Source organism: Artibeus jamaicensis, unplaced genomic scaffold, assembly GCF_021234435.1.
Source record: "Artibeus jamaicensis isolate MK-2021 breed Jamaican fruit bat unplaced genomic scaffold, CSHL_Jam_final contig_233, whole genome shotgun sequence".
NCBI lineage: Eukaryota > Metazoa > Chordata > Mammalia > Chiroptera > Phyllostomidae > Artibeus > Artibeus jamaicensis.
This window is the reverse complement of record NW_026521486.1, coordinates 42,872,286-43,016,464: the sequence shown is the minus strand read 5'-3', so window position 1 is coordinate 43,016,464 and position 144,179 is coordinate 42,872,286. Positions and strand designations below refer to the sequence as shown.

At 41.0% G+C, this 144,179-nt stretch overlaps 2 pseudogenes; both read right to left on the bottom strand.

Annotated features, from left to right (window-relative positions):
* Window positions 1-67,149: 67,149 nt before the first annotated feature.
* On the bottom strand, window positions 67,150-102,010 carry LOC119041639 (small ubiquitin-related modifier 3-like; annotated as a pseudogene).
* Window positions 102,011-107,394: 5,384 nt separating this feature from the next.
* LOC119041638 (40S ribosomal protein S8-like) lies at window positions 107,395-133,116 on the bottom strand (annotated as a pseudogene).
* Between the last annotated feature and the right edge of the window lie 11,063 nt (window positions 133,117-144,179).

Sequence of the window (144,179 nt, the reverse complement as noted above, 5' to 3'; positions counted from 1 at the left end):
TGGGCAGATCCCATAACTTTAAACTTTCTGGTCACTTTCTGTTATTAAAGCAGCCTTGTCCATTTAAACAATTTCATATCTGGTTGAAAACTCTTCCCCAGTTGCTGTCAGACATGTTGCTCTTCTTCTATTTTCTATCTAGAGCCTGGAGGGGAGGCTGAGGGTGGGGGACAAGCACCTGTTCTCTTCTCTGGGTAATTGCGGTCTTTTCTGGGTAGTTGCTTTTCTGGTAACACTGATGGCAAACGAGGCCTTTTTAGCCAAGTGCAAATGCTGGCTCTCTGACGGAACTCCCCACTGCCACGACCCCTCCTGTGGGATCACGGGTTAGGCGACTCCAGCCCAGGGACTCTTGTGGTTCTGCCAGATGCACAGAAAAGTCATGTTCATATAAGACTGAACAAGTGCTGATTCCATTCCTGCCCTTCTCTCTTGTTACCACCTCTTCTCCCTTGCTCCCATTCCTCTCCTCAGACCCACCAGAAAGCAGCTATTAAGATCCCTTTCTAAGCAGATGTTAAATAGAAAACAACATGGCTGTGCCCCCACTTCTACACACCCATGTGTTTTACAACGGGTTCTCTTGGACATTCCCAATCAACCCTTGACTTTGCGTATACCTCAGATAACAATAGACTGATTTCGTGAAGCTAATTTCCTAAGAGAGTGTCTTTGTAAAAATTACCCTTGATCAAAATTGTAAAACGAATAGCTGTTTCATTTATAAACAAAATACTTTTAATGAAAGCCTAAGATCTCCTCGGGCATCCTATTCTACTGTATTAAAAGCGCAGGATACTTCATTTTACCGAGGAAGGGACTATTCCCACAGTTTGTTTTCAGTCCTGAACCTGTTTAAAATTTGCGATCTGTGGGATTGCAAATTTCACTCTGTGAGAGGCAGTTTGAGACGTGGGTCTAAGTTTCAGAGATCCTCCAGATGACTCCATACAGTTTTATAGTCACCCGCCCCCCACAATTTTTCAGTTTGATTTTTATTTCCCATTCATTTCTGTGTGTGTTTTACCCCATCACCAATGTAATCTCCTCTCACTTTTTACTATGGGTCACTATAGGCTTTTTTGTGTGCATTCCAATTTTGTGTCCTCTGAATGATATTTCCAATAGCTGGAGGCTTTGAGAGCCTGATTTCCTACTTCTGCTGGCTTTTGCTCATATTGGTTTGCGTTCCAGCATGTTGTGTACTTGTGGATGTGAAGGCATGTTTGCCTGAACCTTATATGTTCATTGCTTGTGTTGAAATTTCCAAAGCCAATCAGAGACTGAATACTAATCCCAAATGCATGAAGATAAGGCCTGTCATTATGAATCTCAGGGGAGATTTTTACTTTCAAATACCCTGGATCAGGGCCAAGATGTGCCCATCTCCTTGCATTTCCTCTTTACTGGTGGGCAGCCTTTTTCTAGCCTTCTTTTCACCAAGGGTAGGCAATTTATGGGGGACTTCAGTTCTAAATCTTCACCCTTTCCAAGTTCAAAGCCTTGTTTCCTGTCCCCAGGCAGCCATTAAAACCCAGGGATTTAGAAAACAGAAAGTGGAAATCACTTTGAGGCCAACTGCCCTTTCTAGGGTGTCAGCCTACGACTGTGGGTTACAACTTGCTTTTTAGTCTTGGCCCGTGGGAATTTCCCTTACTTTTTTTTTTTTTTTTTTAATAACTCAGCAATGCATTAGAAATGCTGGCTATTACATTTAACTCAGTTTTCCTAGGTATCTTACAGGAGAATTTTTGAAATGATCTAGCCTGCTACTTCTTTAAATTTCAAATCCTACCTATTTATATTCCAGACTTTTCTCCTTATCTTGTCCTGAAGCAATGCGATACTAAAACTGACTGTTTATTGAATGTTTTTTATGTGCCAAGTGCTTTGTGGCCTGTGGTCCCATTTTGTTGTCATCTTTACTGCAACACCAATCATTCTGTAGAGAGGACCCTACCTGTTATGCCCTGTATTTACCCCGTGTGTATCCTGGATAGTGGTGTGATATTGTGATTTATAATAAAAATGTATGTATTTAGCTTTAATCCCCATTGAGCTTGGAATTTCCCAAGTGATGAGTGTTAAAAGTATCTTGTTATATTAATGGGTGACATTTGGACTGCACTGAAGGATGAAGGCTTGTGGTCAGGAGAACCAACTAGTGATTAGAAGGTTGGAACTTTCATTCCCACCCCCTTGACCTCCAGGGAGGGGAAAGGGGCTGGAGGTTGAATCACTTGCTAGTGGCCAAAGATTTGATCAGTTATACTTATGATATGAAGCCTCCAAAGAACCCAGAAGGTCGTGGTTTGGAGAGCTTCGGGGTTGGTGAGCGTGTGGAGAGTCTGGACACGTGGCTCCCAACAGGGCACGGATGGTCTGCGCCCTCCCCCAGGCCTTGCCCTGTGCATCTCTTCCAACTGCTGTTCCTGAGTTATATCCTTTTATAATAGACCAGTGATCTGTAGGTAAAGGGCTTCTCTAGGCTTCATGTGCCACTCTAGCAAATTAATCGAAACCAAGGAGGAGGTTGTTATGACCTCCAATCCACAGTTGGTGACCACTTGGTGACAACCTGGATTTGTGATGGGCATCTGAAAAGGGACGGGCAGACTTGTAGGACTCACCTCTTAACCTGTGGAATCTGGTGCTCTCCCAGGGTAGGGGGTGTCCAATTTGAGTTGAATGGTAGGACACCCAGCTGGTATTGGAGAATTTCAAGGTGGCGCCGGAATCCTCTGCTTTTTCTATGCTGGAATCGAGTGCAGAGTCTTTGGTGGTGATCAGAAGTGGGATCGGTCCCACTATATCAGGTGTGGTCATGATGATATGTAATTATTTGTCTGCTTTCTTATTTTCCTGTTCCACTAAAGTATAAGTTCATAGGGATTTGGACCCTATCCTATTTTTAACTGAATTTCTAGTATCTATATGACTTGCTCCTTGTGAGCATTTGAGAAGCATTTGCCATGAAAATGAACATAATCTATACTGTAGGTAACACTTGACCTCTTTTCAGATGAGGACCTAGGCCCAGGGGTTTGAAGTGACGTGTCCGAGGTTATAGAGGTAGTCACGTGGTAAAGACTGGACACCGAAGTCAACCCCCCCAGACATTTGGGAAGCTGTTTCTTTCATTAGTTTCTTGGAAGCCAAGGTGAATAGCTAATTTATGAAAGTGGTTTGATTAAATGATAATTGAAATAAATTCTTCACATCATTAGTTTCAAATTATATTTAATTTCAACACTCTTAGATGATTTATATTGTACAGAATTAAGGAAATTTCATGGAGTCAGCATCACAGAGTAAAACTGCCAAGTCCTATTGATCATACTTCATGCAGATTCTCTCCTGTCTCTGAGAAGTAGATAGGTATCATTTGATTTGCAAAGTGTATTTTTTAAGTTCTCACCACATTGAAGAGAAATATTAAAAATTGTTGTGCCTTATTTCTTCCCTTCTCTACTTTTCTAATTCCTTGATATAAAAGAGATGTCTGGCAAACTTTGTTTTTCCGGGTCCATTATAAAAATTACTACATTGTATTTTTAAAAATACTAATAAAAAGTAGCAAGTTCAAAATGTCTCATTCTCAAAAGTCTCTAAAGATTCTAAAATAGATAAAAATTGTCTTGCTTTGACTAATCTACTACAGTTTTCTATTTGAGGCTGTATTTCTAGACTGGAGAATATTTTCTGCAGTAGAGCTAAACTGTCAAATTGATGATCAAAGTCAAGCGAATGTTGTGAAGAACATCCATAACCTGAAGAAAATATGCATCCAAGATGAGAGTCTCAGAATAGAAGAGCGGATACTGCATGCTGAGTAGAAAGGCTGTCTTGCATCTTTTTAGGATGAATCTGTCTGTAAGAAACCGTAGGTCACCACTGCTGTGGCTGGTTCTCAGAGAGAAGTTGAAATAAATGAGTATATGTGCTCTCTGAATATAAAGACTTAGACCTATTGTGCCTTTTTTCAGCTTAGTGCCATGAAAAACGTCTCTCATTGTCTCAAAGAGTAGTTTCTGTAGGGTCTGGAAAAGGTTCTTATACTTTTAATGGTAAATTAAAAAATGTTGTCTACAAGGTTCTATATTGCACAGCTGGAGGCAGAAATCTGAGCTTATTTCACAGAAACCTTGGAGCCTTAATTATTGGATGGGTTCCCATGGTGGCATGCACTGCGAACAGCTTTTTATTCTTCGTGGTCAGAGTGTGGGTTTGCTTATGTTAGGATGTAAATCAATGCCATTTTAACTTCACAATGGAATACAAGATGTTTTGGTGATATAGATTTGTTTTTAATACATACTGAGTTGTAAAAACTAATATTTAGGGGAAATAACCTCTCAAAAATACTACAGTTTTGAGTGAGAGTATAATTTCCATATGCTTATTAATTTCTACGTACCACTGATTATAGAGCATGACATCACTGTGACTGCCTAGAAGGCAGAGTCATTTCTTAATCGTTTTTCATCTCCTCAGTCTTACCATACCTCGTCAGAGCTGCACGAGGGTCTTCGGAGACGTCGTCCACATGACCATGGCAAGCCTCTGCTTGACTGTGCTTCAGCACAGTACCTCCCCCCACACCCGGCAGTCGTTTCGCGTGGACGAGCCTAGGCAGAGCCGTCTTCCCCTCCTTAGTGCACGTGTGCCCTCCTCTCCTGTCCCCACGCCCGTCTGTCCTCGGAGGCCTCACAGAGCAGATCCTACTTCCCTGTCAAAAGCCCTGTGGCACTGGAAGGCAAATATAATGACACAAAATTCATGGCGAGCACCGCACCGTGAAGTCAGATTCTGACTTTTCCCTTTCCGGACCTGGAGTTTGGAGCAGTTTGTTTTACAGGTTACCCCCTCACTCGTTCAAATCACACTGGTCTTATAATCAGCTAAAAATCTGTATGTCTTTTTCGAAGCCTCCGCCCTGGCCTTCAGTAACTAGACTTTGAAATTTGTGTTTATCCCTATTAAATGTCTTGTATTTAGCCTATCACTTTGGCTTGCCAGAATCCTCAGGGGTTCTTATTATATGACATAATGTCACTAGTGTGCCTGTCAAGTGCTCTTGTCACCTCCAGCCTCATCCCTGGTGACTCCCGCCTCACACACTCTGCTCCTTACATACAACCGGGAGTGGGAATCTTGGAACAGCCCAGGCTTTATCTCAATTTGCATCATCATGCGAACTGTTCTGTAACACTTCCTTTTTTAAAAACACCTGTTAACTCTTCCTTATTCTTCAAGTTTCTTTTTTTTTAAAAAGATTTCATTTATTTATTTTTAGAGAGTGGGGGAAGGAGGGAGAAAGAGAGGGAGAGGAACATCAATGGGTGTTTGCTTCTTGTGCGCCCCCTACTGGGGACCTGGCCTGCAACCCAGGCATGTGCCCTGACTGGGAATTGAACCAGTGACCCTTTGGTTCACAGGCTGGCACTCAACCCACTGAGCCACAGGAGCTAGGGCTTATTCTTCAAGTTTCAGCTGACTTTTCCAGGACTCTTTCACTACTGGCTGAGCTAGACCACCCCTGAGCTGCCCTACTACTCTCTATTCATGCCAGTCCTAGCTCTTAACAGACCACATTATTAATAGTCTATAGGCTTCACTTCTTTTGTTCCCTAACCTCTAAAATTCTGGAACGCAGAAATCTATATTCTTTATTTTTATTTTATTTTTAGAGACAGGGGAAGGGAAGGAGAAAGAGAGGGAGAGAAACATCAATGTGTGGTTGCCTCTCACATGGCCTCCCCTGGGGACCTGGCCAGCAACCCAGGCATGTGCCCTGACTGGGAATTGAACCGCGACCCTTTGGTTCGCAGCCCGTGCTCAATCCACTGAGCTACACCAGCCAGAGCAGAAATCTATATTCTTTCAACATGGTATCTTCAGTGACTGGCACAGTGCAGAACATACAGTACATTTTTACTGTATTTTTATGAATAAATAATTAAATGAGTTGATTGTCTTCACCGAAGTCATAATAAGCATGTGTACGGGACCAAAGGAATTGTCCCAGGACGTACAGGAGAAACCCTGCTCCTTCATGTCATCATGAGGCGTGGTCATTTAACTCATTGTGGACCCACCGTGCTGGCTCCCTTCCAGTCCCACCTCTTACTGCTTCCTGTCTGCAAGGGCGCCATGAAGACCAGGAGACCCTGTCAGACGCCATGCTGAAATTCAGAAATATTGGGCCTATGGCCTCTCACTTGACCTGTCAATCCCAGAAACGAAACACTTGTAGTGATCTTGAACTATCATGGTATTTAATTCTTATATCCAGTTTTTCATTCATCTTTCCTCTATAGTTTATAGAATGCTCTAGCTCAGTTTTCTGCAGATTTTATTTGAGTTTTCAAAATATCTTTAGTAAACATAGAAAATTCAGTTTTTAAAAAATATATAAAAAATATCTGAGCCATCACTGATCCTTGTTTATTAACTCACCTTATAACCCCATTTCTTAAGGTGAAACTTGAGTTTTATTTATAATTTAAGGGAGTCTGGAAAAAGGAATTAAATTTAAATACATGAATGGCAGGCAGTTCCCCTGCATTATTGCTTATTCCTCACACAACCACACTGCAAAGCAGATTTTATTAATCCTGCTTTATATAAGGGGAAAGTAGGTCAAGCAGCGTGGAAGAGACAGAGTTGGGGTCGAAATGCTGTCAGGCTCCAGTCTGAGACCGAGAACCCTGTGACTCGGATAAAAGCCACTGCTCCCTCCCCAGTGGAGGCACCAGCTGGGGCGCTTTGTTGTGAACTGAAGAAGCAAATCTGGTTTTGAAATAGGAAAGGAGGCTTTCTGTTCTTAAGATATTGGTCTCCCATAGAATCATGGGGGCAGCTGTGGAAGCGGTAAGGACATTAGTCAGCCAGGAAGCAATGCCCAGCCCCACCCCTCAGAAGTATCTTTTGAGGAGTCAAGCACTAGCCGCTGTCCCCAACAATCTGCACTGCTGTTTTTGGAGGTCAGTGCTGCTGAGGTCTCTGCTGCCCCCCATCAACCCGGCAGACCTGGCCCTGCAGCCCAGTGCACGAGCCCTGCTGATGCGAAACACACGGACTGTGCAGCCACCGCTGTCATCATGTCGACCCTGCAAACCGGCCAGCCTCACGGACCTGTCCCTGGGGCAGGTGCACCGGGCCCTGTGCTCGGAGGGGCCCACACTTGCTTTAGTGCCCTATTGTCATCCACTTTGAAATTCTAAGTGATTTTCGAACAAGGGGATCCACATTTTCACTCTGCCCTGGGCCTTGCAAATCAGTTAGCCAGCCCTGACCTCACACTAGGTCTCATAACAACCACCATTGATCCTATGTGGACACCATTCATGTGGACCTGGAGCAACCAACTTGATGACCACACTGACACCCAAACCTGATCCACTACACCTGGGATTGCCTCCGTGGCCATGCCACAGACACCCATTCCCCTGCAGCCACCCCACTCCTTCCCCGAGGGAGAGACGGGATCCACGCGGCACCGATTTTGTATGAAGTTTGGGGGATTCCTGAATTTCCCAAGGCCTCCCTGTGGCCCCAGTTCAGGACTGCTGGCCTAAAGCCCACTTCCCACCACGACACCGCCTCCAGGGCTGGAGGAGGACCGATTTCTCCTGTGCGTGGACAAGGGGCAACCTGAATTTTTGACCTTGATTTGAAGGACTGTAAACTTAGAAAAAATGTAAATGCTTATGGCAGAAGAGCATGCACTGTCTGTGGAATGGTGACGCGCAGAAAGATGTTTAGCTAGAGAGTGGCTGGGACTGGAGAGTTGGAAGTCAAGGACATTGAGGCCGAAGTCGGATTACGTCAACAAGTATGTGTTGAGTATCTGCCCGTGCTGGGTGCCCTGCTAGCCACACAGATAAAGTGATGCACACCAGTCCGAGTGGGGAAGACACTCTGATACTAATGATTAAAGCGATATGCTTATACATGTAAATACACCTTTCTACTTTTTTATAAATCCAATTATAATTCTGTCACCGACAACTGAAATCTGTTAACTGGAAGTCAAAAATAGCAATGTCATTTAAAAATGTTGTGGGATATTTGAAAATGTGGCATTTAATTTATACAGGAACAGAAAAAGAAAGCAAGTCCTGTCACAGTTTGACAGGCATAATCACTTACCCTTTAATGCAAACAGTAACCTAACATCAAGAGCTGGATGGTGCCTCAGTGCAGGTGTTACTAATTAGCCACTGGATTAGGTTGAATCGTATTCTCTTCTTTTACCTATGCATAATGTTTGTGCGATATGCAAATGTGAGCTGTAAACTGAGATGTTTAAGTGCCAACTGAGGCTTATAGTTTGACCTTGAAACAATGAGAATTTTGAATTGGGTAATGATCATTGCTTACTTGCAATTTAGAGCTTAGGAAGATTCCTGGTTCTCCCAACCATCAAGGTTGTTAGGAAGTTAGGGTAATTTGGGCCCTGGCCAAGTAAGTAGGTGAGAAAACAGAGGTCATTTATTATTTGCTCTTTCTATGCATTTCTAGTAGTTAGATTGTTCTGGGAGAAATGGCAGCAATTACTAGTATAATTAGGGATCATTCCTTTGTTTATTCAGCAAATATGTATCGAACGCGTACCATGTTCCTGCACTCAGCATGTAGTAAGAGTGATATAAATAGTTGTTGAATGAAATATAATCAGTTGAGGATTAGGAAGCTTTCCATAAATAATTTGCAAACTTTGAATTTACCTGTAGTGAGAAAATTATTTCTATTTGTGTGATTGAAATGTGGAAGAGATAGTCACAACCCTCATCGAATAGTTCATTCTATTCTCCTACACTTTAAATCCATTTTAAAGTTGGGAGACAGGGAATACCAGTTCTTGCTAAGAGCCCCGAGTCTCATTCTGGACTCAGTGTTGGGAAGCCCAGTGATTAAGGAGGGAGGCTGTGACGTCTGGATGATGCAGCCGGGAGGTGGATGGTGGAGCTGTGTGGAGCTGAAGCTCTGGCTGACCCCTGTAGGACATTGTTGCATCCGCCGTCACGAGAAACAGGTTCGGAGACTTTCAGAATTTTCAAGATGTTACTTTATTGGCCAAGTTTTACCTGCGCAGGGGCGAGCTCTCTGAGTGTCCGAGGACACTATGCTCAGGAGAGCTGCAGATGAGAGCCGCGCCCGGCGCTTACAGCTATGTCCTTATATAGGGGTATGCAAGCAAGCTTTGAACAGAAGCAGATGCGGCTGTTAGCTATTGGCTAGCTCTAAACAGCTGATTGCCATTGGCTTATTAGGGAAATTGGCGGTTAGCCCTTTTAGGAAGTAAAAATTTCCCTGCTCCTGGTCAGGGAGCTCGGAAACCTAACTTTATCCGGGGCTCGTTCTGGACTGTCCCTTTTCAACATCTGTTTTGGACCTCAACAGACATGTCACATGAGTAAGAAATAAACTCTTGCTGTTTTAAGAGAAGTGGAGAATTTTTCCTACCTTATGGCTTTGGGGTTGTTTTTATTTTAACGTTATATTCTCTCATCTTTTGTGACTAATGCAAGAACTATTGTGCACTTTCTATTTTAAAGAATTTTTTTTGTTGTTTCAGCATTGTCTATTGCAACAAAAGACTGTAGTTAATTAAAGAATCATTGCTAACAGGTAGCTCAGGTAAATTATGGTATCCCTAACCATAGAATCTCAGGCAGTTTTTTAAAGTAGTGTGCTAATATGGAATTATTTCTAAGCTAATTTGTTGTGGTAAGAAAAGAAGATACAGAACAGTCTTCACAGCTTTGATTACCATAAAAAAAGAGTGGATCTATCTATCTATTAATCATTTATCTAATCTGAGCATACAAACATATTTAGTCTTTTTTATTGCAGTAAAATATATACAACACAAAATGTAGCTATTTTTGAGTTGTGCAGTTCCGTGGCATTAAGCACATTCACATCACTGGGCAGCCATCACCCATTCATCATCTCAAATGGACACTCAATACCCGTTAGAAAATAACCCTCCATTCCCTTCTTGCCCTGGCTCCTGACCACCATCATTCCTCTTTCTGTTTCAATAGTTGATGACTCTGGGTCTCTCACGTATGTGGACTCATTCAGTATTTGTTCTTTTGGGACTGGCTTACTTCATTAGCACAATGTCAAGGTCCCTTCATGTTGTACATGTGTCAGAATACCCTTTGTTTTTAAGGCTGAATAATAGTCCCACTCTAAGTATGTATGATATTATGTTTATCCATTTCCTGTTGATGGGTACTTAGGTTTGCTTTTACCCTTTGGCTATTGTGAATAATGCTGCTACAGTCATGGGTTTATGAGTATCTGTTGAAGACCTTGCTTTCAGTTTTCTTGGGTATATACCTGGACTTGGGATTGCTGGACTCCACAATATTCTGTGTTTAGTATTTTGAGGAAAAGCCATACTATTTTCCATAACACCCATGCCATTTTACATTCCTACCAACAGTGTACAAGGGGTCCATTTTTCCCACATCCTTGCCAACACTTGTTATTTTCTGTTTTTTTTCCCCTCTTTGATGCTGGTATCCTCACAGGTGTGAAGTGGCAGCTCTTTGTGGTTTTGACTTATATTTCTCTAATGATTTCTTTAGACTCTTAAATCCTTCAGATTCGAAGTCTAGAGGATTTAAAATGATAAATCATAATAGGAAATCTTCCTTGAGTATGTTATTAAGCTATGAAAGTATAAGTTTTGAAGATAAATCAGAAAAATTGCTTATGGTTTAAACAATTACATTTCCTCTTTCACCTTCTTCAGGTGCAGAAGTAATGGCTAGTATTTGAATAATTTTCATTGGCAATTTTGACCAATGAAGTTTCTCACATTTTCCTCAGTATGTGAGTGGTACCCTTGTGTAGTAGTTAAAAGTAAAATTTCTACAGCCAGCCTATTTGATTTCAAAGTCTGGCTCTCCCACTTACTAGCTGTGTGACTTTGGACAAGTTACTTAATCTCTCTGTGCTTCAGTTTTCTCTTCTGCGAAATGGGGATAAAATTGGTATCTCCTTCAGAGGGGTTTGGGGAAGATTAAATAAGGAAATATAAAAAATATTTAAAAAATCACTTGGAACAATTTGGGGAACATAGTAAACACTGAAGATAGTAACTAGTAGTGTAGTTAAATTACAATATGATATTTGGTAACAATACTGCATATGTTTATATGTATTTGAAAATATTTTGACAGTATTATTTAGCTCTCAAGCAAGGGACCAATGAAATGGTCTATTTCATTATGGCTTTTGGAGAAGAGTCTATGGCTTTGAATAGAAGGGTTGTTTGAATTATCTGGTCGTGTTAGTCAATAAAAAGTAGTTGAAAGTCACCTTTAGTGCTTCTCTTAAAAGTAACTAATCTTTTGACACCATGGGGCCTTCAATCAATGGTTGCCGATCAATATTTTCTATACACGGTTATTGTTTCCTCTCACCTTACACACTATGGTCTGAAAATCGACGCACTGTAGATGGAGAAAATCAATGGGGTGCATTTGTGGTCTCGAGAACACTGCATAGGAGACATACGTCCTTTTGGAACACACATACAAAGGAATTATGTAAGCACTTTCTCAGAGGAATCCCAAAGTAATCACTGGGTGAATTTGTGATCCAGCAGGTTTTTCCTCAATTACACGGAGAGAGCACATCAATTCGTTTACCTTGCAATAAACAGGCTATCTCGAGCATCCAAATAAAGACACACAAATTGCCCCTCTTAGAGTAATTGGCTCTGGTGGGCCCAGACACAGGATTTTACAAACTGCTTCTCATTTCTGGCCCATTTGGCTTGATTTTCAAAGACAATCATTGCTTACTGCTTGCAAAGCACTCTACTTCAGCAGTCTGAAGGAAATGCATCCGAATGGTTTTGAGCTTTCCGTGTTAGTGGAACCAGATGAATTACTATCTAAAGCTAATTCACATCATGAATTATGTCTCTGTAACAACATGCACTCCCTCTTGGGGGAATTAAGAGAGGACTGCATTGGTTTCAAAGTCAGGACCTCAAGTGCATATTGGTTGGCCCTTGTACTGGGAGTTACAGCTTTGACAATAGTTTTTAAGGAAGAAGTGCATTTCTGCGGTTTGCAGGGGGAGTGGAATTTAATGCTGTGCTTTTGGAATCCCTAAATGTTGCTCACTGGATGAGGTCTGTGGCAGGACAGATGTGCTGTGAGGTTCTCAAATAGAGGACCACTTCCTTCAAATAGGAGAAAACCAGAGAGGCAGAATTTGTATTTGCATTTCCTGAATGTTCCAGAATATTGAAGGTGGGTTGTTTATATTGTCATTTGCAAATTAGAGCCATACAATTAAGATAGAAAACCTGTTCCCACTTCATTTTGTAGTTATCAGGTAGCATCTGAGCTAGCCAAAGTTCTGCCACATTCAAGCTAAGACTGGGCAACTTGTTCATTCACTAGTTTATTTATTGTGTGACTACTTTGTATTTTGAGTGGCAACTAGGTGCTGGGATATAGCAGTGAACAAAACAAAATCTGGTCCCTTATGAATTTTATAATCTAGTTGGGGAGAGTGGGAGTATCTTTTTCTACTCAGGCTTCTGTAACAAAATATTCATAGACTGAGTGGCCTAAACAACAGAAATTAATTTTATCGCAGCTCTGGAGCCTGGGAAGTTCAAGATCACCATATAGGCAGAGTAGGTTCCTGGTGAGGTTTCTGGCTTGCAGACAGCACTCCTTCTCAGGGAATGAGGAAAGAGTTGTCTTGGTTTTAAACTAAGGCCTCCCAGGGTGGAAAGAAAAAGAGAGAAAGCAAACTCTCCGGTGTCTCTTCTTATAAGAGCATTAATTCCATTATGAGGACCCCACCCTCATCGAAACCTAATTAGCTCCAAAGGCTCATCACCAAATATCATTACATTGGGGCTAGAGCTTCAACCTGTGAATTTTGGAGGGATCCAATTCAGTCCACAGTGGGATTCCATATAGAATACTAAATAAATTCATAATAGGTCAGATGGTGATATGCACTATTGAGAAAAATAAAGCAGGTAGAGGAGAGTACTTACGGGATTGCTGTTTTATGTAAGGTGATCGGGACAGGCCTTTCTGATAACGTGACATTGTAAAATACTTGACTTTACTCCGAGTGAATGGAATGTCACTGCAGAATTCTGAGCAGGGGAGGACGTGGTCTAATGTACGTTTCAGATAGATCCCTGTGCCGGTGGAATTGGAGATAGACTTGGGCGGGTTGGCTTAGGAGGCCGTTTCAGAAATCCAGATGGGAGCTTGTACAAGATCACGGAGGTGGAGGCAATGAGACATAGTAAGGTGCTCGATAATATTCTGAACATAAGGATGACAAGGTTTGGGAATGAATTAGATTTGGCCTGGAAGACACAAATCAAGGGGACTTGATTTAAGCAACTGAAAAGACAGAGTTGCTATTTATTGTGATGGGAAGACTGAGGGAAACATTTTTCTTGGGGGAAATTAAAAGTTTGATTTGTGCTACTAGACATTCAAGCAGAGAAATCAAGGGGCACTTGAGTACATGAAGCAAGAATCCAGGGGCAGGGTCCAAGCTGGAGGTGTATATTGGGGTACATCACCAGTACAGGGATGTTATTTCAAGTCATGGGACCAGATCAAATCAGAAAGGAGGTCCTGGGACTGATCTCTGAGAGATGAAGAGGAATCATGAAAAGAGACTGGGACGGAGAAACTAGGTAAAACGGGATCGGGGGATGATTCTGAATTAGAATCTGAATTAGAGTTGGACAAGGGAGAAACTGTCATGGAGACTTAGAGGGTGGAAGTGGAAGCAAAAGCCATCAAGCACAGGAAGTCATGGCGGCCACACACGGTGGCTTTGCAGGTTTTCCCAGAGCTCCCCCTGGGCAGTTGTGATGGTGCAGCAGTTTCTCCGGCTTCCCTGTGAGGTCCGGCCCTTCATTCTCCTCCAGGGCTTTAGTGTAAGCCAAGGATGTTAGTGACCATTTTCCCTCTTTTCCAGCTGCAGACTTGAGCTCCTATGTTAAACTCATTTCTTAATATTTGTAGTGACTCTGTTTTCTGACCAAATCCAGAGCAACATATTCTGCTTGGATATTGCTGGAGTTACTTCAAAAATCTTACACACTTTCTAGGCTAATTAAAAAAAAAAAACAGTGAAGCCCCAGAAGGCTTTATGTAAATTCTTCTTTTAGGTTGCTCCCAGAAATTCTGAAATGGGTCAAGGAAGAGCATTAATTAAGGAAACCTGAAGGCTACATATACAATAAATTCTGGTAGAGGTAGACATCCCTCTACCCTGGAGAATTCTCTCCCTCGCCTTGTTTCTGGCACACTGGACATATATTCCAGTGATGCAACAGGCCCCAAAACTGGACTGAGAACTAAACTTCCTGATTTCACAGAAAAGCTTAAGTTCCTCTCCTCATTAATATTCTAATTTTTCTTGTCAACAATGAACACAATTTACTATTATAGTTTCCTTCTGTTGTTCCAACAAAGAGCGAGAAGTGGGTTTTCCTTTCTCGAGTCACCCTGATGAAATTAGTCTCACTGTATTTCTTCTCATTTCCTATTATTTTCCAGTCATAGCTAGAGAATTGGTTACATCTTAGATACGAGGGCATGCTCTATCGTACCCCAGATCTTTACTCCAGAACTTTTAGAAAATTTTTTTATTTTTCAGTTACAGTTGACATCCAATATTACATGAATTTCAGAGAGAACTTAAAAAAATCTTTTCAGAGGCCCCAGTTTTTTAAGACTCAAATACCATGAACACATAAAAATGTTGCATTATCCCATATCAACAGAATTTTACAAATACAACAAAAGCCACAGATTGAACAACCTCAAGGTAGAAGCTTATAATTTGAACATCTAGTCTCTTACTGTATTATAGACAGGAAATGATCTAAGAGTCTAATTTTTCGACATTCCAGACTCATATTAATCTTGTCAACCACAGCGATGACAGAAGCAGAATGTTCTGTTGGGCAGGCGGTAAACAGAAGAGATGGTAAAGAGAAAATGGAAAGGTGTTATGGCCTTAGCGTGGCCACAAAGCCACGTGTTCATGGCGGTTGGCCAGAACACAGCGTCTATGATCTGAAAATTCAACTGGAAGAGAGAGAATGCAAATGACAACATACCATACAGGGCATTTTGCACGTAGGGTTTTTTTTTACTATCATAACTTGCAGATTATTCATATTGATACAAGTAGAGATACACCGGTCTTTTTGACAGTTGTATAGTATTTCATTGTTTATATGTGTCATAATGTATTTAACAGATACCGCATTGATACTACTCATGAGATAGGTTACCCTGGCAACCAGCTCCCATCCTTGTATATTTTCCAAGTCACCTAATTAATATATCAAGACACTTTGCTTTCAACCATCATTTAGAAAATTCCGAGGGTTTTAGAAGTACCGTGTTAGAAATGGGGATGAAGATGGAGTCTATATATATATATTTTCCAAATCCACATTTCTCATTGTAAAACAAAATGTCAAAATTGCCAAAGACTGACTCTGCAATGATTGGAAATAGGGAGTAATTCTTTAGAGCTGGATGGGAGGCTGGATGTCATCCAGTCAAAACCTGCACTGTGTGAATGAAGAGACAAACACAGGCCCAAAGGTGTTGCTAAGGCTCAAGCCCATGATACCAAACCTAGACTTAATACCTGACCTAATTGCACTTTTAACCTTCATCAGAAATGTAATCTTAATCAACCAATGTGGAACTTTCTGGTCTAGCACCAGTAAGGTATCTCTCACATGGACCGTCAAAGTGCCCCCCTCCCAGCCCCAAAGGAAGAAAAGGCCATCTGCACTTAAAGCCCTGTTGGGCCCTGTCCCCCCAAAGATGTCCTGGCCTAAAAACAACCCTTCCCTCTTTTGCTAAGGGCTCCCTTGCCCCACCCTTCTTCCTGTAGAAGACTTCCATTTTATGCAAACCCTCTACCTGCTAGATGGGATGCTGCCTCATTTATGAATATCTTTAATAAAGTCGATTAGATCTTCACATTTACTTGGTTGAATTTTGTTTTTAAACGCGAAGATGAAAGGCCTGAAATTATTGATGGATAGAAGCTGAATCAGGAGCAGAACCGGCTGGAGAGGAGGACTGGGCTGCAGTAACTAGATGGGGCGTGTCTTATGCTCAAGGAACCAACACATATTTTCTGGGGGGCGGGGTGGGAAATGGAATATTCAACAAAAATATTTATTATTCATTAAGGGAAAAATAAGGACTCTTATTGGCTTAGTTTATGGCTCAGTATTGTTTTAATTTTTAATTATGTATTGGTGAGGGGTTTCCATTCACTATTTATGACCTCTTGTAGGTTCTATTTAAACCTGAAATATAGATCTCCCGAGTCCTGCTTCTTTCTTCTTCCTCAACACGCCATCTTTGTTTGAGCTCCACTGGAGGTTGTGATGTACCAGCAAAAATGGTATTTCTGGCACGTCAGTATTTATTTTGATTTGAAGTGAAAGAAACACTAAAATACACATATTATCCATAATTTAATGAAAACAAAATTTCAGAATGGCTGGAAAACAATTCAGTGGGACTAAAAACTTTGCATATGTCAGAAATGAAAAATGTAAACCTAGAAAACCTCAAGTAAAATACAAATCTATGAAAATAGATAAATATACATTGTAACAGTGTAAATTATTGAGATGAAATATATAAAAATAATTCCTTACTAAAATGGTCTTTTTAGTCACAAATGTAAAGTCAGGTATTTCATATAACTTATAGTTATTTTAAGGAATACTAACTCAAAAAAAATGAGGTCCATAGTATCATCATTCAGTTAAAAGCATATTTTTTACACAAATGTTTCCAGCTGCTGCCAATGTTCTTCCTGAGGCTAAAAGCTAACTCCAGACTTTGACTTTTGACTCCTTCATCTTCAAATAACCCTGGCTCTTTGAGGAGTACTTTTTAAAATTTGTGTACTCTTTTTTTTTTTCCTAGAGTGTCAAATTTTTTATTACGGTAAGCGTAATATGTTGTTTTGAAGCCAGCATCTCGGGTTCGTCTTTGTCTTTCTTCGTTTCATCATTTGGAGACTGAGGCGGAGGGATTTGGGTCAACTTCAACACTGCCACTTTCGTATTCTCTCGTTCGGAAAGTCTCTGGATTGGAATAGGCCTCGTCCTTTCAGTGGAAGCTTTGCGACGGCGTCTGGTTGCTTGTTGGAACCTGGACGGGTGTGGCTTTGCTTAGACAAAGAAAATGAACCTAAGTTTGTACTGTCTAGGACGAAATACATATTTTGGTACTTAAAAATTGCGTAATATATCAGAATACTAGAAATGGTGTCACCAACACTAAGTATCACAATGCCACTTTTTGATCTTTTTTACTCTTCCCCCCCCAACTTTCTGCTTCCTGAGCCTGCAGTTCAGGTTTGTAAAATAACATTGTAGTGTAGCTGCACTGTGAATGACGCAGCTTCCCATCAATCGGCCTGGGAGCTGAACTTCTTTCCACTTCCTTGAGGAGATGCTTTCTTGCTGTCAAGTGACTGCTTTAAGAATGGACTTTCGTAACAGAGCATGTCTATTAGTTGATGTGCGAAGATGTTAATTTTATGTGTAGTTCTTATTTATATTAAAACAAGAAAAGTTTGACAGAGACTTCATTACTAAAACAGGATGAGAAGCTGAGTCTTAACACGCAAACCGATAGTCCCTATTGGAGGTGTGTTTGAGTGTGCGCATCTAGCTGAGTGATATCCAACTTGGTTTTGCCCAGCTAAGTGTTACATAGGCATGATCGTGTCCATAAACAAACTCTGTGAGGCTAAAAACTGCACTTCCACGGGATGTTATTTCCTAGTCACGTCCATGTCAGTGTTCCTTTTATCGAGTCTCCTAAGTAGTTCCTAAGTAGTGTGCAGAATTGCTTTATTTTAGCTACTAAAATATTAGTAGCAGCTGTTTCTTATGGCTCAGTCTATAATTTGTTTCATGAGAACTATTTCTAGCACCTTTTTCTCTCAATATTTTTTGGAATATTTGTATTAAGAAACAAGCATTTATCTCCTACTGTCACTCCTGCTTGTTATAGAAATAGAAGCTTAATTAATAAAATCAGTTGGAGTTAGATGCTGGGAGAAGGGAGAGGCCAGAGGAAGGGGCGTTGGGCCTCTCTGTCTGGGTGGCTGCTGTGGTAGCAACACAGAGTCTAAGAGACGGCAAGGGTTCAGGAACGTTGTGTCTGTCCTTGACCTCTTCACCATTTTATTTCTGGTCATAACACTCCAGCTCCAAATCGTCCAAGCTAGAAGGTCAGTATCTAGTCCTAACGGGGGCTTCTTCATTCATAGCTGAAGGAGTCCCCGTGACCACTGTTGGCACTTCAAATAGGTTTTATAAAAATAGAATCACATACTGAGTCCAGTTAAGACCAGTAGAGTTGATGCAACGTTTTGGCTATTTTTTTGAAAGCAAGACTACACTTGAATCAATTTCTTTGAATTTCAATATGTTACTTTAAAAATATTTATCTTAATAACTCAAAAGATGCTATTTGTTTTATAACATTGTTTGATACATTTCCCCTAGTCAGTAGTTACCTGAGTGTATGGCATTAATTTTATGGTACTTAAAATGAATGCAAAGGAAAACATTGTAATTAAGGTTGGATGATTTTTTAAAAGATGTATGTTGTCCTGGCTCGTTTGATTAGAGCGTCATCCTGTCCACCAGAAGGTTGCAGTTCGATTCCTGGTCAGGGCACATACCCAGTTGGGGTACATATTGGAGGCAACCAATTGATGTTTCTCTCTCTCATTGATTTTATGTCTCTCCCCCTTATTTTCTCTCCAAAATCAATAAACATATTTAAAAAGCAAAAAAATGTATGTTGTGGTTTTACAAAACATACATTAAAATATTCTAAACTAGGCTTAAACTTCAAATTTCATTTTTGCACGAGACCCTTATGTAGAATATGACAAAAGCAATCACAAATAATGAAATACACTAAAACAACTAAATTTCATGTATTCCTTTACAGTGGAGTAAATTAATTTACAAAACGTAGTCACAATCCCACTGGAAGGAATTCCTTCCGGACCCAGTAGCAATTTCTTCACAGCTTCCAGTGGCCGGACAGCAGGTGGCGCTGCGCTTCCCTTTTTGTCTGCCTTGGTCGCTGGGACGGGAACCCAACGTTGGCAGAGCTGAGTTGAAGATTGTAAACAACAGATTCAGAATTGGGTGAGCAACTGTAGCTATGCATTTAGCACCATAATTTACCTCACTTCATACCAATTTGTGCTCTCGAGGTCATAGTTTCTGTTTTCCTTGATGCAGGGTTTCTGGCAGTTGGATTAACCGTGTCCATTATACTAAGGGAAGGGGCTGCTTGCCTAGAGGAAGGACGGGATTGCTCCTTCTGTGCTTGGAAGAATGTTTTCAGCAGCCCAACAAACACCCAGAAACTGGTGCTCTCTTCTTCTGAACAACCATTTTGTATTCAGGAAGGGTCCGTTGGTGCTCAGTAATGGACCACAAGGAAACAACGCTGCTTGTAACTTTAAGAAGTTTGTGGTTAAGCAGGGCAAAGTCACAGATTTCAGTCAAAGTGACTTTCTGCCCGTTCACACTAAACAATCTCAGCTTCCGTTTGCCACATGCCAGTATTATTGTGCTGATTACATCCAAGGCTCACCAGCAGTCTCTCTTCTCTCTGGTTTTTTCGTTTGTCTGTTTTCTTCTTCCATGTCTGCTGCTTTAGCTAAATTTGCATTTGTTGACCTCAGCAAAAACAGATATATGCAGCTTCATTTCCTTAAATAATTTAATAAAAATGCTTTTTTGTGGGAAAATGATGACAGTTCAGTATAATAATCATGCAATCTTCAGCTAGAGAAGATTGTAGGAATATTTAAGGCAACTGGCTAAACAATATGGCGAGAAACTGGTGCGTAGAAATGTGCAAGGACTTGCTCATGCTTCACAGAGAGGCGGAGTGAGAACTCTGACCCAGGTTTCTCCAGTAGTTGAACAACCCACTTCACCTTATGCTCTATTGCATTTTAAAACAGGTGCAGATCAGAAACGTCAAGGTTAATTTGTGTCACTGACATGCCAATCATGGATGGATTTCATCTAGTCACATTCATCACTCAGGGCCATATGTGCAAAGTCTTCCCCAGGTTTCCTATGAGTCAGTGGCTCAGTATTCTTTGCTGCTGTTCCCTTTTGTGCGAACCTGTACCAAGCATAAGCCCCGCTGCCCTGGTGTTCGCCGCCTTTCTGAGATTATAAATTTGTTGGGAAATGGCATTCGTGTCACTCACATTTGTTCTATTCCATATGCCTTGCATGGTGCCTGAAACCTCATAAGGATTCAAAATTGTCAAATGAATGAATGAAGGGATGAATGACATTTTTTACAGAGATTACCCTGCGAATGGCAACCCGAGGTACCAGGAGAAGCCCTCCTTACTAGAAAAGAAATCTTCCAGTGCTAAGAAAAAAACCACACCAAAATTCACATTGCTGCAGAATGGGAGCAGAACAGGACAGGTGTAAGAGACATTTACAACCAGATGAATATCGTGTGAGTTTATATTCCTAGACTCTTCCAAGACAAGGAACCAAAAAACTGAGCTACTTTTTATGTCCTAATGAAAGCCCCTGAAACCAGGACACAAAAAGTTCTTAATGACTGGGAGCCTTGGGAGCCCCATTTAAAAGGAACCACAGGAGCTGTCTTGGCAAGACATCCTTAGGATCATAACTGGTATTGAGACAATCAATCAAGTCAGTCAGTAAAGAACAGGGCACCCCAAAGTCACATTAAACAATTGAGGTCCATGTAGGAAACAAAGGGAGAACCACAAATCAGCCAGTAGGTTGTCCAATAAACCAAGTGTCTCATTACAAGCACGGGTTGCCCTTATACCTCAAAAATGGGTTTTTATGGATGTTTGGCATCTTAGTTTTCTTCTCACTCATCTGGTGGGAAGAAATTTGCAATCACAAAATAAGATCCACATGAAGTTTCACATTTCTTCATTTAAACAAAGTCTATGCAAAACAAGTTGTCTTGCAGGAGGTGATGGAATAAGTGAACCACAGTTCACTTATTCCATCCAGACAATGGAATATATTATTCAGTGCTAAAGGAAATGAGCTATCAAGCCATGAGAAGACACGGAGAAACCTTAAATGCAGTCTGAAATGAAAGAAGGCAATCTGAAAAGGCTGCAGAGTGTCTGATTCCAACCATATGCCATTCTAGAAAAAGTGAAACTCTGGAGACAGTAAAAAGATTAGTGGTTGGGGGTGGAGGGAGAGATGAATGGGCAGAGCAGGGAACATTTTTAGGGCAGTGGAACTACTCTGTATGATACCACAGTGGCGAATGCCTGTCATTATACATTTGTGCAAACCCATAAAATGTGCAACACCAAGAGTGAATCCCATTGTAAACTATGGACTTCCAGTGATCAGTTTAGGTTTATCCACTGTAACAGAAGTACCACTCTGGTGGGGGGTGTTGATGATGGGGCTGGTATGTACCTGTAGGGTCAGGGGGTATAGGGCAAATCTCTGCACCTTCCCCGTATTTCTGGTGTGAATTTTTAAATTGCTTTTACCTTATATGACCTTAAAATTATTTTAATATAAAAAAAGCTGGAACTGCCCTTTTCCCCCCACATTGTGCTTATCTCCCGGGGTGAGCAAGAGACTTATTTATCATTATTTCTGGGGCTCCTTCTAACTCCCTTGGGTTGTACAAGAATCCGGGAGTATCAGTGGTTCCTTGTGTTCCAGGGAGGACAGTCCAGCCTGAGGCCTGAAAGGTCCCAGCTGGCATCTGTGCCGTCCCCGGAGGCCAAGCCTGGTGCCCTGGTGCCCTGGAGGCAGGCAATCTGTGGTTTCTGGACCAAGGCTGGGCCAGAGAACCTCGCCCAGCCCTGAAGGCCCTGCCCTCGGGGGCCTGATGTTCATAGTCCACTTCTGTCCCCTGCAGCACAGATGCAGAGAAAGAAACAACACAGTGTACTGTCTGAAATATTCTCCTGCCCCATCTACGGGATGGGGACAACCGCTTCTCTCCTTCCTGCCTCCCCCTTTCTCAGGGATGCTGACAGGAGCGGGTGAGGTGGGGCCTGTGGAAGCGCTTTCTCCCCTCGGCAGTGCTGGACGCCGGGGCACTCGGGGGGCCCTGACATCGCCTCTCCCTGGGGTTTTCCCTCCAACATCTGTTTCCCTGGGTTGAGCAGCAGGTGAACCAGCTGTGTCCCTGTATGTTTAGGGGTTGTGTTACCAAAGGTACAAGGCTTTGCATCTGAGCATCACATCCAGCAAGTGAGATGCTCTCATTATGGAAGCGTCTGAGACGGAGTCAAACTGAGTAAATCATGTGGCCCGGTGTCCAATCATTTCTCATTGCATGCACGTCTGCATGGGAAGGGTGGGTCAGCGATGCTGCCTCAGCTGCTTAAATGATCCCTCCTGGACTTTCCCTTCTCTGTGTTTTTCTCCTTTCTTTTTCTTTTGTCTTTTCCGTATACCCTACTGCAAGTTTAGTCTGGGTTGGATGTGACTGGTATGGGAAAGACTTGCTAGATCTGAAGCCACAAGCCTGGGGAGCGGGTTCCAGGTCTGCCCCTTTTATGCTGTGTCATTTTGGCCGGTCACCTACGGTTAGTTCTTTTATCACTTGTGAATGTTGGGCTGCATTGCCAATCTCATAGTCCTGCCGAAAAGCAGAAGTGAGGTCATATTCCGGGAGCACATTGTGAATGCAAATTGCTTGCCAGAATTAGTTAATACGGCTGATTGTGAGTTTTTTCCGGATTTGTTAGATCATCTTTTTTCCCTCACCCAAGAATCTTATGATCACCAATAATGCATTAGTTTTTAGGCCCCTGAAAAGACTTTCTAAAGTGAAAGTTCACATTTTGAATTTCTTGTACTGGTTGGAGACCCTGTTAGGAGCAAGGTTTAAGGGTCTCTTTAAAATTATCCCGAGAGTGATTAAGGGTCTAACTAAAATTATCCTGGGCTCCCCCACCGGAGGAAGAGGGGCTTTGACGGAGGTTCCAGCAGAGGGGTTCCCAGGCATCCACCTGGGCTGCGAGGCTCAGGAGCAGGGCCTGTGGAATGGAGGTGGGGGCCAGTAGCTTACGTCCTTGGAGGCTTTTTCTTCCCTGATTGCTTCTCTTCCCTGTTAGCCCCCGAGGGTGGTGCCACGACAGAGGCTCCATCTGCTTCCAATGTGTGCAAGGGCCTTGGAGGGACGCTGGATCTCCGATGCCTCGGGGCTGGATAATGGTAGCAGCACAGCATGAGCGAGGGTGTCTTACTAATAACGCCACCGGGACTGCCCCGGGCAAGCCGAGGCAGGGGCTCGCCGTCTCCAGTTTGTGGTTTCCGGACGCCTCTCCACGGACATCCTTTTTTCGAGTATCTTTCCAGGCAGTGGGAACCTTCAGGAGCTAAGAGCTAAAGGGCAGACACAGAAGACGAGGCCATGGAAGTCTCCTGGGACTTTTGGCCCAGGGGCATGAGGGTTAAGCCCTTCATGTAAGCTTGTGTCGAGTTCTTAGAGTGATGAGCAGTGAACGTTCGACTGGCCTTCGCGTGGTCTTCCTCAGGGGCCCAGCTGGAGGCAGAGGCTGGCTGTGCTGGGGTGAGTATCACAGGTCCTCCTTTCCATTCCATTATCATAAGTCGTACTGGGGACCCCAAATGGATCATAATTGATACAAGCTAACATTTATCAGACGCTTACAGTACAAGTTTGCCAAGATTTTCATGAGCTATCTCCCTTAATTCATGCACCCATGCTGCCAGGGGAGTTGTTACTGTGTCCACTTTTCAGGGGAGGAAGTCGAGGTTCAGAGGATAGGCTGGGGAGCTCACACAATCGGTCAGTGGTCATCTGGATTTGAATTTGGGGTCTAACTCTAATAAAACAAGCTCCTAACCATGACATTGGCGATCACAGCCCTGGCCTGGAAGGAGCTTACCTCCCGACGTGCAGGGAGCCCCTCAGTTAACTCTGCTGTAGGAGGTCTGTTACAGGAGCTTATGAACTCAGAACAGGAATGCGGAATGGGGCACATGTCCGCCTGGGAGGAGTTGAGAAGCTTTCAGAGACGTGACGTTTTTACCCTCCTCACCTTCTCCGTGTTGCTTAGCTTCTATGTAGCTTTCCAAGAAGCTGGCTTTCTCGTGCTTTCTTCTCTAGTCTGACAGTCTAATTAGCTTCTCTGTGACTCCTCTCAGCTCTCCGTAGTGGTGGAAACGGCTCGGGACCTGTTCTTTTTATTTTTCTGCTCCAGGGTGCTTGGAAATAGACTGAGGCTAAGGCAACTCAAAAAAAGCCAAGCGGGGGACACGTTTCTTGAGACTTTCAGGCATTCCAGGCGAAGATATTTTCACACTTTCATTAGGGAGGCCTTCCCAACTAGTTTTCACTGAAGCGAAGAGCTGGAAATATGTTTTAAATGCTTGACCATTCTCCTAGGCTTGAATAAATGATGAAAGCAACACAACAGCAGAAATAGATACTTGCTGTAGAAATGGGCCAACTTACAACATTTTTCTTTTCTTTTTTTAAAATTTTTATTTTATTGATTGTGCCATTACAGTTGTTCTATTCCCCACCTTCATTCCCCTCCACCCTGCACCCCCACTCCCACCATTCCCCCCCTTTAGTTTATGACCACGTGTCTCAAGTTCTTTAGATTCTATATTTCCCATACTATTCTTGCCCTCCCCCTATCTATTTTCTACCTACCATCTATGCTACTCATTCTCTATACCTTCTCCCCCCTTCTCCTCCCACTCCCCTGTTGCTAACCCTCCATGAGATCTTCATTTCTATGGTTCTGCTCCTGATCTAGCTGTCCTTTTAGCTTGCTTTTGTTTTAGGTGTGGTTGTTAATAACTGTGCATTTGCTGTCCTTTCACTGTTCATCTTTTTTATCTTCTTTTTCTTAGGTAAGTCCCTTTAACATTTCATATAATAAGGGCTTGGTGATGATGAACTCCTTGAATTTGATCTTATCTGAGAAGCACTTGATCTGTCCTTCCATTCTAAATGAAAGTTTTGCTGGAAAGAACAATCTTGGTTGTAAGTTTTTGGATTTCATGACTTGGAATACCTCTTCCCAGCCCCTTCTTGCCTGTAAGGTGTCTTTTGAGAAATCTGCTGACAGTCTGATGGGAACTCCTTTGTAGGTGACTGTCCCCTTAGCTCTTGCTGCTTCTAGAATTCTTTCATTTTAATCTTGGCTAATGTAATGATGATGTGCCTTGGTGTGTTCCTTCTTGGGGACTCTCTGAGCTTCCTGGATTTTCTGGAAGTCTATTTCCTTTGCCAGATTGGGGAAATTCTTTTTTATTATTTGTTCAAATAAGTTTTCCACTGATGGCTGTTCCTTTCCCCCTTCTGTTACCCCTATAATTAGGATGTTGGAGTGTTTAAAGATGTCCTGGAGGTTCCTAAGGTCTCTCCTCATTTTTTTGAATTCTTGTTTCTTCATTCTTTTCTGGTTGGTCATTTTTATCCTCCTTCTGGTCCACTCCTTTGATTTGAGTCCCAGTTTCCTTTCCATTACTATTGGTTTCCTGTGCATTTCCATTCATTTCAATTAGTTTAGCCTTCATATGTTCCTCTAATTTGTGACTAAAATCAACCAGTTCTGTGAGTATCCTGATCACCAGTGTTTCGATCTGTGCCTCTGAAAGTTTTACTTTCTTCGTCACTTAGATTTATGGGCCCTGGGGCTTTGAGATCTTCTTGAGCCATTTTTGGTCTGTTCTTGCCCATTAAGTATGAGGAGCGGAGCCTTAGGGGCGGGCCAGGCCTCCAGGGTGGGGTCGCTGGGTTGTGACGCTGTATGTGGGGGCGGGGTCAGAGTGGGGAAATGGCGGCTGTCTCTGCTGCCTCCTGTAGCTGGGATCCGCTCGGTCCTGTCTCACTGCCCACTTCCTCGCGGTCTATCTGTGCAGGAATGCGCCAGCACAGTCAACCCGCTGCTCACTTCATCCTTGCTGGGTCCGCAGGTTGCTCACTGGGTCGACCCTTTGCAACCCCACGCCTGGGATCCGTGCACCTGAGTCCGTCTGACTGAGTTTTCCTGTGCAACCCTGCTCCGCCAGCTGCTGGTTTCACTCCTCTTACCAGTCAGGCTGAAGAATTCGTCGTTATTGGACTTCAGAAAAGTTCGATTTTCTGTGTTCTGGCTATGTTTTCTGTTGCTAATATTTTGTTGTCTCTAAACTTGGTTGTGTGAGAAAGCATGGTGTCTACACCTATGCCTCCATCTTGGCGGAAGTCCAAAAAACTACATTTTTCTTATAATAAACATTTATGTAGTTTTTTAAAGTAGGGGACCAGTCAGATCCATGGAAGACAAGTGACACTTGAATCAAAGCACAACACGTAGGGTGCTTGTTAAAATTCAGATGAATGTACCCCATCTAGGACAAACAAGATTTTTAGGGTGGGGGGAGTGGAGTGCAAGAACCCATATTTAAAAAAAGATTTCAGGTGATTTAAAAAAATGCCAATTAAAGTTTGAGAGTCATTGCTTTTAATTAATTAATTAATCAATTCAGTCACTCAATTTGTTTTAATTTATTTACTTTTAGAGAGGGGCAAGGGAAGGAGAAAAAGAGGGAGAGAAACATCAATATATGAGAGATATATTGATCTGTTGCCTCTCACATGTCCCCAGATGGGGGCCTGGCCTGCAACCCAGGCATGCGTACTGACTGGGAATTGAACCTGCGACCTTTTGGTTTGCAGTCTGATGCTCAATCCACTGAACCACACCAGCCAGGGCAGTGACTCAATATTTAATAAACCCTGTGATTTGCCATTCATTGCATGGGCTATAAACACCCAGCAGCTTCATTTCAGGGGCTTATATTTCAGCTAGTGATGGGCGGGGAGGGTTCATAAAGCAAAGCTACTTCACCGCTGTAGGAATTCTGGAATGTCAAGATGGGGCCTGCAGGTACATGACTGTGTCCGAGGACCTGGAAGAGATGCTGAAGAGAAGCCGTTCTGACTGTCAGTTGGTGACACATTGGGGTGGAGCTCGAATTCTGAATTCTACAAGGAAGGAGCAGGGCAGCCAAGGAGCTCGTCAAGCAGCCCATTCTGCTCTCGGGGGCCCTGGGCTGCTGTTGGCCAGGGCATGTATTTGGCCCTTTGAGACACTACCTAACAAGTGTCTCATAGTTCGGTGCCAGATGCCAGGGGAACTTAAAAATACGTGAAAGAGCTGGGCTTTCCTTTTGTGGAAATTTTGGCTGAGTGAGACCACCTATACCCATGGCGAGAGAGAGGCAGCTGCCGTAGCAGTGATGGGAAGCCACGGAGGGCCATTGATTTGCATGTGCCCACAGGCATTGGTTCAGCTCAATGAGCCGATAAAATTGATTTTCTCACTGCATTGACTGGTTGTCATACTGAATCGCGGAGGTGACTGACTGGTTCAGTATCTTGCAGATAGAGCCACAAACTCCAATGATTCGATCACACTCTAAAAAATGAATTTTAGAAATGCTGTTTTTTTTTTCCTTACCAGGTTTCACCCCATCTAAGAAAGTTGTGAATTGCTAAGAAATAAGTAAAAATCTCTTACTGAGTGGCATGGGCAAACACTTGATACAGAACATTTGTGATTTTGGATAATATAGTTCACTCAGCTGAACTTCACCCTGATTTGAGTTTGAGAATAGCATGAGTGATAATCAAAGAAATTAGATACATTCTACTTTGCATTCTGTAGGTTAGCAGTTTTTTTCCCCCTATCTGCTGTATTTTTGAGTCACCATGCTATTAATCGAAGGCTGGAGACAAATTGTGAAGGGCCCCTCATTCTGAGCAGGGGGAGAGCTTTTCCATAAAGCGTCGTTTTTACTTGAATTGCCAGACACCATTTGCAATCACTGAAGTCTGTGTAGAAAACAAATATTCTCTGCTTTCAAGCAGGACATGCATGATGAGAACTCACAAATGGTATTAGTATCACTCATATAGCATTAGTGAAACCCCTGTCATTAGGAAATGTTATTTCATATTAAAAAAGTTGATAATAGGATACAAAGATGCTAATATAATTAGATGATAAGCTGATAATGGGAATTTTTTTCATATCAGTGATTTTCATTCGTCACCAGCAAAGCTGATCTCCCTAATAGGATGCGATATTATAATAAACCCAGGCACAGAGTCAGCAGTGAAATTTATGATGCAAAAGAAAAGTCAATAGCATTATAAATCTTAGAAACTGATTATATTTCAGCTGTCAATGCTCTTCCCTAGAATATCTCCTTTAATTCTCCCATCTTAGTTCTATTTACTTTACTGATCCTGAGCAAGGAAATGAAATAGATTTAACTTTATCTTAAGGATAACTTTAATGAGTGACAGTCAATTCCGTATGGCCTGGTGGCAGCGGATCTGTCACCTTCGCCTGGCTAAACTCCCATCCAATTAGGTGTCCATTTAAACGCACACAGTTGGCTGAGTGTAGTCAGCAGAATCTAGTTCTATGACATATAAACCCAGTTTTCACTGATATGATGGTTTTAAGTAATAGATGCCTGCCTGAAGGTGTGGGGAAATCATCTGAGTATCATCCATGAATTACTGGCAGGCTTTCATGAAGGATTACAGAAGGTAGGCCCTTCTTTTCCATGAAAATATAGTCTGACCAATAAGAATTTTGGGGAAATCACCTCCCTGGGTGGAGACAGGGGGCAAAAACCAATGAGATTCATTTGAACCACCCAGTCATCCAACTACAATCCCTTGAGTTGAAACCAAAGTATATAAGCAATTCACGTCTGAGTTATGACCAGATGGTTGCTGTGAATAGGGGTGTTAGAGAACTTCTCAGAGGGACTTGGCATTTTCCTAGCAAGCTGTTTCTTGTTTGGGGGCACCCACAGACTGTTAATGATGGCTCTCCCTTTTAGCTTCTAAGTTAAAAAAGGGTTTTTTTCTCAACAGTGCAACAAATACTGTAACAAGATGTGAACGTCTTAGCATGAGTCCGCACTGGCTAATGCATTGCCCGTAAGTCCACTATTCAACCTTGTTAATGTAGAACATCAAACATGGCAACAATGAATGTGGGTAGCCAGGGGAATTTGTAGGTATCGTGCAAGAACTGGGAGGAAACCACTACTGAGAAGGCCTCGGCCACTGGGGTTTTAATATATAACTAGACCGACTACAGTGCAGAGGAGGTGGCAGCCCCTGCTCACAGCCCTTAAAAAAGCTTTACCTGGGCACACGAGGAGAGCTTTGTTTCACCATGTCATGCCAGAGCATTGCCACCCTGTCCATCCAACGTGCATAAATGTGTCACCAGCAGAGTTCCCATGACACTTGTAGAGCAGAGCAGCATGGCGGTTCTGCATAGCTCTCGTTGGCTTCAGAGTGCGGTGGGGTGGGGCCGCATGTTCTGTGGGCTGGGCCAGTTCACTGCTTCTTAAGGTAGTCGCTTGTACAGTTCAGGGCCAGAGAGCTCCCTTCCTCCCTTCCAATAAAGTATTCGAATTGAGCAAAATTTCCACTTTAAAATCTGCAGTAAGCTCTTGGTTTACCATGAACTTGAAAGGGCTAGACTTGAACTCGATTGGACCAAACTTGGGTCAGAAGCCACACTGTGCAATTTTGCACCCCAGGTCAGGAAGAGTTGCTTAGAACAGGCAGGAAGAGGCACATTCCCAAGGAGGCCACTAGAAGAATTCTTTTGGAGGCCTTCCTGCCTCTCATTTATTTAACGTGCCCCGTTACCCTAACCAAATAGGCTGGAATCGGTTCTTTTGGTTCCCAGTTACGAGCCCTGCTTCAGCCCGCAGCCCGTCCTACCCCTGCTTTCCTTGGCTCGAGGCCTAATGTGCCCACTGTGCACTCAGAGACCACCTGCAGCTCATTATGTGTGGAGCCCACTTCTGCCTCTTGGTCAGTCTGTCCCATGTGGCAAGTGGGCCAGAACTAATTTACCATGTGTGATCAATACGTAGGAGTTGGCTTCGGTTTGTCAGGTGGCGGGCTCTTAAAAATTGTTTTCCAAAGGGCTTAGTTGAAGAACATTTATGAAGGATCCATGGCCGTGGACAATGGTGGGGGACTAATTATGGCAGTGGGGGATGGGCTGGGTGGAGGGGGGCAAAGGGGAGAAAGTGGGGCAACTGTAATAGCATAAACAATAAAGTATTTAAAAAAATAAAAAAGAATATTTGATTATGATAGGGCTATTTTTTTCATTTTTTCTCTTTTCTTCCATCAACATGTTGCCCCTTAAATTGTTTGTCTTTGATATTTTTTTTTTGTATGAACAAAAGTTAAAATACATCTTTCCAGTGAGTTTCTAGTTAAGGCCACTTCTCAGCTAGCCCACGTGTCAGGCATGGTAGCCACGTGTCCACTCAAATAGGATAGAAGCTGAAGCGAGGAGGGGGGGATGGGGAGTGGGGGAGGGGGTGGAGACGGACAGAGGTTCAGCTACAGCACCGCTGTCTGGAATTACGGTGACTACAAGGCACACTTTTTCTGAGCGCTAAGCTTCGGCCACGCATTTTTAAATGCGATCCCTGGAGCTCCTCTGTGAGGTTCCTTTCTGGAGCCAATTTAGAGGTAGAGAAACGGATGCTTAGTGATTTTCTCAACGTTATACAACCAGTAGATATGAGGATTTAAATTCAGACCTGTCTTACTACAAAGCTTTAAAAAAAATTTTTTTAAAATAAAAGTTTATTTGAGCCAAAGTGACAAAACATGCCGGGGAGCGAGATCTCCCGAGAGTAACAGTTTAGCAGCTTCTTTTATGCGTTTGGAATTCGGGAAAGGAAGTAAGAAAGTTGACACGGAAGGTGAATGAAAAAACGAGGCAGGGTTGGGTTATAGGAGTGTTGGCGAGATTGTGTGCTCCTGAATGTGGTCAGAGCTTATTTCAAGGTGTGTTAACCTACACGCACAGCAATGATGGACAGGCCTGGCTTGAAGCCAGGATAAGCCTTTTACTACGAAGTTGTATCCCTGGGGCTGGACTGCCCACGCTGACCTGCCCAGTTAGGAATTTATGATTAGATCACCTCGTGAGGTTACTTTTCATAGAACCGCCAGTCTTTTTTGTCCACAGTTCCCCCTTTTGGTCTTAAATCAATCCAAAGTAGGCACTGATGACCAACTTCTTAATCATATGGTGCGGCCTCACGGCACTAGGAAAGTGACTACGAAGCTTAAATTCTTAATCACCTTGTTAGATGGCTTATACACTTTTATACATTGATTAAAAATTACTTAATGACTAAGCTTTATTAAGAATCAAAATGTCCTTCAACAAACTTGCACTTTATCAATCACACATTGAAAGCCCCCTGAAAACAGCAGCACCCCCGGACGGAGTCTGATGGCCCTGCCCTGCGGCAGGCCAGCCCTGCCAGTGGTTTGGCCCGCAGGGTGAGGTGGGAACGACATTGGTGGCTTCCAAAGCAAGGTCATTGGAAGCAGCCTCGCTGCTTCCCTCTGGCTCTTTGTGATTCTGCTTTCTTCGAGAGCCACCTTTGGCAGCCTAGCCACCAAACTGTAAAAAGCCCCCTCTCCATTCCACATGTGGGGGTTTCGGTGGACGGCCTCAGCTGAGCTCCCAGCCAATAGCAGGCAGGGAGCCCAGAAGGGAGCCATCCTGGAGGTTCCAGCCCCACCAAGTCCCCAGATGACCCCAACCATCCTGGTACCGCTCCAGACACCATGGGAAGTGGCACCACCAGTCAACCCAGAGGATTATGAGAGAGAATCATATTTTTGAAGCCTCTGTGTTTGGGGTGTTTTGTTTCACAATAGGCGACTAGAACTCAGACGCCTGGTGATGACATGCTTTGTGTGTTCCACAGTATGTGCTCATACTGACTCTGGCATCCCTGGCAGTACCTGTGGCGCCCGGAGGCCTGAAGCCAACTCTTTGGGACCAGAGAAGAAATTCCTGGGAAGCTTCCCAGCTTCCCCACATATTGGTTATTTCCAAATCCACCCTGGTCCCAGACAGTATTCTTCACTGTCTCATAGGGTAAGAAATATTCCTAGGAGGGACCGTGGAAAGCTGAGTTAAAATGCACACACATATGCTATGTAGATGATCTCAAATGAACGCTCTGGATCTGGGCAACACTTGAAAGGAGCAGCCACTTGGATTTCTCTCTTCCAAAGACAAGACTCAGGCTAAATGATGCATCAGCAAGTGCCTTCTGCAGGTACTCCTAATAACCCCAGTTTATATGCCTATAATTCTAACATGGGGTGTTAGAATGCAATAAACAAAGAACAAAGTGCAACTATTATTAAAATAGTATATGTAATTGTTCTCTAGTAATCAGAATATTTTAAAAGACTCTTGATTAGAAGGAGTGCTATACTTTAAATGCTTCTCTTGTCTCAACGATTATTCTTTTAAAAACATGACCTGAGGTTTAGTTGTATTCTTTTGATTATAATGACAGCTCCTATAATTTGGAGGGCACCTCTGTGCCTACAGCACGGTGAATCCTTCCATAACTTCCCATGGAAATTACGACCATCCCTTTTACAGTAGGGGAAACTGAGGCTTAGAGAGCTTCAAGTACTTGCCCAAGGTCACTCCAATAATAAATGCACGGCCAGGATTTGAACCACAGTTTATCTGATTCCAAAGGCACATACTCATGCTGTGTTTTGGTGACTGTGTCTCCTGTTGCCCTTCTAAAATGCTTATGATTCAAAAGGCAACTTGTGATTAAAGAGCCAGACTGGAATTGAGGTTTTAAAAGCACTGCCTGCCCTTTCAGGTCTAAAACATTTTCTTAGAGGCAATAACAGCATAATCACAGCAAATGTCTCCACCTTCACTGTCACCACGGCACATGGGGGCTGGGTTACAAGTTCGAAATCTCACTGATTATTGGTGCATAATTGGCTTCATGTAGATGATAAATGTATTACAGATTGATTATAATGACTTGGCCGTATTTGAGGTGTCAAAGTAGAAAATTGAATTGTCATATTATCGCATGTTCTCATTCAAGCTCCAGATAAATATTACAAACGATGATTTTTCCACTGAGTACTATATAAAGAATTTATGGAATATTAATGATACTGTTATCCACAACCTTCATGCTTGGTGGATGACCCCAAGTTGAAATCCTGTTTGACTTCTGAGGGTTTTGAGGAATAAACCTTAAGAATGATCTACTTTAATCCCCTTCTCTGTTGCCTACAGTTTTACAGCATAACTATTCCCAGGGACAATGCTTGCCCCCTGTGGAGAGAATTGGGTGTTAATGACCTGCATGACAATGCTTTTTTGCCTCATCCTTTTCTACTCACCGCACTTTATGCCAGTCAGGGCATCCTCCGGGGTGAAATCGGAGCTTCACAGAGAACGAAGCGGTTGCCCTGAGACTGTCCAGGCTCAGTCCCCAACTGTAAACATGAAGACCCTGGAGATGCTGCTGTAAAGAAACTGTAGAAACTTGGCGTCTGCTGTGAGCCTCCCGTTTCCTAACAGGTCTGACCTTCGTGCTTTCAGTGGGCGCCAGGGCTCTTCCTCCTCGGCCCGGTGAAGAAGAGTCTGGGAGGAAATCCCCTGAGATAATAAGCGGTGGCAACAAATCGCAGCAAGCGGAACTCCAGTCTCTGCTCGCCCGGGGGGCTTGACATGATTAAAGGGAACTTCAAACCCCTCAGTGTTCTGAGCATTGTCTGTAGACTGAATAAATGAGATGATTTAACTACTTTTTAGGTGTACGTAGAGACTGCTGTCAATGCAAGAAACATCCTAACCTGTAAGAATTTTTATGAGTTTATCTGAGGCAAACTGACAATTGCCAGAAACCAAAATCTCAACAAGTTGAGAAAATGGTCCAGAAAATGGCGGTATACCACTTATTTGATACATCTAAGGGGAGGATGTAAGGGTGTTACAGAAATTCATTGGAGCTCAGTTGGGGAGGTGGGAGGAGGCAAAGCAGGGAGACCTCTGGGATGGGATAGAGGTAAAATGGCAGACGCATATTTTACGTGGGTGGATGCAGGAGAGTTAACAGCCAACAATAACAATGAGGGGAGTTGTGGTCTCCCCTCTGGTGCTTGTACTTTGAAGGGTCTGGAAAACAGGAAATTACTTTGCTATTCCAAAAGGCATTGTATCAGGTATGTCATCCTAGGTGCAAAAAAGATATCAGATAGGCTTAGTTAATTAAGGTGGAGACTGACCTATGTTAGGCAAAAGTAATTCTGGCTGAGCACATGACCCCTTGCCATGAACCCCTTCCAGTTGGAAACTTTTAATTTCAGACCATCATAGATGGTCACTTTTGGTCTCTGAGTTTGTAAGGCTACCATGCAGGGCTCCCGTGAGTTTGTCGGGTTTAGTACGTGGCTCCTTTTTCATCTGTACTACTGTGCTTAATAAAATACAAGTTAATATAATACTGAATTTATGGTACCTTTTAATCATATGCATTTTTAATAGACACTTAAAAACAATGTAATAGAGGACGCATGGATTCTTTTCCCTCTCACATTATCTTGAGTTATTGACAGGGCCAGGGGACCATTTGTTCAGTCATGGTTTTTCCAGAGAAATAGAAGGGCGGCTAGGAGAAGGCAGCTTCTGCTCACCGAACCCTGCTAGTCGACGAGGCCATTGAGGAAAACTTATGTTTGCTTGTCTTTATGATTCCTCTGGTCAGACTTGATGTAGATGCGCCTTAAATATTCCAGATCCGATTTAGGACTTAGCTTAATCATTCTTTCAGATACTGTCATCTTAGGTTTCCATGGTGTAAACCTAAGTATTTTTCAGCCCTGGCTGGTATGGCTCAGTGGTTGAGTGCCAGACTGCCAACCAGAGGGTCAATGGTTTAACTCCCAGTCAGGGCGCATGCCTGAGTTGCAGGCCGGGTCCCCAGCTGGGGGCACATGAGAGGCAACCACACATTGATGTTTCTCTCCCTCTCCTTCTTCTTTCTTTCCCCTGTCTCTAAAAATAAATAAATTAAATCTTGGAAAAAAACCCAAATATTTTTCAAATCTCTATTTTATCGTATGCTTTATACATAGTAGGTGCTCAATAAATATTCATTAATGCTGATGAAGGAGCTGCTTTACTCTAAATGCACCTGTCACCAAATCATCATTGTTAATCATGTTCCTATTTAGGGTGGCATTTCCGGAGTCAATGGACTATCCTTGGGTAAGAAAGAAAGGGAAATCAATGCTTCATAAATGTTATTGAAAATGTGTCTTTTCTTCTCCTCCTTGTTATTTAGAAGAGTATCACAATGTATTCTAATTTGCATTAGCCACCTGGCTTTTAGAAGTGGCTTCTTACAAAGCTTGATTTAAACCTCCAGTATCCATTTTCCCTTCCTGAACATTTATATGTGTGAAATGGAAATGCCAAAAGGGTATGGTTACTCTTTAACTTGTAACTATGGAGTCAACATGAACCCCCATAGTCTCTCTTTCTTTGTGTTCTGTACCTAATATCTTTTTAGTTATTAGTACCAAGGGTTAACTAGTTCCATAGTTAAGCCACATTATAGGTAACCCAACTTTGTTTGGCGGACCTAAGAACTCAGCAAACATTTATAGTCTTGCTTTTATGAGAAATGGCAAGCAGCTGTCTTTGTGACCAAGCTTGCTCGGAGTTGGTGCACCCCTTGCCAGCCTCCAGTGCCCCCGGGGTCGACCTGTGATTAGTGCCCAGGTTTCGTGCAGGGCGGTGCAAACCTGCACCCTCAAATGCCCGTGAGCGTTGGAGTCCCCCAGTGACCCTGCTGAAATGCAGAGTTAATATCATTCTCCTAGATTAAAATTCATTGAACGAGGGGTGTGGTACAGGAACCTACATTTTAGCCAGTCCCCCTGGGGGATTTCGATGCCCGTGTTCTGGTGTAAAGAGTTGAAGGTGTGGCAGGGAACTGCAACTTTAGAACATAATTAGGATTTGGAGAGAGAGGAGGCATTCAGCAGTGTGGGGCTGGCTTGAGCAGACGTGCAGAAGAGAGTGTGAGTCGGGGGTAACAGCGCAGTTAGGAGCATGGGTGCTGAGGTCTGACAGACCTGGGTCTGAGCACCCCTGCCCACCTCTGACCTCGAGTCTGCTCATCTCTAAAATGGGATAACACTGCCTGTATATACGAGGGTCGGTGTGAGGATTAAATTAGGAAATGCAGTTAATGTGCATATTTTAGACTTCATAAACACTAGCTTTTACTATGGATACATAAGAAAATTTGTACTTAAGTTTCTATTTCCCCCATTGTCATAGAATTTATATTTTGGGAATTTCCTTCTTTCTCTCTCTCTGTTCTGACAGTTACTAAGTCACATGGAGAAGTAGGAAGTACCCAGAGTCTGATGAAAATGAACAGAATTCTTTGGGAGGGTTATACAGTATGTATTCTTCTGAAAAAAAAATAAGACCCTCCCTGAACATTTCCAGTTTTATGCATTTTGAAGAGTGAAAGCCAGTGTGTAGCCAGAGAAGGGACTTCGTGTTCTGGCTTTGCCACTGGCTGCTACACGACTTTGGGTTATACTTAGGGCCTCCCTGGTGTGGACTCTAAGAGCTCTTTCACAGGGAGCCCTGTAGGTGCTTTTGAGGAGAGTGTGGGTGCAATGCTGTCGGGGGAACTGCCTGTGCCTGAATCCCTCCCTGTTACTAACGGCGTAACTGTGGGACGTGTGCGTCACCATGTCCACTGCAGTTTCTTCATCTTTAAAGTGGGGATGATTATGATCAGACCGACCTCAATGAATTATTACGAGCATACATAAGCAATTCATACAGGTGAGGTGTTTAAAATAGAGCTTGGCACGTCTGAGTGCTCAGCAAATGTCAGCTATTATTATAGTGATTTACTGTCAATTTGGAAGCAAAATATTCCTTTCAGGGAAAAATCCTTTTTATTGGGAGAATTCAGGTTAGTCTCAAGTCCTCAGCAAAGACGTTCTTTATCTTTCGTTATTCCTCAGCCTGAATCTTTTTCCCTGAGCCAGGTTCTCCTCGCCGCCCACCCGTACTCCCGCCGTACTCTTGGAGAACGTACCACGTGGCAGCAGACTGCGCTCAGAGCCTGTCTCAGTTACTCTGCGCGCAGCCGCAGAGGGTGCGCGGTCTCCTCTCTTGAAGGTCACGTATGTGGTACCTGGTAGGGGCAGCTCCAAAGCACAAACCCCTCACCGCTCTGTCTTACCGTCTCTTAACCCTCTTCACTCTGTACTATTGTCCGTTGCACCCCAGCTCCACCCAACCCCAATGCCTTCCCTTCTCGGTGTGTGTGTGTTTAAAAAGTTTATAATCACTTAAGCTCCGATTGTATCCATCATCCCAATAAATTCGGTGAAAATAATAAAAAAAACTTTCCTTCTTTTCTAACTTCAATCTTTCTCTGACCCACGCTGATCTCGCTTGGCTTTGATCGCCTCAGGGTAGCACTTAGCTCCTCTGCTAGACCTCCTGTTATTCTCTAATCGTCTCATCCGTGTGTGTGTGTGTGTGTGTGTGTGTGTGTGTGTGTGTGTGTTTCCAAGAGACCGTAAATTCCTTGAAGAAAGGGTCCATGGCATATGCCAAGAGGATAGTTTTATGTCAGACAGAAAAAGGTAATTATTTGTTCAATTGAACACAGTATGCACGAGCATTAGTTTGCTACAGCTGCCATAACAGAATGTTACAGACTGGGTGTCTTACAGCCAAAATAAATTTTCTCCCAGTTCTGGAGTCGAGAAGTCCAAGATCCAGGTGTCAACAGGTTTAGTTTCTTCTGCAGCCCCCTCCTTGGCGTGCAGGTGGTGGCCTTCTCTCTGTACCCTCACACGGTTGTTTCCTGTGTGAGCTCGCATCCCAGAGTCTCTCTGTGTGTCCACAGTTCTTCTTACAGGGGCACCAGGCACTGACGACTAAGGCACATCCTGATGGCCTCGTTTTAACTCGGGCACCTCTCTAAAAGCCCTGTCTTCAAATGCAGTCACATTCTGAGGTACTGGGCTAGAGTTTGAATGTAAGAATTTTGTCAGGGCCACAATTCAGCCAGAACAGCATATGTCTTTAAAATAACTCACAGTTGTATTGAATGTGGTATGATGATAAAAGATTTAGAATTTCTGTAAATAGAAGATCTCATCTCATGTATGATGTATCGTGTGAGATACACGTCTTGACGCATGAGATATTCATTGAGAATAATACATCGAGATGCAGAGGATCTCTCATATGGGGAGATTTAATGAAAATTAATTTCGGAATTTACCAGGCTTGATTACAATAATTTTCAGGCGTCCAACAGATAAGCTAATGATAGCTATGTGGCCTGTCTAATCATAGCCCACCTGGGAATGTACAATCGTACTCACCTTACACAGTGAGCGCATGTATTGTAGGTCATGAAGGCCTCACCGCCCACCCGCCTCTCCTCCTTTCCCCAGATGTCATGTTAGCAAGTATGAATCAAATTAGTAATTTGTGATGGAAACGGAGTGTAATCAATTACACAGTTTTGAGCTGTTCAAATTTGACTCCATTACATTCTATCACGCAACCGGTCCATCATGAAGTGTTGGAAACAAAATGGAGAGAAGCGTGAACAAAGGCCTTCCTTCCGCTGCGAAACGCCGCGCCGCGTCAGGTTGCGGGAATGTGGTCTTCGGGTTCCTCGGCCCTGGGCGTGAGTCCCAGCGCTGTCACTTTGGAGTTGTGGGACGTCGGGCAAGGTTCTTAACTTGGCGAAGGATCCGTGTCCTCCCCTGGGAAGTGGAGATGATAACAATGATCACTGTGTGTGTGTGTGTGTGTGTGTGTGTGTGTGTGTGTGTGTGGTGAGAATTAAATGAGGTGACGAATGGAAGAAACAATCCTCTGGTGTGCGGACAGCGTGAGAGGAAGGACCTTGTCTTATTTCCTCCTTGCTCTGTCCCCGGTGTTTAGAACAAGCTGGAAAATGGAGGGGCTACATTTTAGTACATACACATTTATTGAATTGATGTACTTTTTAAATTTTTGGAGCACAAACACATTTATTGTATTTTCCATTACCCTTTAGTCCCCTATACTCCCTCCCCTCCACAATCAGCACACTGTTGTCTGTGTCCATGAGTCCTTTTTCCCTTCTGCTCAATCTCTCCACCCCCTACCTACCCCTTAGGAATGACTGAATTTATTGAGTGAGTTAATGAGTAAAGAAATTAATAAGAAAAGGAGAATTCCCACAGAGCAATGCTGATGATTTCCATGGATGAAGGCAGGGATTCTCATGTCTGGCTGCACATTAGAATCACTCGGGAGCTTCGAAAAATGGCTGGTGCCAGGACCTCGCACCCCAGAACCTGAGGGGTGGTGTGCATTTGGCCTCTAGCAGTGGGATTTGTTTTCCATAACACGTGTCACCTTCTAATGTAGTATTTAATTAGTAAGCATGCTATATAATCTTATCATATAGTAGATGTACTAAATGTGATAATATGTTTCATATTTATTGTTTAGAGTCTGCCTTCTCCCTCCAGTGCAAGCTTCAGTGCGCAGATACTTGTTTGTGTGTTTTGTTTTTTTGATATATCCTAAGTGCGTAGGACATATTTGTTACAATAGTAGATATTCAATAATTAACAAATAAGTGAATAAGAGAATGACTAAGGTACATCACCCAAGTAATTCGAAGGTAGATGAGGTTGATTGTCTTTTTAGGTAACAGATTTTACTGCTCAGAAAGAGATATAAGTTCAATCAGTTGGTGGTAGGAGGTGGGTGGAAGGGGCTATACCCAGGGCTGGGGGGTGCTGGAGAAGGGGTTCCACACCTTTTGGGATGAGTCCTGGGAAGGGATTAGACAGTAGGAAGCCCAGAGAAGTCTGGGGGCAGTTCCGGACAGGGGTACATGTGCTTTGTTTTCTGGGTGAAGTCCCAGAAAGCGGGAGCCTCTTAGACCTGGCATCCCCTGCACCAACTAGGTCCCCAGTATAAAAATGACAGAGTGGTTTACTTAAGGAGAAAAGAGTTGACAGCCCAGTCACGTTTCCTTGGCCCTGAAGTGGTGTGGAAGAGTAGAGAAGAGCCTCTGTGTCCCGAAGAGGGGTGCAGAAGGGGCTGAGAGTGGCCAGGAGATCTGGGAGACCTCAAGATCTAAACAAGGAAGAGGCAGGTGACCAGCAGGGCCCCAATGCCCAGAGAGCTGGGGACAGACAGCCTGTGTGGTTCAGTAGCTGTGTGGTTAGTGATCAAAGAGCATAAACATCCTGCAGGATGTATTAAGAGTGGACACAGCATATGGCCAGAAGATGGAGATGGGGAAGGGTGCCATCTTCTAATACACAGGAAGGTTGAGGAAGCCCCCATGACTGACATAATGCCTGGGCAAAAAAAAAAGTTAAAAGGAGAGGCCGAGAACTCCAGATTGGCTGAGTTTTCCTGTGAGGGATTGAGCAAGGTTTTCCACTTCAGGTGAAGTGTAGGTTTGAGAGCTGAGGTAGGTTGAGTTATAGGGAAATGATTTTTTAAAAGTTCTATTGGTTTATGTACATTTGAGTTGTGACTGCAAAATGTATACCCATATAGTAACTATCTTAATACTTTTTTATCATTAATTATGCACTTGACTCATGTTTGTGTTCGGTTCAGTGGCTGTACATCAAACAGTTTGCATAGCCTCATAATTACCAATAGAATACGTGCATGCTGGCAGGAATGGATGGCTGATCATACGGCCCAGCTCTGAGAATTCCTGCCGATATCTGGCCACATAAACTTCTCGGGTCTGAGGCAGATCTTACTGTTGTATGCAGGGACCTGCAGATAGCAGCTTGTTGGGTGGTCTCTGTTTTATATCTTAATTTCTCAGTCCATTTATTGAATCTGTTGATTTCTGTGCCTAAAGCTTTGTCATACTCTAGGACGTCTCTGGAGGCTGAAGACAGCTGGAACTGGACAGGAGCCCAAAGGCGATTTCAGAAGGACAGTGTGCTGGTTTCTCATGTGAACACAGATCTGACATGAAAAATCTTTTGGTTGTTACAAGGTTCAACTCCTTAGGTTGACATTTAAGGACCTATACACAATAGTCTCCAAACATTCCCACAAGTACACGTGACATGTTTTAATTTTCTGTGCAAACCAGGCTCTTTCAGCTCTCAGCTGCCCTTTGATTGCCTGGAACCCCCTACTTCACCTTCCCACTCCTATTCACCCTTCAAGTCCTGGATCCAGGCTCACCTCCTTATTTAAAAATTTTCTAACTTTCTTGGGCAGTTAGTCACTCATTTCTCTAATGCATTTTTTACATTGTTCTTTTTATTTTTGTAACTTTTATTTAACTACTCTGTGAGTTACTCAAAAGGAAGAATTCATCCTATATCTTATTTATTTTGAATTAGTCCTAGTGTGTCATGCATCTTCTTGAGTGTGTGTGTGTACGTGTATGGAGAATCCCCCGGGAATCATATAACCCTGGAATCTTTCTATGGACTATGATGTGACCAGGTCTGGTGCATTTTGAATTGCTCTGAGCACAACCCCATTCTTCCCTGAGTTCCATCAAGGAAGCCTTGATCCCTGAGCACTTAGATGAGTTGTCGTTCCCAAAGTGTGGTTCCAAGTCCAGCAGTATCAGTATCATCTGGGAACTTGTTAGAAGTGCACATTCTAACAAATTAGATGTAAAGGACATGTCCACAACTAACATACTCATGTAAAAGCTGTTCCTCTAAGATCAGTGTGTGTCCACTTCTGAAGAAAACATATGTGTCCACTCTCCTCACTCCTATTTGACATAGTATTGAAAATTCTAGACAGCATTTAGGCAAGAAAAAAAAAGTCACCCAAATCGGAAAGAAAGAAGTAAAATGGTCTCTTTATATTATCTTATATATAGAAAACTCTAGGGGATCTACCAAAAAACCCTGTTAGAATAAGCAAATTCAGTAAAGGTGCAGGGTGCAAAATCAATATTCAAAAATCAGGTGTGTTTCCGTACATTAACAACAGTCTATCTGGAAAAGAAATAAAGAAAACAAACCCATTACAATAGGATCCAAAAAATAAAGTGCTTAGGAATAAATTTAACAAAGGAGGTGAAAGATCTGTACACTAAAAACTATAAGACATTGATGGGTAAAGACCAAAGGAGAAACAAATATATGGAAAGATATTTCATGTTAATGGATTGAGAGAACTAATATGCTAATTGATAAAATGTCCATAATACTCAAAGCCATCTATAGATTCAATACAATCCCTATCAAAATGCCAATGACCTTTTTTTTTTTTACAGAAAAAAACTCCTAAAATTTGTATGAAACCTGAAAAAACCCTGAATAGCCAAAGCAACCTTGAGAAAGAAGATGGAAGCTGGAGGCATTATACTTCCTGATTTCAAACTCTGCTACAGAGCTATTGTAATAAGAAACAGTATGGAATTGGCCCCCAAACAGACACATAAACCAGTGGAACAGAGTAGAGATCCCAGAAACAAACTCATGCACATAGAATCAACTAATAACAGACAAGGGATCTAAGGATACTCAATGAGGAAAAGGCAGTCTGTTTAATAAATGGTGCTGGAAAAGTTGATGCCTACATGCAGAAGAATGAAACTGGACCTTATCTTACACCAATCACATAAAATAACTTGAAATGGGGTAGAGACTTAAAGGAGGACCCCACACCATAACACTCCTAGAAGAAAAAATAGGGAAAAATGTCCCTAGCATTGGTCTTGGCAGTAATTTTCTGTTATGACACCAAGCACAAGCAACAAAAGCGAACATAAACAAGTGGGGTTATATCAAACCATAAAGCTTCTGTACAATGGAAGAGCCAGTCAACAAAGTGAAAAGACAACCTTGAGAAAGGCAGAAAATCATATACATATCTCACAAATGTTAATATCCAAAATATATAAGGAACTCATAAAATTTAGTAGTGAAAGTCCAAATAATCTGATTAAAAATGGGCAAAGGACCTGAATAAACATATTTTCAAAGAACATACATACATGGCCAACAAGTTCATGAAAAGGTGCTCAACATGGCTCTCCTTCAGGGAAATACAAATCAAAACTGTAATGAGACATCATCTCATACCTGTGAGAATGGCTGTTCTCAGAAAAAAGGAAACAATGTGCTGATGAGTATGTGGAGAAAAAGCAGCACTGCGCACTGTTGGTGGAAATGTAAACTGGTGCAGGCACTGTAAAAAACAGTGCGGAGCTTCCTCAATGAATTAAAAGTAGCACTGATGCATGATCTAGCAATCCCCCTCCCGGATATACCTACACACACAAAGACAAACAATGGAATATGACTCAGCCATTAAAAGAAGGAAATCCCACCATTTGGGACTATATGAATGGACAAAGAGTATTATGCTAAGTGAAATTAAGTCAGACAAAGAAAGACAAATGCTTTATGATCTCACTCATATGTTTTTTATTTTTTATTTTAAAATATATTTTATTGATTATGCCATTATAGTTGTTCTACTTCCCCCTTTCATTCCCCTCCACCCTGCACCTCCACCCCAACCATTCCCCCCTTTAGTTTATGACCATGTGTCTCAAGTTCTTTAGATTCTATATTTCTCATACCATTCTTGCCCTCCCCCTATTTTCTACTTACCATCTATGCTACTTATTTTCTGTACCTTCTTCCCCCTTCTCCTCCCACTCCCCTGTTGCTAACCCTCCATGAGATCTTCATTTCTATGGTTCTGCTCCTGATCTAGCTTTCCTCTTAGCTTGCTTTTGTTTTAGGTGTGGTTGTTAATAACTGTGAGTTTGCTGTCCTTTCACTGTTCATCTTTTTTATCTTCTTTTTCTTAGGTAAGTCCCTTTAACATTTCATATAATAAGGGCTTGGTGATGATGAACTCCTTGAATTTGATCTTATCTGAGAAGCACTTTATCTGTCCTTCCATTCTAAATGAAAGCTTTGCTGGATAGAGCAATCATAGTTGTAGGTCTTTGGATTTCATGACTTGGAATACCTCGTTCCAGCCCCTTCTTGCCTGTAAGGTCTCTTTTGAGAAATCTGCTGACAGTCTGATGGGAACTCCTTTGTAGGTGACTGTCCCCTTAGCTCTTGCTGCTTCTAGAATTCTCTCTTTTATTTTAATCTTGGCTAATGTAATAATGATGTGCCTTGGTGTGTTCCTTCTTGGGTCCAACTTCTTTGGGACTCTCTGAGCTTCCTGGATTTCCTGGAAGTCTATTGCTTTTGCCAGATTGGGGAAGTTCTCCTTTATTATTTGTTCAAATAAGTTTTCTACTTGTGGCTGTTCCTCTTCCCCTTCTGGTACCCTTATAATTCTGACGTTGGAACATTTAAAGATGTCTTGAAGGTTCCTAAGCCTCTCCTCATTTTTTTTGAATTCTTGTTTCTTCATCCTTTTCTGATTGGATGTTTCTTTCTTCCTTCTGGTCCAGTCCTTTGATTTGAGTCCCAGTTTCCTTTCCATCACTATTGGTTTCTTGTGCATTTCCCTTCATTTCAATTAGTTTAGCCTTTATATGTTCCTCTAATTTGTGACTAAAATCAACCAGTTCTGTGAGTATCCTGATCACTAGTGTTTTGAACTGTGCATGTGAAAGTTTGGCTATTTCTTCATCACTTAGATTTATCGGCTCTGGGGCTCTGAGTTGTTCTTGAGTCATGTTTTGATCTGTTCATGCCTGTTACTATGAGGAGCAGAGCCTTAGGTGTTCACCAGGGTGGGGCGACCCAGGTCGCTGGGTTGTGATGGTGTATATGGGGGCAGGGTCAGAGAGGGACAATAGTGGTCCCCTCTGCCACTTCCCGCCACTGGGGCCTGAGCAGTCTGTCTCACTGCTCACTCTTTCACTGGTTATCTGCGCGTGAATATGTGACCGTGGTCAGACCACAGTGGGTCCACCCGCTACTCCACACCTGGGATTCACCCACAGCTGCCGTTGTACCTGGGTCATGCACTCAGGTTGATCTGGTGGATCTTTCCTGTTCGACCCATCTCTGCTGCTGGCTTTGCCCCTCTTACCGGTTTGGCTGAAGGGTTCGTTGTTGTCAGACTTCCGTATAGTTCAATTTTCTGTGGTTTGGCTGTGTTTTTGTTGCTAAAACTTTGCTGTTTTTAAACTTGGTTGTGTGAGAAGGTACAGTGCTTCCACCTACGCCTCCATCTTGGCAGAAGTCTCACTCATATGTTGAATTTAAAAACACAGAATCCACAAAAACAGAGCATAGATCACTAGTTGTCCGGGTGGGTGAGGAATGGGGAAGTTGGGAGAAATGGGTGAAGGTGGGCAAAGGTACAAACTTCCAGTTACAAGATGAGTAAGTTCTGGGGATCTAGTGTACAACGTGGTGACTATAATTAACAATACTGTATTGCATACTTGAAAGTTGATGAGAGAGTAGATCTTGAAAGCTCTTATCATACACACAAATGGCAAATATGTGAGGTGATGGATGTGTTAACTAACCTTATTATGGTTCTCAGTTTACAATATATACATATCAATATATCAAATTATCACATTGTACACCTCAGGCTTAGAAAATGTTATATGTCAATGATATCGCAATAAACCTGGAAAAAAGAAATGCAGATTCTCAGGCTCCCCCTAATACCTACTGTATCAGAACTCAGAAGCAGGACCCCAGAATCCTGTGTTTTCATAGGCCCTCCTGGGGATTCCGTGCATGGCAACTAAGGCCTAAGACTCTAGATGTCCCCGTGGTTACCAAGGCAGGGCACTGGGCATTGGCAGGGCCCCAGGAAGGCAGAGGTGGGGGGGGGAGTGATCCTAACTCCACAGTGCCTTTCCTAAGACTGGGGCTATAGTAAAATCCTGTAAGGTGGGCTGCTCCTTTGCCCCCCACCTGTTGCCATCCTGTTTACATCTGAGCATTTTCGCTGAAATTAGAGCCCTCTGGGGCGTTTATACAGAGTTATACTATCTTGCTATGGAGAACATCACCCAGATGCTTTGATGGGTAAAGTGAGATCCCCATTCTGGGAGCAGCGGCAGGCTTCTGGGTGTTTATCTTCAAGGTAGCGCCTGTGGAAGTTTCCATAGGTGAAAGTGGAGCAGCTCTACCCCCCAAGGATGTGTGTGCGGCGGTTCTCTTGACAGACAGAAAGATAGGGAAGTGAATGTTTTAGTATTTTATAAATCATTTGGAAGAAATGATGTTTTATTTATGTTTACTTTTGAATATATTTGAATTTTTATTACCAATATTTTTCAAAGGTGCAAGTGTGGGAGGCAATCCTGGGGGAACATGCATCGCAGAACAATGTCCTGGGGGCTGACCTGATTGGCCGAGGGCATGAAAAGTATTCCTGTTTTAAAGAGCAGTCTGAAGTTGGCTTTCACAGGGACCAAACGGGAGTGAAGTGTGAAAGTGTTAGATCATGACTACAAAGTACCGGGTTTTAAAAGAAAGATTTAGTATAAGCGAATCACGGGGCCACCTAAGTGATGTGGAGAGACTCACATTGAGAAAACAGAAGGAAGAAGAAGGAATGACACCCAAGTAAATGGCCGGATTCGCTGTGTGGGCCACGTCACTGGCTACTGCTGCAGCATTCCCCTTCTCTGGTGACCGAGTCCACCTTTGCATCCAGTCATCGTCCCAGGAGCTCAGCTCAGGGGCGGTAATTCTTTGAGCTGCCTTCATCACCAGTGCTGATCTTCAGGGCTACTTCCGCAGCCTCCAACTGTGTGGTTGTTGGCACCGGTGGATGAGATGGGCCAATGCAACTGCACTGTGTGCACGACAAGGGGTGCATCTCATTTAGAGATACGACTGATGCCCCACTCCTACTTGAACAGCAAGGGACTTTGATGCTGTTGGTCCTAAAACGAAAATAAACACCCTAATTAAAATTGTTTTCCTTTTGTGATTTTGCCTCCATGAACAAAATCAGTTTTTGGAAGCATGTTGAATTTAGGGACATTGTTTTCCTCTTCCATGTCAGTATGAAGTTAGTCATGGGGGAAAATATGTTCTCAGTAAATGAGGACTGTGTTTGTTTGTTCTCCAGCATCCGACTGAAAGAGGACATAGGAAAATTTATGGGGTAAAAAGATGCATGAAGGTACTTCTTTGTGTATCTGAGTTCATAGTTCTTCCTCTTATGTGATAATGCAACAAAACTCTGGTCTTGGAAGAAGGGAATGGCTCTTGAGTGGGAAAGCAAGAGTCCAATATGAACATATTTAGTGTGAGCTACGATGGTTAACGATTCACGCAGCTTGTCAAAGTAAGTGCCTACTAACTGTAGTTCACAGCTGAGGACAATGAAGCTCAGGGACTTGAAGTCAGAGGTTTTCAGCTCGGCTGCACTGCAATCATGCAAGGGGCTCTGCATTGGAAAATAGTGATGTCTGGTCACAAACCTAAATCAATTAAGCCAGACATGCTAAAAATGTGACTGGAGACCAGCATTTCTTTAAAGTTTCCTTGTGTTTTGATGGGCAGCTGGGGCTTGGGAATACTGCTAAAAGTTCCCACTGGACAGGCCAGGGACAGGAGTCTGTCACAAAGTCAGGGGACATAGAACATGATGAATGGCTAAAGTCAGCATCTGTGCCATGGTGTCAGATGTTAGTAAACCACTTTGTATCTGCAGGAGTAGATCCGAGAGGCTCATTGTTTCTCCCTCTGAGTTCTTCTGAAGTTCTGTGAAGGTTCCCAGTCTGAAGACAAATATGTGGTCCTCTGAAGGCTTTTCAATTAATGGATAACATGCGCCGTGTAGCATGTGTGCTTCGTAATTTCACTTAAGAGGTTTGCTGTATATATATACTCTCACAAGAGGAGTGGCAGAGATGGCAGAGAGAGATGGAGCACACCGCCCAAGGCTCTGGTGGTCCTCTCAGAGGAAAGCAAGTTATCGCTTTGTTTTCAAATAATGCAGTTGGTAATAAGTTTGGGGATGTGTGTGAGCTGTAAATCGTTCTGAAAATTGAACTGAAGATACAATACCGTAAATCTCTTCCTTGGTGGTGGAATATTTATGGGGCGAGCGATGTAATCAGTTATGTGGGTATGCTATGTCTGACATCTGACTGAACAGGACCCTGTCCTGAGGATCTATAGCCTATGAGAAAATTTCTCTCGGTGAGCGCGTGTGTGTGTGTGTGTGCTGGTGGACCGTTTTCAGTGGGGATAATCAGATGATCCCTTAATGAAATAACCCGGAATGTGTTAGTGGGGCGGGCAGGGTGTTTGGGGCAGCTTGGAGCTGGGAGCCCCAACGCTGCGCTTCACCTTCGGCGGGGGTGGGGGGCAGCCTCTTCTCCTGGTAGCTGCATAATTCGGTTCCCTAAATCGAAGCTTGTGTATTCTAGGAACTTACAGTCCTACCCCAAATGCACATTTTATCTGTTTTGAAACTCATTATTATCATTATAAACACTTTGGTGTGGAGACTCAGGAAATGAAGCCGAAAGCAGTAGTGAAATCACCACAAGCTGTGTGAGAAGTGAAGCATCAAGGCAGCAGCATGCTGCATTGTTGGTTTTTTCTTTCGAATAATTGTTATAATTATCATCACCATTTAATGGCTTTCAGGCTTTTTGGGGGGTTTGTAGTGAGAATTTTTCCAACAAAACCTGATTTGCATTGTATAAAACAGACCAAAAGTTGAGGTGGGAAAGTAATTCAAATTTTCGGCTGCTTGGCGTCTAGTATTGCCTCCCTGCAGGGCCCCCGATGCACCTCCACCGCCCCTAGAGTTCACGGAGACCAAGTCTCTGTTCACAGCTGAGGAAACCAAGTTCAGGAAAAGTCAGCTGGCCGAGAGAGGACGGGGACCTCCATTCTTGCGTGGCTTTCATTAAACCAGGCTGCCTTTTGACCCAGAAGAGCATGGCCACTTGGGATAAGAGAACTCATTTGTCAAGGGAGTGTGGTTGATTTCACTTCCTTCAAGTCTTTTATTAAATGTCAACTCCACCTTCCTAATAGGTGTTACCCTGATTACTCCCTTTAAAATTGCAATTCTCTCTCCGGCTCTCTATACAATGTTCTCTATATTTTTTCATAGCATGTGTTATGTATGTGTTACGTATGACAACATTTATATCACTCGTTTGTGTTTATTGTGTGACTATGCTACTGCTCCCCCCAACTGAAATCTAAGTTCCTTGAGGGAAGGGATTTTTGGGCGTCTATTTTGTTTACTGATGTATCCCCAGTATCTAAAATAGTGCCTGTATATAGTATATGCTCCATACACATTTCCTGAATGAATTGAATTTTATGAAGACTGACTATAGATCAATGAGATAATCTCTATAAGTTACCAGTGATCATCTTTCTCATGACTGTGTGTATTCTAATTAGCTCAACCACCTTCTCCTACCAGGTGAAAGGTGATGGTGCCTGAATCAACGCACCTCTACTGAAGCCTTGTAAGTTTTGCTTTTAGTAGCATCCCTCTGCTTATTGGGGAGGTGGAAATAGGTGTCATTAGACTAGGCCAGGGATGACTAATTCATGGTGACCATGAACTTGGACACCTCTAGCTAAAATTTAGTATTTTCTTCAACTATAAATGTAGGTAACAAACCCAAAGAGACTTTGTCAGCAAAAAAAATCTCAGATTTTTTTCAAGTCATGTTATTACAGATATATTAAAATAATATATTCACTTGTTACTACTTCACAATTATGGCAGTTATACTTGTCTCTAGTTTTATTACTTAAAGCATTAATGAAGAATCATGTATATTACTATATCATAAATTTGTTAAAAATATTTGATAGCTATATTTTAATATACAGGGTGGGGGCAAAAGTAGGTTTATAGTTGTGAGTACACAAAACAGAATGTATGCTTATATTGATATTTATTAATTATTGTATTATTTTCCACATGAGCAACTGTAAACCTACTGTTGCCCACCCTATATTTTGCCTTTTTAAAATATTGTGTATTTTATGCGATGCTTTAAAAACTGTTTTTATAAAGAGGAGTTCAGGCTTCACTAGATTATCAAAGACGTCCATGGTGTCATGTGTGCCAGGAAGGAGTACAGGGGGAAGTCCCTGCTTGCCCACCAGTCAAGACTGACAGACATGTGGCTTCTGGACCACCCTTCCTGCACTCATGGCAGACATAACTAATCAATTCTAACACTCTTCTTTGCTGGGCTCAGGGTTGGTTTCACAGTCCTTCCTAACCTTGTGGTCAGGCAACTACTATTCTTTTGGAGTTGCACATAGGTTTCACCATTTGGTCTAGTCCTGAAGTAAATCCCACTTCTTGTATCCTCCACCTATTATCTGGGATCCTACAATGTTTTTTAAAGATTTTATTTATTTATTTTTAGGGAGAGGAGAAAGAGAGGAAGAGAAATATCAATGTGTGAGAGAGAAACATCAATCAACTGCCTGCCATGTGTGCCCCAACCAGGGACCCAAACCCGCAAGGCAGGCATGTGCCCTGACCAGGAATCCAATTGGCTTTTTTTTGCTTTGTAAGATAATGCTCAACCAAATGAGCCACACATCAAGATCCTAGAATCTTGATGAAATTATGTGTCACTTGGCACAATCCCTGTCTCCTCGCCTGGTCCAATTCATTCATTCAACGGACTCTGCTGGAGGTAATTTGATATATTAGTGAAGTATACAGACAAAATTTCCTGCCCAATAAGCACCTGTGGTGCTTATATCCTTGTGTGGGGAGAGGAGCATTAAATAGTAAACATAACTAAATTATCTGGTGTTTTAGAACATAAAAAATGCTGTGGAGAAAACTTAGAGTAAGATCTACAGTGAGATTTAGAATTTTTGTTCTGGAGGTCAGCCGGACAGTTTCGTTTGATTGGCTGTGGCACCCTCCATAGCCCTGCTTTCATCTCCTTGTTTTTTTTTTTTTTTTTTGCCTAGGGCTTAATGCCAGCCTGGTGCAGGACAAGTCATGGGGTCTATGACACACAGCACAGAGGTCCCAAGTAGAGGCAGGGCAGGACGGAGCAGGTCAGGGCTGAGCCCTGCTGCGGGAAGCTCAGAAAGCAGCTTCTGACATGATATATAGGTTTGGGGAAAGGAAGTAGAAGTGAAGCTGAAAACATGCTAAAGACAAACTTATTCTTGCCACAGTTCCCCCCAGGGCTATTTCCAACAACATCTGGTTAAAAATTCAAAATCTAACAAAGCTTCATTCTTTTCCATCTTCCACACTGAAATGAGCTTCCTACCCGAGGCTATCCAAATTAGAATTAGTTACAATTAAGTAAAATTAAAACTTCACTTTCTCAGCCTCGCTAGCCACATTTCAAGGGCTCAGTAGCCATCTGTGCGAGCAGTTACCTTAATGGGCAGTGCCGGTACAGAACATGTCCATCATCGTGGGAAGTTCTGCAGGATAGCATTGCTCTGGATGGATCCAGCGCTGAGTGGGTCCCTGAACACAAGCCCCTCAAAAGCCTGAGATTAACTAGAGGTGGGCTTAGGACCAGGATTGAGCTTCAGGACAGTAAGGAGGCAGGGACCTGGAAATGAGTCAGCTATCAAAGACTATAGAGCCAAGAAAGCAAATCAGGTTAACGGGTGGGCTGTCAGAGTAACAAGAATGAGCACAAGTGGAAATGAGCTGGGGTAGAATCCAGCTGGCTGGGATTGGGAAGTGTCTGTACAAGATCTGTGGGGAGTGTGCAGACACCCAGCGACTTCCTTGTTATCACCCTTCTGCCCCCAATAGCTGAAGCTTCTTGCACCTACTCTTATGCTTGCCTTTCTCCTCCTAGATATTCAGCCATCCAGGTCAGATATTTCAAAAATTTTTAAAACTTTTCCTGAACTCTGGCTCCCCACCCTCACTTCCTACCTAACCCACATGTTCCACGAGAATGGGAGCCCCACTCCTGTTGCTCCCAGCGGAATTCATTTGTCATTTTCCTCTGCCTCAGACCATTGTACAAACCAGTCACTTTACTAGCACTGGTCTTTCCACTTTCCAGTCTCTCTGGTGCACCACATGTAAATTCAGACTTGTTGAACCATAGCTTTGATCGTTAGCTACTGCACCCCAAACATTAGAGGCCCTTGCTGCCTCCAAAATCAAGTCCTCAGTCTTTCCCCTGTCATTTGAGACATTGTGTGAGAATCTCCAATCTATCTTTTCCTTTTTAATTTTTTTATTGTATTTTTTCATTATCATTTAAACCCCTTGTACCCTGCACCCTCAACAATTACCACGCTGTTGTCCATGTCTCTCAGTCCTTTTCCTCTTTTGCCTGCATAGAGGGTAGTGCTCTGCTGGAGAATGATGGCTTCTGCTGTATGGGAATGACCCCGTAAACAATCCCCAGCATAGCTGTCACCCTGCTCTCTCTGAGTCTGTCTCTATCTTGCTTGTTAGTTCAGTTTGTCCATTAGATTCCACATATGGGTGAGCTCATATGGTATTTGTCTTTCTCTGACTGGCTTATTTCACTTAGCATAATGTTCTTCAGGTGTGTTCTTACAGTCGCAAAGGGTTACATTTTCTTCTTTTTTGCTTTTACAGCTGAGTAGTATTCCACTGTGTAAATGTCCCATAGTTGTTTTATCCACTCATCTAATGATGGGCACTTGGGCTGCTTCCATATCTTAGCAGTTGTAAATAATGTTGCAGTGAACAGAGGGGTGCTTATGTTCTTCTGACTCAGTGTTTTGGGTTCCTTCAGATTTATTCTCAGAAGTGGGAAGCTGGGTCAGAAGGCAGCTCCCTTTTTAATTATCTGAGGTGTCTCCATACTGCTTTCCACAGTGGTTGCACCCATCTGCATTCCCACCAGCAATGCCCAGTCTATCATTTCAGTGTTCTCTCTACTACAAACTTGTGCCCTGTTCCACAACCAAATTGGATGATGACTCCTAAACCTGTCTTGCCATTATTCCCTATCTCAATTTACCCATATTGTTCTTTCCATCTGGGCTACCTTTCCCCACCCTTTCAACTTCACCTTGTGTAACCCAACCTTGCTTAAAAGCGTATTTTAAATTCCACCCCTGCCAAATCTTTTCCTAATTTCCCCCTATGGCCAATGTTCTTTGTTTACTTCTTCACACTCACTCTCCACCCCTCTCCACTCTGCTCTGTGCCTTGGAAACTGACCTGCATGGATGATGTCATTTGCCCTCTTGCTTCTGATTGGGTTTGGACAGCAGGACAAGATCAAAGAGCAAGAGTATTATGAAGGGCAGGGTAATTATCGCCCTGGCTCCCTTCCTGTGTGGCTGCAGGTGGCAGAGATGGCACTGGTTACTGAAGGCTGCAGCTCTTCTCAGAGGCCCTGCTCCACAGCTTCCACCCTTCCAGGTCCCTCCAGGCCTGGGTGGGGGCCGGGAGTGGGTAATGGTGCTCTGCTATTGCTAACCCTGCACTGCTTTACCATAGTTTTCATTTCTCTTAATTTGCCCCATACCTTTGTGAGTAGTGGTTTCATGAAATATTCCTCAGTTATTCCTTCTGAATGTTCCATGCATTTCCTATCAATGTCCTGACTGGTATACTCCAAAGTAGAGAAAATTACTCTCTGAATCTCTTCACCCTTAGGGCATTTCCTGTAGTCCTGGATTTTCTTATTAGATCAAAAGCACCCATCGTTTATCATCTATTGGTCACCACTCTGGAGGCAGAAAATACAGTGATGGGCCATAGAGGTAGAGACCTGGGCACCTTGAGCCTGAGTAATAGAACTAGCATTTAACAAGCGCTTACCATGCGGCTGGTACTTTAAAAGTCCTTCACATGTAGTAATCGTTTAATCCGCAGAACCTTGAGATATATTTTATAAATGAGGAAATAGAACCCCAGAGAGATTCAGCCATTTGCCTTAGGTCACATAGGCAGGAAGTAGCAGAGCTGGAGTTCTAACGGGTGGCCTGACTCATACTCTTAACACATCACTGCATTGTCTCTCACTAGCTTAGTGTCCTTTGCAATAACGAGCACACACGGCAGACACAACGCATACTTGTTGGGCTGATTTGAGTAGACAGTCCTTTCAGGAAAAGAAGACACCAACGGGATAATGCTTTCTGTAACAAAATGTTGATTTCAACAGCATTGAAGAATAATGTGATTTTCTTTTATTTTGTATTAGTTTCAAGTGTTTATCTGAAGTAGCAGGTGGGAAAAAAATAGATTCTTGTCCCATTTAACTGAGCTAAATAGTTGGTCGCATGGCTGGGTCTTTGTCACAAACAGAATTTTGTGCTTATTAAGCCCCGGGCAGGAGACAGCCTTTCTTGTGACAAAACAATGCTCAGTATTTGTAGCCAAAGTTTAGGTGGAACAGAATAGCACCCAACTTGTAACCATTAATAGGAAACCATGTAAGAGTTCATTGCAGCTGTGACTTCTAGTGGGGAATCCTTCTGTTTGAAATATAATGTACTCCAAAAGCAGCAAAAACTGTAGTTAGAAATCACTGTAATGGCTTTCAGGAAAGCTGTCGCTAATTTAAGGCCCAATTAAAACTAGAAATCCAATTATTGCTGAATAACATAATTGCAAGAAAGTAACTTGAATTGCACATATGTCAGTAATTAAGGAGGAAGCTTTAATAACAGAATCTGTCAGAACCATTATAAGGAGGGGCCCAAGAGTCTGGGGATCTGCTTTGTGTCTCCTCCAGGGTGGGTCACAGCAAGAAATGCCCAGTCATGGCATGCGGGCACTTAGCTCTGGGTCTTGTAGGCAAGTCCTCCTTTTACAGCCTAGCTCACAAGGTCCTGGTAAGATGAATGCAGAATTTATGATTGGGGTGAACTTGATACCTGACTCCACACCCTGTGAGCATCAAATACATTGTTAACCCTGAAAAATTAAATATCAGGAGGTGCTATTTGTTACATATTTGAGATGCTATAGAAAGCAGTTGGCAGTGTAAATATCAAATGCTGTACTTTTATAGTTCAGACTCAGATTTTTGACCTTGTAGATAATTCACTGCATCGATTTTGTTGTTTGCAGCGGAGTGGCCGGGCTCTAGGGCTGTGGGCTTGTGGAGCCACAGACTGGGCACACCCTGCGTATCAGCTGTGACAGCTCTGCCCTGGGTGAGGCAGAATGTAGGTCCCTGTTCTAAAAGGTCTGGTGTATTTCTCTCTATCTGCATGGCCTGCAGAGGGCGCTAGCAGCACCTTTGGCAGAACCCCAGGTAGGGTTTTTCATTTTGTCTCAGAGGCTACCAGATAGTGTGAACTTTCACTGAAATACACTAGGGCCACAAATCTCAGCTTGTGTGCATCAGAATTACCTGGAGGGTTTGTTAAAACGAATGCTGGGCCCTAACTCAGAGTTTCTGAATCAGTAGGTCTGTGGTGGGGCTTGAGATTCTGCAGTTCTTGTAGGTTCCCAGGTGATGCTGATGTTGTTGGTCTGGGAACAATACCAGTAGGGAAGGGAGAGTGCTGGAACCAGGAGGAACAGGCCACGGAGTACGGATCCAAAAAAAATAGCCTTAACCTCCTATTATGGGTTTTCAACCCCTGCTGTCTCTAGAATCATGATGTGGTGCTTTGAAAAATACTGATGCCCAGGCCCCATGAATTCTGACTTAATTCAAAGGGGCAGTGGACTTGCATACTGTTAAATCCTGGTAGGTCGAATCTACTGGGTGGGCCAGGTAATGGTGGTGCAGCCATTAGGCTAAAGTCATGGAGGACGGCTGATTTGGGAGGGTGGAGGGGCTGACAAGAGCTAGGAAGGGGGTCAGAGACCTCACCTACCAGACTGGGGTTCAGACTATGGCTCCAGCCCCACGGGGCATCAGGTAGACAACAGACAAGGCAGATCATAAGAATATTAGTTAATGATTGCTGGGAGGAGGGGATATAAGGGGACTGATAGTAATGAAAAAATATATGATAAAGATGAAAAAAGAATGTTAGTTCAAATAGGCACTATTTCTTGAGGGTCCTCCTATGTGCCAGGCACTTTATGTACTTTATTAATACTTGAAATAGTTCTATGAGTAAGGTGTATAATCTAATTTACTGAGAAAGAAACTAGGGCTCTGAGAATTTACATAGTTTATTCAAGTTCACAGGTGGTGGGGACCTGATCCTGAAGCCCAGCTCTCTGGCCCTCGCTGTGGGAGAGCCAAATGGGTGCAGGGAGGGGCTACAGCTCCGGGAATTTTGAGCTCCAAGACTGTTTCCAGAAGGACCTGGTGTGACAGAAGCTTCTAACATCCTACATGTTCTTGTTAGGACTGGCACACAACCTGGGCCACTCTGTGCCTCTGCTGAGACGGCGGGGAAAGTAGGAGCTGCGAGTCACAGCCAGTGCCCTGCCAAATGTGTCCCAAAGCAGGAGGGAGACACTCAGCCTGAAGTACACAGAGGGAAGATCCTTGAATTACATTTCTGTGGCTGGTATAAAAAGGTACTGAAAACTGGGTGGCTTGAGATAATAGAAATTTATTCTCTCAGGGTCTTGGAGGACAGAAGTCTTAAATCGAGGAGTCGGCAGGGCCCCATTCTCTCTGGCAGCTCTGGGGGAGAATTCTTCCCCTGCTTCCGCTTCTAGTGGCTGCGGCAACTCTTGGCTTTCTTATGACCACAACATTCTAATCTCTGCCTCTGTCTTCACATCACCTTCTCCTCTATGTGTTTTCTCCTCTGTGTCTCTTAGAAGGTCACTTGTCATTGGATTTAGGACCCACCTGGGTAATCTAGTATAATCTGATCTCAAACTTCTTAATGACATCTGCAAAAACTTTTTCTGAGTAAGGTTACTGCCATAGGTTTTACAGATTTGAACATATTTTTGGACGCCACCATCTAACCTATTATGGTCCTTACATAAATAAATGTTTCCTGGAAATCAGAGGTAAAGGTATTTTACCCTTGTTGAGGAATGGATGAGATATTTTCTAAAAACTCATAATGAAATAGTTCTCTGTTGACTTGGAAGCCCTGATTATTTTACAAATAGTGTTTTTGGTAAATACGTATTTTCAAAGATGGCCACCAATACTTCCCCCAATAATTCCTTTCTGTCTTTGTGGGAGATTGTGTGCATCTGGAGGAAGCATCTATTTCCCTCCCTTTGCACCTGGCCTAGCCTTGGGATTTGCTTTGACCAACGGAATGCTGTGGAGGCGACTTTCTGGACTTCTGAGCTCTGGCCCAAAGTGGCCCAGCAATGTCTGCTTTGTGCCTTGGGAGCTAGCTGCTTTGGAAAGAAGCTTGGGCCACACAGCTGAAGGATGTGGAAAAAAGAGAGACCTGGCCAGCCCCGAGCTGTTCCAGCCACACTGCTGGACACGTGAGTGAAGCCATTTTGGATTTTCCAGCTAAGCTCCCAGCTGAATGTGGCCATGAAAATGAGCCCAGTCAATACCATGTGGAACAGAAGAACTGTCAATCTGAGCTCAGACAAGGTACAGAATTGAGAAAAATCACAAAATGTCCTTTCAAGACAGTAAGTTTTGGGACAGTTGTGTAATAATACAAGGGGGGGCCCCACAAAACTCTGGAATTATCTTCTGAAAGGTGTACCCCTTGTAGTTCAGGTTTCCCCCCACTAGGTGAGTGTTCTAGGAACCCATCTGTATCAGTGTACCAGCTGGCCTTGTTGTGAGAGGCTGCATTCTGCCCCAGTGAAATGCTTTTTGGAGACTTTCAATGCATTTGCCAATTTCATGATGGGTGATTTATAAGTGCATCTGCCTGCACCGTGCTGAGTGTTCAGCAGTTTTTGACCCCAAACAGCATGACCTCTGTGCCTTCACCCTCCCCATCCACCTGATCTCATCCCAAGCAACTTTTTTTTTGTTTTTCTGATGAAAACAACCCTCAAACGGAATTGTTTTGCCTATGTGGAAGAGGCAAAACCAAACACAGCTGAAGCTCTAAAAATCTATGAGTTCAAAACTGTTTTGAACTCATCAATTGGAAAAAATAGTAACAGTGGAAAAAAATATCTTGATAGGTATATTATGTCAAATGGAGAGTACTTTGAAGGTGACTGAAGTTTAAACATGTAAGAATAAAAACATGATTTTTTATAAATTCTATTTTTGGGGTGCCCCCATTAGCTGATAAAATAAAATGTGGTACATTGTGTCATTCAGAATTAGGAAAATCGTTACATGGACTAAGGAAAACAATAGACACATATAAGTAGAAAAATGTTTTGCTATTGGGAATGAAAGTCTTCTTTTAGTGTTTTGCCTTGGACACTGCTCAGGACCTGAAAAGAAAGTGCACACAGGACACAGAGAACATGAAGGAAGCCATGAGGGAGGAAGCGTCTTGTGTTCTTGCTGTTTGGGAGATACCACTTGTGCGGAAGGCTACTTTAGACAAACTGACCTTGAGATTTGGTTTTATCACTCATTTACTGCAAGACTATGGGAAAGTCATGCACTTTCTCTACATGAGTCCCATGTAGGACTACTTCTGTGGCTGAAAACTGTTACTAATTGTTTGGCCCCTGATATGTGCCAGGCTTGCCGTAGGTGCCATCCTGCATAAGACTGTTGATTTTTACAACCATCCTATAAGGGGTATAGTCCTCATGTTCGGATCAGAAAGCATGGGCTCTGATAGGATTAGTGGCCTGCCCTAGGTCACTTCAGGGTGGAGCAGGAAGAAGGAAGGGCAAGCATGTAATCTAACCCCGCCAACTAATTCCAAATCTGTGCTTTTCCTACTGGGCTACAACAGTGGGCTCAATTCTCCCCTTTGTTTGAGAGGCAGGTTATCAGCCAGCCATCTGAGCTGGTCCTAGTGAGTGTGGACCATTCAGTGTGGCACACAGACAAGGTTCATGAGCATCTGTAAAACCATCGTAGAATACATTCTTCACAGCTTTTCAGTGCACGTCTTTCTCCTTTAGTTGGTTTCTGAGCATCATTTCTCTGTCTCCCTCTCCCTCATCCATAATCAGCAGTTAACTACTAGTGATTTCTATTCTTTGCTGTGTTTCTGTTATCTATACCCTTCTTTGCCTTTCTGCCTTTATCCTGGTTTGGCCTGGCACCACTTTTTGTAAGAAGCTCCTTGTCTGCTTCACCTTCTGTCTCTCCATCAGTTTGTTCGTCCTTTGCACAGCCTTCAGAGTTGTCTTGCTACACACAAGTTCAAAAATGTCATTTGCTTGTTCAGAAAACTTTGATGGCTTTTTATTGCCTATAGTATAAAGAAAAATAATAAAAGAAATTAGGATGTGAATAACTAGTATTTATGGCTAATGATATTTCCTAACTGAAAAAAATAACACGAAACAAAGCACAGCATCCAACCTTTTCTATTCTGCTTGGCCCTGCAGTGTCTGAAGCTATGTGATTAGATGCTCTCTCTCTGAGAGGAAGGAGAGCTATTGTCCACCTCCCACACGGTGTAGCCAAGGCCAAGTACAAGAGTTTGCTTTTGTTAACTTATATTGCCTATGACAGGTAAACTTCAGCTGCTGGAGATTTCTATGCACTGTTTATTTTTTGTTGTTCTTTTTAATTTTTTAAAATTCAATTTTATTGTATTTTTTACATTACCTTTTAGTCTCCTTATACCTCCCTACCCCCAACAATCACCACACTGTCGTCCGTGTCCATGAGTCCTTTTTCCTTTTTATTCAATCCCTCCACCCCCTAACCTCCCTCCCTACTAGCTGTCATCCTGCTGTCTGTGAGTCTGTCTTCATTTTACTTGTTAGTTCAGGTTGCTCATTAGATTCCATAAATGAGTGAAGTCATATGGTATTTGTCTTTCTATGACTGGCTTATTTCACTTGGCATAATGTTCTCCAGGTACATCCATACAGTTGCAAAGAGTAAAATTTTCTTCTTTTTACAACTAAGTAGTATTCCATTGTGTAAATGTCCTATAGTTGTTTTATCCACTCATCCGCTGATGGACACTTGGGCTACTGCCATATCTTGGTGATTGTAAATAATGCTGCAATGAACATAGGGAAGCTTATGTTCTTTCAAATTAGTGTTTGAGTTCTTTTGGATATATTCCCAGAAGTGGAATCACTGGGTCAAAAGGCAGATCCATTTTTAATTTTTTGAGGTATCTCCATACTACTTTCAACAGTGGCTGCACCAGTCTGCATTCCCACCAGCAGTGCAAAAAGGTTCCCCTTTCTCCTCATCCTCACCAGCACTCGTTTTTTGTTATTTTATTGATGATGGCCATTCTGAGAGGTGTAAGGTGATATCTCATTGTGGTTTTAATTTGCATTTCTCTTATGATTAGTGACCTTGAGCATCTTTTTGTATGTCTTTTGGCCATTTGTATGTCCTCTTTGGAGAAGTGTCTATTCAGGCCCTTTGCCCATTTCTTAACTGGATTGGTTTTTTTTTTTTTTTGGTGTTGAGATTTGTAAGTACTTTGTGAATTTTGGATGTTAATCTTTTATTAGATGTATTGGTGAATATGTTCTCGCATTCTGTCGGTTGTCTTTTTATTTTGTTGATAATTTCCTTTGCTGGGCAAAATTGTTTCAGTTTGATGAAGTCCCATTTGTTTATTTATTTTTTTTGTTTCTCTTGCCTGGGGAGATATATTCAATAAAAAAAAATTACTATGAGCAATGTCCAAATTTTTGCTGCCTATGTTTTCTTCTAGGGTTTTTATGGTTTCAGGTTTAAAATTGAAGTATTTGATCCATTTCAAATTTATTCTTGTGTGTAGTATAAGAAAGTGGTTTTGTTTCATTTTTCTGCACACATCTGTCCAATTTTCCCAATGCTATTTATTGAATAAACTGTCTTTAGCCCATGTGTTGCTTCCTCTGTTGAATAATAATTGATTATAAAGGTGTGGGTTTACTTCTGGGCTTTCTGTTCTGTCCCATTGATCTATGTGCCTGTTTTTATGCCGGTACCATGCTGTTTTGATTGTTATGGCCTTATAGTATAGTTTCATATTAGGGAGCATGATTCCTCCAACTTTGTTTTTCTTTCTCAGAATCACTGTTGCTATTCAGGGCCTTTTGTGGGTCCATATAAATTTTTTGAAATACTTGTTTTAATTTTGTGAAATATGTCATTGGTATCTTGATAGAAATTGCATTAAATCTATATATTACTTTGGGTAGTATAGTTTTAAAAAAAATAATTTTATTTATTTTAAAGAGGGGAAGGGAAGGAGAAAGAGGGGGAGAGAAACATCAATGTGTGGTCGCCTCTTACACACCCCCTACTGGGGACCTGGCCTTCAACCCAGGCATGTGCCCTGACTGGGAATTGATCCAGCGACCCTATGGTTCATAGGCCCATGCTCAATCTACTGAGCTACACCAGCCAGGGTGGGTAGTATGGATTTTTTAATGATAATTCTTCTTATTCATGAATATCATATGTGCTTCCACTTATTTGTATCTTCTTGAATTTTTTTCTTCAGTGTCTTATAGTTTTCAGAGTACAGGTCTTTTACAACCTTCATTAAGTTTATGTCTAATTATTTTATTCTTTTTGAAGCAATTGTGAATGGGATTATTTTTAAATTTTCCTTTCTGTTAGTTTGTTATTGGCACTTAAAAATGCAACTGATTTCTGGGTATTAATTTTGTATTCCACTACTTTTCTGAATTCATTTATCAGTTCTAGTAGTTTCTTGGTGGAATCTTTGGGGTTCTCTATGATTTCTGACTGGTCCTTTTTTATGTTTCTATGTCTTTTTTCATGCTTTTGAATATCCTTATAATCATTACTCTAAACTCTCTATCTGACAAATTGCTTGCCTCCATTTCATCTACCATCTCATCTTCCATAGAATTCTCTTTTTTTTTCACTTGGGGTCCGTTTCTTTGTCTTCCCAGTTTGGCTGCTTCTTTGTATTTTCTGCCTCTGTTGTAAACAAATCAGCCATTACACAGATCTGCTGTTAAACTAATCAAGCTGTAATCATCAGCCCAGTTTAAGTACCACAGGGTGGGGCAGAGTAATTCCTGTGGGCGGGCCTCTTGCTTCCCCTTAAGCTGCTGCTGCATGGAGGGCAGTGCTCTGCCTGAGAATGATGGCTTCTGCTCTATGGGGAATGACTCAGCACAGGGATTCTGGTGGCTGTTCATTCAGTTCTCTCCCCAGACCCACCAGCCCCAGACTCTCCTCAAACAACTCTAGTCCACTCTGCCCTCCCTCTTCCGGAGCACAGGATAAGTAGCTGGAAGCAAAATTTTGTGTGCTGGCCCTTTAAGAGGCTCTCTGCATCTCCAGCTCTCCTCCCTGGCAGACAGAACCCTGGTGCTTTTCACAGCTGGATGTTATCTGGATTTCTTTCCTCACTCTGGTGCTGTAGGCTGGGAAGTCCAGCTTGGGGTTCAGATCTTATACTTCTCAGGGGAACCTCCCTGGCCATAGAAATGTCTTTCTGGATCTTCAGCTGCTGCCCGTGGGATCCCAGCCAGCCCTCTCATGTCTCCCCACTCCCTACCAGTCATATTGTGGTAAAGTGGTTTATTCTGTCTGTCCTTGGTTATAAGGCTTCTCTCCAGCTAGTGTTCAATTGGTTATTCACGATGCTTTCTCTATAATTTAATTGTAATTCTAAACTGGTCCTTGGAGGTTAGTGTAGCTTCCAGTTACTTCTCTACCTCTTGGATCTCTCTTTAGGAAGTGTTTCAATTTGTTTTTGGAAAGAAAAGTATTAACAAAACATTTGTTTATGCAGTATTGTTATTGTTACTATTATTACTATTATTAACTCTCTTGACAATGAGAGTGCACATGGAACTGTTGCTCCTTTATCTTCTATATAGAAGGAATGGCCCCTCTCTACCTCTTCTCTGCCTCCTTTTGATTTATTGTACATTTAAACTTACTTTTTGGTAGGACTAGGTATGAGCTAGAATTCACTTCTAACAAATGATGAGAGTCATTTGGTAAAGACCCAGTTTACGGAGTTTCATTGGCTTCATTATCTCTGGAACTTCCCAATAGAGAAGAATCAAGTTAATTAGAGCTATCCTTGTTTAAACCTTCGAATGGGAACAGGAGTACCCACTTGGATTTCATTGAGTTTTCATGCTGGGCAAGACCCCCTCCAGTGAGCAGAGAGAAAACAGTTGATATTAATATCCAAAATGAAATCTAAGCTGAGGTTGTCAAGAAAATAGTATGTCAACAATGCAAATTATTTTGATTGTGCAACCCATAAACAGAATCTGCTTGGGAGCCTTAGACCTCAAGTGTGGTCACTTCCAGGTGACAGGTGGGAGTGGGTGGGAGGGGAAAAGACCTGTGAGTGGGGATGAGAAAGAAGGAACATAAATTTATAAATAGTTTTGCATTCACAAGCAATAGTTGCTAAAGGAATAGAATTTTCTGATGTTTTATACTTTATTCCAGGTTTCCCCCAAACTTCTTAATACCAAGGACCTCTTTATTTAATTTTTTAAAATATTTTATTTATTTATCTTTAGAGGGGAAGGGAAGGAGAGAGGGAGAGAAACATCAGTGTATGGTTGCCTCTCGTGTGCTCCCCCTGCTGGGGATTGGCCTGCAACCCAGGAATGTGCCCTGACTGGGAATTGAACTGTGATCCTTTGGTTCACAGGCCCATGCTCAATCCACTGAGCTACACCAGCCAGGGCTCCAAGGACCTCTTTAGTGATTGACACATCACTCATGTACCCAGATTTAAAAATATCTACAAAACAATTTTATTAAGTGGTGACTAATATGTATATTTTTATTAGTAAAACAACAACAACGACGGTGACAACCACACATGTTTGTCAGTCAGAATGTCTGATGAATGTGAGAGTTGATATAATTCTGGCCAAATACAAATAAGCTTTTTGTTGATGTTGGTGTGTGTTGTTTATTCTTTTTTTTTTTTTTTGGTAGACCTTCAGAAGTATGAAAGTACTTAAGGGCCCTTATTTGCACAGTCTCAAATTGCTAAGAGTCTAGGAAACCCTAGAATTATGCTAGGTTATTTAATAATCTTTCTTAATAGGACATAACCACCCCAAGATATTAGTAAGGGTTAAACGTACAATTTGGGGCATTACAAAGTTATGTGATGAACTTCTGATGAACACTGGTCAAGACGAGCCAGAGATAACTGAATTATGAGCACTTAAAATTAATCTGTGCTAACCTGTCAGGAGAGATTTATGATTTCATTTCTAGAAATAGGGTAAAGAAATGAAATAAAGTCTAATTCCAGGATGTAAATTAGGGAAATCAACCTCTTCCCATTTGGTCCTGAATAAACTGCTTCCTATTTGACATGCTCAAGAGCGAGGTCTTCCCTTTAATTCACATTGCGAAGTAATTGGCCTGGTGGAAATCAGAAACATGCAATGTAATATATTAGTTTTACTCAATGATTCTTGAGAGGTGATACCTCAATTAACAAATCCTCAGGGAAAGAGGCAGTGTTGAAAAAAATAGGCTCCAGTCTCCTCTCCGTAAATCAAGCCAAGCAGAACTGCCACCAGGCACTGGCAAGACAGACATGCCTCTGAGCAGGACGGCTCTCAGCCCTGCCCAGTGTGGGTAAACGGGGTCATTCTCTGGCAAATTTATAACATATTTTAACGTTCTTTGTTACTCCACCTTCAATTTTCTGTTACCTCTTAATGGCCGCCTCTACCCCGACTTAAGGAATCCCATATCCTCTTTTTTCCTCCTCCTCCTCCTCCATGGGAAACTGATTTTGTAAAAATTATGCTTGTCAGTTAATACATAGAATGTTGATTGAATGTGAATGAAGTTTGATGAACATGGTAAACCAACCAGGCTTTTGATTCAAGCTCCAGAATCCAGGGGCTCAGGACTGTTTGCCTTGGTACCTGCAGCTCTGGCTCAGTACCTAGCAGGCAAGTAGCAGACTGTTGTTGAAGGGATAATGAAAGAGTTAGTTTCATTTCACTTGAAGAAATTCAAGCTGGAGGGGTTAAGAGAGGGCAAGGCTCTGGTGGGGTAGAAATGTCCGGAGGTTTAGGACTGTGTGTGAATTGAAATCTCAGTAGGTCCCCTCTGAGGGTAAACCTGGCGGTTCTTCTGGGTGTTGGAGGGTTTCTTCTCCTTCCTCCCACACCCTAGCCTTTTTTTTAGTCTCTGGGACAAAGAAGGAGGGAGTGTGGTTCCTGCGTGCTGGGAATCCCTTTATAGTTATTTTGCTTCAGTTAGGACTAGCTACATCATTTGCCGGGCCCAAGGTAAAATGAAAACAAGACATCCCTTGTTCAAATCTCTTAAGAATTTCAGGAAAATTAAAACAACAGTGAAATATGACTTCGCTCTCACTAGGATGGCTATAATTAAAAATAAAACAACATGGACTATAAGTATTGGTAAGAATGTGGAGCGATTGGAAACCTTATACAGTAAGGCCTCACTTAGCATTTTTCACAAGTGATATAATATATAGCAAACCCACTTTTGCCATAGGCTAATTAATATAAATAAGAGTTAAGTCCCTATGGCATACTTCTGATCACAAAAACTCTACCACATTTCTAAATAAATACCTCAAATACTTCTAATATGAAACACTGAAATAAATGTGAGCTATACTAACATTGAGAAAGATTCATAAAAACAAGATCATGATTTTCCAACATCATTATTCTAATGATGGGATGGTTATTCTAATTCAGGGATGCTGGTGGCCAGAGCCTATCCTGGCAGCTCAGGGCACCATGGGGGACCCAACCCTGGACATCAGAGATGGTTGAGCAGACAGGAGATCTCGGCTCTGGTCCTGAATTTGCCAATAGCTGGCTGTGTCGACTTGAGCAAGTTGCTTAACCTTTCTGAGCCTCAGTGTCTTCCCCTGTGACATGTGGGAGTTGTAGACTTAAAGCCAGTAGTCAATAGATAAATTATTAGCTGAATTTGCTGCACTGGAACTTGCACAACCCCGATCTACCTGTCTCTAAAATCAGACCACTCCATTTTGATCATTTCCTAGGTTGGTATATTCACTGTTTACAGTAGTAAAGGACAACAAAGAATGTATAAGTTGTGAACAAACAGCAGAGCTGACAGACACCACATCCACACCCCAACAGCAAAACACGAAGGAAAGGCAGTATTCCCAGCAAGCAAGAAGATGGTCGGGGTCTCACTGTCCAGGGACCAGAATGAGGCGGGGCAGGGCCACCAGGCAGCAGGGGTTCCACACAGAGGAGCAGTTGCAGAACTGACAGTTTAATAGGTGCAGGTTCCACAAAATTCCACAGAAATGAAATCCCAGCTAGTGTTTGGAAAGCGGCAGAGCAGTCCCTGAGAAGGACATGAAGTCATCTTTGCACGGGACCTATCCGTAAGCGCACTTTGAAGCAGCTCTTCTGCACCAGAACGTCACTGCCAAATCAATACTTAATCCTATTTTTCATGTAGAAACCGTAATTATTCATCATAAGCAAACACTGGGAGAACTCCGAGGCCACAGTACTACTAGAAAGTGAGAAATGTGGGAGTTGATTCTTTTGTATTAACAAAGGGGCACACCTAAAACTAATACAAACTAATATTGAATGTAACCTGTAAATGAAATTTTTTACAAAAGGAGAAAAGCCCATTTCGCTGTGCCCCATTTTGCTCATGCCCTGTCGGGGGGCCCTGGACAGACACCTGCTCAGGCGGGCACTAGGGAACAGAGCGTCCAGGGCCATGCCACTGAGGGACTCGGTTATTTTTCTTCTCACATTTTACAAAGCATTCCAGGATTCTCTCTTCAACTTTCCCATTTTCTCACAGAACTTAAACTTGTAATGTTTAGCAACAGGAAGTTTGTCTCCCATCCCGATAATGCCCCCAAAGCTTGTCCCACAGAAGCACCCTTACTTCGTTGACATGAGCTCTCTACATGATAAAATAAGCAGGAGGCTTACTCAATACCTCCTGGATAAGATCCCCATCTAGACTGAAACAGGACATACACCACACAAGCTTCAAAGAAATGTCATAAGAGGGAGAAAGACAAGAATGAAAGCAAAAATAAACCCCCAAACCTCACAACTCAATTCTCCCAAATGCACATGACACTGTGGCTGGCCTGGTTTCAGGTGAGGATTCTTCCCGGCAGACAGTTTCAAGTTGTGCCTGCATTGTGTCAGAGAGGAAAGGAATTCTGGTGGGTATCCTTCATTCCTGCAGACTCCTTTGAGATTGGCATGGTCACATGTTCACTATTCAACAGCAAATGTGTGGATGGTGGCAAAGCAGGGCTGGTCCCTCCAGAGACCACATTCCACAAGGCAGCCAGTGACCCGCAAGCCTCCTGTCTTTTGCTGGAACACGTGATGGAGCTTTGGTCCTCCATCTGCAGCTGGGCCGGGGTGCCTGCTTCATTACTTGGCTGTACATCAATCCTGAATCTAATCTGCCTCATCGACAAGCCCTGTCTCTCACAATAGGCCTTCATCCGTTTTGCCGGTGGGGTGTGTCTCTTGATCTTGAACTGGACCACAGAGCCATCCTGCCTGACCCCTCTCAGGTTGACGTGATCATTCTTTGCCTTCACTCCTTCCTTGGGCTTCTCCTTGGACGTGGCTGTGAACGGTGCAGGGTGGCAAAGCTGCAGTGGGTAATTAGGCAGTGCTGGAGCAGACAATCATGCTTTCTGGCCACCACTCCCCGTTGCAACTCCAGGTTGCTATCTTTGGTTAACTATTTTTCAGTTTTGTCATGTGGGATTGTTGTGAAAAGTGAGATAAATAACATTTACTAAGTGCCTGGCTCAGGGTAGACCCCCATTAAATGTTAACTATTGGTTTTGGTGTTACCAGAATCTAAAGTACTGATGAGAATGTGTCATTCGAATACATCCTAGTTAGATCTGATATCCTTTAATAATTGCAGGGATCCTTTTGTCTGGTATAGAAGACCACGTAGAGTGTTAATGTGGGGTGGAAGAATATATTTTACTCCAGCTTCCTGATTTAGATTGTATCAGCAGGGAGGTTTCTCAAAAATCCCACCTACATCTACCTAACATGTAGCTTACGTGTCCTGAGAACGGAGCCATCCATAAGAAAGATAACAAAAAAAAGTCAGGAAAAATACCTGCAACCGGATACGTCAATGTGGTTTCTGAGGTTAAACAAACTAAGCTTTGATCTTTGGGAAGGAACAGCTGCAGAAGTTCGGACCTGGAAGGTTGCTTTGCAGGCTGGGTCTGACCAGTTGACAGAAGCCTGTCACAGTTCTGAGTCTCCAAGGTCTTTGTCAGGTATTTTTTGTTGTTCTTTGGTCCCAGAACTTCATCAGATTTACATGTTGGAGATATAATTAGCTATAGACTGATTGCAAAGAATCAGCCATAATTTAAAAAATACAAATTAACATAAAATGGCAAGCATTAAAAGTTGATGTTAACTTGAAGCTCATTTATTTTTGCATCCAGATGAGCCTTATTAAGTTACTTAGTCCATCTAAATATCAGGATTTTTTTCTCACAAGCTATGCTGTGATAATGTTTTACGTGCCAAACTCTGATAACGATTTTGAAAAAATGGAGGCCCGGGCTGCTCTTGACATTCAACTTTTGGTCTCTTCCGTGACCCTGAAACTGCTATACAGTTGGGCGTATTTAAAAAGTACAAAATCTAAATAGGGACTTTATGTTTTCTAACAAGCTTTCAAATGGAAGTTATATTTTGACTGTCGGTGCCCTGTGGTTTTCTTCACTGTCAGCACAGCCAGTAACTTTGGGCAGGTGGATGGAGTGCAGACAGGGAAAGAATGTACGGAAATGTAGCAGGGCTGTGAGATGCAGTGGGCTTAAATAAGCAAATTAGGCCAATTGGCTTAGAATTATGATGGTTGGCTTTCTAATGCATATTCAGAGAGGGCTGAAAAAATGTATGGAATTTAATTGTACCATAAAGCTGTCATAAGAAAATATATACTGAATATCAAGTAGGGTAAACTTCTTCTGGAGAGTTATTCTATGAAAGTTAAAAAATTTAAAGAATGTTATAGTTGAATACATAACAGGAAGAAATAGGTGGTGCTGGCGAACAGTTTTTAGAACAAGAAAAAATTACACAAACATATTTAATAGGTGAAATATATTTGATATAGCATACATATTAGCAATTTCCTCATTGAATATGTAAGACAAGTTTGGGAAAAAGAATTTAAAATGTGAGATTATTTTAACATTTTATAATCCAAAGGCTTAAGACAATGTGTCAGTAATATTTTGATAACCATTAATTTTGTGATGCATTAGCACCAATGGATGGATTTTGTTCCTTTGTTTTGAAAACCTAATATTTCTATAAACCAGACTTAAAATGACTGAAAATACCTGTAGTTCATCAATGAGAGGTTGCTCCTCAAATTTTAATGGGCATACAAATCACTTGGGAGATTCTTTTTAAAATGTGGTTTAAAATTATTTTTGAGGTAAAATTCACATAACATAAAATTAATCATTTTAAAGTATCCGTTTCAGTGGCATTTAGTATATTCAAAATGTTGTACAACCATTATCTCCATTTAGTTCCAAGACATTAATGCCATCAAGGAAACCTCATAGTCTTCAAACAGTCCCCTTCCTCCCTCTTCCTAAGACCCTGGCAATCAACAGTCTGTTCTCTGTTTCTATGGGTTTACCTAGTCTCTATTTTCCAAGTAAATGGAGCCATACCGTGTGTGATTTTGTGTCTGGCTTCTTTCACTAAAATACAGATTTTGATTCAGTAGGTTCAAGGGCAGAGCCTGGGGCTCTGCATTTCTAACATGCTCCCAGATGATGCCAGTGCTGTGGGTGTAAGGATGGTGTTTGGGTGGAGCTGGGCTCCCAGATGGAGGGGCTGCGGCCCAGTGAGGAGCAGGGCAGGCCAGAGCGTGCCCTGGCTGACGTCATCGGGACAACCAGCCTCCTGAACCACTGATGGAATTGAATGGTGTTGAGGATCCGCAACAGATCTTTCCCACAGAGCATGTAAAAACGCAGAGCATGTGTACTGTGATTTACGCTTTCTTTTGTTGAGTTATTTTTGCCATCCGTATCAACGGCTGACAAAGTATGGCTGGGAGTCCAAGTCTAGCCCACTGCCTGTGTTTGTATGACCTGCAAGCTAAGGATGATTTTTAGTTTCTTAAATGGCGGAAGAATAATATTTTGTGGCATGCAAATATTGTATGAAATTCAAATTTCAGTGTCCATAAATAAAGTTTTCCTGGTACACAGCCATGTTCGTTTGTGTACATATTGTCTGCTTACACGTTAAAACAGCAGAGATGACAGAGACCATATGGCTGCCAAGACAAATATCGTTACTGTCTGGTCTTTTATAGACGAAGTTTGCCAACTCCTGATCTATATGATTACTTCTCACTGCGAGTGCAGAATACAGATAGCCTATTAAGTCCTTGTGAAGAGAAAGGCATATGAAATGAAGCACACAGATCTACAGTTTAAATGTTATCAGAAAAAATGGGCTCCCACAGGTGAGTGTTACAAAGCACAGCTTTTAAAGAAATTCAAATTTTCTACTTAAAACAAAGAGCTAAACATCAGACTTCTGCTCCTGACCAAGCATTAGAACCCTTTCCCCGCCCCCCCCTTTTTTTTTTAAAAAAAAAGCTATTCTTGGCCATCTATTTTGAGCCACTTCACATTTCCATGGCTGTAAAGCTGTATGTGAAAATGTCGAGTGCTTTTTGAGAATGGATTTTACACTTGCCATTTTCAAGTACAGTGGATTTACACTTCAAAAAGTCAGACACGACTTCATAATTGAATCGCACCTGATCTTTTCAAGTGCTGGGCAAGGACAAACACAGAACTAGACTAAGTTTTTAGAGGCTGAATCTGCCCTGAATTCAAGTCCTCAAAATGAATAATATATGACTCGTGCAAGTAAAATGCAGGCAAGGAGGAAATACTTCTGAGTTTCAGACCAAGTTTTTGATGGAGGTTCACAATGCTAGTTCTCTTGGATTATTTTTTGGTATTTAAAAAACAATGGGCTGGATGAGCTAGGATGTATGATATACTCACATTTGACTGGGAAAGACGTTAGGGCAGTCTTTAAGGAAACGACAGCCTAAGTTTTAGGGATTTTCTCAAATTTTCATACCTTAAAGATAAATAGATGACAGGTTGCCATTACCAAAAGCCCAAGTTTTCCCCTAAGAAAGTTTCAGTAGAGGTTGTTGACTACTCAGAATCAACACTCGATGACAGACATACACACACATCTGAACTGTCACAAACGTGGTATCTTTGTAGCTCTCTTGAGAAAATGGAATGTATTTAAACCTGGTGTTCTAGGAAATATATATTTAAAAATTTTTTTTACAAAGAACACTGACTTAACTTTAATTTTTTAATTATTTTATTTTATTTTAGATTTTATTTATTTATCTTTAGAAGGGAAGGGGAGAGGGAGAGAAATATCAATGTATGGTTGCCCCTCATGCATCCCCTGCTGGGAACTGGCCTGCAACCCAGGCATGTGCCCTGACTGGGAATCAAACCGTGTTCCTTTGGTTCACAGGCCCGTGCTCAATCCACTGAGCTACACCAGCCAGGGGTTAGGAAATATTTTTTAAAATATAATGAATTAGGAAGCCAAATGAAACATTTCTCTCTGACTCACTAAAAAGCAGACAAGCAAATATTTTGGCAAAATTTAGGCTCTTTGCACCAAGGATATGCACTAATTTGAGTCTTTGAGTTTTATTTGCTTCTTAAATACTAAAGAAGAAAAAATTGTACTTAAATGTTTCTAAGATAAAGTTGTAGGTACAGTATGGAGATACTATATGTAAATGTGCCCTAATGACATTTGTTTTATCAGGGCAGCTGGGCGTCTCTGTAAAATTGGAATGTGCTATGCAGGTATTGCTTCTGTTAAACCTGGTGAATGGTGTTTGAAATTCAGAAGGAGCAGAGGGAGAAAGAGGCCCAGAGAACATGGTCTCACCAAAAATGGAGGGTTGAGGTTCCTCTAACACATTGTCTTCTCTTCTTTTCCTCTGAACATCACCTATATAAAGTTTGCCAAAATGCACAGTTCTCCATAGGACCGTACTTCTGACACCAACTGCAAGTTTGCAGGGCTTCTCAAAACCCTGCTCTGGTTACATAATCTGCTAGAAGGACTCACAAGAATTCACTGAAACCAACTATAGTTGTGGTTATGGTTCTTATGAGGAAGGATACAGGTTAAAATCAGCCAAAGAGAGGCATCAAGGAAATGCACTGATTTGCAGAGTCTGGGAAAAGCCTCTGTTGTCTTCCTGCTGGCAATTCCTGACAACATACACAGAGTACTGTCCACCAGGGAGGCTCACCTGGGCTGTGTTTGCAGTATTTTCACTGGGACGTTATTAATAGGTGTAGGGGACCGGTTTGTCTTGGCCTGGCAAATGTGACTCAGCTCTGTATGGAAAACCTACAGATGCGATGTGGTGGGCAGGAGCCAGACCTTCAAACTGAGTTTTCCCATGGGAATCAGGCCTAGAAAATGCATATAGATTGTTATGGCTTACTCTTGCTAAAACTCCATCACCCTGGTCTAAAACAACAAATGTGTATTGTCTATCTTCAAGGTAACTTCCAAAGCCTGTGTGAGCTCTCCCAAGGACAGAGCGAATGAGCTCATTGCCACCCCCCTCTGCATGCTATTTTTATTTCCTTGATTGTACCTAGAATGTAGACAGTAATATTCTATGTGATAGATAATAAATCTTTCTATGATGTAAGACCCCAGGAAAACAATAAAAGCCTGTCTAGGCAAGGGTTGGGGTGCTCCCCTCTTCAGGGAGTGGCTGAGGCACCATAGGCACTCTCCCCTTGAGAGAGCACTCGTGCCTGTTCCCTTTTTCCACACAGGGTTGTTGTCACCTGTGCATTGATTCTCATTGTCAACCACAACAGGCGGACTCTGCTGGACTGGGTCTGCAACAATAGGCATGATTGATCAATTGCCTATGCAGTTGAACTCAGTCACCAGGTTGACTGAGACCATGACACCCAAAGTTCCCACTCTAAATAACATGGTTAGTCTTTCTGTCACAGCCAACCACCCCCAACCTAAGACTGTCAGGTGTGGCCAGCCCCAACCCTACACAAAAATGCTTCTATCCAGTATGTCACAGGTGACTTCCCAGAAGCCAAGGGCAAAGGCCAGACCTCTCTTTGGGCAAAGCACATTTTCTATTATACACTTTTTTTTCAAAATAAAAGAAAAGATGTTTGGACCCATTTTCCCAGAGGATTTCCAGTCTTTGGGTTATTCCTTTCCTATGTCCTTAAGCACTTTGCTTTACACTGGAGATTAGTGAATAAATGGAGAAGAATTAAGGTTTTTGTGTCTCTCACTAAGTCTCTCATCCATATCCCAAAGACAAGGATTTTTGTTTGTTTATTTATTTAGAGGATAGTAAGACCTTTCATTCTAGGTAGACAATTTCAAAGACAAATCACTGTAAAAATGTAGAGACCATCCATTTTTCTAAATCCATTAGGATTAGGTGTTCTATAGAAAACACAAATTAAACTTTTATCCTTTTCATTACTTACAACTGTCTGAGACTAGCTTTATTATTTCTGAAATGATAAAACACATTTATTGTAAAAATTTCAAATGATAGGATGAAGTAAAAAAGAATAAAGGAAAACTTATCAGACATTTCGCTACTCAGAGATAACCAATGTTAATCATTTTATTTCCTTCTTATCAATTCTAACAAACTGCAATTGTTCTTTTGCTGGCTTTCTTGCCTGTCTTCTCCACTGGACCATGAGCTTTGGGAGAGCAGAGACCAAATAGCTTTTGTTTACCATTGAATCACTAGCTAATTACAGCAGGGCGTCTGGCATCATCTTTAAAGATATGCTTAATGAATGGTGAACGTGCATCTAATCAGATTTTACATATATACACATATATATGTATATATGCATATATTTATATATATGTCTGGCATCATCTATACATTTATATAGGTTTTAAATATAAACCCATATAAATTTATAAATATAAATATATAAATATATATTTATAATAGATTTACATATATTATAAATATATAAACATACATTTACATTAATATAAATATATAAACTTATGTTTATATATCTAAATTTATATATTATAAATATATAGAAACATATATATATAATCTGATTAGATGCATGTTCGCCATGCATACATATACATACATATACATATATGTATATATATGTATAAAATGTAAGATCTATGGAGTCAGAGCTTTTTGTATGTTTTGCTTCACTTATATGTTCCAATGGTCAGTAAACTGATAGCCAGGAGCAAATTTGTCCAGTAGCCTGGCTGTAAGAAATGGTTTATTGACACAGAACCACACCCATTTGTTTACATATTGCCCATGGTCACTTTCGTGGTCGGCTGGCATAGCTGGGAAACGGTGGCTTGAACCACACCCCTGCAGAGCCCAAAGTAGTTGCTGTGTGGGTCTCTTCATGACAGGTTTGCTGACCTCTGCTATAGAACAATGTCTGTTACTTAGTGTCTGGCAAATATTTGTGGCCTGAATAAATTTAATGTGAACTTTTGTATACTGTGTATTTCTTATTAAACAATATTTTAAATATCCTATTAGTTTAAATAGTTGTGTTAAATTTCATTTGCACACTAAATATATTTGACTAGCTGCCATTTATTGGGCATTTAGGATGTTTCCTTTTTAATTTTTTTCTGTTGTAAATAGCAAAACAGCAAACATGAATCTTTTCCTAGGTATGCAACTATGTCAGGGTAAATATATAGAAGGGGATGATTTCTGAGTTATAGGGTAATCACCTTTTCACACTTCTGATATATTTTGGCAGATTGTTCTCCAGTGAGGTGGTATCGATTTATACTCCTAGTGTACTAGTCTGTAGTACCAAATGCACCAGTGCATTTCCCTGTGACATGTATTGGCACTTGACATTAAGACCAGCATTTTCATTCAGGCAAGATAGAAACATGGAAAAAAAGTCAGATGGCAATCAGATGACTTCCGAGCTCTTTTGGTGATAAAACTGCCTTGTCCTGCCACTGTGATGGAGATATAAATGGCTTTTACTTGCCAGATTAAAAGCATGGTGGTGTCCTTGATTACATTTACATTTATCACTAATTCCCTGAGCTCCCTAACACAGGGGAAAGATCATTATGATAATGAAGGCAGCTATTTTTAAACAAATGTATGCATGTACATTTTGGAACTAGAGATGTTACGTGCTTCTTTAGAGAGTAAAATATGCTTCATGCTATTCATTTGTTCAAGGCACAGCTTTATATCCATAATAAAATAGAACAGAAATAGAAATAAAATAGAAAATTGTTTAAAAATAAGGGTCATTTCACCTTTAGAAAAAAGAATGAGGCCATCCAATTTCTGGGCACACTGATGGCAGCTAAAGGGTATGTGTACGAAGACTTCTTTGGGAATTTGATTCAGGAGTTCACGACAATGAAAGCCAGGACGCCTGTTGCAGTCCTGTCTTCCTCCATGCAGCGCTTGCCCAGCTGTCTTGCAGAGAGGTGTGCACTAGTAAGTGCCTAGCTGCAGAGTGGGGGCTGAGGTGGTGGAGCCATCCTGCTCTCCTCAGCTTTTTTGGAAAGCCAGCTGGAAACTGAAAATAAGCTGCATTAGCAGTGCCCCATGAGGGGGCTGAGGGTTAAGTTCCTAGACTCTAATGCTAAGCTTCTAACGCTTTAAACCTTCTGTCAAGAAGATTACTGACCTTCGCTCTGATGCAATGCAAAAGTTAGCAGGTTGAGTAGTAAAATTTCAGACCTCTTAGTCACAGATGAAAGTAGTTATTCAAAAAGAAGAAAAGCTTGCTCATGAGCTGAACCGAGGAAATAACTTCACTGTGCAGAAAAGGGCGCTCTTGCCCTCCTGTTTAATGACTAAGACTACAGATGCATAGAGCAAAATGGTGTGTAATGGAATTTCAGTAGCTGTGAAGCAGGTAGGGTACCACGAAGAAGTCAAAGGGAATAAAAGCATAATGTCTCACTGCCTGGCCTCAGTACATGGCTCTCTGGCACCCAGCTATTCTGTTCTCCACTGGATCGACTCAGCAGAAAACGAAATAGGGGTTTGGAAATCAGCTGGTGAACAAGATGATGAAGTAATACCAACAAGGCTCTTCAGAACTGGAAATCTTTTTTGAGCCATTGCCACAGCTCAAAGGCCTCCAGTAGATGTTCCAGCCTTTTTTCTTTTTTTTTAAAATCCTCACCTGAGGACATCCTTTCATTGCCTTTTAGAGAGAGAGGAAGGGAGAGAGAGAAACATCAGTGCAAGAGAGAATCATTGATTGGTTGCCTTCCATAGGTGCCTGGACAGGAATGAAACCTGCATCCTTTTGTTATGGGATGATGCTCCAGGCAACCGGGCTGCACCAGCCAGGGTATGGAAGCTCCAGCTTTTGTGAGGTGAATGTCTGAGTTACATATAGTAAGAGTCAATGCCTCCCTAGAAAACTACAAATAATGCGCAGGAAAAAACTGTCTTCCTTATTCAGACTTTCCAACTGACTTTTCCTTTTTTCACTGTGCAAATATTTTCCCCAACTTATGCATTAAGGGAGGAGAAATATGGTTAAAAAAGTAAAACTGATGTACCTCTATGGATAACCTGCATCCAGGAAACAATTGTCACTACCTGCAAACACTGTGCTTTACAGATCAGACATCACAGGATGTCTTCATTTTCTTTTTACTCGTGACTGTCTACGTTGTAGAACACAAGAGAGAATGTTAGCAACCATCTGGAAATTTTGTCAATGGAAATAGGGGACATTCTGTAACATATCTGAGGTGTGCAGCTGTGTTCAAACCCCAAGTTAGCTGGATAATCGCCACCTTTGTTTCCAGCTTCCTCCCGGTTTCTTTTACAAATCACAATTGACAACTGGAACTTAACCAGGAAAGAAAATCCATATGATTACTGATTAGATTACTCAGGAATAGGGAATATTTATTTGTTAAATGACTTCCACAGGTTATTTGCTGAAAGACAGCTACTAAACTAGAACTCCTAAATTAGGATTATTGACTGTAACTCTTGGGTTCCGTGTGTTAGAAACACAGGGGCATCACAGAAGAGTGGATTATCATTTTAGTATAGAGTAGATGGTGGGTGGATGGGAATATCTCACTTAATTTAATTTTTTGGAAATGCTTTATTTTAATGAGATGCAGGTCTGGGCAACCATTTAGTTACTTTGTTGTTAATTCCTCAGATAGTTGACCATGGCCAGTTATACCCCAAAATGGCAAGAGTCAATTTAATTACTGTATAGGAGCTTTATTGTGATTGATTTTTTTTGGCAACATCTGCCTTTTTCAGCTTTTGTTTTTTCCAGGCTAAAATTGCGGTGACCTAATTCTTTGAGTAGAATATTCTTACCTCCACGAATGCCATTATGTAGTAGAGAAGATTCCAAATGACTTTCCAAGACTTTTGTTCCTGACCTTAAATGTTCCCTCAGCTCACCACCAAATGGAGGTGAAGTCACCTTTCTGCGCTTGTCAGGTTTTTCAATTTTCACCTGAACATTAACTCTATCCCTAGCTCAACTGTCTGCTCGAGTCCAAGGATCCGTCCTGCACTGACAGTGTGAAGTAACTGTACTTTCGTTATATTCTGAGGAGTGTTACGCAAAGTTTGCTGCTGTGTTCCCCGGCCCACAGAAGACACGTTCCAGGGCTCCCTGCGGGCCCCTAAAGCTGCAGACAGTACAGGTCTCTGCATATGCTATGTTTTTTCCCTGTTTATACCTATGATACAGTTTAATGCATAAATTAGGCACGGTAAGAAATGAGCAATTCTTACTAATAAAATAGAACAATTATCACAATATATTGTGATAAGAGTTGTGGTGATACCTCTCTCTCTCTCTCTAAAAAGATCTTACTGTACTGTGCTCAGCCTGCTTGTGCTGATGGGTGAGGACGCAGTGCCTGCCCGTTGAGATGAAGTGTGGCGAATTGGCGTGGACATGGGGCCGTAGCATTAGGCTACTGCGGGGGTGGCTTGAGCACAGCACTGCGACACGGGGACGGTTGCTCTGATGACCAAGAGGACTGCCAAGTGAGTTATGGGTGCTCATCATATGCAGCGTGCATACATTGGACAAAGGGGTGATTCTCCCACTCCTGGGTGAATCAGAGTGGGGCAGCGTGGGGTGTCCTCGTGCTACACAGAACAGTGCACAATTTAACACTTATGAATTGTTTATTTCTGGACCATGGCTGACTGTCTGTTACAGAAACCATGAAAAGTGAAACTGTGAACAAAGGGGGGGGCTACTGTATACTACCTCTCAAGAGCTCAGTTGAGATCAGTAGTGTTCACAGAGGGTTATATGAAGACTATGTGGTTTAAAAGTCTCCTAGATAACCCCAAAATATCCCTGGCTAAAGCCAGGCCTGCATAAACCTATGAACTTGAACTGCTTCATATTGGCCCCTTGCAGATTTGTTTTTTATTGATTTGATGTTGGATTTGCATTATCAGCAGGGTGACTCACTATCATGATTGGTCTCAGATAGTCCTGGTTTTAGAACTGAGTGTGCTCTGTCTCAGGAATCTTCCTGGTCCCAGGACAAACCTGAACAGCAGGTCACCAGTCCATCACACAGCCCCATGAAACTCACCTGCACATCTCATGTAAGGCTGTAACGATCTTTATACGAACTCGCAGGAAGTATTTCCTTTGGTCTTTGTTTTTCCTCAGCAACTCTATATTTAACCAAGCATCTTAAGGTTACTGTGAATTGTAGAAGTGATAAATTTACTTTCTTTTGTATTGAAAAAAAAAGAGCCAAATTTATGGCCCTGCTAAGGAATTTATTTTTTTGTATTAGCCACATGCTTGGCTCCATTTTACATCATTTCCCTTGGTTTCTTTATTATTTTTTATTTCTTTATCCTCTTCCTGCCACCTGATATGTTAACTTGTATTTACATATTCATGAAAACTGGCTTTGGTGCTTTTTTGTTAAAGAGGAGGCATAAATAGAAATTGCTATGTTTCACCACAAAACTAATGCTGTGGGCCAGATTTTCCAAGAAGAGACTCTGATGAGGAAATCTTTATGCGGGAAGTTTATTAGGAAGTGCTCCCGAGGTCCGCAGAGTGAGGGGAAGGGAAGGACCAGGACAGAGAGAGGAGTTGGCTGCAATGGTTACAACAAGGCTTTAGGCAGCCCCAAGGGGGCTCTGGAGCTGGGATGGCCCTTCAGAGTTTCCTGGCTTTGGGCTGGTCCCTCCGTTCCCTCCCCGCTTGCAGGAGCTGTGGAAAGTGGGCTGGCCCTGGATGACATAAGACTTTGGGAGAGGGTCTCTCTCCAGCTGAGGGCGAATGTCTGGGAGGTCAGACAGTGGGGGCTGTCAGGCAGTAGCTGGCCCACAGCTCGGACCATGGGCCTGCCACGTGTCACAGTGTCCTCCACCAGGAGCCTCTCTTCCCCTCCAGGGCACCGCCCCCTGCGCCCCCCCACCCTTGACTGAATGGCTGTGGAGTAGCAAAAGGAGCAGGGGAGTGTCAGCTCTTTACCTGTGAAATAAGACAATGTCTCCATTGCAGAATTTTTGTGAAGATTAATCATATATATATATATATATATATATATATATATATATATGACATCACAGAGCGTGCCATGTAGTAGACACTGAATAAATGGTAACCACTTTCGTTTGTCTCTCTCTTTCTACCTGGGCCTAATGAATCAATATATGCTGAGTAGATCATTTTACTTGATGATTTGACTGTGTGTGAAGGTAGTTATAGCAGTTTAGTTGAGGAAAAGAAAACAAAGACAATTTGAAACACGCATGTCCTAACACTAATAGTTATAAATGAACAGCCTTTTGTAACAAATTAATAGCAAAAGAAAAATGACAAAATTTTCTAGGTAGGTTATTTGAAAGTCTCTATGACAGGATTATTCGTGAGTCCCATGAGGCCTCAGGACGAGGTATCAGGGGAAGCCAGAGGGGCAGGTGCCGAGGTGGCGAGCAGCTTTGATACTTTTCTGGCTGTAATTGGACTCCTTCCACTGTGAGCATTTCTGTGACCTACTTTTTTTTTTTTTTTTTTTTGGTCAGGCACTGCGAAAGCAAGAGACCAAAAATAGAAAAGCAGAAGATGAGAATAGGGGTGGTTAAGGAAAATGAAAGAATTTAAAGAAGGCGAGACTGTCTTAAAGCTAAAACATTTAAGAGCAAGACAAGGTAACTATCACTAGTGATGCATTTTTAAATAAAATACTTCTGAGGCTAAGTACTAAACAATATTTTTAAAAAATATTTTATTTATTTATCTTTAGATGGGAAGGGAAGGAGAGAGGGGGAGAAATATCAATGTATGCTTGCCTCTTGTGTGTCCCCTGCTGGGAACTGGCCTGCAACCCAGGCATGTGCTCTGACTGGGAATTGAACTGCAATACTCTGGTTCGCAGGCCCGAGCTCAATCCACTGAGCTACACCAGCCAGGGCAGTACTAAACAATCTTAAAGGGAAACCAATAAAATAATGCTGAGGTAAAAAGAAATAGGAGAAAATTTAAAACAAAAGAAATTAAAAACAGCACAAAAATATTTCAAATTCTTTTAAACAACTATAGCTAGAACATTACATAAATGTATAACCAGAAGAATTATTATTTTTTTTAATTTTAAAATATATTTTATTGATTATGCCATTACAGTTGTTCTATTCCCCCCCTTCATTCCCCTCCACCCTGCACACCCCTCCCCCACCATTCCCCCCTTTAGTTTATGACCACGTGTCTCAAGTTCTTTAGATTCTATATTTCCCTTACTATTCTTGCCCTTCCCCCTATCAATTTTCTACCTACCATCTATGCTACTTATTTTCTGTACCTTCTCCCCCCTTCTCCTCCTCCCACTCCCCTGTTGCTAACCCTCCATGTGATCTCCATTTCTATGGTTCTGCTCCTGATCTAGCTGTCCTCTTAATTTGCTTTTGTTTTAGGTGTGGTTGTTAATAACTGTGAGTTTGCTGTCCTTCCACCGTTCATCTTTTTTATCTTCTTTTTCTTAGATAAGTCCCTTTAACATTTCATTTAATAAGGGCTTGGTGATAATGAACTCCTTGAATTTGATCTTATCTGAGAAGCACTTTATCTGTCCGTCCATTCTAAATGAAAGTTTTGCCGGATAGAGCAATCTTAGATGTAGGTCTTCGGATTTCATGACTTGGAATACCTCTTTCTAGCCCCTTCTTGCCTGTAAGGTCTCTTTTGAGAAATCTGCTGACAGTCTGATGGGAACTCCTTTGTAGGTGACTATCCCCTTATCTCTTGCTGCTTCTAGGATTCTCTCCTTCATTTTAATCTTGGCTAATGTAATGATGATGTGCCTTGGTGTGTTCCTTCTTGGGTCCAACTTCTTTGGGACTCTCTGAGCTTCCTGGATTTCCTGGAAGTCTATTGCCTTTGCCAGATTGGGGAAGTTCTCCTTTATTATTTGTTCAAATTAAGTTTTCCACTGATGGCTGTTCCTCTTCCCCTTCTGGTACCCCTATAATTCAGATGTTAGAACATTTGAAGATGTCTTGGAGGTTCCTAAGCCTCTCCTCATTATTTTGAATTCTTGTTTCTTCATATTTTTCTGTTTGGTCCTTATTTTATTCCTTCTGGTCCACTCCCTTGATTTGAGTCCCGGTTTCCTTCCCACTACTATTGGTTTCCTGTGCATTTCCATTCATTTCAATTAGTTTAGCCTTCATATGTTCCTTTAATTTATGACTAAAATCAACCAGTTCTGTGAGCATCCTGATCACCAGTGTTTTGAACTGTGCATCTGAAAGTTTGGCTATTTCTTGATTGCTTAAGAGTTATGGGCTCTGGGGCTTTGAGTTCTTCTTGAGCCATAATGTTTTGGTCTGTTTGCGCTTGTTACGTATGAGGAGCGGAGCCTTAGGTGTTCACCAGGGTGGGGCGACCGAGGTCGCTGGGTTGTGACGCTGTATGTGGGGGCGGGGTCACAGGGGGGCAATAGCGGTCCCCTCTGCTGCTTCCCGCCACTGGGGCCTGCATCTGTCTCACTGCTCTCTCCTTCCCTGGTTTATCTGCGTGTGAATGTGTGACCACTGTGGTCAGCCCTCAGTGGGTCCGCCCGCTGCTGCTCCACACCTGGGATCCGCCCACAGCTGCCTGCGTGCCTGTGCCTGGGTCGTGCGTGCCTGCGTCTGTCCAGTGGATCTTTCCTGCCCGACCCCGCTCTGCTGCTGGCTCTGCCCCTCTTACCGGTTTGGCTGAAGGGTTCGTTGTTGTCAGACTTCCGTGTAGTTCAGTTTTCTGTGGTTTGGCTGTGTTTTTGTTGCTAAAACTTTATTGTTTTTAAACTTGGTTGTGCGAGAAGGCACAATGTTTCCACCTATGCCTCCATCTTGGCAGAAGTAGTAGAATTATTTTATAAATTACAGTTCAAAGACATAGAAAGTAAGACCAAAAATGGTCTACTTAAATTTATGACCATAAAGAAGCCATTTAAGTATATTCATCTTATTATTTTCAAATTCAGTGTCTGGTCTTTTAAGAAGTCATTTGGTACATAGCATGCAAATGTACTTAGAAAATGTGAATGAAGAATCACTGAATGATGGTAGAATGCCATTATGTTCAATTCCCTGAGAAGACATTTGGGGATTGTCAGAGCAGTTAGAAAATCAAACTCATCTCCACCACCATTACACCCCTTACCCGCGATTTGGAAAAGAAGTTTGTGGCTGCAAAGAAATGTTTAAATATAATGTGCAGATTATCATTAGTCACTTGGGGTACTTATTAAAGGCACTTTTTCTTGGAGTTTCCTCCAGTCTACTGAATCAGAATAGCTGAAGGTCGGGCCTGGGAATATGCATTTTAACAGATGTGATGGATAATGCTGGTGCTCCGAATGACACCAGCAGGACCACTGTTCCGAATGACAGGCCTAGTCACATTGGACTGGGGAGGAGAGCACTCCTGGCTACACACCGGGGCCCACAGAGTCACACAGAGAACACTCACCTTTGACAAGTCTTCTGCCTCCAAGCTGAAACTGACACAGAAAGAGAAAATCAAACAAGGATGCTTATCAAATATGTAGACAACTCAATAGAAAGAAGGGTTCACAAGATAGATGATAGCATTAAAACTCAAAAGGGTCTTGACAGGCTGTGAAATGGGATTGAAATCAAGATGTTGAAATGTAATACGGATAAATGTAAAATTCTATACGTGGGTTGACAACAAACATTCACCACACCAGGTCAAGATATGCAAAAGCCACTTGGTAGGAATTCATGAACGAGGACCCAGGAGATGCTGCTGACTGTCGTTACGACAGAAGCGGCTGCTAATGAAGCTTAGATAATATGAGGCTGCGTCAGTGGAGGGAAGCGGAGTGGGACAGGCCGTCTCCAGTTTCTCCTGCCTGGTCAGGGTGTGGTCCTCCCTGGATGCACATTTCCAGGAGAAGGTTGATGGACCAGAGCCCCACCAGAGGAAGCAGCCAGGATGAGAACATCTCATAATTATGTTACAAGGGGGGTGACTGAGATTTAATTTGGAGATTTAAAAGGCGTCTTGTTTTTTTCAAATATTGGAATGTATCTATCATTTACAATAGGGAACAATCACAGAACACAGGAGACAGACCTTCAGGAAGCTAGAGCTGGAAGAACTGAGTAGAACCAAATAGACCAGACAATTGTTAAGAGAATAACTGAAAAAAAGGAGATAATTTTGTAGAAAGTCATTTCAGCTGAATAGATGATGCAGAAGACTAGTTGGAAATTAGACAGAAAGTGAGTGGCAGATACGTGGGGGCCACATTTGTAGACCACAGGTTCTAGAATTTTGGCAGAGAAGAAAGGGGAAAGAATGGATGAATTCCTAGAAGAGTCACCAGACTGAACTGTAATTTTGTTTTATGGATAGAGAACTCCTGTGGGTATTTGATGGAGTGACTGGATTTAGGTTTGCAGATTTACATCTATTATCCAGCACAGTATTAATATGCTATGCCTTTTCACTCTCAGGAGTATTCTGGTATGGCCCGTAAATCTCATGGTGTTGCAGTATAGAAGGGTGAGGGAGGTGAGCCAGTGGAGAGAGCATGAGCCAGGAGGTTTGTTAGTGAACATGTACAGTGAGGGAGCAAGTCTGGCCAGGTCCTAGCTGGGCAGCAACAGCTGGGCTGGGGTTGTGGTCGGACTGGGGAGCTCTGGACAGGTGCTGTGGATCCAATGGCTAGAGGCCAAGTTCGGAACTTGGCCAGATCCAGCAGGGCTCTGGCATTCTGTCTGGCAGTGATGGAGCCTTTTGCATTTTAATAGAGGATTCTCTAAAAGAGAAGGAGGGCTTCAGGGCTCCAGTGGATGTGGGCGAGAAACATAATCTGGGGCTTCGAAGGCCAGCTTCAAAGTCCACTGCTTTTCAAAGCATGCTGCCAGTGCTCTCCTCTTAGCTGGGTTTTCTCTCTCCTGAGTGGAAAGGAAAAGATCTTGCTTCATTAGCAAAAGGCAAAAAGTGGAAACCTATTCAACCAGAGTGAGATGTGTAAGTCTAAACCTTGAACCATGATAAATATACCACCAGGGAGGGTTGCAGACACTGCACTTTGCTGTGAGTGCACATTTAATAGGCCCCATGGATTTGCATGTCCTGCACGATTCCCACGCACAACAGGCAGACATAATGCCCCGGGCTTTCAAATGCAAGGGAACCCGGACTACCAGCCATCCTTTTAACTGTCCTTTTAACAGTCAAACTGTTCTTTGGACTCTTTGGGGCTATATATATTTCTTTCTCCAATACGAAGGATAGATGGTGGTGTTACATTCTCGTCTCTGGTTAAGACACAGGCATTACCATCAGAAACTGGTGGAAGCTTATTTCTATTACTATTTGTTTTCTGCCTTTGGGCAAATGACTTCATGTATATGACCTCAGTTTTCTCATATGTGGAATGGGAATAGTGACAGTACTTCCTAAATTTGCCATGGGGATTAAATGGGATAGTGCATAGAAAGTGATTAGCATGGTTAGCCTGCTACATAATTAGTGTTACTAAATAGTGCCTTTTGCTATTTTTATTCTAATTATGCTGCCTTGGGGTGAGATGTGTGAGGAAAGCTCAGTTTAGTCAGAGAGTGCTTCAGCTTGGGCCCTTCAGGAAACGCTTCCTGAGCACTTCAAGTGAATGAAAGGACTTTGCTCTTCAAGAAAGTCACTTATCAGTAATGAGCTTTGTGCTGTTCTTGTCCAGTGGGTTTCGTCTGTGCACTCTGAGTGAACCTCACTTGACTCCCTAGTGACATGGCTGTGGATTTTTTGAATAATATTGAATAACAACAATAGTGGGAAAACAGCATTCCCTGAGTGTTATAACTCACACGACAGTGCTTAAGAGTTGACCAGTGTCTTCAAACAAAATGTATGTGTGTGTTTGAGGATATTTTCCTCATTGTAGCAGTCACGTGGCTGTGGGTGAAGCACATGTTAGTTGCTCCATTCTTTTGGTTGAACTCACCAGGTCTGTAGAACTGCTTTTGAAAAAGAATGTGAATTGAGAAGCTTTGATGAGAATAGGCAAAATTACACTATGCTTTTTAATCTTCTATGATTTTTTTTGGAGAGCGTTATGGACTCAGATTTGGTGGAAAATTTAATCTGTGGTGCATGTCAGAATTGCAGATTCATAAAAAATTGTTAAGTCCTTCAACCTTGGAATTAATAATTTTTACCATTTCTTTTTATTTTTTTTAGCAAAAGAAGTGATGCATTGGCCATCAGCCAGCATTGACAGCTTTGGAAGTGACTACCTTGTCTTTCTCCCCTCCCTGCTCCCTCAGACATTTATTTGGCTTTTATTGTGTGCAGCTAAGTGTTGAAATATACAGCATAATGTGCTTTTAAAAATACTTGAATTTAAAATATTTCTGCGTATTGTTAACGTGCCTTTCCAGCTAGCCTGATTTTTTTTCTCCGTGGGTTTAGTTTGTGGGTCTGGAGCCAATTTACATAACTGATGAGAGCAAGCCTAGATAATTTGTGACCCATTTTTGTCAGTAGTTTTTCTCCCCCCCATATGCTAACATGGCAATTATGATAGTTTACACCAGCCTGGCTAATGAATTTCAGATTTGAATCTCAGGGAACTGTAGGTGTGAGGTTTTCAGAAACACTTAGAATCATTGAGTCTGAGTTCTCTCATCTGGGGAATAATGGAATTAACATTTTACTAAAGTATGATGAGAGATATATTTTGTAATTCTTGATCTATGGCTGTTTAAGGCCAGAACTTTAGCCTGTGTACTTCTTAAAAGAAAAATATGACTAACTTGATAATAGAGATTTCTGGGCCGTCCTTGACATTCCTTTATTAATGACAATGCTAGCAGTGACACCAGTAGAAAATAGATGAAAAAGACTCATAACTATAACGGCATAATAATTAACATGTCACTCGAGGTCCTTTGGCATTATAGTTGGAGGTAATAATGAAAATGTCACTTCCAGTTAGTCTATCATTTATTAAGAAGAAGTAAATGAAGTTCTCAAAATACAGGTCAAGATTAATAGGTGTTCCTGGAGCCCTTAGCTGCAGGGCCATTTTAACTTTAGTTTGGTGCAGAAGCCACCTTGTCACTGTCTTCCTCTTGCTGCTGCTTCCTGGTTCACGTGCCTGTCATGCATTCTGCCTGTTAGTGCGGCCTGTAAACAGCATGGGCCTTGGGGCCAGTCACACTAGAAGTGAAATCTAGGGTGGTGGACTTATAATTTGTATGACACACTTCACTGTTGTGAGTCTGCTTTCTAAAATGCAAAATGAAAGTAGCAATACCTTGCTCAGTGTGGTTGTGAAGATTGGATGTTGCAAAACCAGATATAACACACTGGGAACATTTATTCAGTACCTTCTCCAGGCCTTATCAAAATCAAGAGTTGTAACATTGACACGATCTAATAATCGAATCCACGGTCTTTGTCCAAATATTGTCCGTCTCCAGCACACCTCAGATACTGTTTCAGCTGTTAGATCTAACAGTGAACCAAACAGGGTGATGCTCCTGTTCTGTCAGCACTCCATATATGCCATTTGTGGGACTAGTCATTTGCATGTGTATGTATAAGTTCAAGTTTCAGTCTGATACTGTTATTGACTGTTTGTGCCCCCCTCCTGTCCCAATTTGTACGTTAAAGTCTTAACCCCCTGTGTGATGGTGCTTGGAGATGAGGCCTTTCAGAGGTGATTGGGGCAGGAGGGCAGGAGGGCAGGAGGGCAGGAGGGCAGGAGGGCAGGGCCTTGGTCTTATGGGATTAGTCTCTTTGTAAGAAGAGACACAAAGCTTGCTTTCCCTCCTTCTCTCTGCCACATGAAGATGCAGCAAAAAGGTGACCATTTAAAAGCCAGGAAGAGCGCCATCTCCAGAACCAGGTTATATTGGCACTCTCAACATGACTTCTATCACCCAGAGCTGTGAAAAAATAAATCTCTCATACATAGGGTTTTTAAGCCACCCTATCTATTGCTTTTTTTTTTTTTTTTTTTTTAACGACAGCCCCAAAAGGCTCAGATGGATAGCATACTCCTTCTGCTTGGAAAAATTCCGTTGACATTGCTTACAAAATAGGTGTGCAGGCAATGGTTTCTCTCAGTTTTTTTTCAATTTTTCTTTATTAGAGAGGGGGGAAGTGACGGGGTGGGGAAGAAACTTCGATGCCAGAAAGAAACATCGATTGCTTGCCTCCCATATGCCCCCCAACTGGGGACCGAACTCACAACCCAAGCATGTGCCCTGACCAGGAACTGAATCCACAGCCTTTGGTTTTGAGGATGACACTGCAGGCAAATGAGCCACACCAGCCAGGGCTCTCTCAGTGTTTATTTATTTGAAAAAGTGTATTGCTCCTTCATTTTTGATAGACAGTTTTGCTGGGTATCAAATTCTGGTTGGTACCTTTTGTCTTCCAGCACTTTAAACAAGTCACTCTCTTGCCTTTTGGTCTGTATAGGTTCTGATGAGAAGTCTACTGTAATTTCATCTTTGTTCCTTTGTGTGTAGTATATCTTTTTTTCTTGGGCTATGTTCAAGGTTTTGTTTTCTCTTTTCTTTTCAGCAGTTTGAATGTGATATACTTATGAGTAGTGCACAAGGGAAATAGAAGCCTTATCTTCCTTATAAGCATCAGGAGTGAGCCATCAAGAATTTCCCCTGCTGTTTGACACATGTTGGTACTTTATCTATGGGGCTCTTTCACCCTGAGTCCTCAGCAAACCCTGTTCAGATTTTAGGAGCTAGCTCGATCTTATCTCCATGTGACCTTCATTGAAGATGATGAGTATCATGCGGTACTTTCTTCACTTCCAAAGTCTATCCTTTGACTACAAAACGTTTTACACAAAATCTATTCTCTTTCCTATGAAATGATTTCAAAATGTTTCGTCATTCACAACCTTCCTTTAAAAATCAGCCCATTTTTTAAGCAGACTTTAGAAATCAGCCCATTATTTAAGCAGGCTATTTTTTTGTTCTTTGGTTATCATGTATTGTCAAGTAAATCCCTTCAAGTCTTTCCTCTATTAGTATGATACATTTTTTCTACTCACATGAGTACTTTAATTAGATTGCGTTCCTTCTTAATGGGTGACTCTCAAGGTGAGGGAATGAAGGTAGGTATGAGCCACACTCCAGAAGGATCCCATGCTTGGTTTTATGCTCTGCTGTTGCTATCTTGAAATCCTTAATAACATTTAAACAAAGGACTCACTCCACACTTCCACTTCACACTGGGTGGCTCTGAAAATTATGTGTGTGGGTCTTTGGTTTGAGATTAATATTTTATTTTTATTTTTTTATTTCTTTATTTCCTTTTTAAAAAAATTTATTTTATTTTTAGAAAGAGGGGATGGGAAGGAGAAAGAGAGGGAGAGAAACATCAATGTGTGGTTGCCTCTCATGTGTCCCCCACTGGGGACCTGGCCTGCAACCCAGGCATGTGCCCTGACTGGGAATCGAACCTGCAACCCTTTGCTTCACAGGCTCACACTCAATCCACTAAGCTACACCAGCTAGGGCTGGTGTATTTTAGTTGGGAATTTGGATAGCCAGAAAATAGTGTAAAGGTATTAGGTGTCTTGGGCAGATAGAAAGGAGAATGCAAGGGCAAAGCCCATCCTGAGTCAGCCATTCTAAAACATTGTTCTTCAGGCCATTTCATTTATGTGTTATTTATGAAAAGGCATTAATAATCACATTTCAGAAAAGCATCAAGAAAAGTTAAATAGCTTTTCTTGGGCCAGAATGTTTGTCTTTTTAAAAAAAATTATTGTTCAAGTACAGTTTTCTGCCCTTTACTGCCATCCCAACCTACCCCCTCAACCCTCTCCCCTCCCTGCTGTCTCCACCCCTCCCCCCTTGTTATTGTCCATGTGTCCTTTATACTTGTTCCTGCAAACCCTTCTCCCCTTCCCCTGAAATTCCCTCCCCTTTCCCCTCTGGTCACTGTCAGCCTGTTCTCAATTTCAGTGTCTTTGGTTATATTTTGCTTGTTTATTTGTTTTGTTGATTAGATTCCTGTTAAAGGTGAGATCACATGGTATTTGTCTTTCACTGCCTTGCTTATTTTGCTTAGCATAATGCTTTCCAGTCCCATCCATGCTGTTGCAAAGGGTAGGAACTCATTTCTTTCTGCTGCATAGAATTCCATTGTGTAAATGTACCATAGTTTTTTGATCCACTCATTTACTGATGGGCACCTAGGTTGCTTCCAGCATTTGGCTATTCTAAATTATGCTGCTATGAACATTGGGGTGCACAGGTTCTTTTGGATTGGTGTTTCAGGAGAACATCTCAGTCTTTAATTTGGTGAGCAGCACCATGACTAACCCAAATGGGATGTCACCTGCAGCATTTCCAAAACTCATTTAACTGTGGCCACTGGTTTGTAGGAACAAGTTTTGGGGTCACAGTTTTGGAACACAGTTTGACAAATGTGGGCAATATTGCAGGCTCCTGGGGCAAGGAGACTTGCTCCTGTCAGTAGCTTTGGGAACTAGACTTGTGGATGAAGGAATAGGAAGGGTCATTATTTTCTACTTGTATACCAGAGGTATTGTTGTATGCGATCAGTCTGAGATTGGCTTTATCCCCATTTCTACATGCAGATACCCCCTGGATCACATCTTTCCTTACTGTCCTCTTTACAATTGCCCTTCAACTTATGTCTTGGTCAATTTTACCCTGATGAAAGATGACTGACTGTTAAATCATGTGTATATATCTACAATGTGCATGTCTCCATTGGAAACTTTGGAGAGATATTCTTTAAGGGACAAAACAAACAAAGAAGGGAGGAGTCTTGGCCTCTGTACTACAGATGACCGAAAACATTTATAACAAAATGAATGGAAGCATTGGTAGGAGCCTGGGCCCTTTTCTCTTCGGGGATTCCTGTGCACAGCATGCTCCGCGTATCCCATTATAGCAGCCCTGGCTGGGAGCTGTAGAAATAGCACCACTAGTGATCCCGTATTATCCTCTAATGTAGCCATCAGCTTTACTCTATAAATCGGCTGGAAAATGAGCCTGCAGTTAAGAAGCTTGTCTAACACACAGGAGACCACTAAGAAATGTGTTAGTGGAAAGAAGGAGGAGTAACTGGGAAACACATAACAGGAGCTGTTTGGAAGTTGGCACAGTTAGTGGGTAGATTGCCAGTGAGTGTTTATTATGTGCCCATCGCTTGCAGAGCATATTTAATATCTAATAACAGCATGATTTTGAGCCGTGTTTCTCAATTCTGGCTCAGTCACATATGAAAATTAAAGAAATACATATATATATATATATATATCAAATTACCCTACCTTCCTGAGATTCTGATTCAGTTGGTATGAGATAAGCCCAAGAATCTGAATTTTCCACAATTTTTTCCAGTGATTCTAATGTTCAAAAACTATTAAATGTTGAAAAACATTGATATAGGCAATAGAATAAACTTTGAGCAAAAAGCATTGAAAATGCTTTAGAGTCCCAATGTTTATCTTAAAAAAAGCAAATATTAATGTAATCTGAAGAACATCTTTATTATCCAATTTTCTAACAGAGCCTATCCTTAAAGAATATTTTTGATGCTAAAAAAAACTATCTAACAGTTTCTGAGATTAAGGCCTTGTGCTAGTATTCTTTTAATTATACTTTTATTTCATAATCACTGCAACTTTTAAAAACTGTTTTTGTTGTTTTTCTAAGAAAATAGTTATATATCAGACAATATTATAAATGCTCTGTGAAGCTCTATTATAATTAAAGGACTGTATGTATATCTATGATTTTTAAAAATTGTGCCCTTCCTGGAATATCTTCAGCAACTACTGTGAAATTTTCTCATCATTGAGTTTTTACAATTCAGTTTTGCTTTATCCCAAATTTCCCAATGTTTTATTATGAGAACAACTGATTTTACAATGAACGCACACATTCTCACTGCCTGGTATCTACCATTAACATTGTACTTTATTTTTTTTAACATGTATTTTTTTGGTTATTTGTCCTCTTCACTTAATCCGTTTTAAGTTGTGGTACATTTGAAAGTAAACTGAAGATATCAGTACATAGTCTGAATATGTATTTACAGTTTTTTGTTGTACTAAGAAATGCACATCTCTTAAGTATTAATTTACTGAGTCTTGACAAATATAAAACTCTTTACAACATGCACCCTTATCAAGATATAGAGCATTACCACTGTCTTACACTGTTTTCTCATTCCCTTTCCCAGGCAATCCCCACCTTTTGCTTACTCTAAAATTTTATATACATGGAATCATATAGTATATACTATTTTTCTTTCAATCAGCATAATGTTTTAGGCTCATCTATACTGTTGCATGTATTAATAATTAATTCCTTTTTATTGTTATGTTTCATTGTATAAATATACTATAGTTTTTTTTATACATTTTTCTATTGGTGGATATCTGGGCCATTTCCAGTTCTTGGCTATTGTGAATAGAACTGCTATATGCACTCTTGTTCAAGTTTTTCTGTTAACATACACTTTGTTCCTCTTAGGTGACAACCTAGGAGTGGAATTACTCCCAGAGTTCCGTTTGCTCCATATCCTTGACAATGTTCGATGTTGTCAGTTTTTTAATTTTTAAAATTTTGTGTGGGTGTATAGAATACTTTATTATGATTTTAATTTGCATTTCTTTGATGACTAATGCTGTACGCTTTTCCATGTACTTGATAATTCATATATCTTCTTTTTTGAATTGCCTGTTCAAATCCATTGCCCATTTTTTATTAGGTCCTCTTCTTATTATTGAGTTTTAGAAGTTATTTACATATCCTGCATTTCAGTAGTTTGTCAAATACTATATGTTTTGCAGACATTGTCTCTCAGTCTGTAGCTTATCTACAATTTGTAAAACTTACATATTAATTAAGAAAGTAAAAATGACAGGAAAGTTCAGATTTTATAAAAAGGCAAGCACATGCTGATTGATGGCTGGTGGGACATGAGGTCGACATCTGCAGGAAGAGTGATCAATGAAGTGGGAGTAGGGAGGATTATAGCTGGGAAACGCAGCTGTAATTTTGGGTTTCTGTGTTTCACTTGACATACTTGTCTGAAATTCGCCAGCACCTCTATGAAGTAGGTCAGATTCCCCAAATCAAAGTTCTGAGAGTTTTTGATAAGTTGCCCAATCTGTTTAGCTGTAGGTGGAGTATTTGGGCCCTTAAGATGGTCTGTCTGACTCTAATACTCCACCAGTTTTTTCTCTAGTGAAGAAAATAGGTTTTTACATAATTTATAAATAGCTTATTATCTGTGATAAGATATATTTTGATAAAACAGTGGCACTAGTATTTTACCACTAGATGAAAAAAGGTGAGTGTAATTAAAAAATTAATATGTCAAGCTTTGTTTTGAATGAGATCTTTCCTCCAGATCCTTAATATAAAAATAATGTATTATAGCTTTTAAATCTGTTTATATGACTTCTAAACTGTGGACTTAAAAATAAACTCATAGATATTTAAATCAGTATTATTAGTATATATTACCATTTATCCAACTGCAAAAACAATTCTTATGAATTTAATATAAAGATAATTAAAAAGTTACTTCTGAGTTAAATTTCACTTTCCATACCCTGAGTCCTCCAGCACAGTAGCACTCCAGGAAGAAACCTCATGACCTTTTACACTGTGGCCGTGTGCCCTGGGGGAACCACGTGCCCTTGTAGGGAAACCACAAGATGGACAAGTGTTCATTATATTGGAAATTTTGCTCAACAAAACTCACTATACTTTTATTTCATTACACTGTACACTAATGATGTGACCATGAACATTTTATTATGAGTCTATTACATTTTATTTCCTATACTACACCTTTTTGAATGTATTATCTCATTTTATTTTTCTACAACCTATTATCTCATTTTTACACTCTCATGTCATACGAGGAAACTGAGGTTTGTGGGAATGAAGTATTAAGAGCTCATTCATGGTCACACAGTTTGCAGGTAGAGGAGTGAGGATTTGAACCCAGGCAGCCTGCCTCTAAGCCCACACTTGGCACTGTTAGAGAACAGATAAACAGTTACCTCATCTCATTCTACCAAATATTATGGTGATATTTGTTTATTTAGGATAACCGAAAGTGAGGCGTGAAAGCAAGTAACATGAGCATTGGATAAAAGAAACACTTCATTTTATAATTTCCTATGATTCTTTTCAATAGCCCTCTTTTCCCAGACCTCAAGTTTTACCTCTATTCCACATGATAAGCTGGTATTTACTGTATTTTTCAGACCATAAGACACACATAGGTTTTAGAGGAGGAAAATAGGAAAAAGATTTTTGAAGCAAAAAATGTGGTAAAATATTTAATAACATAATATTTCACCAATGTAAATGTAAACAGAACTCAACAGCAGCGTTAACAACATTATTCCTCCCAAATTTGGAGGTGGGGACGGGGGCAGAAAGTGCGTCTTATAGTCCGAAAAATACGGTACATTCATCTACAGTTTTCGTATTTGTCTGGTCTCAGCTTAAAGGGCTCCAGTGACAGGCAGCTCACTTGGAGGTTTCCCCTTGTACAAAAGTTGTGGCCCCAGTATCATTTTCTAATCAGGACATGCACAGATTCTTTGAGTCCTGCAAAATCAGCAGACCTACATCCTGTTCATTTGAAACCTCAACTCTTCTGAAATATATCCATCTGTTGGACCTTTATTACAAAAGAGGATATTCAAATAGCTAAAATGGACATATAAAAAGATGTCCAACATCACTTGTCATTAGGAAATCACAAATGAAAGTCACAGTACCTTACTAGTATAGCTACAATCAAAAGACTAACAATAATGTTAGATTTTAATGCTGGCAAGTGTAGAGGGCATAAAAACTCAACCCTTAGTGGGTGTGATTTGGTATGATGACTTGAAAAATCGGCAGTATCTGCCAAAACTAAACATATAACTACTTAGCAATTCTACTATGGTTTATGATGAACACAAATGTGTGCTCATGTTCACCAAAATAATTAGACAAAAATGTTTATGGTGTTTTTTCACATTAGTTGAAAATTGGAAAAAAATTGAAATATTTCCCAAAGGAAAACTGATAACTAAACTGTGGTATAATCACACAATGAATGCTACACTGAAATGAAACATAACCACTGCTGCATGCAATATGGAGAATCTTGCAGATATAAAGTTGAGTGAAACCGAAATCAAAGAGTAGGATACTGTATGACTTCATTTCTGTGCAGTTCAAAAACAGGCAAAACTAATCTATTGAGGTAGGAGTCAGAATGATGGTTACCATTGGGCGGTAGTAATTGGGAAGCACTCTGGAGTGTTGGAAATTTTTACATGTGGTCTTATTGGTGGTTATATGGGTATATACTATGTAAGTAAAAAAATTTCCTGCTAAGCTATATACCATTAAAATCTATGTACTTTACAGTGAGTTATACTTCAATTAAAGTTTTAAAAAAGTGTTTGTTGGGTGCTAAACACCTGTTTTTTTTTTTTTTTTCATTCACCAGTATAGGGAATAGAGGATTAAAGGAAGCTGGGTAACACTGCAAAATACATGAATTAATTTTCAGTGTACAGATCTTTAGCTTTTACATTATATTCTTTTCATGTCTCTAATTGGCTTATGCGTATTATCTTTACTACACTGGTAACAAGTTAGAGACCATGTGCAAAATATTTGCATAGCCCAAAGCACCTAGCAAAGAGCAGGACTGGTATATATTCCCCAATAAAGATCTCCTGAGAGAGACTAAAGAAAGCAAACAGTGGCTTGGCTTTCCAACGTTTCGTTTTTCAACAATCATGTCATGGTATATAGGAGTCTTTGTATCTCTTGGAAAGTATTTTTGTCTTTTTGGCATGATTTTCCCTTTTTATTTTTATTTTTTAAAGATTTTATTTATTTAATTTTTGAGATAGGAGAAGGGAGGGAGAAAGAGAGGGAGAGAAATATCCATTGCTTCTCACATGCACCCCAACGGGGGACTGGGCTGCAATCCAGGCACGTGCCCTGACTGGAAACTGAATCAGTGACCTTTTGCGTTGTGGGAAGATGCTCAACCAAGTGAACCACACCAGTCAGGGCATTGCACTATTTTCTCTTATAATTGATGTAATATAAGTAAAGTTTCTGTTTACTTAATCCCCAAACATCCCTACCTGAGCACTATTCTGTTCATTTAAATATTATCTAAAAGATTGGAGGTAATAGGCTCTGGCTGGTGTGGCTCAGTGAATTGAGCACTGGCCTGAGAGCCCACGGGTTACTGGTTTGATTTCTAGTGAGGGCACAGGCCTGGGCTGTGGGCCAGGTCTGGTCTCTAGTAGGGAGCGTGTGAGGGGCAAACACACGTTGATATTTTTCTCCTTCTTTTTTTCCCTCCCATCCCTTCTGTCTAAAATAAGTAAATAAAATCTTTTTTAAAAAAAGATTGGAGGTAATAGGTAAACTCAAGTTTCTTTTAACACAACTAAAGGAACATTTTATCTCAAAAACCCCCTTAGAAAGAAATGAAGGTAGAATAAAACAAAACACAACAAAGAAAAGCTGGAGTCCGTTCTCGGGGTAGGACCCCATATCAGCCTGTCCCTGTACACCCTGGGCTTTCCTGTCTGTTTATTTTGATTGTTCAGACACTTAATCCTGGAGGTCTAACTGCCACCCGGGAAGCTCAGGGATGAGGGTGACTGGGACGGAAGCTAGAAGCTGCTGGTCCAGCTCTGCTCCCTTAGCAAATATCTGAGCTGGGATTTGAACGTTATCCTTGCTGAGAATCTTTTTATTCAATAAGGAAAAGAAAACAGTATTCATTCATACATATATCTGCAATTCCCCAGGGACTGCTTTAGGATTACAGGAGCCCCCGAGTGTTTGATCCCATGCAATATTCAAGTACCGCAACAGGAGTATCTAGTGGATAAAGGGACTTACTCTTTTCACAGCTAAGCAGTAAGTAGGAAGCAGGGCAGAAATCTTTGCCCGGCTCCCAAGGGATGGAATTCCCTTCTTGCAGGTACTGTTGGCTTTCTGACTTCCTGAGGCACTGCCAGCATCAATGTGGACACCTCTGGTGCCTGTGTCGCTGTTCCATTGGCATGTTTTGTACATTGTATTGCTAAGCAACAATTAGCAGTGTGAATCCTGCCTTCTGTGACTTCAATTTGGGCTTCCCACATGGAACTTTGTTTTCATTTTTGCTACACAACACACTGTTCACTGTTCAGCTAAAGCTGTTTGTAGGAGAGCCTGAGAGAAAAGATTGAGGAGAGAACAGCAGGTATTTGGCCATTAGTGGTACAGGTTTGAAATGTATATTTATGAAAAAAAACCTTCCCTAATTAGATACCCAATAATTTTAAATTAATATTAAAGGTTAGAGATAAACTCAAAGCAATTCAATTTGACCTTAAGGGAAAACTGATAATGTAACTGAATGCAGGTCTGACTGCCTGCTGTTTTGAAAGCCAGTACTGGAGAGGCAGGTGCTGATGTAAAGGAAAGTGGTTTTATTCAGGCACCAGCCACCTGGAAGATGGGGGACTGTTGTCTTGAAGCTCAGTCAGCATCTCAGGCATCCTGGTTACTTTATATGGGGAAGACGAGAACTAAGGGATTTCTGACGAAGTGCATTTCCTCAGCTCTGCTCTTTGGTGGCTTCAATGCTCTCTCCCATGTGTGTTATCATGTGGTTTCACTGCTCCATCTGCAGTTTCTCTGCCCATATCTGGGAACGGGATGTGCTGGCCGAATTTCTGCTGGCTCCGACTTGAGTCCCTGACGCCCAGTTTCCTGTGGTTAGGGTCATTCCTTGGTTAAGCAGAAGCTAGCAAACACTTCCTAGGAAAATTTTAATACGTGAATCTTCTATGAGTTTGGTAGTGCAGCCTGTTCTATACTGACCACCTAATTAGTATATTATGTTTATTTCAATTACTGTTACAAAATGGTGGAGTAATTAGGAAAATCCTGAAAGAAAGCAAACTAAAGGTCCACATGAAAAGGACTTTTGCCCCCAAATTTCTCATGATAATAAGGGAAGGAAATGCTTCCCTTCCGATCTCAATAGCATGCAGAATTCTTTTTCATTCAGCTAATGGGATATTATGACAACTTAATGGGGACAATAGACCTAGAAGAAATAAAAGAGTAAAGTAAACAAAAAAATCCATTAAATTAAATATAAACTGGTTCTTATTTGGCCACAAAATAAAAATGACCATGTGTTAGCTAACTATCATTTTTACCAAAGTGCAGTTTCTTGTGTTATACTATTATTAGAAAAACAAAATTATCAACATTTAGAAATTTGGTAAGTATAAAAGCATGTTTATTTTTCTGCAGATGTAAGAATAATGTTAAAAAATTCAACAGGGTAATTATATTCACCCTCTTTGTTGAAGAAGAGAGGAAACTGCTTAAACTCTTCAGGGAAAATAGAGTCTAGGCCATTTACTCTTTTCATAATGAGAAATTTAAGTTCTAGTTTCTTCTTAGAAACTAGAAAGGGCCAGGAAGGATCCTAAGAAAGAGGAGCCATTCTGCAGAAGGAGGTAACATTAAATTTTTGGTTCTTTCTTGTAGCCTTTTAAAAAACACAGAGAATATTACTTTAAGTGGAACAAATATTTATAGAGGGTTAACATTTTGGGGTTAAGAGGAATTGGTCACAGACTGACAAATTCCCTCACAATGTAAGAAAATCTTTGACTAAAAACTCTTTGACTTTAAAGATGATTAATTCCCAAGCGTTTGGTTCTACTTCGAACAACAATCACTGAAATATTTGACTTGGGCTTCACTGAACAAAATCTTTAACTTCACTTTCACTCAGTTTGACAAACATTATTAAACTTACTGTGTAGTCTCCATGCATTTATCCAGTCAGATAATAGGTTTCCTTGTCCTGAAAGAACACACAGTTTAATGGGCAAGACAGCGAAGTAAATAGAGTCATGCATCATGTTTGAGTCGAGGACAGAGGATGGTGCTGGGGCTGTCACTTACGAGAGAAACTTTCTTAACTCATTTTGAGGGCAGAAGGTGAAGGAAGGATTCCTGGAGGTCATGGCATTTGAACTACTTGGTTTTCATATGAAACTGCAAATGATGAATCTGTGAACGGACACCTGGAACCGTCACATAGATTACTCTGGGGAAGGGGAGTCGGAAGGAGAAAGAGAATTGAACAGGGGCTACTGTGGTTTTCTGTACACACACACACACACACACACACACACACATTATATATTTGTCCTCCTATATTTTTAAAATAAGTTTCAGTGAGAATAATTTCATAATCAAAAATACACAAAGTAATTTTAAAAAGAGAGAGAATTTCTTCTCTCTTAATCATTCTTTGGTTTCATATAGGCTTTTTCCCATAAGATGTCAAGAAGATAGGGCCCTGATTCTAAATTTATATTAATTAAGTTCTAGAACTTAAATTTAGGCTTTATTCTGCCAAATTTAATCTTGTTGGTTTTCTGTCATTATCTCCACTATTGGAATAATTTTAAAGACTGATTTCATCATCTGAAATATCTATCTCTCCCACTTTACTGATATCTTCAGAAATTATGAACATGTCATCTGTTTTCACCGAACAGGCCAGCCAGCAGGGACAGAGCTAGGTGGCCTGCTGCTATGGTCCTCGCTTCAGTTTTAACATGTATTAATTGTTCCTCTCTGGGTTTTATTACTTATTCAGTTTTGATTCTACAAAGCCGTACTCTTATACAACCTATAGTTCTTTTTCTTGATCGTAGATATTGTGAGTGATATTGTTTATTGCTTTGGTGATAAACATCTTCTTATCCATCATCTGTTAATATTCAACACAATGTGAGTATTTGTGGTGGTGGAAGGCGAGGTAATGTGAGTAAACACTGTGCCATTGTGTGACGAGGTTCTTCGGGGAAAATTTCTTATTCTCATTAAGTCTTAAAAATTTATGGAATCTGTCACATACCTAATGTGCTTTGTGACACTGCTCAGTGAACTCCTGCTTTTTAAGGGACAATTAGAAAACTGCTCAAAACAGTTTTCTTTGAGACTGATAGTGGTAGGATTATGAATGGCTTTCACTTTATATAATGTATATTTCTGAAATTTTTGAATGCTTTACTTGAATTATGGTGATTTCATCCAAAGATTGCATGTGCTGGGCGCTCCTGTCTCCTGAACGAGCAAAGTTGGATATGATCTACTTCCTCGTGAAAGTTGATATCTAGTGGCCAGACAATACAGCCTGGTGATTAAGAGTAATAGTGCTGGAATTAGAATGCTTCGATTCGATCTTTAAATGTTCCAACATCCGAATTATAGGGGTACCAGAAGGGGAAGAGGAACAGCCACCAGTGGAAAACTTATTTGAACAAATAATAAAGGAGAACTTCCCCAATATGGCAAAGGAAATAGACTTCCAGGAAATCCAGGAAGCTCAGAGAGTCCCAAAGAAGTTGGACCCAAGAAGAAACACACCAAGGCACATCATCATTACATTAGCCAAGATTAAAATGAAGGAGAGAATCCTAGAAGCAGCAAGAGCTAAGGGGACAGTCACCTACAAAGGAGTTCCCATCAGACTGTCAGCAGATTTCTCAAAAGAGACCTTACAGGCAAGAAGGGGCTGGAAAGAGGTATTCCAAGTCATGAAATCCAAAGACCTACAACCACGACTGCTCTATCCAGCAAAGCTTTCATTTACAATGGAAGGGCAGATAAAGCAGTTCTCAGATAAGATCAAATTCAAGGAGTTCATCATCACCAAGCCCTTATTACATGAAATGTTAAAGGGACTTATCTAAGAAAAAGAAGATAAAAAAGATGAACAGTGGAAGGACAGCAAACTCACAGATATTAACAACCACACCTAAAACAAAAGCAAACTAAAAGAACAGCTAGATCAGGAGTGGAAACATAGAAATGAAGATCACATGGAGGGTTAGCAGCATGGGAGTGGGAGGAGAAGGGGGGAGAAGGTACAGAAAATAAGTAGTATAGATGGTAGATAGAAAATAGATAGGGGGCAGGGCAAGAATAGTATGGGAAATATAGAATCTAAAGAACTTGTGATACATGGACATAAACTAAAGGGGGGGGCAAATGGTGGGGGAGGGGGTGTGCAGGGTGGAGGGTAATGAAGGGGGAAATGGGACAGTTGTAATAGTATAATCAGTAAAATAAAATAAAATAAAATAAATTAAAAAAAAAGAATGCTTTGGTTCAGATTTCACTCTGTGCCTTATTAGCTATTTAATCTTTGTCAAGTTCCTTGACCACTTTATGCCCCAGTATTTTAATTTATTTATTTATTAAAAATATTTTATTTATTTTCAGAGAGAGAGGAAGGGAAGGAGAAAGAGAAGAGAGAAATCATTTGGTTGTGTTAGGGGGCTCCGGGGTTAATTTATAAAGTAGGGATAATAGTTGTACCTCCAGACCTTTATGTTTAACTGGATTGTGGTGAGGATTAAATGGGAAAAAATAAAGGTGAAACATTTAACATAGTATGTGGAAATAGTAATTTATTGTGTATTAGTATTAGTGACAGAGACAGACCTTAGTTATATCTTCATACAAATATACAGAAAATGGTAATTGTGATAAGTACTTCACAGAGAGGTACATGGTACCGTAAGAGGGATGGGGACAAGATGGGCAATCTGATATGGTCATGGAGATGTTCATGAAGAAGGGATGAGTGAGCTATGAGTTACTTATCAAGAAAAACAAAACGGATGTTAAGATCCCTTCTAAAAACATCCCTGGAAATAGATGGGCGAGGATCATGTTGGGATAACAGACTGTTTGACTGATTGCCTCTTTGCTAGTATCTGTTGGTCGTCTGAGCTTTTACATAGAGTGGTCTTTGGTGGATGCTGTGAGGTGGTGAGAAACAGAACACAGCTGGGAGAGTCAGAGGGAATACAGTGAGAGGACCAGTGCCCCAGTCCCTTGGTTGCATAGGGCGGATCCATTTCTGCGTGGGCAGGTTGGACAGCCATCGTGAGGGGAGGCAGAGGCTGCAGTGCGAGGGAGGCCCTCGAGGGCCCTCGGTGTCCTCATTCCAATATCAAGATATTTGATAAAAGCACTGGAGCTGCAAATTATTTTCAGGCCATAAGCGTTATCAGGGAGGACACTGCTAATCTAACTCTTGCCCAAATGTACTCCAAGATCACTAATTTATTAGTTTTAACAGGATTTTTAAAAAATGATTTTATAAAACACGGTCAAGTTCAAACATATTTCTTTATTGTAGCCATTTTTAAAACTTCTAATATGTGAATGGAGTTTATGCACCTTAACCATTATCCCAGCTTTGAAATCATCGGTATCATTGGTCATGGAGTGCTGTGTGTATCTTTGCAGGCTGGCTGTGAGACGCACACAGGGGGAAGTGCCCTCGTATGTTGTCAGGGCTGCCTCTCGGTGGCCCACGGTCCAGTCCATGCGAGCGTTGGAGGAACTGACAGAGGTGTGTGTGGATTGGGGCAGACTAGAACACTTTGAGAACGGGAAAAGGCCAGTAGGGGGAGACTGTAGAATGCCGCGAAGGCAGGGAGGAGTTCAGGGAGAAAAAGTTGGCTCCAGAAGGAAACAGTGAACTTATGCCGCAACTCCCGGATGCCATCAATTATAAGTGCGTAGATTGTGCTGGGACCCACAGAGCACCGTGCCGGAGTTCACTGAGCCCTGCACCTCGTTTCTATTAGGTTTGGGTAATTGTGTGCAAGATGTGCAAACTCACCTCTAGGAGAATGATGACAAAGGAAAGCTAAGCTCGTTCCTTTTCTACCACTTTTTTCCAGATTTCCAAAGCTAGTAAGAGTTTTTCCTGAGATTTTGTGCCCAGTGGTTTAAGATCCCCATAATTTTGAAAACCAGAGCCTTCTGGCCTCTTCTCCAATGTTTACGTGTCCTCAGGTGTTACTGATACGGATTCCCTTAATTGCAACTCCTGGGTCTGGGATCTCGGCCTTATTTAAAAGTGCCTGGAAGCTGCTTTGTGATAGCCTCATGTGTCTCGGGCTCCTATTTCTGTGTTTCTTTTTTACTTTTCTATTTCTATTTTCTGATTATAAAAGTAAAGTTCACTGCTTGAAGATTCATAAAAATATAAGACACAGAGAAAAAAGTACCTATAATCTTACCAATCAGAGGAAACCAGTGTTATTCTGGCATATTGACATCTGATATTTTTTCTATGTTTTTATTTTTTCATAAATCAAGATTATTTGTGGTTCATTTTTGTTTTCTGCTTTCTCCCCCAATTAATTTTATTCCATTTTCCCATGCCATTAAGAATTCTTTATAAACATAATTTTTACTGGCTGCCTGATATGCTAAAGATGGAGGCATTGTAATTTACTTAGCTGTTCAATTTCCTCTTACCTATATTTGTTATTTTTCCAATCTGAATGTCTTTTTCTTTTGGTGAAAACAGAGGATGTCAAGGGCTTCGTTCAGTTCTTTCTTAGTCATACAGTACTCTTATTCAGTTTTTCTCAAGAAGTGGGCTTATTCCTTTCATTTTATTGATTTATTGAACATGATTAACCTTAGTGTTGTCTTAGCATTTTCTGCTAAGCTTCAGCTCACTGTGCTATTTAACTTTCCTGTTCTAATCTTACAGATACTACTCACTTGCCCTTTTTTCTGTCTTTGGTACATGCCCTTTCAAAGCATCAATCTATCCAAAGTTTCCCTGTACAGACACTTTGGAGGGTTCCAGCTGGTGCTGAGAAACACACTGCCTTGAACAGTTCTGCCTAAGAAACCTTCAGTCATTTGCCATGTATCACACTCCTTCACCCATAGAAAAAATGGACCCCTAGACAAATCACAATAGGAAAGTTTGAATTTGCAGAGATTGGGTTGTTTTGTTCCCTTGAGAAAATGTACATAAATTTCAACAAAAAGAGATGTATTTGTCTTCTGGGCTGCCCTAACAACATATCACAGACTGGGAGGCTTAAACAACAGAAATCTGTTTTCTCACAGTTCAGGGGGCTAGAAGTCCAAGATCAGGAGCCAGAACATTTGGTTTTGGATGAGCCTTCTTTCCCTGGCTCGCAGACAGCCACCTTCTCTGTGTGTCTTCAGGTGGCCTTTTCACTGTGCGTTCATGGTCAGAGGGTGAGCTCCAGCTTCTCTTTCTCTTGTTCTTGGGACACCGGTCTTAGGGATTAGAGCCCCAGCCCGCCTTATGATCTCACTGGATCTTAAAGATTCCTTTAAAACTCTTATCTCCAAATACAGTCTCATTGAAAGGTAGGCTTTCACATATGGATTTTTTGGGGGGAGGGGTACAATTCAGTGCACATCAAGAGGAAACAATGTTAGGATATTCTGTATCTATTGTATTTGCTCATGTCATGAGTTCGGCTTGCTTGTTGCTTGGAACAAATAGATAGATAGATGATAGATAAGAGACAAGAATAATCTTACCTCTTGTTGCCCTCAGATAAAAGGATGACACTGGCACTGGATGTCGGCTCTGCCAGTTATGTTAGGAACAAAAGATCCAACCCTAACCGTGGTTCTAAGAAGTCTAGAGAGCTCACCCACTGGCAAACCTTTCTCATCCCTCTTTCTGAGATTAGGAGCAAGAATTTTAAATGCTCAGATATATGAAATGTTTTGAGGGAAACCACTAGTAGTACAGTCCTGAGAAACCATTGTGGGATTTCTGGTTATCTAATCGACAGATATTTTTGAATGCCTACTACGTGACAGAGGCATAGTTCTAGTCACTCAGGGTACAGAGGTGAATAAAACTCCTGGTCTCGGTGGACCAACATTCTAGTGAGGTAACAGACAATAAACAGATAAACAAATAAATAGGTAATGTGTAGGTGGATAAGTGCTATAAAATATAAAGTGAAGTAAGTGGCTAGAGAGTTATTAGACAGGGCAAGTCCTCTCGAAGGAGATGTCACTTGAGAAGGGACCTGCATCAGAGTGAGCCCTGAGGGTATCTGGGGAAGTGTTGTAAGGACGTGGACTTGATAGTATGTTTCTGAGGTTTGTCTCTTTGAAGGCTTGACTGCTCTCTCACTGCACACAATGACTGTTAGTCAAAATAGGATGTTCCTGTATCTTGGACCATGAACTTCTCCCAAACAAGATGGCTTTCCAATTTTCTGATAAGCACATGAGCTTTGTACTTTGTCCTGTGATTTAGATGTTTACAAAGCACAAGTATCTTCAAGTACTTATAACAAATGAATTAGTACTCCTTTTTTTTATACAGAGTGAGCCCTGAAGAAAGGGCTTTGTGTTTTTTTTCACACTCTAAACAAGTCTTTCACCAAGTTTGGATTGTGAAATCCCTATTGCTCCGCTCCCCTCTTACACATGCCCTGTGATCAGATGGATTGGATTATATTCCCCTCTTTGCCATCCAGGTACACATTATAATAGCAAAGGTTCTGAGAAATCTTTTAGCAAAATGTTTTATTTTGCTTAATATTTTCCAAACTAATTGATTATGGGACCCTAAACATGATAGATTCTTTAATTAGAGGTTAGAACTTCTGAACTAAAGCGACATAAAGTCTAACACTGTTCAGATGAAATACAAATATAACATGACTCATAGTGCCTTATTTCTCCCATCCAAGTACTAACCAGGCCCGACCCTGCTTAGCTTCCGAGATCAGACGAGATCGGGTGCGTTCAGGGTGGTCTGGCCGTAGACTCATAGTGCCTTATTTCTAATTGGCAGCAAACTGGAGATCGCTACCTTTTTCTAAACTGTTCCTCCAAGCTAACATAGCTGTTAGCATCATCACATCTCTTATTAGAGGGACCCATGTGTCCTTGAGGTTAAATGCAGTCAAGCCTTTACCTGGTGGTTGTATGCACATCCCGTCTGATACTCTGTTCCCACTTAAGACTCCCCATGTGGCTTCTTTGTCCCCATGTGTCTTCTTTGTCCCCATGTGGCTTCTTTGCTAGGCTTTGTTGCATGCTCTTTGGGGCCCTAATCCTATTTCTGGTCACCTTTTTCTGTTATTGGCTAGAGCCTCTTCTAAATCTGTACGACACTCCAACAGTATAATACATGCTTTCATTCTCTGCTCTGTTCTGGGGCGAGGCTAACACCAGCAGCAGATGTGGACATGTAGCAAAATCGATTCCTTTGATGCCTGAACTTGATTCTCAGCCCTGCCACATATGCATCCTTTACACACAGGGAAGCACTGGGTGACTTCACAATGGGGCAGCAAATCCCTGTGGAAATGTGGTGTGTGTGTGTGTGTGTGTGTGTGTGTACAGACTTCAAGGTTCTTCTGCTCCCACTTTATAGGGTAAGTGTGAGGATTAAAGGAGTCTCTTAACCAGGCCCTCAAATGGTACTTTTAACATTTCCTCCTCTAAATCAGATTACAAGATTTTCTATTGTTGAAACTGAAAATCCTTTTAACCCGATGAAAACCTTTCCTTTTTGTAGTTTCTTTACAGTATAAACCCTTTTTTTCTCCTATTCAGCACTGCTTTCTATTATTTCATGTCTGTCCTTTATTGTACCATGAGATTTGCTTTTCTTATGAGTTCTTAAAAACTGAATTTATTGAGGTGACATTGGTTAATAAAATTATATAGGTTTCAGGTGTACAATTCTACAGTACATCATCTGTATATTGCATTGTGTGTATGCCCTGAGATCTTGAGTAAACAGTTTGATATTATTTATCACAGAAGTTGAGGTGGGATTTAGTGAAAAAGAGAGCCTTGGGCAAAATTGTAAAGATGGTTAAGTATTTGTTTTTCCCTTTTTCTTTTTCTTGTTTTAAGCTCCAGGTCCTTTCCTCAAGCACCCCAGCCCTTCATGCTGGGCCCCTCCTGGCCTCAATAGCTGAGACATCTTGACCAGTCGAGGTCTTTCCCTACCTCATCAAACCTATGGTAAATCTTAAGCAATTCAGATTATAAAAAGCATAGATGTCTTATTTTTTCTTTCTTTTTTTAAGTAATTTTTTAGAATTTAATTATTGTTCAAGTATAGTTTTCTGTCTTTTACTCCCATCCCAGCCCACCCCGCCCAGTGCTCCCCACCTCCCTCCCATTTCCACCCCCCTTAGTTGTTGTCCATGTGTCCTTTCTACTTGTTCCTATAAATCCTTCTCCCTTTCCCCCTGAAATTCCCTTCCTTCTCCCCTCTGGTCACTGTTCCCCTGTTCTCTATTTCAGTGTCTTTGGTTATATTTTGCTTGCTTATTTTTACTTTCTTAAAATAGATCCTTTTATAAGAGCTAGGGTTACATTCAGCTATGAGCCACAAAGATTTGAAAAATAATGGCTTAAATTAAGATGAATGTTATTTTTCTTGCATGTAAAAGAATCCTAGAAGTGGGCGGTGGGTCCGGGACTTGGAGAGTGGCTCCGCATCGTCAGACACCCAGGCCCCTCTTTCCCGCTATGCCATGCATTGCTCCCATTCTTAGAGAAGTCCTCTCCCTCCTAGAAGTGCTATGCAACATGTCCACTGGTGTCTCAGCCAGAGCTCAGTCACCAGGCCACTTTGATGCGGCTGGGAGCCTGTTTGGGGCTGCTCGTTGGCCAGAAATGAGCCCACCTAGAACATTTTATCAAGGAAGAAGGGGTGACTGGATGTGGAAGCAGCTGGTCATCTACCACAATTTCATTTTCCTAATTATGAAAGCAATATGCACACAGTATAAACATACAGAAAACATGGAGAAGCATTCCTTCTCAGAGATACACTCACTAAATATTTTGGTCTAATCCTTCAGTCTCTCTTCAACCCATTCCCACAACAGTAATTTTTATAGACTTATGAGGAAAGTTGGATCATATATATAATATATTTAATATTTCTTTTTCACAATAGACACCTTTATTACATGACCTAAGAAAGGAGGGGAGCAGATTTCTTTGCCTGCCTGGGACGTGGTTTTCTGCAGGCAGAGCTCCCGCTCGCTGCTCTCCAGCCGGTGGCCATCGGCTCTGCCCCAGAGGCCTGGTCTTAAAGGACACATGCAAGTAGCTTGTGGTTCCGGAACTGCTCCTCGAGAGGATGGCTGATTGTGGCTTTTTTTTTTCTCTTATCATATTTCTTCTGGATTTTCTTTCCTCGTTTTTTATTTAAGGTCTCTTCCTCCTCAGGAGTCAGCTTGGCCCCTTTTTTGCAGCCCAGGAGCGGTGCCCAGTGGGACTCGCACCACCGTGTGCTGTCAGTGAGCCCCGTGCAGTTCCTTACGAGGGTCTTGGTGCAGATCAGTTCGTTGTTGGGTGCCTTGTAGACAACATTGGTAATCCTTTTATTGTGGGTACAATACTCTGAGCCCCGGGAGAAGTTGCCCGTGTCCAGCCTCAGGACGCTGTACCTCTGGTTGCCTCCCAGCATGGGACAGTGTGTATGAGGCGGGGTCCAGTCTCAGGGCTGGTGGCAGGGCGCCCCAGCGCTCAGTTTCGCTTCTTATATGATTAGTACTGAGGTCTCTACCTGTTCATAATGCAGATCAAAATACTTATTTCAATGGTTTGCATATGCATTTATCCAATTCCTTATTGTTAGATATTTTGTTTATCTCTAAGTTTTTACTATTTAAACAAACTTGTGTTATTTTAACTCTTTATCTCTCTCTCTTTATCTTCTTTTTATTTAGAGCTATAAGGTTATACAGAAAATTTCTTTACAAGAGGCAATCTTACTACTTTTACCAGCCTTCCTGTCACTGGTTGCTAGAAATCTCCCTTTACATTTTCATGGCCAAGTCTTATTTATTTAGTTTGCTAGAGAATTTATATTCTTTCTTCCTTGTCTATAGTTTTATACATAAAAACTTAAGCCACTGACAGATTTGTCTTCACTTACTCTTATCCAAGTTGAAAGGTTGACTGTATACTTAGTTATTTTGTAAATTAAATTGTCAGTAGAACATTCAAAGGTACCTATATTAACATTTCTGTTTGCTAAAAGGAACTTTGTCTTTGGGTACCAGTTACTACAACAAGGGTACACATTCTAAGAACCTTCTTCTGTCAATTTTATTTCCAAACATAAAAATCACTTTGGTTGATTTGTTGTTGCTTTATATTTGGTAGTGAAATTGTGACTTTTCCTTTAATCTTAAAGCATTTATTCTGGTAGCATCTAAAACTCTAAATTGTTTTCACATTCAAAAAAATGTTTCCTCTTTTTCAAAGTAGCCCATTTCTAGAGTTCACCTATGTTTTTTTTTTTATTATAGGCTCACTATTGTGCATTGACACACCAGTAAGGACTAAGATACCGTGGTCCAACAGCTCATTTTATTATTTTTTTTAAAAGAGTTATTTATTTATTTTTAGAGGGGAAGGGAAGGAGAGAGGGAGAGAAACATCAATGTATGGTTGCCTCTAGTGCATCCCCTGCAGGGAACTGGCCTGCAGGGAACCTGCCTGCAACCCAGGCATGTGCCCTGACTGGGAATCGAACCGCGATCCTCTGGTTCACAGGCCCGTGCTCAATCCACTGAGCTATACCAGCCAGGGCTTCATTTTATTTTTCTAAATTCTTTTTTATTGTTGTTCAAGTATAGTTGTCTCCATTTCCCCCCCACCACTCCCCCCTACCCCGCCAACCCCCATCTCCCATCCTCAATCCTCTCTGCCTTGGTTTGTCCATGGGTCTTTTATACATGTTCCTTGATGACCCTCCCCCTTTTTTTCCCTGTTATCCCTCTCCCCCCTCCCCTCTGGTTACTGTCAGTTTGTTCTTTATTTCAGTGTCTCTGGTTCTATTTTGCTTGCTTGTTTGTTTTGTTGATTAGGTGCCACTTATAGGTGAGATCAGATAGTATTTGGCTTTCACCGCCTGGCTTATATCACTTAGCACAATACTTTCCAGTTCCATCCATGCTGTGTCGCAAGGGTAGGAGCTCCTTCTTTCTTTCTGCTGCATAGTATTCCATTGTGTAAATGTATCATAGTTTCTTGATCCACTCATTTACTGACGGGCACTTAGGTTGCTTCCAGCACTTGGCTATTGTAAATTGTGCTGCTATGAACATTGGGGTGCATAAGTTTTTTGAATTGGTATTTCAGGATTTTTAGGGTATAATGCCAGCAGTAGAATTGCTGAGTCAAAAGGTAGTTCCATTTTTAGTTTTTTGAGGAAATTCCATACTGTTTTCCACGGTGGCTGTACCTCCACCAACAGTGCACTAGGGTTCCCTTTTCTTTACATTCTTGTCAACACTTGTTGTTTGTTGATTTGTTTGTGATGGCCATTCTGACCTGTGGGAAGTGGTATGACATTGTAGCTTTTTTTTAAAGATTTTATTTATTTATCTTTAGAGGGGAAAGGGAAGGAGAGAGGGAGAGAAATATCAATGTATGGTTGTCTCTTGTGCATTCCCTGCTGGGAACTAGCCCGCAGCCCAGGCATGTGCCCTGATTGGGAATCAAACTGTGCTACTCTGGTTCACAGACCTACGCTCAATCCACTGAGCTACACCAGCCAGGGCTCAAAATATATTTTTAAAAAATGAAAAAAAGTAAACATTACTGCACTGTTAAAGAAAACCTTTGGACAATTGTAGATGTAATTATTAAGAATACTTTAAACAATCTCACGTGCCCCTCACTGGAGACCCAGACACGTGCCCGAGACTGGAAATTGAACCAGCAGCCATTTGGTTCTCAGGCCGGCACTCAACCACTGAGCCACACCAGCCAGGACTCTTTCCTTACTTCTTGATCCTTATTGTTTCACCACTCTGACATTAATTTTTATGCAGTAGAAAGGAATCTTAGTTTACAGTCTTCCTCTCCTCTCCTTTCCCCTTTCTGCCCTACTCTGTCTAGACCCTTCCTTCTGTGTTCTGACAGCATCCAGGGCACTTACCCCAGTACACTGACATTACTCCTTGTCTGGTTCCCCAGTGAAGTGTAAGCTCCTCAGTGGCAAGGACTGCTCCCAGTACAGTGCCTGCTGTATGCATAGTATTAGGTGCTTAATAAATATTTGTTAAATGGAATCAGCGGCATATTCTTTAATTTTCATCATTCACTCATTCTTTTAGCATTCATTAATCAGTTCTTTCATCACTCAGAATTGCAGAGTATCTACTGTCCCGTGAATTGGGGAGAATACCAAGAAAAATGATTTATACCTGACAGACAGGGCTTCTGCTTTTAAGGAACTAGCAGTCTGTGTGTGCGTGTTTCTTACCTACTGAGAAGACTCAGCTGAACTCTTCCAACAGAGGCCTCCCTACTCCAGGCTTTACCTGCTGCAATTCCGGGGCTCTGTTGGGTGTTAGAATGTGGGGCATGGCCCCAGGGGGCGGGTGGGAGGTGGCAAGGTGGTGAAGTGGTCAAGGACTCCTGGGACGCCAGGGAAGGGCTTCCGAGGGGGGAAAGCCCCCAGGTTCATGCTCGGTCTCCATCTCAGGTGTCTGTCTCTTAATTTTCTTCCTCCAGAATAAAAAGCATTTTTAGTTTTTAACAAATAAATTACAAATAACATTTGTAATCACAAAACAACTAAATACATTAAATAATAAATAATAAATTAAAGATGTGAAAAGAAAGTATTCCCTTACAAAACCACTGCAGGTGACTTTAAAAATTAATTCCAAATTCTTTCTGTATGTATCTTACATATACATGTCTATATTTCTAAGCATCCACACTGTTGAAATATCCTGGAGACGAGGCAAGGAGTAGTCATGCCAGATAAGTAGCCATAAGGTTCTGCAGGAACTTGCCTCTCAAAAGCACAAAAGAATTGAGCCAGGAGAACAGGGACAAATGAGAACAGAACCTATGGAGTTGCTGGATATTCAGGAGCATTTAACATATTCTGTGGATGCGGGTGGGCCTGGTCTGGGCAAAGACAAGGTGAGGAGTTTGCCAGGTGACATGCTGATTGCTAGGAGCAGGGATGGCTGTAGTCAAATTGGGGAAGTCAAGAAGACTAATTAAAACGCACTTAGACTAGTGGAAGAAATGTATGAATGACCCATGGACATGGGTGGGGGATTGACTGTGATGGGGGAGCTGGGTGGAGGAGGGCAAAGGGGAAAAAATCAAGACGACTGTAATAGAATAAAAAAACAAAGCGCTTAGACTAGGGGTACAGGAAGCAGGACAGGCAGGGAGGGGAGAAAGGCCCAGGACCGAGCCAGCCCAGAGGCGGGGCAGCCTCAGCCACCGTGCACCCCTGCCCCTCCTCCCCCTGCCGTCTTCCAGGCCCTGGAGGCCCTGGAGGCCCTGGAGGCCCTGGGACCTGATAAGCACTCACCCTCTGGTGGCAGCGGAGCACTATGTTCTTACTGATTTCCTCCTCATGGCAGATTTCATTAAAATGCACCGCTAATAATGCTGATAAAACTCTGCGCCTCTACAGAGAGGCTGGGTGTTTGAATGTTTAGCAGAGATATTTCCATCCATTTAAAAAATGGAACGGAAGGCTTTTGATGAGGTAGGATTAGGCAGGATGAGGTGCTGGTGGTGGCCACTGTGGGGCAAAGGGTGGGGGAAATGGACTCCCCAAATTCTGACTCCTCAATTCTGAGATTTCAGCTAGTATATTTCTGATATTTCACCAACGTCCTTTTCAGAGCCGGAGGTGTGTGTGTGGCCACTTATTTCCAGATGCTGACACCCTGTTTCCAGCTGACCTGAGGGATTTCAGGTGCTGAGCTGTGAGCTGCTAGATTAGTGTGGTGCCATCTTCTTTAGGCACCTTGGAAAATCCTCTCCATACGAATTCAGCAGCATGGGGGGGGGGGCCTGCTTGACCAAATCTTTCCTGCCAGGCTCCGTGGAACTGACCATAGCCTTATTTTTATGAATGCATTAGTAAATTTTTAAAGTTATTGTTGTCAAACCAAAACAAATCAACACACATTGTTTTAGTATCAACTCTATTTCTTTACTAAAAGCTCTGCAGTGAAATATACGCAACTGGATTTTCCATTGGAAAAGTAGTTTGGATGTTTATCATCTGCATATATATATATCACGTGTTACCCAAGATTTAAATACTGATCTGCCACCTAAGGACTTATAATGCTAAGTCCTGATGACCCATAATGCCAAAAATACGGTAAAGGTGACGCAGAAATGTTCATCACAATCATTATACACACAGATTCAGAAAGTAAAAGTGTAACTGTTGATTTTGTGGTAAATTCCTAATAAGCAAATATATGGAATTTGAATATTCCATATATTCAAACTGGCTACTTGAGGACAGGGTTTTCTGCCCCCATCTTTGTTCCCTGCTGCATCCCGGAGGGTCTGGAATGGTGCTGCCATACAGATGGACTCCATGAGCATGTGTTCAGTAAGTGAGTGGAACACATACCTGTCTCCAAAATGGCTACTAAGGATCAAAACACTTATTTCAATAATGCTGTCCTTGCTCAAACTAGTTTTTGGAAAAAACTTTTCTTTGGGAATTTGTTTTAAGACTACTTCCATTTTTTTTTTACAGCCATACTTCATTTTTTGGATTAAATCAATGTACTCTGAACAAGTTCATTTATGCTATTTATCAGGCATGGATTCAAATAACTTTCTCAGTTTATTTTCATACAGTGAATTTACCATCTTTCAGGTTATTAAAAGAATGCCACAGCTGAAAGCAAATCTTCAAGAGGCATGCCAAAATGTTTGTGTTAATAAAACATCATTGGAAAAAGTGTCTAACTTTCTGAGATGAATACCTCTAAGGGAATAGAACTCATCTGATTTATTCTTGTATGTTTGATAAAAAATCAATTCTCTTACTCATATTTACATTATACTCCTGGAAGGAGCCTAAGAGCTTTTGAGTGAATAAAGAAAGGCATGAGAATTTATTCTTTACTACCACTCTTCTGAAGGTTTTAAGCTGGTTGAGAATAGGAGCAATTTCTTCCTTTTTGATTAAATTTTTATTCATTTAATTCACTGTTATTCACTTCCCCAAATCCCAGAATCTTTCATTTCCCTGTTTCATAAGTTAATTGCTTTTAATCCAAAATAATACATGGCTATTTTAAAATCACTCACATAGTATAGATTATATAGAATAGGATGTTATAGGCTATTTGGAGCAAAGAGAGTGATAGCCACAACTCAAATTCCACTACAATGAAAACAAAGGGATCTCCCTGCCCCCAAGTATCCAGCCATGTAATATGAAAAATAGAGATATTTCTTGAAGAATATACAAGAAAAATTGCACATAGGATAATGATGCCTTAGTCCCCTTTAAAGTAGGCACCTTGGGACATCACACAGTCCTCCTCCCAATCACTATTGGCTGCCCTGTCATATTTTCCTGAATTTCATCAAGGGTCTGAAATCTCTTCCCTTTCACAGGTGATTTTTGTTTTGGGAAAAGCCAGAAGTCACAGGGTCCTAAATCTGGGCTCTAGGGGGTCTGTGTCACCCAGGTGACTTGATGTTTCACCAAAAAACTCTGCATAAGACATGATACATGAGTGGGCATGTTGTCATGATGAAGCTGCCAATCACCAGTTGCCCATAGCTGGAAACTTCTGAATCATCTGAATAGTTTCCAAAGAGAAATGTCAAACTTAATACAAAATTTGATGCAGATTTGTTTCTCTAGTCATTTTGAATGCGATGGCCACACAGTACACGTGCTCACTCAATGGCATCTACCATCCCCACTGACCAGTACAGTGAAGTCGTCGCTGTTCATGAATGTGCATTCCAGTCCACTCTCCTTGGCTACCAGGTTACATTGATGTTGCACAAACCATTCCTGTTCTATGAACAATGGTTGGATGTTTTCCAGACAGATCTCAATTACCTCACTTGTGAAAATGTGTTTAAAACAAAATGTAAAAAATTAATGAATTGTTACAAAATGAATGCCATGTCACCATTATCTAAATCAAGAAAGTGAGCACTGCCAGTACCATACAAGTTCCCTTGGGAGCCCATTCTTCCCCTTCCCCTTCCCTTCCCTTCCCCTTCCCTTCCCCTTCCCCTTCCCCTTCCCCTTCCCCTTCCCCCTTCCCTTCCCTTCCCTTCCCTTCCCTTCCTTCCCTTCCTTCCCTTCCCTTCCCTTCCCTTCCCTTCCCTTCCCTTCCCCTTCCCTCCCTTCCCCTCCCTCCCTTCCCTTCCCTTCCCTTCCCTTTCCTTTCCTTTCCCACTAGAGGTGACTGAAATCCTGCTGGGTTTTTTTTTTTTTTTTTGATGATAATAGCTTCCTTGCTTCTCCCTGTACTTTTCCATCTTAGCAAGCATCTGTTAGCACCATGGATTAGTTTTGCCTAATTTTGAATTTTACAGAATTATTTATAAGGCATGTCTGATCCCTTTCAAAGTTGTGTTTGAGATTTATCCATGTCATTCATTTTAGTTGATTAGAAATCTGTTGTATGAATCTATTACCATTTATCTATTCTACTGCTGATGAATAATTGGTTGTTTGCAGTTTTTAGTTATTATGATGAATGCTGCTTTGAACATGCCTGCACATGCCTCTTAGTGCACACATGTATGCATGCCTGTTTGTACATGGATAGGAGTGGGCACATTGAATTGCAGAGTATGGAGTGAACACTTCCAAAAGTACCTTGAGAGTTTTGATTACTCTATATTTTTGTCAATAATGGGTATCTTTAATCTTTAAATTTTTTGTATTCTGGTGGATGTATACTTCTTCAACTTTGCCCTTCCTTTTCAAAGTTGTTTTTGGCTTTTCTAGGTCCTTTGCATTTTACGTGAATTTGAAGTCTGCTTGTCAAGTTCTACAAAAATACCCTGCTGGAATTTTGAATGGTAATGCTTCAAGTCTGTGGATCAATTTGGGGGAGAATTAACATCTATTATTATCAGGTATTTTTCTTTTACATATGTTATAAATCCTGTATACAGTGTTATTTTGTTTAGTCAATTATGGAAAATGTTTATTGTTTGTATTGAGGTGCAATCACATACCATAAAACTCACCATTTTAAGGTGTACAAGTCAGTAGTTTTTAGTACATTCTTAAGGTTGTAGAATCCTCACCACTAGCTATTTCAGACCATTTTCATCACCCTAAAAAGGAATGCTTTATTCGTTTGGAGCCACAAATTATTTTTTAAAGAGATATCAATAATAAAAAAGTTATATGTTTCCTAATGTAGGCATCACTTTCAGTGTTTTCATTTGTGTGGATCCATATTTCCATCTGGCATTATTTGCCTTCTGCCTAAAGCATATCCTTTAGCATTTCTCATAATGTGGGTCTGCCCATGATTAATTTATTCATTGATTTTATGTTTTTAAATCTTACTTTGCCTTCCTTTTTGAAAGCTATTTTTTCCTTGGTATAGAATTCTAGATTAATAGTATTTTTTTCTTTTTAAGCATGTTGTTCCATTGTTTCTTGCTTGCATTGTTTGTATATGAGAAATATGCTGTCATCCTTTTCACTGTTCTTTTCTGTATGTAACATGTCTTTTACAATCTGGCTGCTTTTAATTATTTTTTATTTTGGTATTTTTTCTTCTTAAAATTTTTCAATTACAGTTGACATTCAATATGATATTAGTTTCAAGTGTACAGAATACTGACTGGACATTTGTATAACTTATGAAATGATCTCTGCTGATGGGTCTAGAAGCCACCTGGCACCATAGAGTTGCTACAGCATTATTGACTATATTCCCTACACTGTAGTTTACACCCCACATGTAAATGAGGCCATGTGGTATTTGTCATTCTCTGTCTGACTTATTTTACTTAGTAGAATACCCTCTAGATTTTTAAAAATATTTATTAATTTTTAATTTATTTTATTTTTTAATTTTTAAAGCATATTAATTATTTTTTTTAGAGAGGGGAAGGGAGGGAGAAAGAGAGGGAGAGAAACATTAATGTGTGGTTGCCTGTCGTATGCCCCTTACTGGGGACCTGGTTCACAGCCCAGGCAGGTGCCCTAGACTGGAAATCAAACAGGTGACCCTTTGGTTCACAGGCTGGCGCTAAGTCTGCTGAGCCACACCATCCATGGAAAATGGCCTCTAGGTTTATCCATGTTGTTGCAAATGTTAGAATTTCATTTTTTTAAAAAATAGATTTTATTTATTTATCTTTAGAGGGGGAAGGGAAGAAGAGAGGGAGAGAAATATCAATGTATGGTCGTCTTTCCCTACTGGGAACTAGCCTGCAGCCCAGGCATGTGCCCTGACGGGGAATCAAACCACCATCCTTTGGTTCACAGGCCCATGAGCAATCCACTGAGCTACATCAGCCAGGGCAGATTTTATTCTTGTTTATGGCCTAGTAATAGTCCATTCTACACATGTACCACATATATTTATATTTTTTTACTTTTATATATTTTTAATTTAATTATTGTCCAAGTACAGTTTTTTGTCTTTTACCCCATCCCAGCCCACCCCCCCCAAGTGCTCCCTACCTCCCTCCCATTTCCACCCTGTTACCTTTTTGTCCATGTGTCCTTTATACTTGTTCCTGTGAATCCTTCCCCTTTTCCCCTAAAATTCCCTCCCTTCTCCCCTCTGGTCCCTGTCAGCCTGCTCTCTCTATTTCAGTGTCTTTGGTTATATTTTGCTTGCTTGTTTGTTTTGTTATTTAGGTTTCTGCTAAGGTGAGATCATATGGTATTTGTCTTTCACTGCTTGGATTATTTCACTCAGCATAATGCTTTCTAGTTCCATCCATGCTGTTGCAAAGGGTAGGATCTCCCTCTTTCTTTCTGCTGCATAGAATTCTATTATGTAAATTGTACCACATTTTCTTTATTCAAACTTCTATCTATGGATACTCAGGATACTTCCATACTTTGGCTATTGTAAATAATGCTGCAATGAACATAGGGGTGCACATATTCCTATGAATTATTGTTTTGAGTTTCTTCACATGTATACCTAGGAGTAGATTTACTGGGTCATGATGAAGTCCCATTTTTAATTTTTTGAGGAATCTTTTCCATAGTGGCTGCATTCATACCAACACTGGGTGAGAGGTACCTTTACCCACATCCTCGCGAACATTTGTTGTTTGTTGATTTATTGATGATAGCCATTCTGACAAATGTGAGGTGATACCAAAATTTTCTCTTTATCACACTGGTGTTAAGCAATTTGATTATAATGTGCTTTACCATGGTTCTCCTCCTATTTCTTCTGCTTGTGTTTCTTTGAGCTTCTTTGACCTATAGGTTTATAATTTTCATTAAATTTAGAAAATATTTGATCATTGTTTTTTCAAATATTTTTTTCTTTCTCTTTTCTCCTTTTTTTTTCCTTGTGGGACCCCAGTCACATATTTGTTAGTCTGCTTGAAGTTGTCCCACAACACATGGATGTTCTTTTCTTTCCTTTTGGAATTTTTTTCTCTGCGTGTTTTATTTTGGAATGTTAGTATTAGAATGTATTCAAATTAATCTTTTATCCTACCTTATCTGTGGCTATTGATCACATCTGATGTGTGTTCCTCAAAGACATTGTAGTGCTCATCTCTAAAATTCAGTTGGTCTTTAATTATGTTCCCAGTCTGTACTTAATTTTTTGAACATAAGAAGCAGTTATAAGATTTTTTCATTTTCTTGTTTGCTATTATTATCATGTAGTAATGCCATACAAGGACATTTTTTTTATTGCTTTTAGAAAGGTTGGGGGAGAGATAGAGAGAGAGGGGGTGGGGGACATCAATGGGTTGCCTGCCATATGTGCCCTGACTGGGCATTGAACCCATAGCCTAGGCATGGCCCCTAACTTGGAATTGAGCCTTCAGCCTTTTGGTGTATGAGATGATGCTCCAACCAACTGAGCCATACAAGCCAGGAGTATTTTGAACTGTAGAGGATATTATTATTGTTTTACTATAATTGTTTTCAGAGTCAGTGTTCATTTAGATTTACATATTTACTATTTTTTTCCAGTGTGCCATTTATCTTTTCACATTTTTAAAATAGCATTGTTTTAATCTTAGAAGTATTTAATTTTGCTGCTGGTTAAATCTATCAGTCTATTTACTTTTGGTTTCTGAGTCTTTCTTAGGAAGGCCTTCCCAAACCAAGATTATAAAAATATTGGATAGTTTTACCTGTATTTTTATGAATTTGACTTTTTAACATTTAGACTCTTCATAGATCCATATTTGCTGTCCTATATTGAGTCGAGGTAAGGATCTGACTTACCTTTTTCTAGGTGGTTAGCAAATTGGCTCACCACTATTTATTGAATATCTATTTCATCCTCTGATTTGAAATATAATGTTTTATGCAATTGTTTCCTTATAAGCATAGATCTTCTAGTTTCTCACAGCAATGCCACAATTATATTAATTACTATAGTAATTAATAGGAAATTACAATGTGACAAAGATATTGCCTTGTGTTCTATAATAGACCACTGCCATTGGACAGAAATCTAATCCTTCTGGCTCTATTCATGAGAAACAGCCTGAGAGAGAGAAGCAGCAGGGCTCTCTGGACAAAACTGTGATGTCAGTAACAGAGGTGGTCCTTTCTCCTTTCTCCTGGACAGGTTTTCAGACCTCTGGACTTCCAGTCCTCATGCACTCCCAGGCCACACAGAGCTCTTCCTGGGGCTTTCCTGGGGGCAATATCTATTTATCTAAACCTACTTTAAACCATCTCCTCCAAATTCCCTTCTCATGCAGTCTCCATATTGAAAAGACTCTGGGAAAATAATTTGTACCTTAGTATTGATGACCGAACTGATAAAGGTTTAATGTAGCCATGGCCAGTGTGTGGCTTAATATCAATGTGCACCCTCCTGCACCTCAAGTAAGCAGGATGGACTTTTTTTTTTGATCTTGGGTTTGAACCTTTCTCAACACAGCACTGCAGGAGTCTCTAACCACTTATCTGCATTGGTACGTGAGTTGGAATTAGTTTTAATCTCGGGAACGATGTTTTCTTTTCCCAGGAGAAACAGGCATTGATGCAATGGAGCCGTGCAGTGGCTGTGTTAGTTTCCTGGGGATGCTGCAACAAAGCCCTTGGGGCTTAGTGGCTCAAAACAACCATGACCTCTCCAACAGGTCTACAGAAGGTCCTCCTTGCCTCCTCTAGCTTCTGGTGTTTGCTGGTGATCCATGGCGTTTCTCGACTTGTAGATGCATCACGCTGATCACCTGGCCATCTTCTCCCTGTGCTTCCTCACATTGCCTTCTCTATGCGAGTGCCCGAGTGCCGTATCCAAGTCCACATGTCCTCTTTTTATAAGGACACCAGTCGTATTGCAGGTTACTGTAATGAACTTATTTTAACTTCATTATCTCTGTAAAGACTCTACTTCCAAATAAGATCACGTTCTGAGCTACTAGGGGTTAAGACTTCAGTATGCAAATGTTGGGGGGACACAAGTCAGTTTATAAAAGTGGCACTCAGATAAAGTTTGAGTAGAAAACTCTTCATTTATATGTGAGAGCAGCCCTATCAGGGTCAAGCAGTCCTGTATTAAAAACATAATGTCGCCTGACAGTGGGAGAGCGTTGAAGATAGTCATTGTTATTTGTGTGGTAAAGAGATTCTGGGCCCAGAGTCACGATTCAAAATTAAATCCTTCACAATTTCATGATAATTTAATAGGATTATTTAATCTTTTTTAAAATTTAGCTCTGCTTTATAGAGATTTTGAGGCCACAGATAGCACTCTCTAAATTTTTCCCATGCCTTTCACGGTAGATGCAGTAATGCATACAAGACCTACCTCTGGACACAGTGCATGTTACTAGAACAGTTGTTTGTTTATTTGTTTTTAGTGAGCCTGGAAAATGTTGGAGCTTATGAAAGAAGAATCTAGTTCTGTTGTATTGACTTTTTAGCATCACCAATTATAGGTCAACTGAAATTTATGAGCACAGACTCACCGTGCTTTATGTGTGATTCGAGTTCATCTGTGGGCAATGGACAGAGGCGGGAGTAAATTATGAGGTAAGAAGTGGTCTTCAGTAGGCATTTGTGAGTCCTCAGTCAGCAGATTAGCTGATTCATGGTTAAAAAAAGGAACTTATTAGACTGTGCTCTATGAAGGATTAGCTTTTTATTGCTTAAATCAAATAGGTATAATCCAGTTTTATTATTAGTGCAGAACAAATGTGCTAAGTCTTGCAAGGTGTGCTCATCCAGAAATGGATGAAGATTGTTTCTGAGGTCAAATTCACTTGGTGCTTTTTGGGAAAATGTTTCAGGTGATTAGTCAGACCCCTGGGTGAAGCTGCCAAGCTACTGGCTGTTTCTTTGTTAGTTAAAAATAAGTTCAATATTCTTTCTTTATGCAGGAAATCATGACAGAGGCCATTGTCCCTTAACCACAACAGTGCATGATGTCTCTTATTTTACAGCTATTTCTATGGGCAATTAACTTAAAAGTTGTTTGGTCTGTAGCAGGCGGGGAGATTACATTGCATAGCAGGAGTGCATGCACACTGGAGTCTCACAGTCCTAAATCCAACTTACAGAACCACCTCTGTGCTTTCCCAGGCAAAATTCTTGATCTGGGAACTGCAAATGTCTCACTTTTTATTTTCTTTAGATATTCCAGATGGTAACCTTTTATTTATTGAGGAACAGTTGACAAATAATATTATTAGTTTCAGGTATACAATATAATGACTTTTATATTTGTATATATTGAAAAAGGATCACCCTAATGAGTCTAGTTAACACCCATTACCTGACATAGCTACAATTTTTTTCTTGTGATAAGAACTTTTATTTATTATTATTTTTATTGCTGTTTGAGTACAGTTGCCTCCATTTCTGCCCCCACCCCACCCACCCTCAACTCCCACCCTCAATCCTTGCCCTCTCTGGCTTTGTCCGTGGATCCTTTATACATGTTTCTTTATGACCCTTCCCCTTCTTTCTCCCATTATCCGCCTCCCCCTCCCCTCTGGTTACTGTCGGTTTGTTCTTTATGATACGAACTTTTAAAATCTACCCTTCTAGCAACTTTTAAATATACAAAGCAATATTATTAACTATAGTCACTGTTGAACATTACATCCCCAAGACTTATTTATTGTATAACTGGAAGTTTTTACCCTTTGATTCCCTTCATCCATTTTGCCCATCCCCCTACCCTGCATCTGGCAAACAGCAATCTGTTCTCTGTATCTATGAGCTTAGTTTTTCTAAAATTAAAAAATATTTTTTCAGGGGTATAGCATAGTAATTAGACATTAATATAACTTACAAGGAGATCACCCCAATAAATTTAGTACCCACATAAGAGCATACATAGTTATTACAGAATTATAATTTTTTAAAATGCAGGCGACAGTTCCTCTTGTGAAGACTTGTGAGGATGACATCAGGTTATCACTGCAAAGTGCCTGGCCCCAGCTTAATTTTAAAATAAAATTAGTTTTCTATCCTTTCTCTCAAATCCCATTTTTTTGGTTATATGATCATGTGACTTGATTTCCATCAGTTTAAACTAAAACCCAGCTCTAATTGGAAGAAAAGTTGGTTAGGCAACTACCATTTCTGTCCCATAAATCCATAGAAGAGGGCACTGTTAAAATTGTTTAGGTTTAGCAGTTTATTTTTTTATTTTAATTTTTTTCACTTTTACTCCTCAACTGAGAGTATATATTTACTGATTTGAGAGAGAGAGAGATGTAACAGAGAAACATCGATTGGTTGCCTCCTGTATGCACCCTGACTAGAGGGTTGAATCTACAACCTTTTGATGTACTGGAGGATGTTCCAACCAACTGAGATACCCAGCCAGGGCCAGGTTAAACACTTTAAATAAAACCACCCCTTTGAAGAAGAGACACTAGTGTGAAGTATGTCAGGAGAAAGGACATAAATGTTCTAAAAGCACATCCTCAGTTGCAGTGTGCTTGTTCTAGGAAGCTACAGTAGTTTCCTAAGTGATTTGGAATGGGAGGAACTCTAACATTATTTCCTTGTACTTTTCACTTAAATCTGTGCATAGTTCGAAGGGTCATTCAGCGGCCACTTTTGGCCACTTCTGCACTACTAGGGGGAAATTGTTCTTCCCTGTTTACCAAACTTGAGGCAGCTATGATGGCAGGGAAAAGGGGCCTACGAGTCACTGCTTTCATTTTACAAAGCTTTGTCATTTTTGTTTGGACAATCAAATTGACAGTCAGAAAGCCTTTTTTAAACCCGTAAATTCCTCAGTGTTCAAAGTCTTTATTGAAACCATCCACTTTGGGGAAAAAAAAATGATCTTTTAAAAATTGAGAGTGCCAAGTTTGGGTGCGGGTTTTAAAGACAAATTATGTGGATTGAAATTTTTGCTTTAATGGCATCAAAATCAATGGATTGCCTTATATATGGCTATCACATAGTATTCTGTGATTCCCCCCCCCCACTGCAGAGTTATGTATGTAAACTCACTTATTTCACTGTTTGACTCACAAATATCTAGCTTCGGTTTCAAAATGTATGTATAAGCATTGCTGGGTGGTGCTAACCATCTGTAATTTTTCTCATTTCTTCACAAAGAAAAGGCAGTGAGTGGTCAACAAGTAATTGCTTAGCAACAAAGGATTTTAAAGCAAGCTGCTGCTTTTCAGGATAGAAAAAAGAAAACCAATCCATGTGCTTGGTCTATGATTGGGACAGAATTCTGCTACCCATAGCTCTTCTTAACAGCAATGGATGCCAGCAGGTTTATGACTTCATCTCTAGAGTTATTGCCCCAAGAAATAATATTTCAATTGTAGCTATCTCTGTCAGATATCTTTATAAAGATTCTTTTTTATTTTGTGCTTTGAAGCATACATTGTCAACAGACCAGCCCCTCTTATGACCAACACTGTTAATAATGCAGATAGCAGAGGTGTATCTATCAATAAAGATTTAAAAAAATTGAAATATGGAGTGAAAACAATGAAATCTGTTAGAAATTATACTAATATTTCATGCTCAAGCATTTTCCAAAATCAATATATTGCTAAAAAATAAGAGACAATTGAGATCATCTAGAGTATTTTTTTGGTTTAGTAAGGTGATTTTCCACCCCAAAACAATAACACAATGCCAGACCTTCTCTAAATTGGCCTGTTGATCTATGAAAGTCTTTACTTAGTCAAGTTGTTCAAACAAGCACTATCTTCTCTAACATGTGTTGCTTGGAAAGTGTGTTTTAAGAAAAAGTGTGGTGCAAGCTGACACAGGTATAAATGTGTGAGAATGATAAATGCAGCAAAGAGCTAAAGCTTTACTCTGCTCACCACTGGATACATAATTTCCAGTGATGTTATCTCTAGTAATTAACCTCTGATGTGTGTTCAAAAGGTCAGTTAATCTGAATCTTCTTTGGGGGGCCTTGGAGTTTCAGGTGAATTACCGCTGTTCTTCTGAGGCCTGTCTAGAGACAGGCTGGTTTCCCCAATTCCTGATGCAGCCACAATAAGAACAATAGTTAGCATTTAGGAGGCGCCACTTCTCAGTTTTCGAAGCACTTTACCGAATGTCAATTAATTGCTTTGAATGGGTAGGTCTGCAGCTGCTGAAGAAAAAAAAAAAAAAAGAAAAAAAGGAGCACACAGTGATTGACTCATTATCCTTTACAGCTGCTGAAAAATGTTCTTCAAAGCAATAATTACAGATTTTCATATATATTAAAGAAAAAAAAGCAGGGGAAGGCTACTAAGGATCTTTTTTAAACAAATGACTCTTGTCTTTCCATTCTGTTTTGAGAGCAGCAGCTTTATTGCAAACAATTATCTTTCCTTAGACAAAAAGAAAAAGGCACTATAATACCCCCTCACCAAGAAAACACAGCACAGTAAATCCTCTTTTCGAATGTGATCTCAGTCTCACCAGTTTTCAAGTTTGGGCTGTTTAGAATTTTTGTTTACCAGTAGTAAAACCAATGCTGGATTTTGCTTGATGCAGCCTTATGTAATGTCTAATCCAATGTAGGCTTTGTCCAGCTTTAATTATGCATGAAAACAAAACAAGTAGACAATAATTTATAGTGCTTCTTGCATTGTTTTCAGCAGAGCTTTATCACCACAGGGGGCCACAAAAAACTATCCAAACTGTCTTTCTGTCACTGGGAAGAAATACAGGCAACCCTGGCCAGAGAAAATAGATTTCTTTTTTTCTATTTCTTTTTTTCCCTTTCTTTTTTTCCTTCTCTTCTTTTTCATAATGTGAATCTCCTGGTTGGGCAGATAAGCTGCTAATTCTATTAATTTTCTTATCAAAATCAGCAAGGTAACCAAAGCTTCCAATTTAGTGATTTATTATCCTGAGCAGGCCGAGCAGAAGTGTACCTTTCATATTCTGTAATTGATACCAGAGGGGAAGAAACTTTCAGGGGTTTCCATTTCAATGGACTATTGGGCAAACAAATGCAGTGTCTTTTCATTGGCTTAAATCATTTAAAATGATAAAATAACCATTCTGCATTTGAATATCTGTCAGTGGATATCTGTGTGCAAGATGCTGACCCCTAAGACATTAAAATATGAGCATAATAACATCCCTCTATAGGATTTTGCCATCAATCAAACATCTAAGTGTGATATGGTAATTGACATGCAAAAGGCCAAATTGATCACACATGTAATCTGACCCTCATTATTGCAACATAACTCCCAGCTTCTGGAAATAAACATCTTTCCTTTGCATTCCCAGTCCTGGGTTCTTTTGTATACAAAAGGTGGCTTCATATACAGTGAACTTCAGCCTTTAAGCATTGAAACAAACCAGTGTCAAAGTCAAAAGTATCATCCGTTGGAAAGAAAAGAGAGGGGTGCAGTGTTGGATGCCAGGGGTGAGTAGCAGTGATTCAGATACAGATACTAGAAGGAGACTAGATCTGGGATGGGGAAAGGAGCTACTTCTTGTGGGGTGTCATTTGAAAAGCCTAGGCAGGCTCCTGTGCCCCACATATTACTCTCAGTTAAATAGGAGCTCAAATCCAAGGCACCTGTTTCTTTGTTTATGACCACAATTTTTCTTTAAAAACTAAATTTTATATAAGAATTGCTATCAACTAGTTTAATGATTGCAAATAACCCTGTGTAAGTTGCACTCTGTAAATCTAGGAGCAAAGTGTTAATTCCTTCATTCCACAGATGATGCATAGAGAGGTTTGAGGAGTTAAGTATCATGCATAATGCTTAGGGGCTTGTCTGTTTTCATTGGTGGGAAACTGTTCAGCTGAGATTTGAATTCAGAACCATGAGATATGAAGCTGTTCTCTAATCACTGTACTATTCTTTCTCTAGACTCATATTTCTAGAAGAAATAACACCCCAGGCCCTTAAATCTTCCATATAAATCACACCTTGAAATACACTATATCTGAACCCTTGAATTAGTTTTTGGTACTTAAGACATCAAAGAAAACTCATATGAAAAATTGAATCACTGTGTCTCATGAAATATAGTTTTGACAATTTGGAACTTCCCTCCTAGTTCTTTGGGATGTTTTCCCTTTGCCATTTCCTGGGAGGAGCCGGCCAAGGACTATTTTCCCTTGCAGAGTGCTGTCCATGGTGTCTGCGTCCGGGAAATGTACTGCAGGGGCGTGCACGTTGATTTAGACGTTTGTTTGGGCTTTTAATCTTTTCTCATCTACACGCACCACCAAAATAAAAACCAGTGAAGTATGTACCCTGTAAATCTGCTTGTTCTCTCGCTCCTCAGAAATATTTCAGAAAGAACGTGACACTTGTAATCAGAACAGGGCTTAGATGCTGCCTCCTTTTGATTCAGCAACTCTGCACCCCTTCCCTTTCCATTTTAAACAGGACGAAAGTAGGAAACCAAAAGGGCAAGGGCTGAGACAGGGCTGCTGTTGGAAGGATGTAAAATCTACTTATGGGAGATGAATTTGCACCTGACTTCAAGTGTATAGATTACTAATTTAAGAACGAATTGAGGGGGCAGTTAATAAGTGTTGTAGATTATGGTGGAGGGGGATGACTGGGCTTTCCAGGGGGTGCAGCCTAAAGGCACGTGTGTGACAGTTGTGACACAGAGCAAGTGTTCTTTAGGAACAGAGTTACAAAAGACCTTTGGAGATTATTTATGCACAGAAGAGGGCTTGGCAATAATTAATAAGATTTGGAGCTAAAGAAAGATTATGTGAGAACTTGTTAAAAAGAAATGAGGAAAGTAAATAAAAATGATTATGGAATAACAATTGTCTGGGTTGCTGGGAGGTATGCGATCAGTACGAATAAGACAGAATAACTCGATCTGGTGAGGGGAAATGTGGAAAGTGGACCAAAGGAAGGGGAAAAACAACAAAAGTGTTTGTGATAATTGTTATGATTATGAAGCACTGTGTGTCATGCACTGCACTGTGTGGTTTCTCTGCATTATCTCCTAAGATTGTTGTTTCCATTTTATGGATGAAGAAATTGTCTAGTTCTCATTATATGAGTACAGCCTAAATTGTTTTGCAAGAATATAAAAATGTGATGAATTTTAGAATTTTTGTATGTCCACTGTTAGTGGAATACTAAATAAAAGGCATGGATATTGTAGATTTAAAAAAAAAAAGGAAGTATATATGGAACCAAAAAGTTTGAGAACAGCTGATTCAGTGGTCTGAATAATGCACTAAGATTATACAAATCCTGATTACTAATAGTATAATGTTAGTCAAATCACAGAAATTCTCTATCTTCAGTGTAAGATGAAATAAAGTTTCAGCTGTTAATTACAAAAAATATTCTCAAAATAAGTTAAAAGAGGCACAATAGGCAAAGCCTAATTGTAAAAAGGGCATTTATGAGACAAATTATTTATAATTTTAAAATGACTGTATATATGTTTTTCAGGGATGGACAATGATTCATAAAGCTAGTTAGGACAAAACTAGAACTCTTCATTTGCTTCCAAGTTTCCATTTATATCTGTGTACAAAGGTGACCTTGATTTCAAAGGGCAATGGAAATTGGATCTTGTATGAAAATGGGATTGGAAAATATATGGTCTTTCAGGTAAAGGTCATTACATACTGTATAGAAGCTCAACTTTTATTTTGATTAAATGATTTTTTTTTCTCCTAGTGAGATTTACTAGCTAATTACTTCCCCAGTTTTGTGGTTTGGCAAGAGTTACCTGATGTATAATGTCTACTGAGGGAGTTTGGAGCCTCAAGGTTTGTGTGATTTTATGTAAAATTATTAATATTAATAATAATTACTTATAAGTGGGAACTATGGTGGACCAGAGTGCCTTTCCTTCTTTCAGAAACCTTTTTATGTTCTTAGTTTCAAAAGGTAAAAGTGATAATGCAAAAGTACAAGTCACATTCCAAATTAAATTCTTGATCTTGGAGTGAAGTTTAAATAACTTACCCAATAAGGGGACTGCCTTTCACTTGCAGCAAATTGGAAACTCTAGACACCATCTGCTTCTGGGGAAGGAAAACTTTTTGTCTCCTTGTAGTCATGCTGAGTCTGGGGCTCCTGTTGGCCTCATTTTCAAGATCCTCATCCATTAATCTTACTATGTATTAGTTGGTATCACTGGTAATTAGTCTTTTAAGTTGCATCCAGATGGAATGTATAAATTATTAGAAGTTTCCTGCCAGGCACAAGCGTAGATGATTCATGGACCTCCTGCACTTTTCTCTGCTTTCCCATAAGAAGCTATGAAGAGTATTCAGTTGGAAAGATGAACTTTCACACTTTGTCTTGTTTTCAGCAATTGCTGGCTGTGGCTTTTGGTATATCTGGAAACACAACAGAGTTCTTTTTACTATTTTTAGACTTATTTTATATTCTTTAATTCCCCCCACCTCCTTTGAGTCCCTGTTCCATTCTTCCTTCTTTCATATCAGTAGCAGGTCTTTGCAGAAGTAGCCTTGTCTGCAGTGAAGACAGCATTGCCGAGAGCCTCCTTGCCTTGGCCAGTGAGAGCAGAGTTGGGGGCAGGGTGAGGTGACCAGATTAGATTTTCCTCAATGGGGATTTAGCCTTGAATATATATGCCATCCAATTCCAATCCTAACCTTAGGCTGATGAGATGTGGCATGTAGATTATAGAAATAAACTTGGCCATGAGGCTTCTGTTGGCTCTCTTATACCTTTTTTAAATTGTTGCATTTTCCTGCCAAAACCCTTCCCTTATATAAATCCTGGTAGCTACCTACATTTCTCTATGCTTCCATTCAAGCAGAGAGACACTTCTAGAGAAAGTGAAGAGAGAGATTGGTAGAGCTATACATTTATGATTACTGTGTAATTAATGTATAAGTCAGACAAAAAGCATCTTAAGCTAGCTTAAGCAAAAGTGAAAATGTACTGGCTTACTTAAGTGGAAAACTAAAGGTCTGGTCAAGCTTGCAGCATTGCTGAATCTAGACCTTCACACGGTATCAAAGGGCTCTGCTTTTCTCTACAGCTTGATGACAAGGTAACATCTAGCAGCCTTAACTAAGCTTACACTATTTTTGTACTTGTAACAGCAGTGAGAGGGAAAGGACATCCTTCCTGGTAATGGTAGTGGAAGTTTTAGTCTGTACTCTGATGGGCCTACCTTAGGGCACATGCTCATCCTTGGACCAAGAACTCAAGTCTCATTCTTAAGTCTACCTGTAGGGTCAAGGTCCAGGCTGGGTCCACTTAAATCTCTTGGGCCTAGCTGGCTTACAGTAAAGCGGGGGAGGGGATTATCCATGTTGGTAGTCAAACTCAAAAGCAGTCTCAAAACTGCTCCACATTCTCACAATAATCTTCTGGTCCAAGTTTTCCTTGCACTCTTAAAAATAAATATTTTAAACCATCTCTATTGTTATCAAACCTCTGATCTCCCCGCACCCCTACCCATCATCTCAACATTTTCTCTGATTCTCAATGAATGACTTTTCCTTCTGTCTTATAAACCTAGGAAAAGCACCACCATGAAATTTATGCTACCTAACACTCATGCAAAGGAAAGGCTTATATTTCCAATGATCCCCTCCAGTTACATTGGACAGGGAATGGGACAGGGAACACTCTTCCTGTTTATGGCCATTGTCTGCGTTTTCTCCTGAACAAACCTTTTTTCCTATCTCTTCCACTCACATTTGATTGCATTTTTCTATCTGGAACATCCCCATTCTCTTTCACTTTTGCCTTTTATTTTATTTTTATTTTTTAAATCTTTAAAACAATTTATTTATTTATTTATCTTTTAGAGGGGAAGGGAAGGAGAGAGGGAGAGAAATATCAATGTATGGTTGCCCCTCATTTGTCCCCTGCTGGGAACTGGCCCCTGCTGGGAACTGGCCTGCAACCCAGGCATGTGCCCTGACTGGGAATCAAACCGAGATCCTCTGGTTTGCAGGCCCGTGCTCAATCAACTGAGCTACACCAGCCAGGGCTTCACTTTTACCTTTTAATAAAATTCTCCATTAATCCTCTTCCTTTTTCTAGGTGCTACCCTAAAACTTTCCTTCCTTAAAAGCCAAAATTCCTAGGAATAATGATGATCCTTGTTTTCTTCATTTCCTCACTTCTCACTTATTTTACTACCTACTGTAGTTTAGCTTAGACAAAAACAGCAAACCCTATTAAGTCTGTTTTGCTTAAAAGAGTTAAATGTGTGTCCACTGCTCTTACAGTAAAAATCCAAATGCTCAGAATGGCTTCGAAGATCCTAGGGAGTCTGGCTTCTAAGGAGACCTCCAGCCACATCTCACACTCTACGCATTTCATGCTACAGCCGTCTTCTTTTAGTTTCTTACACGTATCCTATCACATTCCCAGCAGGAACTAGCTGGTACATTCAAACTGTGTGATTGAGGAGCTTTAAGAGGGACTATTTACAAAGTGATAAGCAGGGTTAAGGGAAACCAGCTGGAGACGATGAAGCACTGCATAGCTGTTCCAAGAGTGCAGGTTCCTGAAGGTCCCAGGGGAAGGAATGATTACAGGTTTCTGAGATGACCGTTGCTGTAGCTGTGGGGTGAGGCCACCCAACTGGAGAACATCACAGTGATTGCCAACCCTGGGCCCTACAGGGAGAAGAAACAAGACTAAGATCCTTATACAAGTGACTAAAAGTTCGCAGAATTCAGAGGCCAGAGCACCTGCCTGACACATGGAGGTGAACCTTTTGGGGTACAGAGCAGGCAGAGAAGGTAGAGAGTAGGTTTGGAAAAGCAATTGATAGCCTCTAGTTCCTACTCCCCAGGACAGCCTGCATGTTCTCTTCCTCTGTCTAGATTTCCCTCTTCCTGCCAATCCTCTTCCACTAATTAATTCTTTTTCATCTTCGAACCACAGCTCAACTGTTTGTTTCTAAGGAAGCTATCTCTAACCAATGCAGGTTGTACCGCTTCATTTATGCTCTCTTGGAATCTGGTTTCTTTCCTTCTCAGCACTTATCTTGGTTTGTAATTATCCTGCTATTAGTGTGATAATTCAATTAATGTCTGTCTCCTCCATAAGCCTCTCTGCTCCATGTGATGGGGGACTTGTCTGATCTGACTCATGTTGTGGTCCCTTAGGCCCCAGGATGCGGTGCTTGGCATATAGCAAGCAGGAACTCACGAAACACCTGCTGAATGAATAAATAGGCTGGCAATGTAATGAAAATGCATGGAAACATTTACCAGATCTCGGGTACAACTGTTTTGTGATTCCTTTCTTCGCTCTGTTGTCTTTGGTTTGGGCACATGCCATTTTGCTAGGCTGACACACTATTTAGTACTCTGGCCAGAGGGGCAAACTCTGACTTTTGGTAATGCAGCTTGAAATTCATAATTCTCCCATGATGTTTTTGGTCAATATGTAGTTTTTTTCCTTATTAAACTTATGTTTTGTCAGCTACCTTTCCTTAAACACATTGACATTGATATGCTTTTCTTTCTATGGCAAACAAGGACTTAATGTCTTAAAAGATATTAAATTAACATTAAATGCTCTGGCTTCTCTGCCATCTCAGCTCAACTCAGGTAACACATGTATGGTACGGCAGACGTTGTTAAGTACGGGGATACAAAGATGACGAGAACGTTATCCTATCTGTGAGAAGTTTAGAGTCTGGAGGGGGAAACAGACATATAATTAATTAATATACAATCTGGTAAGTGCAGTGATTAGAAATGGATTTCCTCCCAAGTTAATGAAGCTTGAGCTTCACAACTCTCCCTTGCTGGGATTGTTCCAAAGCCCCAGCCATGTGTTCTCATGGTCATATGTTTTTGTAAAATTTGAAGATATTAGCTGTTTTAACTGTGCTTGGAGGCAAGTTCTCCCCACCCTGACTTTCTCTGCATTTTACTTTCCCTTGTCTCATGAAGCATAAGACTAGGAGCAGGGACTTTTTGGATTTGGATAAAGGAAAACTGAGTTGAAGATATATTTGGCTTAGGTTTAGCAGGTTGTATTTATGTGTTTTATAGTCACTTCCATGTATAGTTAAGCTGTTGCTAATCATCTTGGTGCAGATGTGGCTTTGGGAACACTTGTATTACCTACTGCGGCAACTCACCTGACATTGTGATGTGTGAGCCAGTGTTTGTAGCATGGTGTCACTCTGTTCCTCAGTCCCACCACTAAAAGAACAAGGATGGAGGCAAAGTCAAGATCGGAACCAAATGGAGCCAGGCAGGAGCTAATCTGTGGAAACTTCTAGTCATTCAATGTGTAAAACTGTACGCAAAAGTTTTGATTTTCATTGATATCTAGGAAAATCTATCATATACAACACAGGTGGCAAACTCAAGGCCTTAAGCCAAATCCCACTCTCTATCTTGTTTTATCTAGCCCCACACCTTGTTTCTACCCAGTGGCAATGCTGAGCTCTTGCTTAACTGTTAAGGAGTCATTACATTTATACAGTCCAAAAATTACATTCAGCCCTTTAAAGGCAACCGCAAGGCTGATGTGGCCCCTGGTGAAAATGAGTTTGAGACCCCTGATATATAGTTATAAACACACCATGTATTGTTTTTTGGTTGGGAATCATGTGAAATAGAATTTATCAGAATTTATCTGTTTGTAGCAATACAGTGAGTTTGTGGAATGTAGCATGTTTTATGAAGTCCAATCATAAATAATAAAACAATATTGGTTAACTGTGTCAAAAAGGGAATAAATTATATTTCTCCTTTCTCTGTGGAAAATGATATTGCGATATCATTGTCTTATGAACAGATGATAAATCGTATGCAATCAATGAGTTGGGAGGCACAGAGGAGAGGTATTCTAAAGGTATCAGGCAGTTAACTAACCTAATACAATATTTAGGCAAGGACTTTATATCTTAAAAGAAGTTTATGAATAAACTTCTTTCTGTTTTTGGATCGATTGTGTTTTCTAAGTTTTTAAAATTTTGTAGTCTGACATGATTTTTCTCACAAGTAATGTTCAGTTTTGCATCTCATTTCATGTTTTTAATTTTATATTCTTTTGTTTAGAGAGGGTCATGGAAATTGTGTCACCCTGGAGCTGCCTGGTGGTGATAGAAGAAAGCATTAAGGGTTGAGGGTATTTGCAGCTCTGGATGGGAGCAGTAAGGGAAAGGCAGTGATCCGATGCTTCTCCAGAGAGGGCACACTTACTCTGAGATCTGGATGGGTGACAAGGACTTTTTCAGATAAACTCTCCAGGTTGCAGAGGGCCTTGCGGAAGTCTTGGGATTTCATGTGCCCATAATAGGGCCCATTTGGTTACCTACTTCCTTTAAAATGCTTGCTCTTGTTTGCATGCTTGGGTGTGTTTCTATTTATAACTGATTATGGAGATAGGAAGTTTAGGATGGAATCTGCAGGGTCCCGTGTGTTGATTTTGAATCCTCGATAGAGAAAGGAGACCAAGGGATGAGAACTGGTGGAGCCCCAAAGGTGTTTGGGATGCCAGACACACACTAACTGTTTGAGAGCTTAGGTGGCCAATTTCCTGCATCTGCGTGGAACCCAGCTTCATTCTGAGTCCACCCCTTTGGCCTGGACAATGGTGTTACCTTGATGGAGGGTGATGGCCAGGAAAGTTCTCGGAGTGGCTGTTCAGGCTTCAGAGATGGGTGAGTGGGACTGGAGCTGATGAGAAAGAGTAGAGCCCTCTGGCACTGTGATGACTAGTTTGTGGGCTCTTTTATTCATTCCATAAATTTTTATTGAGTGCCTACTATGTACCAGATTTTATTCTAGGCCCTGGGCTATAGTAGTGAGGAAAACATAGGAAACCCCTGGCTCCTTTAGCATATATGGGAAATTCTCCTAAATAATAAGAAATAAGAAATAGAACTTTGTAGGGGAAGGAAGTTATGTTACTCCAGAGATAGGGGCCACTAAGGCAGTTGATTTTCATGTCCAAATGTTATAATCAAGCTTAATGCAGTTTTGCTTTGTACTTTAGTGTACAATGGTGCTTACTTTTGTATAAAAATGAAGTTTGCCCTGCCAATTTCCAAGAAAAACTGATGGTCCAGGAAGGTATAAATTTCCAGTGTGAGGTTTACAGTTAAGTGAAGAAAAGCCTTTTGAAATTTTTCAAAACTAGGAAATGACAGAGTCAAGTTTGTGTTGATAAGTGGGCTTGAAGTCAGGAGACAGGGAGACCAGTTAGCAGGTGAATGCAAGCCTTCCTGAATGGACATGATGACGGCCAGGGGCAGAGCTGGGCTAACTAGAAAGAAAGAGAGGGTCAGATTCAAATACTACTACTTGGGAAATAAAATCAGCAGAACTCAGAAACTGTGGGTGTCGGGGCAAGAGTTAGAGAAGTTGAGAAGTATTCCCAGATTTTTAGAGTAGATGGTGAAGCCACCAACTGAGATAGACTATAAAGTGGGAAGAACTCGTTAGGGATAAAATGATGAATTCAGTATTAAATATGTGCCCAGTGTTAAATTGAGATGCCCTTCAATGTCTGAAGGAAATGGCCATCAAGAAGTTTGATTATCTGTTGAGGAAAGTGCTGTGGAGTGGAAATAAATGTTGGCAATTACTAGAGTACAGGTGGTAGTTAGAGGAGAAGTAATGGATGAGAACGCCGAAGAGGAGTGGGGATTGAAAAGGGCAGGGCCCCAAAGATGGGACACTGGGGAATTGGTAGTGCTTAGTGTGTGTGCAGAAGCACGCAGGCTTTCAAAAGACATTTGAGAGGTGCCCTGAAAAGTGCAAGAAGCTTCTCTATTATTTGCTTGTGAAGTGGGCAAATTGGAGTTGCTGGACCTCATTTATTCATTCAAGCAATATTTATTAACTATCTGTGGATATGTTGCAACTTTTCCACTAATGACTTGGTGCCTGGCATCAGATGCCCAGATGGTTGTATTGTTGAAAATACATACAATTAAGTCCTTAGTGGGAAGAAATGGCTCTAAATAAAGTACCAGGGCCCCTAGCAGGACGGCCCTAGATATCAGGCATGAAGTCAGCCAAGCTGTTGTGAACCCTGGCCAGATGGGGACGGGGCATGAGGGGCATGTGTGGCGAACAGGCTGGCCTGGGGGATGCCACGTGTTGGACACTGGAGGCGTGCTGTGGAGCTTCTGTCGCTGAACCAGCCTGTCTGGTGTGCTTCTGGCGAGCACTGCCTTCAGCCCCAGTGCGAGTCCCCCTCAGCCACGAGGCTGTGACTTGCCGGTTTCCTCTCCCAGAGCAGCCTTCGCAATCTGTTCGGTGCTGTCTCTGTGCTGGCGAGGAGGTGAAGGAACTGCGATTCACTGCCTGTGAGACTATGACAAGGAAAAAGGACTGATGTCCTACTTTTGCAAAATGGTGAAGAAAGAAAAAAAATGTCCTCATTATTTTAGAAGTAAGAGTTTAATTCCCATACTAGGGAAGAGGGCATCTAACTGCTGGCAATGACCATTATTTTAATCCATCAAATGTGTTCAAAGAGATCCCAAGATTGATAAAATTCTCAAATGAAATGTTAAAGGATCTAAGAAAAATATAAAGACCTTAGATATATTACCTAAATTATTAACAGCAGTCTTAAAGGGATATAGAATATCAGAGAAAAGTTTTGGTCTTTCTTTGTCTTTTAGACAAGAAAGTCTTAAGAGGATGGCTTAAAAAAAAACAAGTGGACAGTTGTTAATTCTATTGTAAGCACCATTCTGTTTTTGTTTTCTGTATTGGCCTCCTCTTGGAAACTACACAGAGCAGGGGCCATGTGTTAACTGCTTTATTTAATTTGATCCCTAAGTACTTGTGATTGGCATCATTACCTCTACAAAGGAGAAAACAGAAGTTGAGAGAGGTAATGTACAACGCTGTTTTTCAAAGCTCCTAAGTGACAGAATGGATCTGAACCCCCCAGAGAGTAGAACACGGTCTTGGTCTTGGTCTTGGTCTTGGTCTTGGTCTCCACAGAGAGACCAAGACCCATTTTCTACTATGGGTGTATTTCTTGATGCCCCCACTTTCTACTATCAGATGTTTGGATTTGGGGGTCAGGCCTCCTAATTGATTTCACATCTGAATCAAGAACTGGGTTTCTGGGAACATTACATGACAGGGAGGGCCAAACGCTCTGGTGTCTCATATACCGTCTCTGCCGGGTACAAACGGAAGGGAGGCACAGGTTACAGTTTGAGGCTCACGCTTCCTCCTGTTCCTTCCCACTATTCAAGTTCCACCGTGGGAACTTCGAGTGGGGAGTGGGCCCCAGTGTCAGACCCAGGCACTGACTCATCACCACGGGGTAGCAAGGGGCACGGACAGGGGGTCAGACATGGGATCCTTCACTCCTTCAAGTAAAATAGGCCAAGGCCTATTTTTAACCTTCAACTTAAATTAGGGAAGGCAAAATCAGAATCTATAAGAAGGCACGTAAATTCATTTCAGCATCCAATTTAAGTAGACCTTGTTTCCATTGGAAAATAGAGTTTTACCTACAGCTTACACTGTGTTGCTAATGAATTCCACACTTGCCTTACCTAACAGTGACAGCATTAGATGGCAGGATGGTGATGGCATTGAGAGAGTTCTCTGAGTTGACTGATCTTTGATTTTATGCTGTCTTGTCACCCCCCTGCCCACCTTTTTGCCACATTGTTACAGGAGGAGAAATTATGAGTGGCATCTAGGCCTGCCCTTCATTCCTGGTAAAGGTATATTATGAAACCTCAAATAAAATTACGAGCTAAGTGTGTATAGTTGTTTGTTTACTTCACTGCGAACACCTAAGTGTCAATTCTGATGATTGCCAACTGTCCAGTTTAGAAAGTCATTACCCCATGAGCATCTTCAGCATACAGAGTGATTGTTTTCTATGTTAAACTTGCTGCAGAGATTCCCTATTGCCGTGTAGAAATTACCTTACTAAAATAAAGGCTTCTTGACCTAGTTGAGTCATGATGCATTCTGGGTGAATAAATAAGCCTTCATTTCCCTCTTTTTGTTGCCCTGGTAACCCTTCAGTGTCTTAAAAATGTGGTCTGTAAAATTTCTTCTTTTGTTTCTCTTTGCAAGATTGAATATATAATGTGTTTTTGCAGATCTGATGGCAAGAGATTGGCTAGCTTCCACACTCATTTACAAAGCACTATTGGTGCCTCTGTTGGAGGGGTTTTCAATTCACTATCTCTAATCTGCCCTTCTGAAAGATTTAGTGACCAGATGTCCAGGATCAGTGAGGAAGATCTTGCCTGCCAGAGTCAATATTTTTTCCCTATCATCCTGCTGGCCCAGGGATTTGAAAATCCCCATCAAGAATTGCTAGCTATGGATGTCTTGAGTAGAAGTTTTGCCAGCCAGATTCTAGGTTACTAGACTAAGCCAGTTAAAATATACTTAAAACTTTCTATTTTTCATCTGTATAATTTTTAATCAACTTATTAAAAATTAGTCTTTCTCTTCTATTCAAGGGTCTGATCATACCTCTTACTATCTTTGACTTTATTTCTTCCCTCTCACAGAGATATTTCTACCATGACCCCTTTTTCTATTGCTTTCTCTGTGTCTGATGCAGCCTTTCCAAAGGAGTGCCCTTGCTTCTCAAAGTGTGGTCCCCCGACCACCAGTATCAACATTATCTGTGAGCCTATTAGAAATGCAGAGGGGTCAGGGGAGATGTTGGTCAGGGTACACAATTTTAGTTATACAAAATGAGTAATTTCTATGGATCAAATGTACAGCAATGTGATTATAGTTAACAACACTCTACTGTATACTTGTAATTTACCAAGAGGGTAGATTATACATGTTGTCATTCCCCCCCCCCCACATACACACAAATAGTAGTAACCATGTGAGGTAAGTAGATAGGTTAATGAGCTTAATTGTAATTATTATTTTACAACGTATATGTATATCAAAACAGCACAGTGTGCATTTAAACACATATAATTTTCATTTCTCAATTGTATCCCAAACTATAAAGAGAAAGAAGATACAGAACTCAGCCCTCACTCTAGAGCTACAGATTCAGAATGCGCATTTTCACAAGCTCTCCAGGTGATATGTATGTATGTATGTATTAAAGTTTGAGAAGCTCTGCTCCTGTGTAGCCTTGAAAACTCAATGTCTCCTAGCAGCCTGGACACAGAGGGGGACACTTACCAGATGTTTTCCACTTTATTGATGTCCCGGGGTAACCCCTGGCATTTGCAATTGGGGAATGGAGTGCCAGAGGGAAAAATTTGCTCAGCTGGGTTGGAACCACACTCCTGAGGCAAGTGGTCCATCATGGCTCTGGGTACATGGATTATTTGCTGATTTTCATGATCTGCTCTAATCTGGCACTGCCTTCTCTCGTATTTGTGCAGCAAGTCAATGAAGCCACTGCAACATAAAGCTACATTTCAAATGAGAAAAAAGGTGTCACTTTAGAGCAAGAGTCCACAGAATGGTGGGGAGACAAACAGATGTCTCAATTTCAACTGCATGTACTAAGTGACACATTTCACAAGGCAACCAGATGCTCCATTTCATGCGTGTAACAGTTATTCTCCATGAGATGGGTATGTGGGTGAGCAAGCCCCACGACTCTGGGACTTGTGAGCACCTCAATGTGACAGCCTTGTCAAAGGAAGCACCGAGTTCATAATTTTTTTTTCAAGTTAACCTAACATTTTCAACAGTTATAGATCTGTATTTTCACAAACCACAGATGTTCAACAGAAATTTGCCATGGCAGTGCATCTCAGACTTCAATACGAAGTTCAAGGGCGAATGAGTCTCCTGGGGGTCTGGGGACAAGTGCTGATTCTGATTCATGGGTCTGACACAGCCGAGGTTCTGCGTTTCTGACAGGCTCCTGGGTGCCACTGACACTGTAACAAGGAGCTGAGGGAAGCTCTAGCCTATTCTTCCCCAGACAGGAATTTCAAACTGGGGAACGATTAGCATTTCCAAAGGCAATGCTACTTGGGCTACTTTTCCATTTCAGAATGAGTTTAGGGATTTTATTAAGATTTAGGAGAGAAATTGTAGTGGTGTATTTTCTTTTTTTTAAATTACACTTCCTATCTCTGGCTACCATAGATTCACCCAGAACAGAAAGAAGGTATATCAGCTTCTGTCTCTTTCACCTCCAATCCACCCTGAGTACACTGTCACCAACATAATCTCCCTGAAACACCGCCTTCACGGTGTCACTTCTCTGCCTGAGAATTTACAGTTGTTTTCTATTTCCTATTGGTTCAAACCAAAATTCATTTGCCAGGCTTCAAGAACTCTCCTAACTTGGCTTCACTCTGTTTATTCAATCTTATTTTCTTCCACTCTTTACCCAGAACTCTGCCTGTCAGGCAGACCTGCCTCACTGTCCCTCCCCTCATATCTGATCACACTGTGCCCCGCTCACCTGAATCTTGCTCAGTTTCAACAGCAGAATCAAGGGCTGACTGAGCAGGGATGCTGCCTCTAACTTTTTCAGATCACAATGATCACAGTGTTTTGAATTCCTATGGACGGATGATTCAGATTTAAATTACATTTAAAATTAACTTGAGTAGTGGTCAAGTTGTGTCCCTTTCCAAAATTCATGCCCATGTAGACCCTTGGATATGACCTTATTTATTATTTACAAAATATATATCTTTGTAGATGTATGGTTATATCTAGCTTGTGGGAGGGATGCTGAATGTAGTACCTGGTGTCCTTAAAAAAGGAGGGAAGACACACAGAGACACAGGGAAGAAGGCCAAGTGTAGAGGCAAGCAGAGACTGGAGTGACGTCACTAACCAAGGAACAGCAGGAACTACCCGGAAAGAGGCAAGGAAGGATCTTCCCTTAGGATCTTTGGTGGGAGTGTGAACCCCTTGATTTTGGTCTTCTGGCCCCTAGAACTGTGAGAGATTACATTTCCATTGTTAAAGCATCAGATTTGTCATAATTTGTGAGAGCCTCCACAGGAGATTGATGCACTTTGTGTTAATTTATATTTGGTGTGTGCACAGCGGCACTGACTGTTTACACACTGTGCCTGTGGAGAATGGGGACTCTCGTGCTCCTCTGATATTTGCTATAATGTTTTCCACAGGCTGAAACAGGATAGTAAAAATATGTGGTTTTTAAAATTTTTACTTTTTTGTTGTTGAAATATATCATACATACTATAAAGTGCAAAAATCCTAAGTGTACCTCTTGGCGACTTTAAAAAAAGTAAATGCACTCATGGACTCAGGACATAGGTGAAGGGAAGGGGTATTCACAGAGCTTAGAAGCTTCTCCTGGAGCGTGTCCCAGTTAGAAGCACTATTTTAACTTCAATCACCACACATTAGCTTGGCCTGTTCTTGAATTTTATATAAACAGAATCATATAAAGGCTGCTTTCCAACAACACTGTGCTGTGAGATTCACTTATATTGCTGCCTATAACCGTTTTCACTTTTTCATTAAACTAATAGATCACCATTTACTCATTCTATTCTTGAAGTTCAGTTGAGTTAATTCCAGTTTTTGGCAGTTATGATATGTATTGGTTATACACATTAACACATAACACACAACACACATATGACATATATAACACACATCATACACATGTTATATATATGGCATATAAAACATTCTTGTACTGCATTTTGACATGTATACTACCAAGGTATGTACTGCTGGGTCTGTACCTAGGACTGGATTGCCTAGTCATGGACTTCCTCCATGTTGTTGTGTGGTCCAGCATTTTGTGCCTTTTTTATTGCTGAATAACATTTCATCGTTACAAATATACCACAATTTGTTTGTTTTTCACCTGTTGATGGATATTTGAGTTGTTTCCATCAAGGTGGAACTATTGCAAATATAACTGCCTAAACATGCACTTTGTGAACATATATTTTCTCTTGGGTGTCAAATATCTAAGAGTGGAATTGCTAGTCCATACAGTAAACATGTATTTATTTTTCTAAAATATGTTCAAATATTTTCCAAAATAGTTATACTATTGTATACTCCCACCAGCAAAGGAGGAGAATTTTAGTAGCTGTACATCCTCACCAGCATGAGATATTATGTTTTCCTAGTTTGAAGCACCTGAGTGTGAAATGATATATAATTGTGGTTTTAGTTCAGTTTCCATAAATTTTGAGCATGTGCTATCAGCCATTTATATAGGTTTTTAAAAAATGTCTGCCATTTGCCCATATATTTTGTTAGGTTGTTTGTTTTTTATTGTTGATTTATAGGAGTGCTTTTGTATATATTCAGGATCCAGCCTGTGGATTGCCTTTTCATATTCTCATTAGTGTGAAAGAACAAGTTTTTAATTTGGGTGAACTCCAATTTGCCACTTACTTCTTTTTTTCTAAAAATATTTTATTTATTTATTTTTAGATAGAGGGTAAGGGAGGGAAAGAAACATCAATGTGTGGTTCTCTCATGTGAGAACCACACATGAGGCCTCTCTCAATGTGAGGCCTCTCATGTGCCTCCTACTGAGGACCTGGCTCGCAACACAGGCATGTGCCCTGATTGGGAATTGAACTGGCGACCCATTGGTTTGTAGGCCAGCACTCAGTCCACTGAGACACACCAGCCAGGCCTGCCACTTATTTTTTTATGATTTATGTTTTTTGTGTTCTATCTTAGAAATCTTTATAGACCCCGAGAGTGTGAAAGGTTTTTCCTATGTTGTCTTCTGAAAGATTTATAATGTTGTTTTTATTGGTGAAAATGGGGTTCTTACAGTGTCTGAAGGAAAATAATTTCCTGAGACCTGCACGAGAGGATGTGGCTCTGTGGAATAGGTTATTGATGATGTACAATTAAGGACATTTCCTCTTGATGTTGCATCTCCGTCCATCTCACCATGGAAAAGTCAGGAGGGCCAGGAGGAAGGCCACTGCCCAGAGTTTATGCTCCATATTAGGTATAGTTCAGTTCAGCATCCTGCTAGCTTGGTTGTGTTTCCAGCTGTAGTCCATTGCTGGGTTTTTTTCTAGAGTAATTTAGATTGTAGGTCCTTGCTTTTCATCACTTTGAATACTTCTTGCCAGTCCCTTCTAGCCTGCAAAGTTTCTTTTGAGAAATCAGCTGAAAGTTTTATGGGGACTTCTTTGTAGGTAACTCCGCTTTTCTCTTGCTGCTTTTCAGACTCTCTCCTTATCTTTAATCTTGAGCATTTTAATTATGATGTGTCTTGGTGTGGTCCTCTTTGGATCTAACTTGTTTGGGACTCTCCATGCTTCTTGGACTTGTATGTCTATTTCCTTTGCCAAATTAGGGAAGTTTTCTTTCATTGTTTTTTCACATAGTTTTCCATTTCTTGCTCTTCCTCTTCTCCTTCTGACATCCCTATGATTTGGATGTTGGTACATTTCAAGATGTCTCAGAGGGTACTTATATTATCCTTGATTTTTTAAAATTCTGTTTTCTTCCTCTTGTTCTGGTTGAATGCTTATTTCTTCCTTATGTTCCAAATCTTTGATCTGAATCCCAGCTTTCTCCCTTTCACTGAGGGTTCCCTATAGATTTTCCTTTTTCCCCCTCATTTCATGTAACCTGCATTTCTTCCTTTATGTTGTTGCCATACTGAATGAGTTCTTTGACCATCCTGATCACCAGTGTTTTGAACTCTGCATCTGATAGGTTGGCTATCTTCATTTCATTTAGTTCTTTTTTCTGGGGTTTTGTTCTGTTCTTTCATTTGGGCCATATTTCTTTGTCTTCTCAATTTGGCAGCCATCCTATATTTGTTTCTGTGTATTAGGTAGAGCTACTTTGACTCCCTGTCTTAGTAGCATGGTCTATTTTAAAAAAGGAACCTGTAAATTGTGTGAGGTGGAGCCTTAGGTAATCGTCAGGGTAGGTCAACTCACTTTACCACTTTGTGATTCTGGTGGAGGGGGAGTTTGGAGAGGGGACGATACTGCTGACTGGCTTCTGGAGGTTTGCTCAGCACTCGCCCTATTTCTAGCTTCTTCACCCACATCCCACATGCAACCAAAGCCCTTCCAGCTGTTGCCCATAGTGGGCAGGTTTTCTTACATTCTAAGTCCATGTTGGCCCTTTAAACAGAATCTCCTGAAAATCTGATGGTGTCTTCCACTGCCCCAAGCCCCACTGATTTTTACAGCAGAAGTTATAGGTATTTATCTTCCCAGCCCTGGAACCCTGGGCTCTGTGATCTGGCTTGGGACTGGGATTGCTTGTTCCCAAGTATCCCTCCAGATTTTTATCCACCATACGTGAAAGTGAGATTGTCTGTTCCACTGCTTTAGCCACCTCTCTGCATCACACCCCGTCTCCATGCCTCTCTGCTCATCGCTGCGACTCCACCCCTCCTACCTGTCTGCATGAATGTGACTTCTTTAAAACCTTGGTTATTGGACTTCCATATAACTCAGTTTTCTGATGGTTATGGGTGTTATTTGTTTTGAGATCTAGTTGTAGTTATTTCTATGGTTGTGCGAGGAGGCAAAGCATGTCTACCTAAGCTTCCATTTTGACTGGAAGTCCTCCATATAAATTTTAGAATCAGCTTGTAAATTTCTATAAAAGCCTGCTGGGATTTGGATTGGGATTGCATTGAATATACAGATAATTTGCATAGAATTAACATCTTAACAATATATTTTCAGTTCCACAGAACATTATATTTCTATACTAACATACTTTAAAATTTTTTTCTTTGAAATTATATGTAGCTTTCAGTGTAAAAATATTGCACATTTAAATGTATTCTTAACCTTTGTATATTTTGATGATACTATTAACAGTATTCTTTAATACAATTTTCAATTATCTGTTGCTTTTATATAAAAATACAATGGATATTTGTATATTGATATTGTGTCTTGAGACTCTCCTAAGCTCCCTTGTTAGTTCTAAGGGTATATAGATCCCTTGAGATTTTCTATGTATGCAAACAAGTCATCTGATAACACATACAGCTTTCTATTTTTATTTGTAAGCTATATGATTTTCATTTCATTTGCTTCCTTTATTTCTCAATCTAGAACCTTCTAATCTAGGAATAGAAGTGGTAAGAGCAGATATCCTTGTTTTGTTTTCTGTTTTAGAGAAAAGCATTCATTTTTGGGGGGAATGATTTTATTCTTTTATTTTTAGGGATAAGGAGAAAAAGGGAGAGAAACATCAATGTGTGGTTGCCTCTCCTGCAACATTTACTGGGGACCTGGCCCAAAACCCAGGCATGTGCCCTGGCTGGAAATCAAACCAGCTACCCTTTGGTTTGCAGGCCGGCGCTCAATCCACTGAGCCACACCAGCCAGGGCTCATTTTTTTATTATTAGCTATGAATGGGTATTAATTTTTAACAAATAATTTCCACATCTATAGAGGCTATT